Below are 130,571 nucleotides of genomic sequence, written 5' to 3'. Positions count from 1 at the left end.
AACTATTGAGTTAGCAAGAAGAGAGATAGCTCACAGACTTGCCCAAAGGAATGGCTGCAGTGGGGGCCACTGAGTTAGCTGATCTCACTAGCCAGGGCTAGGAGTCCTTGCACTTGGGCACCCTATCTTCCTGTCTGGGAAAGGGCAGGACGTAGGTTTGCACCAGGAGGTCCTGGGCCCTGAAGACAGTGACACTGGCTTGTCCCCAACAGCACCCTGACTGTGACTCACTTAAGAAAGTTATCTTCTGATGTTCCCTGCCTTGGTAAGTGGCTCCTGGGGCTCTGCCTGAGAGGCTGGGAAGAGGTGAAAGGTTTGTGGGGGATGAAAGGTTTGTCTAGACGGGAAGGCAGTGGTGGGAGAGGTAGTCTCAAGTGTGCGTGTGTGTTTGTGGGGGGAGGGTCCAGGAAGGGACATCAGTAGGGGAGGAAAACCCACCTGTTATCCTTGACTGAGCATATTACATGGACTCCGCCTTCGTGGGTATTTTTATGCTAATTTTTAGATGAGGAAACCGAGGCTCTGAGGAGTTAAGTAGTTTTGTCCGGCTCCCTAAGGCATTAGAGGTGCCGGGAGTGAGGGAGTGGGATGTGCCCTAAGGACCCTGGAGCCGGTGGTGTCTCGGGATTGAGCTGATGCTCTGCAGAATGCGGGCTGCAGAGCCGGACCAACTCGTGCTCAAATCTTAGCTTCTCTACTCCTTCCTGGAATGACCCGAGGCCAGTGACTAAACCTCCCAGAAGCTCAGTTTCCATATTTATACACTGAGGATAAATGTTTGGTGGCTGAACTCCCTGGAGGGAAGGAGAAGGGGACGTGGCCTGGCAACAGAGATTCTGGGTTCCCATAGAGCCTGAGGTCGGCAGTGGATGGCCCTCAGTGCCACCCGTGCCCTCCCCTGGGGCCCCTGGTGCTAGAGCAGAGAGTGTGGGAGGAGAGATGGGGGATTATGAAGATACGGCCCTTGGGAAGCCAGTGAGTGGCCAATGGCTCCCCGGTCCTGCTGCTTAGACTCCAGGTGGTGAGGGCTGCACAGGGGCACCCTGTCTTCCTGCGCCTTCCCTCACCATCCCTGCCTCAGTGGCCCTTAGGAAAGGCTTTGCTGGACCCTTCCCCACTGAGGTGTGAGTGACTGAGAGCGGCACAGAGCAGGTTCAGGGAGCTGTAATTCTAGGCAGATCACAGGACGTCCCACAGGAAACTGAGGCTGGGAGGGCCCTGGGGGGCGGGGCATCACTCGGCAGCCTCTCTTTGCCTTGCCCCACCCTCCTTTGCAGGACCCAGTCCTCAAAGTCAAGTGTGTGGCTTCTGGGTGCAAACTCACGGTCACCGTGGACACATCAGCTTCCAGACCTACCTCCTGCCTGCCCTTTCGTTGCCTGAGCCCCAGGAAGCTGGGACTTGGGAGAAGCCACATGTTCTTCCAAACCCGCTGAGACAGGGGATCCCTCCCTACCCACTGCAGGGTATAGACACCTTAGGAATGCAGGGTCCCGTCCTGATGCCACTCACAGGGTTTGGGGGGAGGCGAGCTTTGTGTCCTTTGGTGGCTTGAGAACACAGGCTTTGGTGCCTGACTGATCTGGGTCCAAATCCTGAGTTGCTGTGTGACACGGGCAGGTTACTGCCCTTCGGTGGCCTCATCTGTCAAGTGGAGGAAAGCAGAAGCACCGACTTCCTGTGGCGGGGAGATAAAGCAGGTGACAGGCGTGGCTTGTCGCAGGGGCGGCATCTCTTATGACTGTCAAGGCAGTGCCGGGCAGGCAGTGCAAGGCACCGCAGGGCAGCCGGTCCCGCCAGCACTTCTGCCTGGTGCCGGGGACCCTTCTGGCTCATGTCCTGGGTACTGAGATGGTGGCATCACCATGAAGATTACTCAAGTGGGCCCCCTGGGCACGGGCACCCCTTGACTCCTGGCCCACTTGCATGCAGGAGCTCGGGGCTGTCTTAGGGCCCTGGCCTGCGGTGCCTCAGTCCTCCTGGGTGACAAGTGACAGCACTCTGCCTCTCTAGAGACCTTTCCTACCTCTCATCACCCGGAGGAGGCCAGAGGGCAGAAATCAGCATGTCCTTTGCAGGTGCAGTGACTGAGGTCCAGAGGGAGATGTGGCTAGACCCCAGGCCTTCCACCTTCCAGACCTGTCTCCCTCCTGCCTGTTTGCAGTGAGCCCCATGTTCTCCAAGCAATGCTACTGGCAAGATCCTGGCCCTAGACTTGGTGAGGACCCTCAGGGAGTGTCCCCTTGAGACTTGGGGGAGGCCAGGCTGTGCCAAACCCGCCCATCTTAATGGGCCTCGTGCTACCCCAGTGCTCTGTTGCAAGTGAATGCCCTTGTTTATTCCCGGATTCCCAGAGTCTGAGCCTATGCTGTCCCCACCACAGCTCAGTGGTGTCAGCACCCCTCCTGTGTGAGGTTCACCCAGCAGGCTTTGTTTCTGGAGCACCCACGTATAAAGGCTTTGTGCTAGCTCCGGGGACACAGCAGGGATAAGACCAACTCGGACCTCACACGCAGCAAACGAGGGAGAAGAGTAAAAATGATCAAATGATGTAGAAGCCAATAAAGCCGGGGGTGGGCAAGACAATGAGGAGGTGGGAGGTGACAGAGCGTGAACTACGACACATGATCAGGGAAGGCCTCTCTGAGCAGCTGAGCAGCAACCTGCAGGACCCAGGAGCCCGCTGGGTGACGTTCAGGGGAAGAGAGTTTCGGGCGGGGCACAGCTGAGACCTCACAGTGCTGCGGGAGTGAGGCCAGTTTCAAGCAGCAGCAAGGCGGCTGATGCAGAGCGAGCAGGGGTGAGGGGTGGGGGGTGGGGGGAAGCAGGTGGGGAGAGGAGGTCAGCCAGGCAGGCAGGGCCTTTCGGATAAAGAGGAGTCTGGAGGTCACTCCAAGTAAGAGGGGTTTGGTCAGATTGGAGCGGAGCCAGGGAGGTGGAGCCCTGTGGGGAGGGGAGGGGAGTGGGGAGGTATTCAGGAGGAGAAGGCCTGTTGTACCCGTTTGCAGGAGTGAAGTGTGGGGAAGGGAGGCGTCTCACTCAAATCCCTGGTGTTTGTCCTGACGCCCTGTGCACTGTAAGGTCCCCCGAGCTCCTGGAGAGGTGGGTGGTCTTTCTCCCACTTTATAGAAGAGAGTAGAGGCTCAGAGAGGGGAAGTGACTTGCCAAGGCCACCCAGCACAGAAGCCAGAGTGGGATTTGCACCCAGGCCGGGCTGACCCCTACACCTGGCTCTGCCCCTAGCTGGCTAGGTGACCATGGACCTAAATCCTATGGCTAAATCTCTTCCAGCTTCATCTGGAAAGTGAAGCAGCCCCTTCTGGTGATTCCAATAAGAAATGCCAACGTCCAAATGGGTGGCCCTCGACACACCATCCGGGGCTGAGGACCCCTCAGGGAGGAGGAAGAAGGAGCCACCTCTAAAACCAGGTCTGAGAATCCACAAAGTTCTGGGCTCCGGAGTAACCCCACCCCACACAGGCGTGCACACCTCCTGGGACAGGGGGCTCAGTCCCTGCACGATTGGATTGTTAGAAAGTCCTTCCTTGGGTGGCATCCACTTCTACCTCCTGCTCCGGCCCAGCTCTGCCCAGGAGGGCCATGTGGGGTGGGGGTGTTCCCTCAGTTCCTCACAGGGGCAGCGGGAGAGAACCAGCCGTGCCAGCTTGCGGGGGGGGGGGGCCCGGCGCCTCCTGCCTCCCCCTCCCTGTGGACCCACAGCCACGGACCCTGATCCCTCCCAGCGCCTCCAGCAGCGACTCCAGAGCTAGACAGCCAGCCTTGAATTCCGGCTCCGTGGCTCACAAGCTGTGTGACCACACGCGGGCCACTTTCCGGTCCATTCCTCCAACGGCACCTCCCTCACGTGGACGTGAAGATACACAGCAGGCGCCCAGCTCCAGGCCCAGGAAGGCCAGCCCTCCATGAAGGGTGCTTGTCATTTGTCCTTTGTATCTCCACCCACCCTTGCAAAGCCCAGGGTCTCAGAGCCTCCTGGGATGCCACCTGGCTTATCTGTGCTGTTTGGAAAGGACCATCTGGGAACTTCTGTCCCACCCGAGAGGGGCCTTCTGGACGTCCAGACCCTCCCTCAGACACATGGCTGGCTGGTGGCATTGATGGTGAACAGGCTGGCAAGGAAAGAAAGGAGAGGTCACTGGGGAGCTTTGCTATTCTGAGCCCTGGGGATGGACCAGGCCTCCCCCTCCTCTCCTCTCCCACCTCAGACCCACTGCAAAAGCCGAGGGGCTCAGCGGATTCAGGGCTGCATGTTGGGGGGCAGAAGCTCACTGACCCTGGGCAGGAGGCTGGCCTGAACCCTCCTGGAGCCCAGCCCCTGGAACTGCCCCCGAGAACGCAACAGGCCAGGAGGTGGTAAAGGGGCAGCTTCTGTGTGTCCATAGACCAGGAGGATGTAGGGGTGCTGGGGGCCCCAGAGTCTAGGCCAGACTTCCAGGCCTCCCAGAGCTTCCCATAAACCCTTGGGCCCCGTGAGTGAGAAGAGGGGTAGATGGAGCGTTTCCTTCTCGGACCCTTGCCTGTGACCATGATGCATGGTGACTAGCAGTATTGACTCCTCCTTTTTGGGCTAAGTCATCCCCAGAGTCCTGACAGGGTGACAGTGACCTGAAAACTGTATGGGGGCTTGGAGCTGGATTTGACTTGAGGGTAATGTGCTACTTCCTTCACTTTGTATGTGAGGGGTTTATACCCACCACCGCGGTCAAGGAGGATCAGCATTTTGGGGGCCTCAGGCCATCTCTGGCTGGGATGAGGTGAGGACTAGCCTCTCCTGGGTCCATATGGGGAAACCGAGGCTAACAAGGTGACTTCATCCGGGTCACACAGTAAGAGAGCACAGGGCAGGGGTGAGGGCAGGGCTTTGTGTCATCAGTGGTCCAGGGGTTTCTGAGTCTTGGAGAAGCCGAGGCCCCTCCCATCTGCCCTACCTAGCCTGGCGTCCGGGTATTAGTGGGATTAGCTCAAATCCTGCGGCTTGAGCTAGGCTTATCGGAGGTGGAGGCGCCATTCTGGGGGCCTTAGTGGCGTGGTTTGGCACCCTTTACCTCCGGTTCTGCCTTGGTCGCTGCAGAGAGCTGACTCTCACCCTGGCCGGCGGCCCACTCCTCTGCTCCAGTCCCGTGGGTGGGCCAAGTGGCGGGCAGGCAGCCAGCCTTGTGCATTGTGGACCTGGACTGAGGGGGGGCGGGGATGAAGCCTAGGGGTGGCCTTTGTTCTCCTGCAGGATGCTGCCACAGCAAGGAGCCCCTCCAGGGAAGGGACAGCCCCTGCCCCCTGCTGGGCTTAATGGGTTTCTGCTGTGGGTCTTGGATGAGACTGGGTCCCTCTCAGGGCCTGTCCCCTTATCTGTGCATTTAAGTGCACTGTGGACTGTACCAACCCAGAGCCCGTTGACCTTGGAGGATGGGCTGGGCAGCAGGGGAAGGGGAGACACAGGTGAATAAAGGGAAGCCTGATCATCCAGGCAGGGGGGCCGGGCTGAAGCCGTGGGTGCCCTCACGAAGAGCAAGGCTCCCCGTGGATCAAGCGCCTTAGGCACTGCCTTTCCGTGCCATCTGTGTCATTGCATGGGAGACCTGGGTGGGATGAGGCGACCAGACAGCTCTCGGGGCCCAGCTGGGACAAAACGCAGGAATCCTGCCCTCTACTCATGGTTCCACGGTCGGTACACCCGAAGGTGCTGGAATTTGAAATGACTGTGGGAAGGGTTCAAGGGAGAGTAAGGGCTCTGGGGCCTGAGGGCTGGGCTGGTGTCACAGCCCCGCCATAACTCATTGTGTGACCTGAGGCAGTGGCTCTGCCTCTCCTAGGCCCGGTTCCTCATCTGCAGGAGTGCTGTGGGGACGAGATGAGGTGGTGGGTATGAGCACACTTGGGCATCATGGAATGTTTGTGGGGGTGACATGAACGTCCCTCCAGAACACTGGGGAGAATCTACCGGAATCCTCCAGAGGGTGGGGACCATGGAGGAGAGGAGTGCCACGTGAATGTCAAACAGCAGGGGTTTCCTCCACAGCTGCCCTAACCATAGAAAACGTCCCCGAGTGTAAAGATCCCATTGGCAATCTCCCTACTGCTGGTAAAACATCCAGGATTAAATCTGACCAAAAAAGCGCAGAATTCATACGAAGAAAGCAATGACACGTTGCTAAAGCCGCTGAAGGAAAATCTGAAGACACAGAGAGAAGATTCCATGTTCCAGGAAGCGAGGACCTGACATGGGCAAGAGCTTTACTCTCCCAAAAAGAACGCCACTTGGCTGACAAGCTGATTGGAAAGTTTGTCTGGAAGAGAAAGAGTCTGAGAAACAGAAATAAAGAGCGGGGTGCTCATGAAAGCACACACACCAACGCGTGTTCCCGAGCTAGAGTAACTCAAAAGGTATGGTGTTGGTGCGGGTGAGGCGGGGGGTTGTGCATTGACTCTGTGCACAACAGAAGTTGTGCATTGACTCTGTTTCCAAGCTACGGAAGAAAGATAGTCTATTCAATAATGATACCATACTGTGGCCTTTGGGTAGTAATTTAGCAAAAATTAAACTAGACCCCTACCTCACACCACGCACGAAAATTAATTCCAGATGCACGGAAGAGCTTTTATACATCTGAACCTTGTGTGTGTGCACCACAGAGCATATCCATCATCTATCACATATCTATTCTTACATATGTAATATCTATAATAAGATTAGTAGAAGAAAGAGGAGGAGTATATTGTCAGAATCTTGGAACTGGGCAGGTCCTTCCTGACAATGCATACAACTAAGAATCTATAAAGGAAAAGATGATTTAACTACATAAAATTTTCAAAAATCCCTGCTGAACAAAATACACTCTAAACAAAGTTAAAAGACAAATACTGGAAGAAAATATGTAGAACATCAGAGTGAGGCTGGGAGGGGCATTTGGAGGAGGAAGCGGGGTGTCTATGGCTCTGCTTTTCATCAAATCTTGGTACGGTATAGCTTTTTAATAACAAGAAGGGTTCTCATAAAATCTACAGAAATAATGCCAGGTTGGATACTTGTCTCTCCCTGGTCCGCTGATTGCTGGTAGCAACCAGAGAGTGGCAGGATTATGAGGTGACCCCTGAAGCCCATCCCACCATGGAGACCATTGGATGGCAGGTCCTGGGGCCAGGTGCTAGTGAGGAGCCTGGCGGACGTCCAGAGGGACAGATTCTGGCACAGGGCATGTGCAAGTCCAGCATGCCCTCCCAGGAGACAAGCACATTTCCGATTCATCCATCCTTCTAATGCCCAGCTGGACCCCTGCCAGCCTTTACACCTGTCTGCCCCTTCTCGTATGAATTCCCTCCCTTGCAGACTCCAGTCCCTGTGCCCTTTCCGGTTTGGTTAGCCTGTCCCCTTCTGGGGCCCTGCTTAGGGGCAGCGTCACCCCCTCTCCCCCCAGAGGACTGGGCCTCCTATCACCTGCATGGGGATGGAGGTTGACAATTACCTTGGTGATCATTTACCCAGCACCTACTGTATGCCATGCTCCGTGTGAGAGCTCTGTGGACAGAGTCACGGTAGATACTGTTTTTAGCATTAAAAAAAAATTTTTTTTAATGCTTTATTTTTGAGAGAGAGACAGAGTGTGAGCAGGGAGGGGCCGAGAGAGGGAGTCACAAATCCGAAGCAGGATCCAGGCTCTGAGCCATCAGTACAGAGCGCGACTCAGGGCTCGAACTCACGAACCACGAGCTGAAGTCGGATGTTTAACTGAGTCACCCGGGCGCCCCTCTGTTTAGCATTTCTGTAAGCTCTTGAGTAAATACTAAACAGGTGGGACTCAGCTAAGGCAAAGATATTGCATGCAAAATATGAGTGACGGCTTCAGGGAACAGCAACTTAAAAAAATTTACATCTGCGTTTCTAATAGTATACAGTAATGACAGAATGTGCTATCAGAATTTATAGGATTTTCTTATGTTTCTGAAGTATCTCAAATTTTTTCCGTTAAAGGATTTAAGGTATTTCATAGATTTTTTTTTTAAATTTTATTGTGGTAAAATACACGCAATATAAAATTTACCATCTTAACTTTTAAAATTTACAGTTCAGTGGTATTAACTGTATTCATACTAAAGTGCATCCGTCTCCGCCAGCCATCTCCACAGCTCTTTCCATTTTGTACAATGGGAACTCTCTACCACTAGACAATTAACTCTCCATTCTCCCCTACCCCCAGCCCCTGGCAGCCGTTCTACTTCCTGTCTCTGTGAATTTGGCTAAGGATGTCATGTAAGTGGAATCACACCATGTCTGTCTTTTTGTGACTGCCTTATTTCATCTGGCATAATGTCCTCAAGGTTCATCCATGTTGTAGCATGTTCCAGGATGTCCTTCCTCTTGAAAGCTGAATAATATTCCGTTGTATGTATGTATATGTCAAATTTTATCTGTTCACCTGCTGTTGGGCGCTGGGGTTGCTTCCATGTTTTAGCTGTTGCGAACAATGCTGTGATGAACGCGGGTGTTCAAATACCTCTTTGAGACTCTGCTTTCAATTCCTTTGGGTATAAACCTAGAAGCAAGATTGCTGGATCGTATGGTAATTCTATTTTTTTTTAAGTTTAATTTATTTATTTTGAGAAAGAGTAAGAGCGTGCAAGGGAGGAGCAGAGAGAGAGAAAGAGAGAGAGAGATGGGGAGAGAGAGAATCTCAAGCAGGCTCCGCACTGTCAGCACAGAGCCCGACTCAGGGTGGGGCTTGAACTCACAAACCAAGAGATCATGACCTGAGCCAAGATAAAGGGTTGGACGCTTAACTGACTGAGCCACCCAGGCGCCCCCGATAATTCTGTTTTCCACAGTGACTGTATCCTTCTACATTCTCATCAACAGTGCACAAGGGTTCTGATTTCTCCACATCCTCATCAACAATAAGCATTGATTTTGTTTTGTTTTGTAGTAGCCATCCTAATGGGTGTGAGGTGGGATCTCACTGGAGTTTTGATGTGCATTTCACTAATGATTAGTGACGTTGCATGTGCTTATTGGCCATTGCATATTTCTTGGGAGAAATGTCTATTCAAGTCCTTTGCCCATTTTTTATAAGTTCATTTATATATTTTGAGAGAGGGTGGGGGGAGAGAGAACACGAGTGGGGGAGGGGCAGAGAGAGAGAGAGGGAGGGAGAGAATCCCCAGCAGGCTCCTTGCTGTCGGCGCGGAGCCTGATGTGGGGCTCGAACTCATGAAATGAGAGATCATCACCTGAGCCAAGATGAAGGGTCGGACGCTTAACCAACTGAGCCACCCAGGCGCCCCCTTTGCCCATTTTTGAATTGATTTTTTTGTTGTGGTGGTGGTTGAGTTTTAGGAGTCTATATGTTCCGGATGTGAATCCCTTATATAATTTGAAATATTTTCTACCATTCCGTGGGTTGTCTTTTTACTTTGTTTACACACTATCTTTGGAGGCACAACATGGAATAGATATGTGTATACCTGGAAAAACTGAGGTCCAGAGAGGGTATGTGTCCTGTCTGATGCCACCCAGTAAATGGTCTGTGTAATGTTGAAACACTCTGTGCTGGGCAAGGGTGGGACCTCTCATCTCCCACCTCATCTAATACAACAGCCATAATCTTGTTCCTGTTGTACACCTGGAGAGTGAGGCCCCGAGAGGGCTGGGTCTTGCCCAAAGTCACCCCTGGTCAGGGGCAGAGCATGACTCGAAGCCAGGAGATGACGTATGTACAAGGATGAGACTGGCTGGGTTTGAATCCTGGTGCTGCCCTTTGTGAGTTGTGACCTCTGGCAAGTTTTTGCTCAGTGCCTTCACTGTCCCCATCTGTGAAATGGGGCTTCATGGGGCTGTTGCGAGGGTGCCTGGACACCCAGGATGAGACTGAGAATCGCTAAGTGTGGCCTCAGACATCACATGCTAGCCCACCCTCACTCTTTGGAGCCAAAAAAGACATTCCGACTTGGGCTGGGCTGCAAAGAATAAACTTTAATCTCTCTCTGGGTAGGAGCTCTGAGCAGGCTGCTCTCTAGAGCTGTCGAGGTGGGGTCACGGAGCCGTGCACGCGCACTCGGTACAGGCAGGTGAAGCGTGGGTTCCCCCAGTTGCTTGAGATCTTCACCTTGACGGCACCAAAAGCTCGGACAGGCTGGTTCTGGAAGAGTCACAGACATGGGGCCATTGGCCTCCACTCTGCCTGTCCAGAGAGGTGTTTGGGAGTGGAAGGGAACCCTCCTATTTCACAGGTGGAGAAACTGAGGCTCAGAGAGCGGAATGAACTGTCCCGAAGCCTCACAGGAAGTTGGTACTCAGGGGTTGGGATGGAAGGTACTGAGGTGAGAAAGACAGATATACTGTGATGGGGAAAGTGTCCCAGCCTCGGGGCCCTGGACAGATGGCTGTGGGACTCTGGGGCAAGTCACTGCCCCTCTTGGGGCTTCAGTTTCCCCGCTCTGTAAGATGGGCTGGGGGGGGCGGTAATATCTTCCCATGAGACCAGACCCTGGAGCTAGCTGGCCTGTAGGAGATGCTCGGTGAGCATGCCTCCTCCTTGAGAGGGGACAGAGCCCGGTGCAGAAGCTGGGGCTTGGCCTCTGAGATCTCTCTGGATGCTCTTAACCTTCCAGGGAATTATACCAGGGGAGACTGAGGCGCAGAGACGAAGGGAATGGCCCAAGATCATGCAGATTTGTGGTACCAGGATTTGGAGCAGTATCACTGATTCCCAAGTGTTGACATTCCACTGAGTCTCAGGGCCATCCTAGCAGCCACCCCGCTGTGTCCTGCTCCTGTCCCCGACTCCCTCCCCTTCAGGCCTCAGTTTGCCCTGCTGTGGTTAGATCAGGTGCTGATGATGGGGCCTCCCAGTACAGAGATGCTAAAGTGGTCCCCCTGTTCAAGAGCTCCTGTCCACGGGAGGAACTGCCACAGGAGGAACTGCCACGGGAGGAACTGCCACGGGAGTGCTCCTGGGCAAATCAGGGAGATAATGCACTGCTAGAAGCTGGACAGGTCTCCTCCGGGTCCCACTTTTGGCTCTGGGCAGTGGCTCCATACTCTGAGCCTCGGTTTCCTCGTTTGTCACATGAGTTAGTGACAAGTGTGCACTGCGAGGCTGTCGGTGGATGAAATGGGGCTCCTGGGGAAAGCCCTGCACATGGTGCACATGTATGCTCAACGTAGGCAGCCTTTCTCAGGTACCTGGAGCGGAAACATCTGGATGATGTTTTCCGGCTGAAACTGAAATGCTCCCAGGAACACCTCCTCCTTGGGAGAGCCTTCCATGCCCTATGGAACCAGAACCAAGGCAAAAGGGTCAGGTACGGGCAGGGCCTTCAGAGGGTGTTGCCCCTCTCCAGCTGAGACTTGCATACCTCCCAGGATGGGGAACTCCCTACCTCTTTGGGCACCACTGCATCACAGCACAGAGGAATAGATAGGAAAGAGCACTGGATTGGGAATCAAAAGGCTGAGGGTCCTCTTCTAATTATGCCACTGAGTTGTAGGTTTTGGGTGTTTCCCTGACCCTTTTCTGGACCTCAGTTTCCTTATCAGTGTCTCTGAAGACTAAACTGGCTCTGAAAAGCTTGGGTTGAAATAAAGTGGCTGTTTATCTCCTATCCTTAAAGGCTGTGATCAACGCCGAACCTGGCCATTCTCAGCCTTAACTAAGCCTCATCCAGCCCCTCTAGCCTGCTTGGGTTGTGCCGACAGAGTGCCTGGAATCCCACCAGACGAGGCTGTCTCCTTAGTTAAGCATTGCTCCCTGTGGGGACGTGCTCACGTAAATGACAAAGTCCTTGGGAGCAGTGTCCAGGTTGCCCGACAGTGAGATGGTCTTGGGGATGTGCTGCAGCGTCAGGTTGGACAGGTAGACCTTCTGGGCCATTCGGATGGTCACCTGGCCTCGGTCACCCGAGAAGGCCCAGCAGTTGCCGGGTGTCACGTTGGGCTGGAAGGGGCAGGTGCGATGGGGGCTATGCTGGGTGGGTGGGTTAAGGTGAATTCCTCATCCCACCCTGGCTACCCTAGACCTCCTTTGCCTCCTGGGTGAGCCGGATCCCTCCATCTACAAAGCTTGACTCCAGCGCCACCAACTCCAGGAAGCTCCCCTGATTGCTGACAGTAAGAATGAACCTTCCCGTCAGCCCAGTGCAGGGCAGGCAGGGGCCTGCTTGGGGCTGCGAGGGTTCCTTGACCCTCAAGTCTTGAAGGGCCCCCTTCCAGTGCCAAAGCAGACTGTCCCTGCCCGGCGCCCGCCCCTGCTCCTGCCCAGTCCCCCGGTGGTTCCTGCTGTCTATTCTTGCCTCTTGCCCCTATCGCATCTCTGTCTCCTGTTCCTATCCCTAGCCCCACACCGGGCCCCCACCCACTTTGTGCGGACCCCAGTGTCTGCTTCCAGGTCCTGCCCCCAGGACCCTGACACTCCCCCTCCAGTCCCCCCATTCCCCCTGCCTCGAGGATCACGTCTGGGGGCTGCGCGTAGTTCCATAGCCGGATCCAGTTCCAGCAGGAGCGAGCCTTGTCGTAGTTGTATGTGGCAGACGTTTGCTCAAAGTCGATGGAGGCACCTGTGTGGGAGTGACGGTGTCAGATTGGGCACTGAGCACGTGCCGGGCGAACACTTTAGGTGAGTCACTGGCCCTCTGTAAACTTCAGACGTTCCCTGGGTGATGGGAGGAATAATAGAAGCCATAATCGTGGTAACACCCCCCTACCTCACGGGGCTGTTGTGAGGTTGAAGTGAGTCAATACAACAAAGTCCTTCCAGCCAGCCTCATTATTATTTCCGTGGCTCTTGCTGTACCTGCTTCACAGAGGAGGGCACTCTGGCTCTGAGAGGTCGAGTGAGGCCCCGAGAGTGTAAGCCAGTGCCCTCTGACCCCACGTGCCCCTGGGCCTGGGTCAGCTGGTGCTGCCTGGCCGGCCCCACCTCTCCTCCTTCCGCATGTCCCCCCGCCCCCCCACTCCTGCTGCGCTGTCACAGGAGGACCGTTCACATGGGTTCCCCTGGGTCTGGAAGACTTTTCCCTCCTCGCCAGGTCTCAACTCAAACATCCTTCCGCACAGGTCTCTGCCCAGGTCCCCTCCATGCCAGTCACCTGCTTCGGTTTCCCGCAACACTGATTCCCAACTACAACTGGGCCTGCGTTGGTTTTTTTAGACGGTCAGTCTCCCCGGCTCTGCCGGCCTCTGGGTTTGGGGGGGGGGGGGAGTGGAGGGACGGGGTGGGGGGGAGTAGATGCGGGGCGGGGTGGGGGGGGGAGTGGAGGGCCTCCCCTCCCCACCTCAGCCCCCTTTAGAGAAAATAGAAAATTGTAGCAAAAAAAAAAGTCGTCTGGGGGGCAGAGGCTAGCTCTGAGCATGAACTTGCCAGGAGCAGAGGATACCAGACCAGAACTGAAATCCACCCACTGAAGAGTTTCTGAGGACCCTTGAGGCAGGCTGTTGGGCGGGGGCGGTGAGGGGGAGTCGCTTACCTATAGACTTTAGGGCAAAGTCTGGCTTTTCAATATAATCTCCTTGTATCATCTTCATTATTTTCTGGGCCATTTTTTGCTGAGAAGGCAGAAAACACAAACCGTGTGCCGGTGTATTCTTATAGATCCTGTCCACGTGCGGGTTCGCACCCGGTGACAGGTGGCTGCAGGTGTCCTCGTGTCCCTAACTGCTTACCCCTGCCTGTGGAGGCCGTGGCTGGTCCTGGCACAAGACCACCGGTCACTACACTGTGAGGAGGCCCGGGTGACACGGTGCCATCGCTACCCCACCCACCGGGTCTACGACGGGGTCACACGTGGGACCAGAGTCTCAGGGAAGTTAAGGGCAGGGCGTCTGGAGTCAGACAGACTTTTACCGCTGTGGGGCTTTGGGCTAGTTACCGCCCCTCTGAGTCTTGACCTTCTTGTCTGTAACATGGGGATGATAATTACGTCCTCCTCCTGCCGCTGTGAGGACTAGAGCTAACGCTTGTAAGGCTGCTACCGTGTGCCAGGACTGTCCTCAGTGTCACGGAAGTTCACTCTTATCCCCTCACAGCAGCCCCAGGAGGTATGTGCTGTTATCACTTCCATTTTAAAGATGAGAATACTGGGGCACAAAAGGGTAAGATGTCCAAGGTCACACAGCTGGTAAGAGCAGTTTGGTTCCAGTGTTTGGGCTCTGAGCTACTACACTCTCCTGCCAGATAAAGGCTGCAAAGCACTTAGCATGCTTGGTACTCAGTAAATGCTGGCCACTATTTTTTTTTAATGTGTATTTATTTTTGAGAGACAGAGAGAAACAGAGCACGAGTGGCGGAGGGGCAGACGCAGAGAGGGAAACACAGAATCCAAAGCAGGCTCCATGCTCTGAGCTGTCAGCACAGCCTGAGGCGGGGCTCGAATCCACGAACTGTGGGATCATGACCTGAGCCAAAGTCGGCGCTTAACCAACTGAGCCACCGAGGTGCCCCAATGCTGGCTATTATTTTAATTAGACTCTTCAAAACTGTGGCCACAACCAGGTCTCCCACTCCACACCCTTCTTTCAATATGACTTTGACACTCTTCCCATTGAGAGTTGGGGCTAAGGTTCCCTCCCATAAGTCTGCGGGGGCCTGAGGCTATGGCAGAGGTGATGCCGTGTGACTTCTGGGCTAAGCCTAAAGGGGGATACAGCTCTATTTCATGGGGAGGCTCATTCTTGGAGCTGCCAAGCTGTGAGGAAGCCCACACAACACTGAGCGCCCACCTATGGTTGCATTAGTCAACAGCCCTGAGTTCCCAGCTGATAGCCAATGTCAACTTCTAGACATGTGAGTGAAGATGCTTCCAGATGGGTCCAGACCCAGATGCCAAGTCACCCCCAGCCTTCAAGTCTTCCCAGGTGAGGCCTCAGACATTGTGGAACAGTGACAAGCCATCCCCACTGCACTCCGTTTGGATCCCTGACCCACGGAATCTCTGCGCATAATAAAACAATTGTTTTGCACCACTAAGTTTTGGAGTGGTTTGCTATGTGGCAGTAGTAACTAAACCAGCCACGGTGCTACACGGCAGGGATTTGTTGATATGGAAACTCAGAAAGGTTGATGACCTGCCTAAGCTCCAAACGGTAAGAAAAAGTGTTGTATCCATAATACAAGAATATGGATCTATGAAAAAGAACACCCAGAGAGCAAAAATGAAGTTCTTAGGAATTCAGACTATGTTAGCAGAAATGAAAAACTCAATAGAAGTTTTGGAAGATAAAGCTGAGACTATTTTCTCATATCATAACAAATAGAAGAAAACAGGAAGAAATGAGAGAAAGAGGATTAGTTCAAGAATTTAACATCCAAATAATAGGAGTTTCAAAAATGAGAATAAACCAAATATGGCTGGGAGGGGATACATCCATTTAATCACACAATTAAAGAACACTTTTTAGGACTAAAGGGCATGAGTTTCCAGATTGAAAGGGCCCCAAGGGTAGCTAGCCCATAGGCAAATTATCATGACATTTAAGATGTAAGGTGAGATGTAGGGCTTCCAGGGAAGATATGGTAAGTTACAGAGGATCAATGTTCCCACTAAAAACAACTAGTAAAACCAGATAGTTTATGAAATCATATTGTAAAGCCACCACTGAGCTATGGGAGCAATGAGGACCAGATGTATTAAAATTCTAGAGAGGAGAGAACCATTCCGAAATTCATGAACAATTTTTTAATGCCTGGGGGCATTTCATGATCTGGGCATGGGCTGAAGACATGGGCATAGGCTGGACAATGGCTGCTATTGGTGAAAGAGAAAGCAGCAAAGACTTTAATAGACACACAGGACTAAAAGGACAAAATTGGAGACTTGATGAACCTCAAACCTGAACAGTTTTCCCCATAAGATGTTAACTGAAACCCAGAACTATTAAGAGGCCAAAGAGCTAACTTGAAAGCTTCTGAAAGACATATTAAAACTTCCCAGTCTCATAATGCTTAGAAACCAAGCCCCTTTCCGTGAAGGGACCCCAAAACAAAATAAGCAAGAGATTAAAGCCTTACAAACATCTTCTTAGTATATATCAGAAACATTGGAGGGCTTGTTGAAACATACATGATTGGCTCCCATCCTCAGTAGGTCTGAGGGGGCCCATTAATTTGAATTTCTAACATTTTCCCAGGTAATGCTGATGTTCCTGATATGGGAGCCACACTTTGAGAACCGCTGCCCTAGAAGGAGTGGTGAATCAATACTGAGAGACTGTAGCCGCACCTGGAGGCACTAAACCAATTATGGGCACAATTAGAGGCTGAGAATCCAAGCTTGCCCCTGGCAGAGAAGGTTACCACTAGGGCTGCAGATTTTGCATTCATGCAGGGCTGGGAGACAAAATTGGAGACTTGAGAGGGGTGCCTGGGTGGCTCAGTCCATTAAGTGTCCAACTCTTGATTTCGGCTCAGGTTGTGATCTCAGAGTGCGTGAGTTCAAGCCCAGCATCAGGCTCTGTTGCTGACAGTGTGGAGCCTGCTTGGGATTCTCTCTTTCCTACTCTCTCTGCCCCTCTTCTGTTCGTGCTCACTCCCTTTCTCTCTCACATTAAATAAATAAATTTAAAACAAAAACTTTTTTAATTTTTTTTTTAATTGGAGACTTGAGAATCCTCCGACATATGGTCAGTCTTTCCCATCAAGATATCTACCAAAAGTTTGAAGCTGCATGGGAAGGGCACTAAAGGGTTAGGCTGAAAACATCTGACTAAATCTTACACAAATTGCCACCCAGGTTTGAAACAGCTCAATGAACATCTACATAGAAGTGATAAGTGTACTCATCTTCCTTATAAAGAAAATGGGGAACTCTCTCTAGTTGAAGTTATACCTATCTGGAGCACAGAGTTCTTTTGTATACAATGTCCAGAAAAACACTAAAAAATTACTGGACATGAAAAGACAATACCATATGATTGATACTCCAAAGAAAAACAACAATAGAAAAAGATCATAGATGATCCAGATATTGGACTAAGCAGATAAGGATATAAAAATTACTACAACAATATATTAAATAAAAGAAAGAAAAAATGGACGACATAGGTAAGATGTTGGAGAATTTCACCATAGAATTAAAATTTATGAAAAGAATCAAATATGTATTCTAAAACAATGCAATATATGAAATTAAGAACTTAATGGAAAAATTTAACAGTAGATTGGACAGAACAGAATACAGGATTAGTAGCAAACTTAAATGTGAATCGAAAATATCAAAACTCAAGCACATAGAGAAAAAGAATGAAAATCAAACACATCAGGTAGTAGCATAAGAATTATGTGGAACACACTCTAACAGGCTAGCATAGATGTAACTGGAGTTCTAGGAGAGGAGATAGATAATGGGGAAGAAACAATATTTTAAGAAACAATAGCTAAGCATTTTTAGCAACTATTGAAGAAATAAATCTGCAGATCCAATAAGCTCAGCAATCCAATCCCAAGCAGGTTAAATATGCAACACTGTGGATAAAAAGAACACCATACAAACTCCCAGAGATAAAAAAAAAAAAAAAAAAAAAAAAAAAACTCAATGGACCAATAATAAGAGCACTAACAGACTTCTCAACAGCAGCAGTATAACTAGAACACAACAGTGGAATTCTTTCAAAATGTTCAGGGGAATAGTTCCTATCTAGAATTCTATACCCAGCCAAACTATCGATCAAATGCAAGGGTAGAATAAAGATATTTCCAAATGTGCAAGTTCTAAGCAAATTAATATGCCTCTTATTTAACTCTTTCCCAGGAAATTATTGGGGGATGTGCTCCACCAAAAGCTGGGAAATAGGAAGAAGGGCATCAAACAAAGAAGTCAGATGTTTGGGAGCAGAATGGCCAGTATCTCACCTCATCTGACATGGCTTCCATCAACTGGAGCTTGGCAATGAGTTGGGTCATGTTACCTCGGAGGTCCTGGATTTCCCCAGAGTGATGCCGCACCTTCTCCTGGTACATTCTTACAAGAAAGGAGTGAGAACATGGAGTGACTGATTTGCAATGCTGCTATTGTCACCCTCAGCTTCTATCTGTGTCAGTCAACCTACAAAGAACTAGCTTCACATTTCCTCACTCTTCTGGGCCCATCCCTGGCCCTACCCAGCAGGTTCTTGTCTCTTCCTCCTACTTGGAATATCTTTAAATTTAACTCATTCCTTCCAAATATTCCTATTTTGTTTGCAGTTAAGGATGATGCCACCAGGTGGTATACTGTTGGTTAAAATTTCTTCTCAGCTTCCACTTGCTGAGTGTGATTTATTCAGGACAGTTGACATCTTTAACGTTCATAATTACCCAGAGCAAGGTGGGTGTTATATCTCATCTCATAAATGAGGAGTTGAAGGCCCAGAGAGGTGAAGTGACTTGCAAAAGTTTATCCAAGTAGGAAGTATGGGAGCTGGGATTTAAACCTAGGTTTATCTGACTGTGGAGCCCACATTCTTAGCCAATACCTTACAGGTCCTGGATATAGTTCTGGTTTTTAGGTGATAGTAAGATTATTTAGCAGATTCTTCTTACCTCAAGCTCTGCAGTGGACTATCTATGCTGTCATCCTGGTAGGGTGTTGCAGAAACAAGGGATCTTTTTCAGATGGCCTCATCTGGGCCCAATAGAACTTCCTCCATTCAATCTCCCACAACCATAAATCCATCCATTCATCTGCCTTCCCATTTACTCTTCCATCTATCCACTCACCTACCATCTATCCAAAATCCAGTGTATCCTCCATTTTAAGTCGATCCATCCAAATCCACATTCATCCACCCTTCCACCTATCCACCAGCCCATCCAACTACCCTTTCTCACACATATACTCCTCCATTTATCCAACCTGCCTCATCCCTCCTATCCACCCTCCCATTCATATAACTTACCTTATATATTGTCAATACCCTTTCATCAATCACTTCATCCTCCCATCTATCCAAACTCCCATTAAACATCTGTCCATCCATCCATCCATCCATCCACCCATCCATCCATCCATTTATCCATTCATATAGCTAATCTGCCCTCCTATCTGTCCATCTGTTCATTTTCTCATCCATTGAGTCTTCCATTCATCCATCCATCTATCCCCCCAGCCATTTTCCCACATCCCTACATCCATCACTTCTATCGTCTCATGCATTCCACATTTCCATCTGATCATCCAATTAACCAATACTGATAGTGGCAACTTTCTGCCCAGTCCTGAGGTGGACATCACTGGAGTGAATTAGATGTGGCTCTGCCTTCAAGAGCACCCAAAAAAGTTGGGAAAATGCCATTGGTTGCATTCATGATTAGAGAAAATTGTGGGAGGAAAGGGGAATGTCATCCCCTCCACCTGGTATTTCTGGGGGAAGTGACATTTTAGCTGGATCTTGAAGTATATGAAGGAGTTTATAAGGAGAAAAGAGTAGAGGGAAGGACAAGCTCATCAGATCTCTTTTCTCCTTAAGCATTCTGAGACTCTTTGTTGTCCTCTGACAGGGAGCGCTAGCCATGATTTCCTCCTCCTTTCTCCCCAGGAACCACAAAGCAGATGATCTTATTTCATTTGAACAGAACAAACCGCCTTGAGTAGAGAGAATTGTGTTCCATTCTCACCATCGTTCTCTAGGAGGGAGATTTGATAAAGGAAAGATAGGTCACCTCTGGGAGGAAGAGGCAGGAGAGCCATTCTGTAGGATGGACTATTGAATCTGGTCTTTAAAGTCACATTTTGGTGAGAGAGATGGGTTCCAGGTGGGTGGCATCGCAAAGACAGAGATTTGGGGCTGGCACGAGTCAGGAACTGATCAGGTTCCAGATGTGATGAGAGTGAGAGAAGCTGATGTAGGCAGCATTGACTAGTTGGGGTGCGGCCAGTCAGTGCTGAGGCCTGAAGAGAGCACACACTTACCTTCCAGACTTCCATTTTAGACGGTACGTGCATAGAAAATATCCAGAATCCTGTGGGGCCAGGAGAATGAGAGTGAGACATTTAAGATGAAAGGTTAAAAGCTTAGGCTCTGGAGTTAAGGCATCTAGACTCAAATCCCAGCTTTGGCACTTGCTAACATTGTACAACTTTGGAAGAATTTACTTAATCTCTCTATACCTCAATTTCCTCCTCTGGGAATTTCTTCCCCCTAAAATGGGACCAACAGTAATATCCACTTCATGATCAAATGATATCGTATATGTAGAGTGTTTCACATAAACCAAATAATCCATGTCCCCTCTCTCTCCCCTGCTCCAATTCTACTGGGGATAATTGATGAAGAGAAGAAAATGGGATAATGTTCCCCGTATTTTATAGTCTCTGTGTTGCCTTAAATCCTACCATTCAAGCCATTATTAAAGCTCTTTAAAACCTATTCATTGTTAATGATAAAACAATCAACAAATCAGGAATAGAATGGAACTCCCACAATCTGATAAAGCCCATTTATGAAAATCCCCCAGCTAAAAAACACTTAATGGTAAAATATTGGATGCATTCTTCCTAAAATCAGGAACAAAACAATTATGTCTACTCTTGCCATTTCTATTTAACATTGTCATGTAGGTTCTAGCCAGGTCAATTAGTCAAGAAAAAGAAATAAAAGGCAGATGACACAACCTTGCATACAGAATCTTAAAGTATCTAAGACTGGATGTCATGCTCAGTGTCAAAGCAATAAATGAGTTCAGCAAGGTTGCCAGATACAAGATCAGTATATGAAAATCAATTATATTTTTCAACACAAGCAATAAATAATCTGAAAATGATATTAAGAAAACAACTCAATTTACAATAGCATCTCAACAAATAAAATACTTGGAATAAACTCAACAGAAGTATAAACTTTGCACTCTAAAAGATACAAAACATCATTAGAAGAAATTAAAGACAACATAGAGATATATCAATAATAGAAAGACAGCCCATGTTCATGGATTGGAAAACTTAATATTGTTCAGGTGACACTACTCCCCAAATTCATCTATGAATCAATGCAAACTCCCTCAAAATACCTATGGCCTTTTTTTTTTTTTAAGAAGTGGAAAAATGGATGCTAAAATTCATATGAAAATGTAAGGGACTATAATAGCCAAAACAATTTAAAAAGAACAAAGTTGGAGAACTCATAATGCTGGATTTCAAAACTTATTACAGAGTTATAGCAATTAATCCAGGGTAGATAGATAGACAAATAGAGAGATGGCAAATAGATAGACAAATAGATAGATGGCAAATAGATAGACACATAGATCAAAGGAGTAAAATTAAGAGTCCAGAACTAAACTCTCACATTTATGGTCAATTGATTTTCTTTTTTTTTTTTTTTAATTTTTTTTTTCAACGTTTATTTATTTTTGGGACAGAGAGAGACAGAGCATGAACGGGGGAGGAGCAGAGAGAGAGGGAGACACAGAATCGGAAACAGGCTCCAGGCTCTGAGCCATCAGCCCAGAGCCTGACGCGGGGCTCGAACTCACAGACCGCGAGATCGTGACCTGGCCGAAGTCGGACGCTTAACCGACTGCGCCACCCAGGCGCCCCTCAATTGATTTTCAATAAGGGTAGCAGACAATTCAGTAAGAGAAATAATAGTTTTCTCAATAAATGGAACAACTGGATATCTACATTCAAAATAACAAAGTTGGACTCTTACCTCACAACATATGCAAAAATTAACTCAAAAATGGATCATGGACCTAAATGTAAAGGCTAAAACTATACAAATCTTGGAAGAAAAAGTGGGAGTAAATTTTTATAGCTTTGGGTTAAGCACTAGTTTCTTGCACCTGACATTAAATTACCTATGGAAAAAGAAAACATGGATAAAGTGGACTTCATCAAAATTTAAAAAATTTGTGCTGCAAAGGACACCATCAAGAGAAAGTGAAAAGACAACCCACAGAATGGGAGAAAATATTTGCAAATTGTATATCCGATAAGGGACTTCTATCCAGACCATACAAGGAACCCTTAAAACTCAATAATAAACAGACAACCCAATTTAAAAATGGGCCAAGACTGAATAGACATTTCTCCAAAGAAGACCTATAATTGGCCAATAAGTATATGAAAAGGTGCTTAACATCATTAGCCATTAGACAAATGAAATAAAAACTACAATGAGGTACCACACTTCATGGCTAAAAATTTTTTTTTTATTTTTTTTAACGTGTATTTATTTTTGAGACAGAGACAGAGCATGAACGGGGGAGGGTCAGAGAGAGGGAGACACAGAATCCGAGACAGGCTCCAGGCTCCGAGCTGTCAGCACAGAGCCCGACGCGGGGCTTGAACTCACAGACCGTGAGATCATGACCTGAGCCGAAGTCGGCCGCTCAACCGACTGAGCCACCCAGGCGCCCCATAAAATTAAAGACAGGTAATAACCAGTGTTGGTGAGGAGGCAGAGAAATTGGAACCCTCATACATGCCAGTGGGGATGTTAAGGTGGTACAGCTACTTTGGGAAAAAGTTTGGCCAATTGCTTAGATAGTTAAGCATACAGTTGCCACAAAACCCAGAAATTCCACTTCTAAATAGATACCCAAGATAATTGAAAACACATGTCCACACAAACATTTTACAGGATCATTCACAGGAACATTACTAATGGTAGTCAAAAAGCAGAAACAACCGTAATATCCATCAACCGATGGACAGATAAGCAAAATGTGGCATATCCAAACAATGGACTATTTTCAGCCATAAAAAAGGAGGAAATGCTGATGTATGCTACGCCATGGATGAACTTTGAAAACATTATGACAAGTGAAAGAAGCCACAAAGACCACATAGTGTATGATTCTATTTATATTAAATGTCCAGAATAGGCAAATCCATAGTCACAGAAAATAGATTAGTGATTGGTCGCCTAAGACTGGGGTGAGGGGGAATGGGACCCAACTGTCGGGGGGGGGGGGGCCCCGGTTCTTTTGGGGGCAGTGAAAATACTGGAATTTGATAACGGCGATGGCTACAAAACTTTGTGAATATACTAAAAACCACTGAATTGTACACTTTAGAATGGTGATCTTTCTGGTATGTGAACTATGTCTCAATAAAGCTGTTATTTAAAAAAAAAAAAAACTAATTTGTTAAGTTTCCTAGGAATTTCAAATTTCCTAAGACATTCTCTCGACCCCACCCCCACCCCACTGCCCTGCCTCCTTGGGCCAGTGTACTCGAGAGGAGGGAGGAGACTCCTTGGCTCGAGAAAGCAAAGCTGCGACCTGGGAGGTGGCAGCAGTGGTTGGAAGGAATCCGCTGAAGCTCAGAAACAAGTAATAACGATCATACCACGGTTGGGGGGAGAACTTGAGTTTTCAGCGCTTTTCTTAGTGTTCAAAACATGTTCTTGGTCATCAGTTAATTTAATCCTCACAGCAATACTCGTTAACAGCCTTCACTCTTTTCCTCCCCAGGTTGGGCAAGAGCGCAGGGATACCTCCACCTGGGAGGGGCAGGGCCCTGGAGACTTACCAAAAGCACAGAGGATGAGAACACCTGTCTTTTCCATGAGCTTCTGGAAGAGCAGCCTGCATCTGGAAAAGAGAGAAGCAGAGGTCAAGGTGAAGTGGAGTTTTGCATAGGCTAGCAAGTCCTGGCCTGGCCCTTGCCCTCTTCCAACCCTGAAGCGCAGGGCCCTCCCTGGGCAGTGATACCCCCTCCAAGATGCTGACCACGTTCTGTGACTGCACAGCCTCACGGAGGAAAGAAAGCTCTCACCCCAGCATTTGGGGCCATCAGAGATACACTGACCGTGGTCCACCACGTCCTTTTCACACCCGTCTCCAGCTACGTACTGTCTGTTCCCTCCCTTCTGTCCCGGTGAGCGCACCCTTCAGGGTTCAGCTCAAACAAACGTCCCCTCCTCCTATGACCTTCAGAGTCAACACTGCCCACCCTCACCCTTAACACCGGGTTTGGTGTCTTCCCCTACTGGGAGCTCAGGAGTGGTGAGGGTCAAGGCTGGGCCCAGAGTAGGCCTTAAGATGTTTAGGATGCAGGCTCTAAATGGATGAATGAGGGCGAAAGCTTTGCGGCACTTGGGAGGAGTTTGCGTGGGACAGAAGAGTGAAGGGAAAGGAAGGGACAGGCATGCCAGGAAGAAAAACAGCCTGTGCCTGGTGCTGAGGTGGGAGCAGGAACGGTGGGCCCAGGGGGTGAGAACCCTAGTCTTGCTGGCCCAATGGGTCCACAACAGGATGCAGAATGAGAGCGGCATGGAAAGAAAGGGTGGGGCAGGATTCCAGAAGGTTGCGGGCTGAGGTGCTGGAGCCCTGGGGAGCCACAGTGGGTTCTGAGGTGAGAGAATATGCTAAAAGCCAGGTTTGGGATGGCTGGTCTGGTCCGGTGATCAAGGGATCATCCAGACCAGTGAGGGGACTGCCATAGGAACGGGCTGCGTGTTCCCAGCCCCCATCACCCTCCCCTCACCTGCCCCCGCTCACCTGCAGTTGTTGAACAGAATCTGGTGAGCCTGAGTCCTCAGGAAGCAGGCCAGGCAGGTGATCCAGGCTGCAAAGGAGGCAGGAGAGCCAACCCTTGCAGGAGGCGAGGTCCTACTGCTGGGAGACCCTCTCAATTTTGTAATCGAGCCCAGGATAGCCCTGCTCTGGGGCACACGAAGCCTGGGATGTGCCGATGCCCATTCCCAGACACTGGGGGCTTCTCAAGGGCAGAGTCCTTGTCTGGTTTATCCCCAGGTACCCAGTGTTGCCCACCATGGAGCTAGGTAAAAAGTTGGGGTTCAGGATGGATGAGTAGGTGGGAGACACGCGAACAGACAGGGGAATGGTAAGAGAATGGTTTGGAAGGTGGATGAATAGGAAGACGGTTGAGAGGAGGGGCGGACGGAAGGATGGATGGAAGGACGGATGGGTGGGTGACTGGATGGGTGTGAGTAGTAACAAATAAAGGTACGTGTGGCCGATGGCTGACGCAGTGAACCCATGGGGTGCGTGGATATTACAGCAGATGGATATGAGGGCAGATGGCTGGAGAAATGACTGAGTGATGAGGAAATGGAGGGGTGGGTGGGTGAACACTGGCATAGAAGGCTGATCTTTAGGGGGTGGTCAGACCCCGTGCCCGAAGGGAGGGCACGCCGCGTCACACCATTCCGTGGCTTCATCAGTGGCCTCAGGGGCCAGGCTGGTGGGAGAGTAGCGGAGGGCCGACAGTCAGCCCCTCCAAACAGCAAGTCTGCCTCCTATCCCCTCTCCCCGACCACCAAAGAGACTCTGGCTGGAATGACGCCCCTGCCACCTTCGCTGGGAAGTCCTCCAGGGTTCCCTCCCTCCCCTGCAGCCCAGTGCAGGCCTTACCCCCACCCAGGCCCACGTTGACGGCCAGCGCATCTCTTCGGTGTATACGTACAGATACAGGCCAGCACGCACTGGGCCAGGCTCAGGGCCGGGGCGTTGATGCGGATGGGCAACACCATGGCATCACCTGCAGAGAGCACGGGGCCTGTCACGTCAGCGCCCACAGACACGGGGAGCACCCAGAGCGTGGTGCAGCCACGCCTGCTCCCTAGCCCGCCCCTTGCTGTGTGACTCCGGGCTGCCCATCTGACATCTCTGAGCGTCGGGCCCTAGTTGTTCACGAAGACCCCAGGGCCCCTCTCGTCCCTCCCTGCTCACTCGCGTTTGGCAAGGCGTCCTGGGCCATCCTGCAGGTGTTCCGGCCTCTTTGGGCGACCCTGGGGATAACAAGATTCACAATCGCATTTTATAATTTTTTCAAGAAACGTGGTGTCCCCGCGTTCCAGATTGAGAGACTGAGTGGCGGACAAGTTCGCCCAAGACCACCAGCCTGCGAATCAGGGACATACCAGGTCTGACCAACCCCAAACGCAAGTCTGTTTTGAGGAGAGGACTCGGTTTGCTGTGGCAGTCACAGGTGGTTATCCCCGCAAAGCCAACCGCTCCCGTCACTGGCAGGAGGCTGATTTTGGTCCCTCGTCCACTCCTACCCCATGTGATTTTAGACAATCCCGATCGCTCCAAGCCCTGCTGTCACACTCCCAGTGCCTTTGCTGTGACTGGCTCTGGTGGTGGTGGGGGGGGCAGTTCCTACGGGGTGAGGTGTGGGGCTGGGCTGGGTATAGAGGCCTTGGGGGAAAGGCTTTCTCATTGCTAAAATGAGACCCACAGGAAGCAACGTCCACTCTCCTTGCACCCTATACAGCCATGCTTCTCCGTGCTTCTGGAACCCTGGTGGCCTGTGACGGCGAGGAGGCCAACAGGAAGAGCAAAAAGGTGGCAGGGACCTGTATCTTAGGGGACATTGCAGAACCGCAGAACTAATGTGCTCTGGAACCACACATGTCTTGGGACCTCTTGGCATGTGAGATAACAAATTGTCTTTATTTCTTAAGGCAAAGGTCTCCAAACATTTATTATCATACTCCCCTGATGTATTTACATTTATGAAGCAATTTTATATATATAATACCATATACACATATATATGTGCATAGCTCCAAGTGTGCTAACATATTATTTACTTTTTCAAATATTTATACGTTCTTGAGGACTACAAATTAAAAGAGGGTGGGCTAAAAATATATGCTGAAGTTCGGATGATTTGTCCCCTCACCCCAGCAGATTGTTTTGTATATCCTCTTTTTAAAATATTTTTTAAAATGTTTTTATTTTATTTTTGAGTGAGACAGAGTGTGAGCAAGGGAGGGGCAGAGAGCGAGGGAGACACAGAATCGGAAGCAGGCTCCAGGCTCTGAACTGTCAGCACAGAGCCCGACGTGGGGCTCGAATTCACAAACTGTGAGATCATGACATGGGCTGAAGTCGAAGGTTTAACCAACTGAACCACGCAGGCGCCCCTGGTTTGTATACCCTCTTGGGATATACACCCCTTTTGGGGGCGCAGAAGTGGGCAGACAGATGGCAGAGGTGCTTGTTTGCCCGTTTACCATCTCCCTCACTGGACTGTGACCTCCGTGGGGGCAGGAAGCACTTCCGCCTGGCGCAGCCCCGTGTCCCCAGCACCCTGCTCAGTGCTTAGTAGGTGCTCAATAAACACATGTGGAAAGGGTGACTGCCCCATCACTCCCTTGGCTGGGAGACTTTAGGAAAGCCACAGTCAGACCTCTCTGACCTCAGTAGCTGCCTCTGTCAAGTGCGGCTGGTGACCGCCCGCTCACCTCCAAGGAGAGGGCAAAGGCAGTTTGTAAACCGCAAAGAACTGGGCAGAGAGGGGGGCTGCCGTCCTCACCTCCTGGGTCTGGCATTCTCAGGCGGGTCACACGGGTCCCTGGGGTTCCTCAAGGACCGTGGCATCAATTTCCCTCTCTAGGAAATCTAGGGAAATGGTGCTGGGGCTCTCTGGGAGTCGGCAAGGGGGAAGAGATTACCACTGCTGCCACCTCCTAGCGTTCCCTGGAAGGTGTCATGTGGGATCTAGCCGGGTCAAGTGGAGTCGTGGGCACTGTGACCTCACAGAGCGGGGGGGAGGGGCTCTGCCCAGTCTCCAGCTTGGCCCTAGAACTTCCCCTTGGATGAGCCCATTCTGACTCCCTTTCTACTTATAAGATGAGGAAATTGAGGTCCCAGGACGGGAAGGGCCATGCTAGGATCTCAGGGCCTGGGCAGGGGTGAGAACCCAGGCTCCCATATCCAGGCCATGCTTTGTTCTTGCCCCCAGACCCCTTCCTGCCTCCAGCTTCCCGGACTTGCCACCTGCTTAGGCTGTCCATGAAGGTTTATAATGCTTGTCTTCTCGCTAGTGGAGGTTTTGCATAACACAAAATAATGTATATGTGGTTGCTTTAATCAAGTTCTACTTCTCCTGCAGAAAAATAAACGCATAGCAGAGTGGAAATGTCTGGCTATAGATATTTTTTTCCGTCAGCCCTGCCAATGGAGAGCCAGTTTGGATTGTGAAGCTTAAAGGAACTCACTTTTGCCCCTTGATGGTAGTTGAGCAAATTGTAGGCTAAGTTCCAGCAGCCTGCAGAAGAAGGGTCCCTCAGGGAGTCCGGCATACAAAAACAGAATGTGTTTGTGTGTTAGGTTACAGAACAAAGATGTGACGCTTGCAGATGGGATTGAGGTTGCTAGTCAGCTGACCATGAGGTAGGAGAATATCCTAGATCACCCAGGTGGGCCCAGTGTAATCAGGGTCCTGTACCTGGCAGAGGGAGGCAGATGGGAGACTCGATGGTTTGAAGGTGGAGGAAGAGGCCTTAAGGCATGCAGTGAAAACAGCCTCTGGAAGCTGGAAAAGGCAGAGAAACAAATCCTCCCCTAGAGTTTCTGGAAAGGAACAAAGCTCTGCCAATACCTTGACTTCAGCCCAGCGAGATCCATTTTGGACTTCTGACTTCCAGCGATATAAGACAAGAAATCTGTGTTTAAAGTCACGACGTTTGGGGCGCCTGGGTGGCGCAGTTGGTTAAGTGTCCGACTTTAGCCAGGTCACGATCTCACGGTCCATGAGTTCGAGCCCCGCGTCGGGCTCTGGGCTGATGGCTCAGAGCCTGGAGCCTGTTTCCGATTCTGTGTCTCCCTCTCTCTCTGCCCCTCCCCCGTTCATGCTCTGTCTGTCTCTGTCCCAAAAATAAATAAACGTTGAAAAAAAAAAAATAAAGTCACGACGTTTGTCGTCATTTGTTACAGCAGCAATAGGAAACTAATACAGTACTCTTAAGAATTTTCGGTGAAGGGGAAGCCCTGAAATACTGCCACTATAATTGTTCCAAGGGTCTTCCAAGTGCACATACATGCATTCGTTCCACGAATATTTACTGAGCACCCGGTATGTTCCAGGCACCGGCTGCAGAGGTGAGCAGAACCAGCTCCCATCCCTGGGGAGGGGGGTCAAGGGGCTAGATCACCCAGGATGCTACACCGTGCACGTAGCAGGCGCCTGCCCATGCTTGCCACTGCTGTAGGGAGGAGGGGCTGGTGAGAATCTCCCTCCTTTGTATCCACTGGTTGTCAGTCAGTGTCCCCCGTGCTGGATGTGTCGAGGAAGAGGAAGTGTTTGTGCTGAGAGCAAACACTGAGAGTGGCTTTGGTCAATATTTGTGCCCCTCTCCACCGTCAGCTGTTTGCCCCGGCTACCGCGAGGGCCGGGCGGCCAGGAGTCGGATGTTAGGGAGCTTGTGGCTGACATAAGAATAGGGCAGGGGAGCTCCCGTCCTTTCAGGGGAGGGCTTGCTGATGTCCGTGGTCCCTGTCAGTTCTGGGGGCACTCGTGGGGATCCAGCACAGGGTGGGCTTGGGCCTGGTGTTTGGGCTGGTGTGGAGTCAGCGGGAGCCATGAAGGGCTCTGGAGTGGGGGAAGGCTCCAAGTCCCCTTGTGCCTACACTCCAGCTAAGCCACGCAGAGGAACATAGGGGCGCCCTGCGGTTGTGCTGTCACCTCCCGTGCGTATGTGTGTGTACACGCACAAACACGTATACACCCTCCCAATGCCAGGAAACAGTCAACTACTCACCCATACACACACACACACACACACACACACACACACACGCTTGCAACACACACACTTTCCTCTGATGCTAGTGATTATTACCTAATGCACATGTGTCTGTGTGACTACACGCACACAACCACATACTACACACACAGCCCTCATACACACATATATACAAACTTCTTCACGTATACACACAGCTCCTCGGGCCCCAGATGGCCCAGGTGGGGCCTGGAGTTTGTAATGTGGAAAGAGATGACGGGCCACACCCATGGCGCGTGAAATATGCGTTCGGAGAGAGCCTGAGGTGTTAGGTAGCAGGGACTCCCTCTCATCCGTTGCCCTTTGAGTTAGGGTTCAGGGTGTGGCCAGGAGCAGGGCTCAGTCAGTGACTGGGGTCAGGGATCAGGTAGCCTCCTGCTCCTCCCGAAAGGGCCACGTTTCTGAGAGAGCTTAGAGCCACCAGGCCTGAGAGGTCGGTGAGTCGTGTCCCTGACTTTGGGCCTGGCCAGGTCCGGCTGGAGTGCTGAGGGGGCCCTGCGAAGAGTGGTCCTCTTTCCAGAGATCTCCTGGCCTAGGAGGCCCCAGGGTGGCCCATCCCCAGGGTCCTGCGGCGCTTGGCAGCAGCCCGGTTACGTGGCCGCCCCACCACGTATAGGATGAAACACTTTGGCACAGGACGTGTTTGCAGGGAAAACACTCGCAACCACAAGCAAACCTGCCCCTCCCTGGGTCCCTTTGCAGTGAGCCACACACACCTGGGAGCCTCATAAAACAGCTTCCACACCTGCTAGGGGCTGAGAATCCACCCGTCCCAGAAAACCACCTGAGGTAGGAATGGGAATGGGGTTGGCACCCCTCCAGGGAGGAGCCTCGACTTCCCCATCTGTTTAACGGGAATACGACTTCCAAGCACCTTCCACAGAAGGGTCCATCCCCGGTCTTGTGGTGGGACTTTGGGCAAGTGCCACCTCGCTGGGCCTCCATTAGCCCATCTCAGCAGCGGCCCCTCATTCCTCAGTCGGACACAGATCCATCCGCTTGGCTGGGCTGGGTCTGGAGGGGTTTGGGGGCCATGCTAGAGGCCTGCATTTAGGACAGTCCTCAGCTGGTACAGGATAAGGTGAGGACAGGAGCCACCCTGGCTGGGTTCGAACAGCTGGACACTAGGATGGGCTGTCACACTGGGCTGGACTCCTGGCATCAGGAAGAACAGCCCTGGGCTTGGGGGTGGTAGGCCCGGGCTCTCTCCTTGGGGCGGGAGGCTGCTCTCAGTGTCCCTAACCAAGAATCTCCTCCACCTCCTCTGGCATGGCGTGGGTCCTACCGCCGGCCCTAGTTTGCTGTGTGGCCTTAGGCAAAGCCATGTCTTCTCTGGGCCTTGGGGCCCGCTTCCAGACCAGATCTCCCTGTGGCTCCTGAGGAAGCAGGCTGGGAAGGTGATACCTCCCAATGCAGAGATGCAAAACGGACGTGTGAGGGTCTCGGGTAGGGCTGCGATCACCACCCAGGGCTTGCGACCTCCGGGCTGGGGTGGGGTTCAAACGGCCAGCGGGGTGGGGACGCATTCTGGGCAAGCTTTCTGATGCTCGTCCCCGCCCCAGCCCACAGATCTCGGGGAGGCAGTGGCCAGGACAGCCATGGCTCCGGCACGCAGGGTGGGCCTGTTACTGTCCCTGGTGCTGCCTGTGGTCAGCGCCTCCATGCCGGGCACCGTGGTCAGACTCAACAGGGCCGTGCTGAGCTACGGTAAGAGGCGTGCTGCCGGGCTACCCCGTGTGACAGGGCACGAGCATGGGCACGGTCCCAAGCGTGCCTGCGGATCTGTGAACTCAAAAGCCGCACGGGGACCGGGGTTTTATCTCCTGGGCTGCTGTGTCCCTGGCCCCCAGATAATGGCTGACGAAGTGCGGCTCGGCAAACGCTTATTAAGTAAATGCCCGAGCGGGGGTATATGTCCTGTCTGCCACGCATGTGCGCACGCACGGCTGTACTCGTGTGGCCCCGCGAGGTGGGCAAGGGTTGGTGTGGGTGTCTTGCTTTTGCTCGTGCGTGTCTGCGTGCAAGCCTGAGAGTTAGTGGGGATGCATGTGCCCATGTGTGCGCTTGAGTGTCAGCACGTGTACTGACTTGTACGCGTGCAAGCGCCACGCACGTGCCTGGGTGTGAGCATACAGGTGTGGCTGCCAGGCCTGCACATGTACATGCGTGCATGCAGGGTGGGCTGTAGGTGCACACACGTGTGCCGGGGGAAGGCACGTCTGGCACAGAACTGGAGCTGGAGCTCTGTGGGGTTCACAGGAAGAAGACCAGCACTGCTCTGGGCCCCTCTCGGGCAAGGTCTCTATCCTACGACTCTGCCCGTCCTTCTAAGACCTGCTTCATCCCCCGAGGAGGGCACAATGAGAAGACGTAGGCCCAGGGAGGGACAAAAGCTACCTCCCAGTTGCCCCCGGGATCCCACCAGAGCTGGGTCAGGGGTGAGAAATCAGAAGCCGTTTCTCCCAAGTCCAGACCAAATTCAGATTACAGCATGAGGCACTCAGGTCAGACAATAGAAGGGACTTTCAGTGGCCCAGGCCACGAAGTACGGAGGCAGCAGCGCCCCTGGCACACACACAGCCTTCCGGGACCTTGTATCCGGGCAGATAGGCAGGCAGTGAAAGGGGTCAGTGACCCGTGTTAGTCTGTCACTGGGCCATGGAGACGTGCGTGGAAACTACAGGCAGGGACATGAGGCCTGCTGCCTTCCGCTGGCCGTCATCGCTCTGCCTGTCCTGTGTGAGCCTCCTTTGTCCCCAAGAGCCATCCCAGGTGCACCTGCGTGTGCTCTTGGTGGAAATCCAGCAGGAGGCTCAGACCGCACACACCTCTTTCTAAGGTGGCGCTGGGTGGCTTCTTAACAGTGTCTCTCCAATCCCGTCTTGCAAACCTGTGTCAGGCGAGCACTGTAGGTGGAGTCTAGGGGCCTGGGTGTGAGTCTTGGCTCAGCCACAGAAGGTCAGGCTGGAGAGGAGTATCGAGAACATAGAGGCCGCTGGCCTTCCGCTCCAGGTCTAAGGAAACCAAGGCCCAGAGGGGCGCAGTGGTTTCCTGGTTCCCACAGTGAGTCCGAGTGAAGTCCAGGCCTCTGCACTCTTCATCTGGTGCTCCCTTCCAGCACCATTACCTCTCGTTTTCATCCCACTCATGTTGGATGGTTTAGTGAGCACCTCCCTCGCCTGGCCGCACAGGTGCATGAGGAAGCTCAAGGGCTTGGAGGCCAGACGCCTCAGCTGATCCAGCATCCCCTTGCCAGATGTCCTCACTCTCAGGAAACCGGGCACAATGTAGTACCTACGTCATAGAACTGTGAGGAGAGGCAAAGCCCTCAGAACAGTGCTGGGCACAAAAGAGGTGCTAGAGAAGTGACAGTCATTATTATTATACAAATAAATAGCAGTGAAAGCTAACATTTACTGTGCATTGAGGCTTTACAAGGACGCTGTGTGACAGGTACCTTTATAATCATTGCAAATTTACAGACGGGGAAACTGAGGCACAGAGCAGCCACAGTGGTAGTGTGTAGCAGAGCTGGGATTTGTACCCAGAATCTGAGGGACTCCAGAATCCTCAGCCTCTGGCCCCCCAAGGACAGCACCCCCATTCTCTGTCCCACTCTACTGGGAAATGCTCCTTCTGCTTGGGGACTTGGGGGAAGGCTCCAGAAGAGATGGGATTCGATCAGAGTCTTGCAGAAGGGCAAAGGATGTTCTTGTTTATGAGGAGTGGGGCAGACAAGATTTAGAAAGGCAGGGGGCACCCGGGTGGCTCAGTCAGTTGGGCGTCCGACTTCAGCTCAGGTCACGATCTCGCGGTCCGTGAGTTCGAGCCCCGCGTCGGGCTCTGTGCTGACAGCTCAGAGCCTGGAGCCTGCTTCGGATTCTGTGTCTCCCTCTCCCTCTCTGCCCCTCCCCCCCTCTCTGTCTCTGTCTCTCAAAACTAAATAAACATTAAAAAAAAAAAAAGATTTCAAAAGGCAGAAGCAAGAAGGGGAAACGCATGCCTTGCAGGGCCTGGTGTGAGTAACACTCGTGGGGACCCAACTGCATCCCCCACCCCCTCCCTGCCTGTGAGCAAGTGTAACACCCTTCCAGTCTCCAAGTCCCCTCTGCCCAAGATGTGGGGCAGGCGGTGGTGGGTGGTGCGGTCTTGCTCAGCAGCTCCCGAGGACAGTCTCTCCTCACCTGCTCTGGCCCTGCAGTGTCTGAAATTGGGAAAGCCCCGCTCCAGCAGGCCCTGAACGTCACAGTCCCGTATTTCCTGGACTGGAATGGAGAGGTGCATCAGCCCACAAGGTGAGTGCTCCCACCTCCTGGGAAAAATGCTTTAGTCCACTAGATGAGTGCCCCACATATTGGGGAGTGCTCCCTACCAGCTCGAGGGGGGCTTCCCCCATCAGGTAGGCCCACCCTTCAGGTGAGTGGTCACAAGATGATTGAGGAGCTGGGACCAAGGTGGAGACATGGGGGTGGGGGTGGTCCTGGGGCCTCTAAATTAGCAGATTTCTGCCCCCAGGAGCCAAGACTGTAGCTCCTGGGTCCCCAGGGCTGGCAAGACCCTGGGCTACTTCCTCCAAAAGCGAGACACTGAGTTGAGACACAAGTCTGAGCCTAAGTACCCCCACACGCCCTGTAATGAATAGAGACTCAAAGGCAGAGGTGGATGGGGGCCATCTCAAGCTCAGACACCCCCAGGGGCTGGGCCAACTGTCCCCATCCATGTGGGAACAGATTGACTATTGCCAGATCTCTGGATACCCAAGAGAAGTCATATATATATTTAAAATCTATCAATTTTGTAGGTGCCTGGGTGGCTCAGTGGGTTAAGCATCTGACTTCAGCTCAGGTCATGATCTCGCGGTCTGTGAGTTTGAGCCCCGCATCGGGCTCTGTGCTGACAGCTCAGAGCCTGGAGCCTGCTTCAGATTCTGTGTCTCCCTCTTTTTCTCTGCCCCTCCCCTGCTCATGCTCTGTCTCTTTCTCTCTCTCAAGAATAAACATTAAAAAAATTTGATAAAAAAATCTATCGATTTTGAATGATGGCAACTTACCAAAAAGCACTTAAAACAGCCGGTGTGGAGGCCCCCAGTTTGACACTCTTAGGGTAGACCTGGGGCACTGCTCTTGGCTTACAGTGGAGAACTGAGAACGACATAAATACCCAAGAGTCAGGGATTCCTTAATGTTTTATAGTTGGCCACACGTGTCCTTGTTTGTAGAAGTGGGAAGACAGCCAAGGCGGGTGTCAAGTGAAAAGAAGCAGGTTCTAGGTCAGCCTGTGTCCCAAAGAGAGTCACAGAAAGATGTCAGCTAAGTGCTAACAGTGAGATTGTTCGAAGGTGGAGTTTTGATGTGATTTTTAAAATTTATGTCATTTTGTATTGTCTGAATTCCCACCTCCAGCTGTGCAAGGGAAAACATGACTCATTTAGGGAAAAAAAGGAAAAGATAGTTAGAAAGTGCTTAGAGAGGGCACGTGGGTGGCTCAGTCGGTTAAGCGTCTGACTCTTGATTTCGGCTCAGATCATGACCTCACGGTTGTGAGATCAAGTCCCTGGATCAAGTCCCAGGCTCTGCACTGGGTGTGGAGGCTGCTTGGGATTCTCTCTCTCCCTCTCTCTGGCCCTGACCCCTTGCTCTCTCTCTCTCTCTCTCTCTCTCTCAAAAAAAAAAAAAAGTGCTTAGCGATCAGAATAGGCAGCTTTGAAGGGAATGAGTTTCCCATCCCTGGAGGGCTACAAGCCAAAGCTGTTTGACAAGCCAAAGAATGCCATGGAGGGGAGTTTCTGCCTTCTGTGGAGCCCACCTTCCAAGACTTCCCCACTTCTGTCAGAAACCAAAATCTCTCCAAGACCCGAACAATCATCCCACTCACTTCTTGCCCAAGGCTGGGAATCCTCTCTGCATCCTTTCCCCACCAGCTGGTTGTCCAATAGTGACTTGCATGCCCCCTAAGGTGGAGAACTCACTACCTCTTCCTCATGCCATGGTTCCCACAGTCAGAAAGTCCTTCTTTATAACATCAGCAGCGTGGCTCAGAACACCCACCCCAGAGGTGATTCCAAGGTTTAATGAGGCCACCCCATCACCTCCACTCCCACCCTACAGGATCCAGACTTTGAACATCCGTGTGCCTCACTTCCACCTGAAATTCGTTGCCGACTTCGGGGTGCGATTGTTGGTAGCAGCCAATTTTACTTTCAAGGTCTTTCGGTGAGCGAATCTCCCTGGGGGCAGGGGTGGGCAGCAGGATTTTCAGGGAAGCTCCAAGGGGCAGAGTGAGGGGAGGGGAGTTAGCAAGTCCCAGGACCTGCACCCAAGCCTTCCACTTCCTGTCCAGTGCTCCTTCCCCACCCTCCAATTGGGGAGCGAGATGATGAGAGAATTTCTGAGAACCTGGACCCTGCTCAACAGCTGTGTCCCCGGGGAAGCCATTTCACTCCTGCAGCCCTCAGTTTCCTCCTCTGTGAAGTGGGATGAAACTCTGCAGGATGGCTGTGAGGGACACAGTGAACGGATCTGTTGCCGTAATTCAAATCACACCTCCTACAGGTGCTCGGTAGATGTAGCTATCAGAATTATCCCCGTGTCCCAGGCACTTTATGTGTGTTTGATTTCCAAACCATCAGCGTGGGCATCCAGAGGGATCTCTTATTTCAACCCCTCTGCGCTGACACGAACACCGTATGAGTGCTTGCTGTGGGCCAGGCTCCACGCAGGGTGTTTTCACATGGCCACCTCTTAGAAAGCTCAGCACAGCCCGGAGAGATAGGCACCATCAAGCTTATGTCCATTTCACAGAAGAGGAAACTGGGGCTCAGTATGGGGAGTGACTGGCCCAGGGTCTCGCAGTGAGAAGGTATGGGGAACCAGAGTTCAAGCCATCTGCAGCCATCTGCTGCAATGGCTGTGACCTTGAGTGGAGTGTGGAGGGCTCTGAGCCTGCCCCAGGCGGGGCCATCTCTCACCTGCCTGCGTCAAGTGGAGGGCAGGCTCGGGCCGTGGGTGGGGGGGGGTTGTAGGGTAGGCTCCGCTGGGTGGTGCCGCTGGGGCTCAGGAATGGTGTCCCACAGAGTCCCAGAGCCCCTGGAGCTGATGCTGCCCGTGGTAGTGCTGGCCGATGCCCATGTGGCCCAGGGCTCCATCGGGACCCCCGTGGTCAGCATCTCTGCCTGCTTCCTGCTCTTCAGCAACGCCAATGTGTCCGATGGCAGTTCCAGGTGAGTGCCTGGTGAGGGCTGGGCTGCAGAGTCCCAGCTGCCCAGCCTGTGGTACCATTTCTCGAGTTTCCTGCTCAAGCTTTCACCCAATTGCCCCAAGGGGCTTAAGAGACCCCCAGTATCACACCTGTTTTATGGCTGAGGACACTGAGGCTCAGGGAGGGGAAGGGACTTGCCCAAGGCCACACGGCGAGGTCATGTCCCCTCTACTGCGCTCCCCCCGACCCACAGCACATGACGATGCACAGCCATTACCATACTGCTCAGGGAGGATGCTGGCCTGACGTGGCTCTTAGGGACCTCAGAGGTCTCTCCCTGCAGAGATGGGGATTCTGAGGTCCAGGGGGCTGGGACCCGTCAACTTCACTGTGAGTCAGGGCTGCATCTAAAGCTGACAGGGGCTCCCACCTCCAGAGCACCTGCTGTGTGCTGTGCAGGTTCTAAGCCCTTTACGACATCACAGCAGTCCTACCAGGAAGATGTAAGTATTCCCTTGTTTTATGAGAGAACAAATGGAGACCCAGAACAGTTAAGTAACTTGTCCGAGTAACACAGCTGGCAAACGGCGGAGTGCGTTCAAACCCCCGTAGCCTGACTCACCTCCTGCATGATGTCTACCTTCTCACATGTGAGCTGGGTGGGCATTTGGGACAGGCCTTTCTCCCCCCAGAGGGGGCTGGGCACAAGTCCGCCCATCTTGGGTCCCATGATCTTCACGTGTAACCCATGACCCCTCGCCGTCCTCACGGGCAGGGGCTGCTCATGGAGAGGAAAGCCCAGAAGTTAAAGACATTAGAAACACAGCTGTCCTTCTCTCACCTCCCTTGAGGTGCAGTTCAGTGAGCTTGGGCTGAGGCTTGGATCAACATTTATGAATGGATAAAGAAGATACAGCACACACACACACACACACACACATACACACACACACACACACACACACACACACACACACACACACTGGAATATTACTCAGCCATAAAAAAGAAAGAAATCTTACCATTTGCAATGACATGGATGCAACACAAAATGAATCAGTCAGAGAAAGGCAAATACCATATGATTTTACTCATATGTGAAATTTAACAAACAAAACAAACCAGCAAAGGGAAAAAGAGAGAGAGAGAGTCAAAATAAGAAACAGACTCTTAACTAGAACACACTGATGGTTACCAGAGGGGAGGGGGCGTGGGGGGGAAACAGGTGATGGGGAGGAAGGAGTGCACCTGCCTTGAGGAGTGCGGGGTGATGTACGGAAGTGTTGAGTCACTAACTTATACACCTGAAACTAATATGACACTGTATGTTAACTATACTGGAATTTAAATAAAAACTTAAAGTAAAAAACCCCAAAGAACTATAGTCCTATGGATCCCCGCTGAGAAACAACTTAGACCCATCTCCCATTGTCCAGAGGGGAAACTGAGGCGCAGAATGAGGAAGGGACTCTCCTGGCTGTGTCACCGAGAACTGGAGCCTGAGCAGGAAGCACCCCCAGCTCCCTGGGCTCAGAGTGGCCATGAAGCCAGTGGGCCAAGGACGGGGCTGAGTCCAGCTTTCACGGCGTCTTCTCTGTCTCCCCCGAGCCTGACCTCATAATCACGTTTTGGCCACTTCCGAACCTCCAAACCAATGACCTCTTTTTTGAGGCCCAGTTTCCTCATCTGCGGGGACAATGGTGCCAACACTGCGTCTGGCACATGGGAGTGAGGAATGGGATTCACTGGCCCCCCTGGCTCAGGGGAGACCCTTGTCTTTGAGACTGTGGGCCGGGAGAAACAGGCCGGAATGGGAGCCCCGGAGCTCAGGAGCGTTTTCTGTGACTCTCCCTCAGCGTGGCCCCGGGGCCGCTGGCCCTGGTGCAGAAGCACGTCAGAGCTGTCCTGCGGAACAAGGTAAATAGACCTCCTGCCAGATGTCCCCGGGGCCAGGCCGTTGCTTCCCCATGAAGGCGTGGTGCATGAATGGGGGATTGTAGGCATGGGGGCATTGGGACAGTCAGTGCTTTTTCTAAAATAGAAGGCCCATGGGACTTCTCCAATTTTCCCATGAAGGCAGGAAAGAGGCTGAGGGGATGGTCTGGGGCAGTGACAGACAGGACGAAATAAGGGTGGATTTGGGGGCTGTGGGGAAGGGAGGCCCCTGCTCCTGGGCCAGTCCCAGTTCCATGCCGGAGGGTGGCGGGGAGGCAGTGCTATCAGGGGCCGTGGGGCTTATGAAAAAGACAAAAGGAAGGCGGACAAGAGCATGGGCACTGGAGCCAGGTGTGGCCTGGGCTTGAATCCTGGTCCCCTCCTTCCCGGCTGTGACACTCGGACAAGTCACCGAACCTCCCTCGGACCCCATTTCCACATGTGCAGCACAGAGAGTAAACCTCCCTCTCCAGCCAGGTAGGGTGGAGTTGAGCACATTAACATCTGTGAAGAGCTTAGAACAGTTTTGGCAGAGTGAGTGCTGTGATTCCCGTCGCTATTTCCACCCTTGTCATTGGTCGGAGACAGTGCCTCTGGAGCTAGGGTCGCACTGCCAAGGGCGGGCCGCTTCTCCACCTCTGCCCCTTCCCACGCCACCCCATCTCCTGATTTGGTCCCTACAACCCCAAATCAGCCCACTCGGTGCCATCCCACACCCAACAGAGGCGGGCCCACAGTGGCCGAGGAAGGAAGGGATTCCAGACCTTGGTGGGCCAGAGGAGGCTTCCAGACTGGGACCCTAGACCCTCCCCGCCTCACCCCTCCAGCCCCAGTGCCATCCTAACCAGCCTCCGCCTCTGTCTTGCCACAGCTGTGCCTAAGTGTCTCCAACCTGGTGCAGGGCCTCAACGTCCACCTGGGCACTTTAATTGGTAAGAACTGGGGCCCAGGGGGAGGGTACTGGGGCCTCTGAGCCCCTTCTGGGGTCCCTAAGATCCTTCAAAGGGCCCCCCAGTCAGGGCTGACCTCTGGGAGATCAACCGTAGGATGACTGAACAATTATTGATGGACTTGGGGAATCTCCAAATTCTAGAATCATGTCTTCGAATGTTTGCCGTGTGCGTGCAGGTGTGCACATGCGTGTGGGGGGGGGGGGCGGGGGAGTACATTCAGCCTGCAGTTGCCTCCTCCCCTGCCTGGAGACCAGAGACCCCGTTGTCCCCTGGTTTTGTTCCCACATCTCCCACGTTCTTTGCCAGACTCTCCCCACTGGCAGTTTGGGGCTTAATGTATTCTATTTCCCACCGGACACCTTCTCCGGCAGGCTTCTCTGACTCAGCACGTGAACTCAAGCTCGTCTGCTCCCAAGTGCCCCTGCCCCCACTTGCCTTCTCAGCCGCCATCCACCCATCCAGAGGCGAGCCTCCCTCTCCTCTCCATCTTCTGTCTGGCTTGTCGGCCTCTGATTTTTCTAGGGGTCTTCATATGCAGGAGCAGGAGTACTGGGAGTATACTAGGAGCAAGGCCTGTGGGGATAACCCCCCACCCCCAAGCAGACCCTGAGACAAGCTGCTAGCCTATGTGGCCTGAATGGGGTGGGTCCTAGGGGTACTGGTTGGGGAGGGGTGCCTGCGGAAGGGGAAGGAAGGTGTATTCTTGAGCAGAGCGGCCGAGGCCAACGTGCCTGCATCCTGCCTGAGGGACAAGAGCTGGGGTGTTCATCTGCCAACACTGGTCACATCCCCACTGCCCCCCACGCCTGCCTCCGCTACCACGGCCGGGCTCCCAGGGCTCGGAGCCACAGTGCATGGTCCACGTGGAAGCGTGGCTGCAGTAGTGACCTGAACAAGTCTGGGTCAGGACTTGCTCTTACGACACAAAGCTAAAAGCTGTGAAAGCAGGCAGGCCTCGTTTTGTTCCAGTGGTTGTTTATCCGCATTAATGACATGCTGGCCCTGGTGGGGCGCCTGTGCGGCTCAGTCGGTTAAGCGTCCGACTTTGGCTCAGGTCATGATCTCACAGCTCTGGGTTCGATCCCTGCATCAGGCTCTGCTGACAGCTCGGAGCGTGGAGCCTGCTTTGGGTTCTGTGTCTCCCTCTCTCTCTGCCCCTCCCCCCCACTCTCTCTCTCTCTCTCTCTTTCTCTTAAAAGTAAATAAACATTAAAAAAGAAAAAAACCCACTCTGGCCATCACCTGCCCTGCCCCGGTCGGGTCAAAGAGTGCATCCTTTGTTGATCTGGGGGTTTTATGTTCTCCCGAGCCTGAGCATAATCCAGGGCGCCCTCCGTTTTCCCGCAAACCTGTCTTAAAGATGCTCCTGTTGGAAGCACACCTTCCTCTATCTGAGCACTTTGCCCGGGATTCTAGTGCTTCCCCATGTCACCATCGCTGCCTCTGTAAAATGCAGAGGCGTTGACTGTCGGCAGATACGCCTTGCAATGGGAGTCAGGGCTTTACCTCTTAGCTGTCACGCGGTGTGGGACAGGTGTGCAGGGACAGGAGGCAGGGCGGCATGCTGGTGTCAGGTCAGGAGGGACGGCCGACAGGGTCCATGTTTATCTGTGGTGGGTTCTTCAGTGAAGACTTTCGTATCAGGGTAGCTTTGGCTTTCTTGGGCAAACGTTCAACAACAGTCCCGTGAGGCGGCCTCCGTCCCCCCAGTTTCTAGACGGGAAATTGGAGGCTCTAAGTCTAAAATCCTCAGCACGATGCTAGAACCACCCATGAGCTGGCTCACGCTGGCTTTCTCCTCTGCACGTGTCCACCCACTGCTCTGCCCACACGTCATGGCCCGACTCACCGTCCCCGCAGGGAACAGTCCTTGATTTGGCCTCCTCCCTTCATTGCTGCCGCCCCCCCCCCCCCCGCCATACTAACCTTAACAGGAGGCACCGAGACATCAAGGAAACTGGACCTGGAACCAAAGGACATGAAGTTAAATCCTGGCTTTGTTGCTCAAATGCTGTGTGGTCTCAGGAAGTCACTCCACCTCTCTGAGCCTGACGAGTTCAATCCAAACAAACGGGGCTCAAAATCCTTATTTCTCCCATGTGCTGCTATGGGACAGCACAGGGTAAGTGCCTGGCGGGCAGTAGGCTCAACAAACATTCGTCCCTCCCTTCTCCCTCGTGGAGTTAGCGCCATCAAGATGCTTGTGGCTGGGCTCATAGCAAAGACCAGCTCTTGCCCTTTTGTTTGAGGAATTAAAAAAAATCTGGTAAAGGAAATCTAAACGTCCAGCCCTAGGGGACTCTTTATACGAGTCACGTACACCTACGGCGTGGAGTGACAGGAGCCATTAAAAGGCATAGCTTAAAAGGGCATTTTTTTTTTTTTAACGTTTATTTATTTTTTTGGGACAGAGAGAGACAGAGCATGAACGGGGGAGGGGCAGAGAGAGAGGGAGACACAGAATCAGAAACAGGCTCCAGGCTCTGAGCCATCAGCCCAGAGCCCGACGCGGGGCTCGAACTCACGGACCGCGAGATCGTGACCTGGCTGAAGTCGGACGCTTAACCGACTGCGCCACCCAGGCGCCCCTAAAAGGGCATTTAATCACCCAGCAGCATGCCTGGCAAAATACAGTATAATAAAAGCTAATATTTACTGTAGTATTATTAGCTCCGTTTTACAGATGGAGAAACTGAGGCAGCCTGCCTTGAGAGCCGTGCTCTTGACTAAGCTATAACGCCACCCCGTAAAGAAACTACAGAAGGACCCAAAGCCACACACGGCTTCGGTGCAGCTTTACTGAGGGGAGGACAGATGGCAGGGAGTTAGTCTCTGCAGGAGAAAATACCGACAAAAATAAATTTGAGATTCTGGGCTATATTTTTTCCATCTTTCAAAAAAAAAAAAAAACAACCCTTCTGTATGTCCACAGTGCAGTATTTAAACATTTTTAATGTTTTTATTCATTTTGAAAACATACAGTAATTTTCTCTTTTAAGTGTCCAGTCCTCTGAGTTCTGACAAAAGCATACAATTGTGTAACCACCTCCAAACTTGAGCTACAGAACACCTCGCCAGCCCCGCAGATTCCTCTGGGCTGCCCCCCTCCTCCCACCCCAATCTTCTGACGGCCACGGAGCTGTAGAAATGGAGTCATACTATATTGCTTTTACAAGCACAAGAAATTTCCAGAATACTGAGGAAACAAAATTAAATCCGGAGGAGACATTAGAAAATCAGACCAAAATCTGATGGACACACACACACACACACACACACACACACACTTTGGTCATTCAGAGCCTTGGAGGACCTATTGCTAAAAGCTGGGTTTTCTTGACCGCAGGGTTGAGCCTTCACCTGCCACGCTGGCTAGCCTAGCCGTGTCCAGAGATGTGGCTCCCACGAGTGACTCACCCTTTGCAACCTTCCCAGTCACAATATTCTGAGCTTTGGGGGAACTTGCCTTATAACAATTGGACTGTAATTGGAACAAAAGTTTCCCTGAGGGTCTCTTGGGGAGCAGCACTGCTCTGCTCCCGCAGTGCATGGTCCCAGGGGCATGTGCCTTTGGACTTTCTGTAGGAGGCTGTGTGATCAGGTGGAGAGAGACAGACAGGTAGGTATACAGTCCCGGGCACAACTGAGCTCACCAAACTGTGTGTGTGTGTGTGTGTGTGTGTGTGTGTTTGTGTGTGTGTGTGTGTGTGTGTGTGTGTGTAAAACGGGCTCCTAACCTTACAGGCTCGTGGTAAAGATTGAATGGGACAGTGTAAGTCAAATGTCCAGACCTTGACACATGTGAGCTCCGTTCTTTTTCTGCCGTCCCTTCTTGCTTTCTTCAGGGGGTATTTGTGCCTAGAGTGACCCTTCCCTTTCCTTCTAACTTGGGGGTCTCTAGTCTTCCATTGATTCGGAAAGTGAGAAACCAAAACTGTTAGAATTGTGTGTAAAGTAAGAGTCCACAGGCTGTAAGCGGCTGAATCTTGGGTGCGTGCATTTTGTGACATAAGTTCACTTACTCAGAGACCTTTTTTTTTCTTACCTCCTCGGCTTCTTGGCCTGGGTAGTCAGATAATTGAGTTTTCTGGATAGATGAGGCATTGGTAGGTAAGGCTAAGGATGCCATTTTTTCTTCTTCATCCCGCTTTCATTTAGGCCTCAACCCTGTGGGTCCAGAGTCCCAGATTCGCTACAACATGATCAGTGTGCCCAACATCACTAAGGACTACATTTCCTTGGATATCAACGTAAGTGTCACCTTGTCAGCACGGAGTCCTTGGGCTTGTTGCTTCTGGCATCTTTGGACTACAGGAGGGAGGAGGAGCTGGAATGGCCTTCCAGGCGGGAGCAAGGCATGCGGGCAAAGGTGTGAGGCTGGACAGCATGTGGCATATGGGTGGGTGGCATCTCAGAGCCCCAGGTTCTGTGATGGAGCCACCACCCCGCTGAGGCCCCATTGCTTTTCTCCCTCTCACCACCCCCCAACCCCATAGGCCGTTCTCTTCCTACTGGGCAAGCCCATTGTCCTGCCCGTGGACGCCACCCCCTTTGTGCTGCCGCTGCACGTGGGTGCCGATGGAACCATGGCAACCGTGGGTCTCTCCCAGGACCTGTTTGACTCTGTCCTCCTGCTGCTGCAGAAGGCTGGTGCCCTCAACCTGGACATCACAGGGCAGCTGGTGAGGGTTGGACCTGCTGCCCAGGGCACGTGGGACAGGCACGCCCGGTGGCCCAGCCTGAGGAGGACCCGCGAAGGTCAAATCGTGGGTGGGGCAGCTCGAGATCTGGGGCCACGGGTTGGCTGTTGGAAAGGTTAAATGGGGGTTACGGGGAGGCAAAAGCTGGTCTCGCTTGGGGAGTGGCTGCCCTCAAACCTGTCGTGATGTGGGGGCTGATTTCAGGAGTCGGGTGACAACCTACTCAACACATCTGTGCTGGGCCAGCTCATCCCCGAGGTTGGTGACATTTTCGGTCATTTCGGGGGCTGAGGCCCAGCTGGGACTGGAGTGGGGGAGTCTCTGGCTGTGGGGTCTCTGCTGGCTCGTATGTGTCCCATGCGGGCTTCAGTGCCTGTCCGTGTAGCTGCACCTGCTCTATCTGAGGAGCACCCCCAGCTCCTATGTTCTTTCCCTCCTATGCCCTCATCCGGGCACTGCCCTCTGCCCAGAAGGCCTTTTCTGCTTCCTTTTCTCTCGTTCATCTTCAAGACCAAGCTCGGGGTTACCTCCTAGGGGAGGCCCCGACCCCTAGCCTGGTCCAGGAGCCTTCTCAAGCTCCCTCGGCCCCTGAATTCCTGTCCCTCCTGGCACAGATCACAAGACTACCACCCCTTCAGGCGGGGCGTCCCTGAGGACGCCGGCCTGAGACCCAGTCACATCTGAACAGAGACGGAGGGGTGAGGAGTGGAGAGTCCACCCAGCCTTTGCCCCTAGGTGCCCTCCTCCCTCTCTCCCTCCCCTCGTCCCCAGGTGGCCCGCTGGTTCCCCAAGCCCATGCCTGTGGCGCTCAAGGTGCAGCTGGGTGCCACGCCCGTGGTCACACTTCATACCCACAATGCCACGCTTCAGCTGCAGCCCTTTGTGGAGGTCCGGGCAGTGGCTTCCAACTCAGCTTTCCGGTCCCTCTTCTCCTTTGATATGGTGAGTGAGGTGGGCTGGTGGGGCTGGCTGGGAGGGTGGTGACACCCGAGACCCCACTTCGGCACCACTTTCCTCACTTGCTCTGCTCTGTTCACACTGGGCTCCTTGCTGTTCTTTCACTATGCCATGACATTCCTGCCACAGGACCTTTGCATGTGCTGTCCCCTGTGCCCAGGACACTCTTCCCCTAGCTCTTGGCATGGCTGGCTGCTCCTCTTTCAGGTCTCGGCTTAAAAGTTGCAGCCCTTTTTTGGGGGCGTTTGGGTGGCTCAGTCAGTTAAACGTACGACTTCAGCTCAGGTTGTGATCTCAAGGTCTGTGAGTTCAAGCCCCGCATCGGACTCTGTGCTGACAGCTCAGAGCCTGGAGCCTGCTTCAGATTCTGTGTCTCCCTCTCTCTCTGCCCCTCCCCTGCTCATGCTCTGTCTCTCTCTGTCTCAAAAATAAATAAAAACATTAAAAAAAATTTCTTTTAAAGTTTCAGCCCTTTTCAGGGCAGGCTTTTTGAACCACCCTGAGAAAGCTAGGCCCCACCAGCCCTCTCCATGCTACCACTCTGCCTTCACAGCACCTGCCACTCTCTGCAAGGCCCTTGTCTGGTTACTTTGGTTATTGTTCACCTCCCCTGGCCTGTGAGAGTTCCCAAGGGCAGAGACCTGGTCTGTCTCGTTCACACTGTGTTTGTCCCAGGGCTGTGTGCAGGGCCCGGCACCTCCGGGGGCTCCACAAACACCTGAATCAGTCAGGGAAGGGGTGGGAGCTGGTGGCCAACTGAGGACTCCCACGTGGCTCTGTGCTCTTTGACCTTGCTCTCCCCTCGTGCCAGGTTGTGAACCTGAGCCTCCAGCTCTCTGTGTCCAAGTTGAAGCTTCGGGGGACCACATCTGTGCTGGGGTAAGGAAGGCCTCTTGGATCCAGCAGCCTCAGTGTGTTCCTCTGTGCAATGGGCCTGCAGCCCCTTGTCACAGTGTCACCCATCAGTGTCGGGCAGGGGAGCCTGGAATGCAGCACGTGGTACATGGTGGGGGCGGGGCGGGGGGACTAGGCCCCAGCACTAACCCTCCTGCTTCTCTTCCAGGGATATCCAGCTCGCCGTGGCCTCTTCCAATGTGGGCTTTATTGATGTGAGTGTGGGGCTGGGGTCTCCAGAGACCCCCTTACTGGGCTGGGCAGGCCTTGAGCCGTGTGCTTGCACATGAGTGCACCTGTACGAACCACCGTGATCGAGCTTCCTCCTGGGGTGCCTGGGGACAGCGGCCAGTCTGTCTTGCCCAGGCTGTCTGTCGGCTGGTCAGTCGGTCCGTCAGCCTCGGTTCTTCAGTGGGGCCCGTCAGTTAGCCTGCCTGTCACTGCCTGGTGGTCGATGACCGGTCAGGCCAAGAATCACTGAGTCTGTCAGTAATCAGACAAGCCAGCGTTGGACAGGGTTGGCGGCTCCTTCAGTCATGTGCCGTGGCCGGGTCATTAGCCACCACGCCGTCCTTTGCTGGCCGGCCTGTCAGTCACTACGGTCCATCAGTCTATCCACCATCAGTGCATCTGTCCATTGGTCAGCACCAATAAGGCAGCCGGTCCCCTGGCATCGGGCAGTCTGCCAGCCACCTGTTGGGCACACAGGGTCAGCCAGGTGCTGGTCTGTCTCCTCTCCCGAGAGCGGTTTCTGGGGGCCAGATGCTCAGAAAGCTGTCCTGACCCCAGGAGTAGCTGGGCTCTGCTTGGAGGCAGGACTGGGATGACCTGCCCTCCTGCCCACACCCGTGCCTCTGCCATTTGTGTGCCTGTCTGTGTCTGTCGTCGTGTTCATGTGTGGCCCATCTGTCCATCTCTCTCGGCCCCTCACTGGAGCGGGCCGACGGCCTCCCTGACTACGTGGCTGTAGACAGATCAAGTGCACCCACTCATGGACGCCGTGTTCAAGAAGCCCCTGCTGGATCACCTCAACGGTGAGCCCCGCCCTCCACGCCAGTAGGCCCCTACGGTCCCCTGCTGACCCTCCTCTGCTCCGGGTTCCCTTCTCGCCCCCTACCCACCGCCAGGGCTCAGAGGTTATGAGGGTGGGCGTTTTTAAGTTTTTTCCCCCCTCCCTAAGCCTCAGGTGTCCCTTCTGTAAAATGGGTCTAATAATAATGGCTCCCGCTCCCTGGCTGTCTGTGGGACTCAGTCACGAGGCACGTGAGGACTTCAGCACGGGGCCGTCTCCTGGTGGTGCTCCCTTGCGGCCTCCTGGCTGACCTGTTTCTCCTTCCCCTCCTGCAGCTCTCCTGGGCATGGGGATTGCCCTCCCCAACGTGGTCAACCTCCACTACGTCGACCCTGAGGTCTTTGTCTACGAGGTGAGAGCCTTTGGATGTGACCACATGGGCTTCCTCCACCCTCGGGGGAAGGCTGGGCTCAGCGAGGCAGGGGTGCCTCCCACCCTTCTTTCCCGCTAGTACGAACAGTGGGGTCTCTGGGTCAGCCAGGCCTGGGATGTCCTCTGTTCCTGTCAAGACCATGCCATGAATCCTTGGCTGTAACGAGACGGAAAATTTCGGATGTTTAGAGACATTGGTACAAGGGTCCTCAACAAATATGCCAGGCCACATTAGGGGACTCAGTTATCCCACAGTCTATGCCCTGGGCTGGGGGCACAGCCTCTTTGGTGTCTGTGGAAGATGACACACGCAGGCTTCTTCTGGTTTTATACACAAACCTCCATAGGCTGGATGGGGGACAGGGGCTTCCAGACCCTTCTAAAATCACCTTCCCTGTTGGGAAACTGTGGGCCCAGGGTGAAATTCCATCTTCACTGCCCAGGGTGAGACCTTACAACTTCTTGCCGTGTCACCTGAGATATAAATGATAATATTCTTTCTATTCACTCATCAAGACGTACACAGGACAGAAAGCTTAGCCAAGGTCCCTCAAGCCCAACATCTGTGTGTGTTATTCACATCTTCCGAGTGGGACCACTGATGTTTTCCCAGGGATGATGCCCATGTTGCTTTAGAGCTATGGTCCGAAGGCACTTGGGTGATCCACTCCCCCCCCAAAAAAAGGAACAACTACCACATGTTGGAACTTGGGCTATTAGTGAAAATTTCCCGGAGACTCTCCCAGATAGGTAGGGTCAGTGGCTGACCCACCCGCCGGGGTGCTCACCAATGTATCCAACTGGGTCCAAAGTCAAAGGTCTCTAGACCAGCACTGTCCAAAAACACGTTCTGTGAGGATGGAAATCTGCACTGTCCAACACGGTAGCCGCTCTCAGCCCCTGGGCACAAGTGGCTGTTGGACACTTGAAATGTGGCCAGTACAACTAAGAAGCTGAAGTGTAAATTTTATGTAATTTTAATTGGCTTTAATTTAATAATGGCTTCTGCACCGGACCATGTATGAGCTACAGGTGGGCAGGGCCTGGGTCTGGCTTGTCTCCAGCACGTGGAACAGGGCTCGGCTTGCGGCAGAGGCTCAATGAAGATTTGTGGAAGGAATGACTGGATGACCGGCAGGCCCTGGGCACAGTTCTGCAGTGCAGGGAGGGAGGATATAGGGAAGGCGTCTGGCTCTCCGGGGGAGACCCGGACGTGGAGAAGACGCTCAGTGGTTTGGACCCCCTGTCCTAACACAGCGCTGGTCCCAACGGCGTCCACAAGCACGCACTGAGCCCCAGCCCCACGCTGGGGGCTCTGCCCATGTGCCCTGGCTGCATCTTCGTTGTAGGCCTATAGAGTGGCCACTCCCAAGCGACAGCAGGAAGCTGAGTCCCAGAGAGGCGAAAGACGGCCCTCAGGATACCTGAGCAAGAGTGGCAGAGCATGAGCCCAAAGCCAGGCTGATGGGGCGGCTGGAGGTCCTACTGGCCCTCGTGTGGCCTCTGACCTGGCCCATGGTCTTCCTTGCCCTCCAGGGCTACGTCGTGATATCCAGCGGACTCTTATACCAGCGCTGAGGTGGGACCACCAGGGGAGCTGAGAGTGGGCCGGCTGCCTGCTTCAAGGTCTCTCTTGCCTCAAGCCACTTGGGAAACTGAGGCAAAGCCACATTTAGCCATCACCGGCAAGCCAGATGATCCAGCCAGGCTGTTTAATCTCCACTGGGTGCCTGAGCAACCCTACCCCTTCCCCTCTCCCTCTTTCCCCCTCCCCCGCCCTCCTTCCCTCCCCTCCTCCCCCCTCCCTCCTCCGTCCCTGTGAGCACAGACCATTTCTCCAGGCTGTACAGACCTGTCCCCTCTCGCATTAAACATTTTCTCGCTGCAACCTCCAGCCAGACCCAGTGAACTCTGTGCAAACCTGAGGCTAGTTGCCTACGTCCAATTCTTGGGTCCTGTTTGTCCCCGGAGCCACCAGAGCCACCTGGCAGAAGAAGAGGGTGTGACCACATCTCTGCTGACTGCATCTGTTGACTCCCTCACCTCCTTGCCCTGGGAAGCTCATATTTTGAAAGGGGACCCTGGAGAGCAGCACAGATGGCTGGCAGTTACCAATGTCATAGTGGGACTTCAGGCACTGTGTCCTCAGCTGGTGGCATTTCCCCTCTACAGTGTCAAGTCCCATCTTGCTCCTAGCACCTCAGAAGAGCCTCATGAGTCAGGCAGGCAGGCCGTGGGGTTTCATTTGCCAGATGCAGGGACTGAGGCCCAGCAAGGAGAGGAACATGGCAAGTCGCAGAGTGGGATGGTGGCAGACTTCTAGGAGAGGGCCCTTCTAGGACTCCAGGAATAAGATGTCCAGTGCCCTCTTCCATCACCAGCACCCCATCTGGGGTGTCCTTGGGTCACAAGCCTCAGGTGACAGGGAGTGCACTGTCTTCTTGGGCGGCGGCTCTGTCTTTGGCTTACCGGGACACAGGTAAGGGTCCGTTGGCAGGAGGGGACTTGCCTCCTCCTGGGCCTGTGGCCTCAAGTGTGTCTAAGTCCTTTCCCTTTGAAAGCTCTTCAGACTCAGCGGCTCACGCACGACAAGATGGCCTAAGGAAGACCAAGGGACGAGAACCCTGGCAAGCCAAAGCCATGTGATTTTCTTCCCGTGATAAGCTAAGCTCTTAGCCAGACAGAGTGTTCCTTCCTGCCTAGATATACGGGATTCACATTCTGTTTATTTCTCTGCGGGAAAGGGCCTGGATTCCCACCAAGACCTTTGGTACAGTGTGACACTAACAGGTCACCCTCTAAGGGTTACAGGTTCATCCCGACTCGGTGTGACAGGCGGAGGGGCCTGGAGCGACCCCAGGGTCTGGGTGGTAGGGAGGGGCACGGGCAGCGCTAAGAAAAGGGAAGGCCCGACCCTAACATCCAACCTCGCGATTGTGCTCAGGACAGCACGGCTCTTATTTCATTTGCTTGCTTAGTGAATTCATTCATTAATCCTACTTTTATTTGGACTTAAAATGGGCTCAGTCCAGGGCTAGGTGATTTGGAATATGACAAAGGCAAAAATTTTAAGAATACAGACCCAACCAGGAGAGAAAGTTAATAGCTTAGAAAAGGATTGTAAGCTCGGTATATAGGGTCCATCTATTAAGTGGCCAGTCCAGTGATCCAACCTTCCTTTCTTCCGTCCTTCCCTCCTTCCTTCCATCCATCTGTCCATCCACATATCTACCCATTTATCCAATCAGCTTCCTCACCCAGATAGGCCTTTGTTTGTACCCATGATGTGCCTTGCCTGGTTCTACAATAGATGCTTCTTCGAGAGGAGGGGATGAGCACTGGGGAGGTGGCGGCTGCATGCAGACACGTGTGGGTGCTTACAGAGGGAGTCCGGGCCCTGACAGGGGCAAGAGGCTTTCAGATCGGATGCACCAGAGGGGTGGGGTGGGGGGGTGAGGTAAGCGCTCTGGTTTGTTTGGAAAGGGCTGCAGACAGCCTGTCCCAGGCTGAGGCTGCAGGGTGGCAGAGGGGGTCACATTCTGGGCCAGTTGGACGGTCTCGCAGCCACACGACTAAGTAAGTGCAGGAAGCCCCTTCCTCTTGCACGCCCTCCCATGCCGGCAGCTGAGGGCACACTCACTCTAAAGGGGAAACGCTGAAACAAATCTGAGTGTGGGAGGGTGCATGCAGAGCCGTGGGACAGTCACTGCTGACACGTGGGGCAGAGAAGGCGAGCCTGCGCCCTCTCAGGTCTGGTCTGGCTCCTTCACGGGTCGCGTCCCCCCGCCCCCCATACACCTTGCACACACTTTCTCTCTGAGCCGTTGCTCTTTCTCCCCCTGGGACACCTGAATCTGAACCAGTTTACCCCTGTCCACCAGCTCAAATGCAGTCTCCCCTGGCCACACCCAAACCCCTCCACCCTGGTGACTCTGACGTCCTTCAATTTCAGACCACTGTCGTTGGGGCCTGTGGCTTCCCTCACAGAGCCTAGCATGGCAGGTGCATATAAATGTGTGGTTAGTGAGCTGCTGACCGTTGCATATGCTTGGTCCGGGCTTGCCCCAGCCCCCAGCCCCAAGAAGCCGCATGGAGACCAAGCCCCATAGGTAAATGGGGGAGCCACCTTTGTTGTGTCCCCAAAGCATCTCCTGGAAGGGGAAAGATGGCACCGAACTTCAGAACCAGCCCAGTCTTCTGTGTCAAAGAGGTAGGGGAAGGAGGGAGGCTGGGAGGATTCCCTGGAGGAAGCAGGCTGAATTTGGAGCAGTGGTGGGCGGGTGTTATAGGGGACCAGGCAGGGCGATCCTGGGGTGTGTGGAAGGGAGGTCAGACGGGCAGGCGGGAGCCTTCTTGGGTGTGCCTTGGAAGGTCTTGGCCTGGGATCTGGAGTCCCTTGGATCCAGATTTAACTCCTGGTTGTGCCATCACTTGCTGTATGACCTTGAGCCTCAGTTTCTCCATCTGTAAAATGGAGAAAATTGCCAAAGTGCTCATCTCATAGGGTGGTCCTAAGGTTTAAATGCTCTAGTGCAGATCAAACACTTAGCAGGATGCCTGGCGCAGGTCACGGGCACAGTAAACGGCCCTCTTGTTGCTTTTATTATTGGCTGAATGAAAGCTGGGTCAGAGCAGCTTTGAGAGGTCCAGCCACAAGCTTGCTGGACCAGTATTCCCCGAGGGAACCCTGAAGCCACATGGCGACCCAGGGCCCCAGGAAAAACTCTCTGCTTCCTTACAATAATTTCATTGTTAGGGAGATTGCCTCCTACCTGGCCATTGGAAGTCAGTTAGGACCAGTTTACTTTGAACTTGGGGGGACAGGGGATGACACGAAGGTCCTTTTCCCTCTCGGAAAGCGTATTGTTATTCTTCTCACAATTATAGAGAGGATAAAACAGCAGCCAAGGCCACACTGTGGGGACAGTGGCTGGGGCGGGGGCCCAGATCGCTGACACTAGGCAGGGGGCTTCTCCAGCCTTCCCGCTCTCCCCACAGTACCTGGGATGGCCCTAGGGGGAGGCAAGGAAAGCCAGGTGACCTGAGGTATACCAGGGCGGATTTGCACTGCAGGGGGAGGGCAGGTGAGGCTTGTCTGTCCCTCTGTCTGTTGGGGGTGGATCAGCAGGGATAAAATGATGCTATCTGTAGACTGACTCCTCCAGCTCAGGGCTCGGATCAGGGTGAAGCCTGGCTGGGCCGGCCCAGGCCCTTCTCTCCTCCTGTCCCAACCTGGCTTCAGTCCTGCTGACCTCAGGCAGGCCCTTGCCCCCTCTGGCCTCAGTGGCCCCATGTGCACATTGGGCACAGCAGCGTCCTCCAACGTTCAGACCTATGGGCTCCCTGTGGGTAGATGAGGAAAACCTCAGGCCTCCAGCAGCCCCCTGCGACTCTCTCTCACTCTCGAGGTGCCCCCAGCCAGGCCCCCTGAGGGCCTCATGATAAGCACACCAGAGGCTGGACACCCAAGGCCTGGGTTCCGGCCCCAGCTCTGTGGCCAGCCTGCGTGTGGCCCTGGGATCACTCTGCCTTCATTGTCCTCTAGGTTTGGAGCTCGAGAGCAGCTCACCTGGTATTTGCCAGCTCCTGGCATTTCCTCTAGGAGGGTCCCTCTGATGATATCCCACTGGGCCATTAGCTCCCAGTGCCCTGTATGAGTCTCAGATGCTCCAGGCAATGCTGGCCAGGCCTTTGCATCGCTGGCACCTGCCTGAGACACCTGTCCACTGCCTTGAAGAGCTGGCTTTGCTCACCCTTCAGCCATCAGCTCCAACACCCTCTGCTCCAGGAATCTTTGGCTCTAATGTCAAGCCCTTTCTTCCCTTCCTATCCCATCCCCCTGGTTCAGCGGCTTCCACCACCCTTACCTCCCCAGGAATGACCTGGCTCTATGATTATTGATTTGTCACATGCCCGTCTCCCACTGTAGGCTCCAGGAGGAGCCCCAACACCCCGTTCACTGCAGCACCCCTAGTAGGCCTGGCACACAGTAGGTTCTCAATCAATGTGAAAGAAACAGATGAGTGCCCACTATGTGTCCAGCCTGGTGGGAGGTGCTGAGTCCAGGGGAGGGGGCAGCGTGAGCACTGCGGCCTGCTAAGGCAACCGCATCCCCTCCCCAGTGCCCACCCTCATGCAGCCACCCAGGCTCCCCAGCCACTCTCCTCCTCTGTGCTATTTACATTGGAACGGACCGAAGCATCACGTGAACATCAGGGCTCTGTTCTTTGGACCTCTAGATAATTATCTGGGCCTTATTAAGCCCTTAATTATCCAAACAGCTAATCAGGCTCCTGAATATAAGGACTTTCTCGCTCCTGGGTCAGGAGGCAGAGGTCGGTCATCTGCAGGATATCCTTGGGCTCAGCAAGGTAAGGACAAGCCCCACCTGTGGAGCTCTCCCCAGAGAATGTCTTTTACAGTTGAGAACACTGGGGCCCAGAGACGGGAAGGGACTTGCCTGAGATCACACAGCAAGGGCTCGGATCTATGTCCTGACGGCTACCCAGTGCTCCCCACCTAACAGGAAGCCACTGGACATTGAAATCTTCAGACGCTGCAGGACTTAGGCAAGATCAAGGAGACAGAAGACCTGAGGGGCCTCCCTGGGCTCCATCTGAAGCTGAGGGAAGACCATGGAGGTCCTTCTTTGCAGGAGCTCACAGCTGAGCTGGGACGACAGCGGCAGGGAGCAGGCAGTTAGGCATTTGTCAGGCAAAGAGAGGGAGGAAGGGACTTCAGGTGGAGGAAAATATGTGAGCAAAGGATGGGGTGGGGGCAGCAGGGAACGCTCATCTTGGGTGGGATGGATTAAGAATACAATCAAGTTCAAGCTGTGATCTTTGAAACTGAGGGTGGTTGGGGATGGAGGGGAGGCTTCCCGGCGGAGGAGGCAAAGACTGAAACTAAGACTTGATGGACAGGCGGGCTGTGGATGGAACAGCTCAGGCAAAAGTCAAGCAAAGTCAGAAACAAAAGCCTGGCATTGGCCGTTTGTCCTAGAAATACCTGCGCGACGTTTTTACCCCAAGGGCAAAAAAATCCTGCCCGAGTAGCCTTACTGCCTGGCAATAGGTCTGGCCTGGGAATGTGGAGACTGAGGTGGTGCTTTTTTGGGGCTCAGTCTCCCCAGCTGGGAGCCGGGGCTGGGGCTGGAGGAGACCTTCACCAAGCCCCTACCAGCTCTGACACCCTGACACCAAACTTGACAGTTCCCTTGGGGATGATTTTCAAAGACACTTGGCACTGGGCATGCATGTACCCGGCACATGCCCGTGGCACACGAGTGTGTGTGTCCATAGAGGTCAAGGAAACACCAAGAGTGATTATATTCAAGCCCAGATAGAGCTTTACAAATTGAACGGGATGAGAGAGAAGTAGATCACACTTTCATTTAGCAAATATTGTGATCATAGGCCTGAATGGTCTCCCTGGGGCGGTCGTTGTTGTTGTTGTTGTTGTTTTACTGTTTATTTATTTTGAGAGAGAGAGAGAGAGAGCATGCACGAGAGAGTGGGGGAGGGGCAGGGAGAGAGGAAGAGAGAGAATCCCAAGCAGGCTCCACACTGTCAGTGCAGTGGGGCTCGAACTCACGAACTCTGAGATCAGGACCTGAGTGGAGGTCAAGAGTTGGATGCCCAACCGACGGAGCCGCCCAGGTGCCCCTCCCTTGCTTTTTAAAAGCTTCCTGCTTCTCATCCTTCAGATCTCTGCCTGAATATCTCCTCAGAGTCCTTCCCTGAGCACCCCACCCCGTGCCCCGTGCGCACGCACATACACAACTCATGCATTTTATCCCATTCTATCACTTCTCTTTAAGATTCAGGAGGAGCAGGACTCTCTCTCTGCCACGTGTACCTTGTAGCCTGGCCTGCCTGGCACATAGTAGGCACTCAATAAATGTGAGGCAAATGAATGAGCACAGGTATGGGCTCGGACTGGGGAGGCGGCCCCAGTAGGCGCCCCTCTCTCTGGATCCGCACAGCCCTCAGTGGCCGAGCCTGCTGTTAGCAGGAGTCCAACTAGAGCTCTCCGTCTCTGGGTGACACGGACCAGGCCCTGCGGTCCCTTCTGGATTCTTTTCAGCCACAGCTCAAACCTGAAATAAACACTTGGCCTCTGCTTGGGAGCATTTCAGGTCTCAGTAGGTGAGAGGGAGGGGTTTCTGGGGGCCCAGGGTTGGGGGTGAGGCTTTTCTGGGCACCTTGAAGGGCCTGGAGTAGGAGGTCTACTCACTGCCTGTGGGACTGTGGGTGTGTGCCTCAGTTTCTCTTTTGGTGTGGTAATGTCTCATCTCAAGGGGTCTTAAGGGGCTGTAAGTTGAGATTTCTGGAGGTGAGACTGAGCTGGAGGGAGTGGGGGTGCCATTGGCTGTAGTGTCAGGGTCGGGGGAGCAGAGGGCCCCCGTTCCCATGCTGCCTTGGGAATTCCCAGTCCCCTCTGCGGCCCCAGCATTGCCTGGCACTGAGCTGCACTTGGACTTATGCAAAACTGCAGTTGAACCTCCCACCACCCCCTTTACGCGGGCTGGTCAGAACACGCATCACGCCGACCGATGGGGAAACTGAGGCTTAGAGGGGGAAGTGACCTTCCTGGGGTGACGCAGAGGCCCCGTGTTCAATCAGGACACTCTTTGATCCCTCTGGAAGTCAGTAATAAGGTTTGCTGAACTGGAGTTCAGAGGCCCCTGGACCCCCAAGACCATCCAGGGGGCCTGTTGTCTTCTGGAGCACAGGAGGTCCCCGGAGGAACCAGGGTCTAGGGGACCAGGGTCTAGGAACCAATTCAGGCCCCACGGCACAGGTGGAGCCATGCTGCGGATCCTGTTTCTGGCACTCTGTGGCCTGCTGACCCACACACGAGCTGACCCCGGGGCGCTGCTGCGGCTGGGCCTGGACATCATGAACCGCGGTAAGCTGGCGGGCCAGGGGCCGGGGCTGAGGGGCAGGTAGCGATCACTCATGTTTGCATGGCCGTGAACACCCTATGAGCCTCAAAACAAAGTGAGCAGCAATGATATTACTCTGCCATCTTACAGAGGAGGAAACTGAGGCCCAGAGAAAATGGGGTGACTTGGCCCAGGTCCCTGCGCAAGTTGGAGGCAGAACAGGAAATCCTGCTTCCCCGGAGCCTCTCCTGGCCCCGACTGCAGGGCTGGTGGCCTAAGAGGGCTGTGGGGAAGACAGACGTGAGCCAAATCCCAGCTCAGCTACCGATTTGCTGTGTGACCTCAGGCAAAGTGTTACTGCTCCGCGTTACTGTTTGCTCATCTGTAAATATAAAATGTAAAGAAATGTAAAATAGGGTGACCGGTCCTTACTTGGGCAGATGTAATGAAATGTGAGATTAAAACCTCCTGGAGGGGCTTTAGTGAAACTTACTTCCCACCTCCCAGCTCCATGACTTTGAGGGAAATGAAGTCGCACGGAGGTGCAAAGAGGTGGTGACAGCTCTCCCGGCTCCGTGTTCGTCCCCTCTCTGGGAATCGGCCTATGACCGTTGTGCAGGCGTTTGTTTCTGGCATCGTGGCATTCAGGGTTGGGGCCTCCTGGCCTGGGGAACCAGCAGAATCTGCATCTTTAACAAGCTGTCAGACGAGTTCCCTAGTCCCCCGGCTTTGAGAGTGGCTGGGCCACAGGATAAGGTCACCACTCTGGCTTGGGGTTTAGGGCCCCCTCTTGGTCCGCCGCCCCCCCCCCCCCCCCCCGCAAACTGTTCTAGTCTCTGTCATGCCCCTCCCCACCCTCCAGCCATGTTGGGTTTCTCACCCTTGCCTCACCCTGCCACCTTCTTCCCTGCTTCTCTACCTTTGCATTTTGTATGCCCACTGCCGGCAGTGGCCTCCTTTACCTCTTTGCTTCCTGGTGAAAATTCCTATCTTTCCTGCTCCTATCAGGACCAACTGAGATGGCACCGCCTCCTGGAAGCCTTCCCCAGCTCTTCTTTTCTGGCCCAAACGCCTCCTGTGGTTCCTCCAGCTGCCCCAGTGTATTATGGCTCTTGTCACTTGTTACTGTCGCTGCTGGCAACTGTCTCCCCTGTGAGGCTGGAGGAGGACAGGGGTCAGGCATGATTCCTCTCTGGGCCTCTGGATCACCCAGCCCCGGGTGGGGCACAGTGACTCTGGGCACAGAGTGGTGTCACTTGTGAGTGGCCTGTGCCTGGGATGCCTGAGAGGTTGGCCCAGGGCAGGAAAGTAGCGGGGAGACCAGCTAAGTGTCTCTCTGGATACCCCCCTTTTCCAGAGGTACAGAGTGCCATGGATGAGAGCCATATCCTGGAGCAGATGGCAGCTGAGGCGGGCAAGAAGCGGCCGGGAATGAAACCCATCAAGGGCATCACCAAGTGAGCAAGGGGAAGGGCTTTGGGGGTGGCAGGGAGAGGGTGGTGGGGAATGCTGTGCCCGGGACCTGAGAAGGCAGGAGGGAGAGCTGGGGCAGGGCCTGGGGCCTCTGCCCTGCTTTGCCGGTGGCTTGCTATGTGACCCTGGGTAGGTCACTGCTCCTACCTGGGCCTCAGTCATCCACTGGAGACAATTCCTGCCTCTTGTGAGCATTGGGAGGAGGAAGTAAGGTTGAGAAGTCAAATCCCAGCTCCCTGCATGCAGCCGGGACTCACTGAATGCACGTGAAATTGAAGGAAAATTTCTCAAATGACAGAGCCAGAAAGGTGTCAACCACCATCTAATGATGAGGCAAATTGGTTCCATTGCAAGCGCTCGGTGGGATCGATTGGTAGGGCCTGCCTGGAATGAGGTGCTGGGGAGGGTGGGCTCTGTGGCACAGACTGTGATCAATTAGCAATGTCTGCCAAGAGCTCAGGAAGGGAGGGGAGGATTAGGCGGGCCATGTCTTTGTTATCCTGGATCTCGACTGGTGGTTTTCAGCCAGGGGCGTTTTGCCTCCAAGGGACATTCGGCAATGTCTGGAAACATTTTTGGTTATCGCGACTTGCTGGAGAGGGTAGGCAGAGGTGCATATGGTGCCTCCAGGGGTGGAAGCCAGGGATGCAGCTAACCATCCTTCAAGGCACAGGTCAGCCCCCCACAGCAAAGAATTATTCTGCCCACATGTCAACGGTGCCACTGTTGAAAAGCCCTGATCCAGGCAAACCTCCCCATTTTGCCAGTGGGGAAACTGAGGCCCACCAAGGGGAAGGGTGCAGCCCCAGATCACCCGGCCAAGTCGTACACAAGTACTTCTGTGTACAAACTGGTTCGTGTCCAGCCCTTGCGTTTCTCAATGGCCAGGCAGGCTTCTCCTTATGACATGGGATGGGGGGATTAACGCAAGACTTCCCCAGCCAGGGGGTGGAGGAGTGGGTTAAGAGCCTGGCTCTCACCTGCCTGGTTTCATTGCTGTGGATGTCTGTCGCCTCCCAGTCTGAAGGTGAAGGATGTGCAGCTGCCTGTCATCACACTGAGCTTCCTACCTGGGGTGGGCATCTTCCAGTGTGTATCCACCGGCATGACCATCACTGGCAAGAGGTGAGTACAGCAGAGGAGGGCGGGAGGGAAGGGAGATGGCCTCGTCTTACTCTTACATGTACATGTATTGCATACCTACTGGGAGCCACCTGGGCACTGTGGTCTGAGATAGTGCATGTTGGGTTCCTGCATTTGATGGGAACCAGACTTGAGCACAGACGATCACAAACTCAGTGACTAGCCTAGGACAGAGGAAGCACTGGCAGCATGAGGGGAACCAGAAAAGGCTTTGGGTGAGATAATGATAGCTGAGTAGGGTTTTGAAGGATGTGTAGGAGGTTACCAAAGCAAAAGGGAACAGGAAAGACCCATTTTGTGACCTTGGGCAAATCCATCTTCTTTTCTATCCTGTGGGGGTGGTGCCTCACCCTTTCCTCCTCCCAGAGCTGCTGAGACTGAGGGCAAAGAGGAGACAGGGAGAGTGGCCACAGTGGCAAAGATGCCCATGATGCCTGCTTGCCCTCTCCTCCAGCTTCATAGGTGGGAACATGGAGATCATCGTGGTTCTGAACATCACAGCCACCAACCGGCTTCTGCAGGATGAGAAAACGGGTCTCCCCACATTCAAGAGTGAGGGCTGTGAGGTCATCCTGGTCAGCGTGAAGACCAACCTGCCTAGCAAGTGAGGGGCTCTGTGGCTGGGGAGGAAGTTGGGGTCCACGCTACCACCCCTGCCCAGCTTCCCACTTCCCGAGCCACTGCACTTCCCCAGTTGTGTCCCTGAATGTCCTGTGCCTAATTTCCTGCCATCTGTGCCCTGTCCCCATCCTCTGCGTCCAGCATGCTGCCTAAGGTTGTCAACAAGTTCCTGGACAGCACCCTACACAAAGTGCTTCCTAGCCTGGTGAGTACCAGGGCAAGTGTCAACCCACATCCATAGGTATGCTCAGACCATGGCGAGTGCGTTTTCCCTTGGCTGTGACCCTGACTGACTGACGGTAGCTGAGGAGGATTCTGAGGCTGTTGGTGTCTCTAGTGATGTCTGCCATGAGCACAGAAGGAGAAAATGGCAGACTACATACCACAGCCTGCCCCCCCGCCCCGCCTCCATTACTCATTCCTCTCATTGGGGAATGAGTCTACTGATTTTCAGGCTGTGGTCAGGAGCTCTGGATTCTAGTCCAGGTTCTGCCATTGATTTTCCATGTGATGTGTAGACTCGGTTTCCCCTTCAGCCCTTGTCCCTCCAGGGCTCTTGGGTCTCCCCATGGAGTACCATTCAGCTGTGAGAAGTGAGGCTTCCATGCAGGGGCCCCCTCAGCCCAGTACCTTCTCTGCTTCCAGATGTGTCCAGCCATCGATGCGGTCCTGGTGTATGTGAACAGGAAGTGGGCCAACCTGAATGGTAGGTAGCCCTAGCCATGCCTCGCTCACACATGGGGACATCAGGATGGCTGGACTTTGAGGCCCCCGTTCTCCATTCAAGCATCTGCTCTAAGCCCAGGCTTAGGACTCAGGAGGTCTAAGGTCATGGTGTCCCTCCATCTGCCTACTGTCCAGATGGGAGGCCTGAGGCCCTGAGGGACTCTGGGCTTTTTGTCTCCGCCTTCCATCCAGTGTTCTACCCCTCACCCCCTAGACTCCAAGAACAGCAGCTATCGTAGGCTCATCCACAAAGCCTACACCCTGAATAGTAATCCTATAGTGGTGACCTCTAACTCTTTCCTTTGTCGAGGGGATTTACTACCTCTGTTTTCTCAGGATTCATAGGGTTCCCTAGTCAGGTGACAGGAGAGCCCAATGGCTGGGCCTGAAGAAAACTGGCTCGTGTGCTCAGTAGTGTGGCCTGGAGCAAATCATTTCATTCCTCTGAGCCTCAGTTTTCTCGTCTGTAAAACAGAGCCAATAATCCTAATCACGCCAGTCTATTGTGGGAACTGAGCCACAACACCCCTCGGGAACTCTCAAGCTCTGTGCCTGCAGAGAGGTGTGTGGGAGGAGGATTTCCAGGCCAGCCACCATGGCCTCCCTCCTACAGATGGAATTACTAAGACCCCGGGAGGCTCAAGTAACTTGCCTTGGGTCACACAGAGGGCAAGGGTTCCTGGCACCCAGGCCAGCTCAGGTGGCAGCTGACCGGTGCCAGCCTCTATGGCTTGCCCGCAGTTGGTGCCTCTCTGAGTAGAACCTCCTTTTGCACAGCTCCCATGCCGGTGGGCCAGATGGGCATCGTCAAATATGTCCTGACATCCATGCCAACCACCACAGCCAACTATCTCCAAGTAGACTTCAGTGTAAGTGCCAGGGGGCCACCAGGGGACAGGGCTCTCACCAGCCTGCCTCTGCCAGGGGAGGCGGCTGGACTGGGTTGTGGAGGGTGTGAGGGCTCCTCGGGCCCTGGCAGACCAGGCCCGCCATGAAAGTGTTCCCCGAAACTGAAACCTTCTCCCTCTTTCTGCTGTCAACATGAACCCTTCGTCCTGAGCTGACTTCCAGGACTGCTGACCCCACACATGCACCTTCTCCGAGGCTGTCTGCTTCTCCCAATGAGTGGCCCACCCAGTTGTACAGATGGGAACACTGGGGCCCAGGGAGGAGGCAGGACTTGGTTAGGGTCTCACTGTGAGCTGGTGGCAGAGTTGGGTCCTCACTCAGGTCTCCAGATCTCCAGGTGACTAGGTGAGATGCCTCCTCCAGGAATGGGAAGAAAAATCCCGCAATGTCATCTCCCTGTGAAGTCTCCCTCCGGTGTGGTTCTTCCAGGCCCCACGTTGTTTGCTATTTACCTCTTCTGAGAATACACAGAAAGCAGGTCTGTATCAATGAGTGCTCCAACTGGTCAGTCAGACTAAATGAAGTTACTTAAGCAATCCCATCAGCAACCACCATCGATTAGTGACTGGTTCCCTTATCTTCACAGGTCCCAGTTTGCCCATCTGTACACTGGGAGGGTAGCCTGCTCTTGGCTCTCCCATCTAGGGACTTGCCAACTTGGAGGCTGATTTAGTTTTGAGGGCAGAGCCTTGCCCGCAGCCGTAGTTCTTCATGGCCAAGGCTAAGCATGTCTCTCCCCGCTGTCCCACAGCCTGTGGTGCAGCAGCAAGAGGGCAACACCATCCAGCTTGCTGATGCCGGGGAGGCCCTCGAGTTCCCTGAGGGCTATGCTGAAGGCTCTTCACAGCTGCTGCTCTCGGCCACCTTCCTCACCACAGAGCTTGCCCTTCTGCAGAAGTCCTTTAATGTGAATGTCCAGGATATGAAGGTGAGCTGCCCTGTAATGACAGTCCTTGCCCGGTGTGTCTATTCTGAGAATTATCCTGGGGCCCTGGGCAACACCAAGACTGGGAGATGCCAGGACTGATCTGGGTTTCTATCATCAGTTTGCCCCCAAACCTACCATCTCTCTGTTCATGTAACCGCCATCTACTCATCTATCCTTCCAACTGTTGACACAGCCAGGTATATATATCCATCAACCTGCAACTCTCATATACTGGCCATCCATCCACCTTCTTTTTATCCGGTCATCAGCCACTCATTCATTCATCTCGCTATCATATATTCATGCTGTAGACTCTAGCCTTCCAGCTAGTATCCATGCACCCTTTATGCAATCCATACCTAGAACAGGGTCTGGTACTACTGAATAAGTGAGTCCACGTATCTGACCTTAGTCACCCAAACACCCATCTATCCACCCAACTCTCCATTATTCATCCTCCTACTCATCTATCCATTCATCCGTCATCACTGATCAAGGCATTCATCCCCCCATCCATGTAACCACCATCCATCCATGTACTTTCTCATCCATCCTCCCACCAATCAATCCATTCATCATCCATTCTCCCACCTGTTTATCAGACCATTCCACACCTTCATATCCACTCTCCTCCCATACGTCATTCCTTCCATCCTTCCATCCACCCCCCACCTGTGCATCTATTATTCATTCTCCTACATAAGTGTTCATCCATCCGTCCATCCATGCATCCATTCAGCACTCATTTGTTTATCCATTTCCCATTCATCTATCCATCCACAAAGCTGTCCACCCACCCCTTCTCATACATCACATCCATCCATCTGTCTGCCACTTTTTCATCCAACATTTTCTCAGCATCTGACGTTATGCTAAGAGCCATGGGCATTGGGATGTATAAGCCACAGTCTGGGCTAGCCAGGGTCTCCTTACCTACTTAATCACAGAGTAATAAGGTTATGATGAAGGGAACCTCAGAGGGCATACTTTATAGAGTCTGTTAGGAAGGGTAGGGGAGGGCTTTAGTAGTCCTAACCTTGATTTTGTTTTGTAGATTGGTAAGCTGCCCCCACAAACCACTAAGACACTGGCTGGCTTCATCCCTAAAGTGAGTGCCCTGACCTGCCATGACCACCATGCCTACTTGGCCTTGTTTTCCAGTTGAAGGGACAAGGGATTTGAGAGGCATCTTTTCTTTTTTTTTCTTAAAAAAAATTTTTTTTTGTTTAATGTTTATTTTTAAGAGAGACAGAGTGCAAGTCGGGGGTGGAGGGGGAGGCAAAGAGAGAGGGAGATACAGAAGCTGAAGCAGACTCCAGGCTCTGAGCTGTCAGCACAGAACCCAATGCAGGGCTTGAACTCGTGAACTGTGAGATCATGACCTGAGCTGAAGTCAGACACTTAACTGACTGAACTGCCCAGGCACCCTTGGGAGGCAGCTTTTCAAGGCCACATTTCCCTTGACTGATGTGGAATCATCCCAACGTCTCCATAAAGTGCTCTTTGGGTCCAGCATAGAAGCAGCTCAGGTTTTGTGAGATTTACTTTCTATGTCCAATAAGAAATAGCCAGATTGTCTGTTTTGTTTATTTCCTGATAGACACATTCCAGCCCTTGCATGCCATGTTTCCTGTGTCCAAGGTACAAATCGCCTTATTTCAGGAGGGACTCCTGGTTTCAACTGAAGCCACCTTGTCTGAGGTGGCATTCCCTGAGGAGAATTTCCTGCTTTCTGTAGGTAGCTAAGGCCTATCCCAAGCCGAAGCCCTTGGTGACCCAGATCAGGATAAACAAGCCCCCCAAAGTCACCATGAAGACAGGAAAGAGCCTGCTGCACCTCCATGGCACCCTGGAGATGTTTGCTGCTCGGAGGCGAGGGAAAGCTCCTGTATCCCTCTTTCTCCTGGAAACTGTGAGTAGAATCTGTTCCCCATTTAGGCCCAGCCTTGTGGCTGTTCAAGACTGGAGTGTAGGATCTTAGTTAATAGCCAAGTAATGGATTGAAGAATCCTTAATTACTGTCATTTATGTGATCCTAACCTCCTGGGAACTGTCACCTGGCGTCTGATCCTTGGCTCTGCCACTAAACCTTTGAATGGCTAGAAAGATCAACAAACTGAGGTCAAGAGTTCAGTCCTTCCTTTCTCTCTCCTTCCTCTCTCCTTTTGTTCTCCCCCCCTTCCCCCCCCACCTTCATTAGCATCTACAAAGGCAGAGAAGGGCTCACCCAGGGGATTATGGGATCCTCGGAAGATCCCAAATCTAGTTGAGGAAATCACAGAGGACTTCCCAGAGGAGGTGATGCCTGAGCTGTGTTTTGAAGGTTGAGCAGGAGCTGGCCAGGGAAAGGGTTGATGCTGGGGAGGCTGGTGATGGAGGGCACTCCAGGTAGAGATCACAGGATGTTCAAAGGCTGAAACAATAGTGCGGTATGCACAAGGACCTACAAATGTGCTAGGTATTCTGAGAGTCTTGTCCTGGGGCAGCTACAGAGAAGATAAGGAGCCTGGGCTGGGGGCAAGGGGAGACTACTGGATTCAGTTCCTGCAGATAAGATGGGCAGAGAGGAAGACCTCTACTTTGTTAAGGCAATGGTACTGGGAAGGTGGGGCCCTGGTTTTACCACTGCCTTCTCCCTGCTTTTGTCCCCACCCGCCACCCACCAGCACTTCAACCTGAAAATCCAGTACTCAGTTCGTGAGGACCGGCTGCTGATGGTCACCTCTCTGGACAGGTAGGAGTCTGCTGCCTGTGCCGGCGTCCCTGTACTCCCGCGTGGGCATTACCACCAGTGCTTGGTTTTCTGCTCCATAGTCTCCCACTGGTCCATCCAGCATGGCCCACACTGCCAGGCTGCTCTGGTCACTACCCCTGTCCTAAAATCCTCACTAGCTTGTTACCTGCATGATCTTTTCTCAAATCTTAGCCTGGTCCTCAAGTCCTTTCTCAAATTCTCCCACCAGTGCTCCCACTAGGCTCTTGCACAGCACGTCTGATCGTGGGTCCATGTCCCCTTTTCCCTTAATAGGTTTTTCCCTGTGCCACTTCAAATGCCACCTCCTCCTGGAAGCCTGTCATGCTAGCAACAGCTAACATTTATATGGGAGCAGTGGCTACGTATATTATACTCACTATCCTACTTCAACATCCTAGTTTTCCATCCAGTTACTCATTAATTGTTATATTTGTCTTAATCTTTGATCTGACTTGTATTCGGCCAGGATTCTTTCAGAGGCAATTTCAACTTAACTGGCTTAAGCCCAAAAGGGAATCTTTGGGCTCACGTGATTGGAGACTCTAGGGGTAGATCTTAATTTCAGGCACGGCTAGATCTTAGGTGCCCAAAGTCCTCAGGATCTCCCTCCTCCCTTGGCCTTTGCTGTCCACTTTGTTGGCTAAATTCTCAGGCAGCCTCTCCCCGCCGGGTGGTGGCAAAGAGGCCAACAACAAAAGAGGCCTGTTGTCCGATAGTTCTAACTAAATTACCAAGACTGCTTCTCATTGGCTTAGCATGGACCACATGGCCAATCCTAAACCAATCGCTGACACCAGAGATGAAATGCTCTGATGGGCCAGGTCTGGGTCATGTGCTCACACTGCAACTCTGTAGGCCTTGGAATGAGAGTGGAAAATGGAGCGTCTGCTACTGGAATAAAGAATAGAATTTGGGAAGATAAAGCCCCCAGACGACCATCACGTGGCCTGTTCTGGTGCCATCATGTATTAGTGCTTATTGGAGGCTGTGCAGGGAAGGAGGTCACGTGAAGGGTCCTAATCTTGTGCCCCGCAAGGATCTGGAGCTGACTGGTTGGGCAGCAAACCTCTGCATACCTGGCCTTGGGCAGGAGCAATAGATGTGACTGGGGGTCCCAGAGGGAAGAGTCAGGACCGATGAGATGAGGAAGTGATTTGAGCTGTGGCAAATAATATGGGCTATAATGAAAGGTGATGAGTGCCCCGTCATAGGTAGTATCCAAGCAGAGGCTTATGAGCACCTGGTCTGAAGGCTGTACAGGGACTTCTGCCTCAGACAGGGGTTGTGGGTATTTGTGGTCCCCTTTATCCATGGCCAGGGGCAGTGGCTCTGACTGTGCTGTCTGCTCCTTATCCCCCGCAACACCCCATGCAGATTACTGAGCCTATCACGGGAGTCCTCCTCGATTGGTGCCTTCAGTGTAAGTATCTCAAGTTCTTCTTCCTGACCTGGTTTGGGGGCAAGACTGTGCCTATTCTCCCTCGGCACTGCGGGGACGGGCCCTGAAATGGAGGCAGAGTGAATAGAGCGACCACTGTGGGGCTTGGGGCAGCTGACGTGCTGTGTGACCCTGGGAAAGTCACTTAGCCTCTCTGAGTCCATCTCCTTTTCTGGATAGATTCTGGACATCTCCCTGGATTGGTTTTAATAACACTGTCATGCATAGCAGCAGCCTGAGGCTGGCTTGGTTGGCCTGGCTGTCATTTTTATTAGTCTTTGTAGCCTCAGGGCCCAAGATGGAACCTGAGCAGCTGGTCAACAATAATAACAACAGCACTTGTTGTGTCCTCACTCTGCTCTGGGCTGTACCCAAACTTGCCGAATCCCTGTGCTTAGGTGCTATTACATTCCACTTTCACAGATGGGGAAACTGAGGTACAGAGTGGTGGTGAGTGAATGACTGATTGAAACTACTGAGTTTTCTGTAGGAGCAAAATGAAGTCCACAGGTCACCCACGGTGTCTTGAATTCCTCCTGCACTATGACCCCAGGCCCATATGTCACTCAACAGGAACCAAGTGGAGGTATAGGGCATCAGCCTACAGTTAAGCAGGGTCCAGCCCAGTTTTGACGCTAGGTGGACAAATTATTTCATGTCTCTAATATTCATTGCTGTGGTCCCCACACCCAGTCGAAGTGAGGGCTGCGAGAATCTGAGCATCAGATTTTCCTACTTCAACATCCTACTTTTCCATCCAGTTACTCACACTGGATGAATTGAAGTGAAGTGAAGTGAAGTGAAGTGAACAATGGATGTGAGTATTCCCTCTCCTCTCTCACCCCCAGGAGAAGGAGTTGACTGGCTTCATCACTGATTATCTCCAAGAGGCGTATGTCCCAGCCGTCAATGGTGAGGGCTCCTGTGGGCTTTGATTTTGCTGGTTGTTAAGAAGCACTATAAGCAGATGGGGCGCCTGGGTGGCGCAGTCGGTTAAGCATCTGACTTCAGCCAGGTCACGATCTTGCGGTCCGTGGGTTCGAGCCCCGCATCAGGCTCTGGGCTGATGGCTCAGAGCCTGGAGCCTGTTTCCGATTCTGTGTCTCCCTCTCTCTCTGCCCCTCCCCCGTTCATGCTCTGTCTCTCTCTGTCCCACAAATAAATAAAAACGTTGAAGAAAAAAAAATTTTTTTTAAAGAAGCACTGTAAGCAGGAAGGGATGCCACCTGGGTGCTCTCAAGGCCCTTTCACTGACCCCAGATAAGGGAGGCTAAAAGGGAGTGAATAGTCACTGCTGAGTCTTTGAGGCTGATGTAGTCTATTTTTTTTTTTAATGTTTATTTATTTTTGAGACAGAGAGAGACAGAGGCTTTAAGGAGTAGTCAGCTACAGAGCAGTCGCTGAAATGACTCTTACTGTGTTTCTCAGATGTGCTCCAAGTCGGGTTCCCACTTCCAGACTTGCTGGACATAGATTACAACCTGGCGGAGCTGGACATAGTAGAGGTGAGGAAAGGAGCTGAGAAAAGCCGTGTCAGTCAACACGTTTGGCCAATGAATCAGGAGCAATGAATGGCCAAATGCATCAGGGGGGAGGAGGCTTGAGGAGGGCAGTGGCCATCAGTATGATCCCGCCACTCCCTTGAGCAAGACCCTGCCCCTCAGGACTTGGGCCCCCTTTGGCCAGGGGCTCCCCAGGAGGGAACCTGGATTCTGCTGCCTTCCTTCTCCATCACCTTGGGCAAATCACTTCACTTTTCTCTATGCCTCCGTGTTTCCGTTGATAACAGGGGTGTACCCACCTCAGAGAGCTATTGAGATAGTTCACCTAAAGGCATACAGTAAGTGCTTAATAAATACTAGCTTTACGTTACCTGCCAAGTGTTGTGCTTGGAGCATTGAATGTACATTTTTCTCACTTGATCTCTCCACTCCGAGAGGGAGGGATGCTGTCCCCACCTGACCGTTGAGAAAACTGACACCCGGAGACACGAAGGGCCACAGGCGGGTCTAGTTTCGCCTCTGCTCCTGGCTTCCATTTCGGGGCCATGAGCCCGACCGGCCCTACCCCCTGCCACGGCCACTCATCCCCACCTGGCCCTTTGCCTCCTGCCAGAGTGCGCTGGTGCTGGTGCTCGACTTGAAGCTGGACTGACGGGGGCAGGGTCTGCCCGCATGCCACCGACCGCCTGTGCCCTCCGGAGGAGCCCCCGATTGGAGCCGGTGGGCCTGGCCCCTTCCCACCAGTGGACACCTCCTTTGAAGAGGAGTAAGCGGGACAGGCCGGGCCGGGCCTTGTCAATAAACAGGAGAAAGACCCTCACAAACATCTGATGGTTTGATCTCTTTGTTTGTAATAAATTGACGTCTGCCTTTTCTTCCCCGTCCGTGGGTCTTGGGGTATCAGACCAGCTTGGAGTCTGAGGGATGCTGGTCACGGCCCTGGGGGGCAGGCACGGGCTCCCTCATGAAAACCCGCTGAATGCCATGCTCCGGCTCTACTTGTACCATCTCATTTCATCCACACAATAACCCTATGAGAGAAGGGCAACCATTGCCATTCCCACTTTACAGGCGAGGGAGTTGAGGCACAGGGCCAGCTCCCTTTACCAGGTCACACAGTTTAGCAAATAGCAAAACTCTTCGCAGCCCGTCTCATCTACTTGCCCCAAATCTCATCTTGAGGGTGGCTCTGACAACAGGGAGCCTGTAGAAGCCCAGTGTGTTCCCAGCTCTCCTGTGTCACCCCCTCCGATCCTCAGAACAATTAAGGGAGGTGAGGACTGTACCTATTTCACAGATGAGGAGACTGAGGCTCAGAGAAGTAGAACTACTAACCCAGTGCCACCTGGCAAGTCAAAGGCCAGGGCTCGAATTGGAATTTGGGCTCTCGAGCCCGTCTGCCTGGGTTCAAATCCTGGCTCTGCCTCCTTGCTGCTGTGTGCCCTGGGCAAGTCACTTCCCTCTCTATTTTCTCACCTGGAAAATGGGAATGATGACGGTACTAACTTCTGCAGCATTGTCATGAGGATTAAATGAATCAAGTGATGAAAAGTTCTTGCGCACACAGTAAGTGCTCAATAAGCGCTCAGCACAGATGCGTTTTTGAGGCCAAAAGAGATGTGAACAGGTGTGTCTGGTCAGGGTCGGGGAAGGGGTGCTAACTGCGCAAAACCAAGCGCCAGCTTGTGTGTTTTCAAGCCCCCGTCAGTGTGTGAAGAGCCCACGGGTGGGGGCAGTTTGAGCCGCGTGTGCAGACGGGAAGGTCCGTTTGTAGAGGTTTGCGTGTGAAAAGGCCTCCGGTGTCCTGTCCACCCATGTCTGTGGGTCTGTGTGTTCCTGTGGACGCGGTCTGTGCCGGGGGCATTTCCGCGTCTCACAGACAACACTCGTGGGGGGATTGGCTCCAAATATTTGTCATATCTGCCCCATCACCTCTCCCGAGACTGGCACTGATCCTAGTCTCCAAATCGACTCCCTTTAATAGCAAATGTGGGACACTTCAATTTACACAAGGCAATAGGCCAAGCATATTTCAACTAAAAATAAAGAAATAAAGGAGCACCTGGGTGGCTCAGTCGATTAAGTGTCCGACTCGATTTCCGCTCAGGTTGTGATCTCCCAGTTTGTGATATCGAGCCCCACGTCGGGCTCTGTGCTGACAGCATGGAGCTGCTTGGGATTCCCTCTCTCTCTCTCTCTCTCTCTCTCTGTGCCTCTCCCCCACTCGTGCTCCCTCTTAAAAATAAATAAATAACCATTTTTTAAAAAGAGATTAAAAAATAAAAGAAAGGAAGAAAAAATAAAAGAAAATGTAGTTTATACATAATAAAGTGAACAATGCATTTTAAAACAAGTGTCTTCTATGTGGACCCTCGAAATCAGTGTCTTTTGTTAGAAGGTAAAAAAAAAAAAATCCATAACTTTGAAAAAAAAATGTACATGAGGGGAGATTGGTTGGTACTCCAGTCCTGGAAATTACTGGCGTGGTGGCCACGTGTCTGTATCTCTCGGTGTTGGTGCATGCGTCCGTTAGAATGTCTTTATCCCCCCTCTCGGGGATGAGTCTTTGTATGTGGGGGGTCTGGGTGGGTCTGTGACGGTGAGGGGTCCATGTCTGGGCACACATAGGTGTCTGTGGGTGGTATGGTGTGGCCAGAGTCTGGTCAGGAGGCCAGCACTCCCGGAGCCTGTGGGGCCTGGACAGGTCCCATCCTGGCCCCAACCCATGCCTGCCACAGAGGAGGGAGGAGGGACAGGGGAGGGGAGGGAGGAGAGGGGGTCCTCCCTGGCCCAGGCCCAGACGCCAGGGCTGTGTCTCCTTGTCTCCTGCCGCAGGCCTAATCCCATCACCCACCGTTTCCCCAGCGCTGGGACAATGGCAGCATTGAGGCAGGCCTGCCAGATACAGAGGCCTGTGTGATCCAGGGGTGGCTGATACTCTTCCCTGGATATGCCAGAGACGCCCCTTCCACTCCCCCAGTCCCGCCCTTGGATGTGCATACGGTACGCTCGTGGCCACCGGAGCCTCGCTGCCACCTTCCCCAGGCCCACGCTCAGGTGGAGAAACCAAGGCACAGATCTGTGGGAGTCAGGAGGCCTGGGCTCTCACCTTGGTACGACCAAGGGCACGTTGTATGTGCCAGCTCCTCTCTGGACCTCAGTGTTCCCATCTGGGAAATGAGAGAGGGGTCAGATGCTCTCACCTCCACTCTGATTTCAACATTATTTGAGTGGTCAGTTACCCTGGGCAGACATGGGGGCCGGGCTGGCAAGGGGAGCCCGGTGCTGTGACCCCACCCCCTGGGAAGGTAACAATGGAGGTTCTCTACCCATGTGCATGACTCACCTTCCAAGACTCTCCCAGCCCTAGATGAGGAAGTGGAAGCTCAGAGGGGTGAAGTGAGTGGCCCAAGGGCACACGTGTGTGTGAATGGGACGTGAACCCTGTCTGCCCGAGTGTGTCTCCTCCTTCCTCCGCACACCACACTCAGTAGCAGGATGCATCATCCTCCTTTAAAGAAACGAAGTCCAGAGAAGGTGTGTGATTGGCTCAAGGTCACAGCAAGAGAAGGAAGCAGGTCTTTGATTCAGGTTGTTGTTGTTGTTGTTCTTTAATGTTTATTTATTTTTGAGAGACAGAGAAAGAGCGCAAGTAGGGGAGGGGCAGAGAGAGAGGGAGACATAGAATCTGAAGCAGGCTCCAGGCTCTGAGCTGTCAGCACAGAGCCGACGTGCGGCTCGAACTCACAAACGGTGAGATCATGACCTGAGCTGAAACCAAGAGTCAGACGCTTAACTGACTGAACCACCCAGGCACCCCTAAAGTTGATTTTTAAAGACTGATGTGATTGAGTAACCTGGCTCGGCATCTGAAGTCATCAGGATGAACATTGTACAGGCAGGGGTTCTGAGATTATGGGGTGAATGAGGCAAATACTATCCCACCTCCCCATCTCACCAGGCAGCGGCTCAGGGCTCCATGCAGGAGACAGACCTACAAACACCCAGAAACAAGGCGACAGCCCTACGGGTCACAGACTCTGACAGAGGGAATCCCAGGGGGCTGTGAGATCACAGCCAGCTTGGGGGTCAGGAAGGCTTCCCGGAGGAGGGGATGCCTAAGCCAGTTCCCGGAGAAGAATGGCACACAAAAGCCTAAGACCCTATGTCCATACAGTAGCCTGTAGGGCCCCATCGTGTCCTCGGCCATATGCTCCGCACTGCCCTTTGACCGCACAGGCCTCCCTGGTGTTCCTGGAACACAGTATCGCAGCCCTTTGTTCTTGCCCTTCTCTGTGCCTGCTGGGCTCTTCCCCAGACATCCTGGGCCCACTCCCTCTCGTCCTGCAGGTCAAAAGTCATGCCTGCTCCGGTACGAGCCCTCCTCTGACCACCATATTGAAAATTGCATCCCACCCCTGCTGTATTTTTGTCATTAGCCTCTGACTTACTGTATCCTGGGTTTATCTGTTTCCTCCAGGGCTGCACTGTCCGATAGGGTGGCAATATCCCTAAAAGATAATCGAGCACTTGAAATGTGGTGAGTCTAAATTCGGTGTGCTGTTGGTAGATTTTATAGATATACTATGAGAAAAAGATTATAAATCATCCCATCAATAATTTTATACTGATTAAATGTTAAATGATAATATTTTGGATATATTGGGTTAAATAAACTATACTATTAAAATTAGTGGACTTTGGAGCGCCTGGGTGGCTCAGTCGGTTAAGCAGCTGACTTCGGCTCAGGTCACGATCTCGCGGTCCATGAGTTCGAGCCCCGCGTCGGGCTCTGTGCTGACAGCTCAGAGTCTGGAGCCTGTTTCAGATTCTGTGTCTCCCTCTCTCTCTGACCCTCCCCCGTTCATGCTCTGTCTCTGTCTCAAAAATAAATAAACGTTAAAAAAAATTAAAAAACAATAAAATTAGTGGACTTGTATGTTTTTACTTTTTTAAAAAATGTGAGGGTGCCCAGGTGGCTCAGTCGGTTGAGTGTCCAACTTCAGCTCAGGTCATGATCTCGAGGTTCGTGAGCTCGAGCCCCACATCAGGCTCGCTGCTGTCAGCGCAGAGCCCTCTTTGAATCCTCAGTCTCCCTCTCTCTCTGCACCTCCCCCACCCCCGGCTCATACTCACTCTCTCAGAAATGAATAAATACTTATTTTTTAAAATGTGGCTACTAGAACATTTAAAATTGCCTTGTATTTCTATCGGTCATCTCCTTCAGGGGTGGGGATTTGTTTCTCCTGTTTATTGCTGTATCCCCAGCACCTAACAAGTAGTAGTTACTCCACAAATGCCTGCTGAAGAATGTATGAATGAATGGATGAGTGAATGGATGGATGGATGGTTGGATGGATGAATGAATGATGGATGATGGATGATGGATGAGTGGATGAATGAATGAATTTCTCTCCACCATCATTGGCACCAGCCTCAGGAATGGGGAAAAGTGCCTGTTCTGGAGCCCGGGGGACACGGGACCTTGGGAGGTGGGGGGTGGGGGGGGGAGTTGGTGCCCCTCCCCCAAGTTGGTGCAGAGCTCCTCTCTCCAGGTCCCATGGCCATCTCCATGCCAGGCCTGGGGTAGGGGTGGCAAGGGTCTTCCTTTCTTCTCTCCCCTGGCCTTAGTTGGAGTAGGTGGGAGGCAGGGTAGATTCTGTGCCATCAGGGGGCCCTTGGAGAACCTTGGAGGGAGACTCCATAGGCGGGCGGAACGCCCCACCCTGTCCCCAGCTCTGGGAGGAGGTGGCTGCCTCCACAGCCCCAGACCTTCACTCCCGCCCCTGGGCACTAACCCCAGCCCCCACCTGCTCCCCCTTCTCTCCCCCCAGAAGGAAGGCTTAGCCCAGGCCCTCAGGAAAAACCGCAATTTGCTTCTGACATGACACATTGACGGATTTCTGGCGGCTGTGCCCCTTTGTGTCCCCAGAGCTGATGTGGGCATATAAGGGCCGCCCCGCGGCCCAAGAGGGTAGAGGAGCCGGCAAGAGGCTGGGAGCCTCCACCCACCCCTCGTGGAGCTGCAGGTGTGGGTAAGGCAGCCTGCAGCAGCCCTAGCCTCATCCAGATCCCCAACCATTGACCCTGCGACCACCCGGCTATCCCATCTGAATAATGGGCACAGAACGAATTCACCATAGGAGGGCACTGGGGGCTGCCTGGAGGGTGACGGGAGAAAAAGCCCATTTGCAGACGGGAAAACTGGGGCTCAGATGGGGGCAAAGGCAGGGATGTCCTATGGACAGGGCTCTAAGGGTGTGCATTTTTCTCTAAGCCATGGAAACCAACTGGTTTCCCATTGTGGGACTGTTTCCCTCCGCAAGGGACCCCAAGGTTACAGGGAGCCACTCTGGGATGAGTCTTGGAGACAGAAGACAGACACAGCTGAGATTGCCCCTGGTGCACATGACACCCATATGCATCTTTGCGCAGATGAGGAAAAGTGCCCTCTCTGGGCAGACACAGCCTGTGCCAGGGCAAACGGTGGGCTAGTGAAGTGCAGCTGGGTTTCCATCCCCTCTTGCCCCCTCAGCAAACACCCATCCAGCACACATCATGCACGGAAGCCCTAGATACAGTCTCTGGCCTCGGGGAGCTTAAAGAGATGGCAACCAAGGACACGAACACATAATGTATGATAGCATAATAGCACCTTAAAATAAATACACCAAGGGATGCTTAGTGGCAAACAGGCTTCTTTAGACAAGGTAAAGTCCAAGCTGGCAACATTTATTCAGAACCTGGGATGAGGAGTCAGTCATGCGAAGAACCAGGGGAAGAGCCTTCCTAACAGCAAGAACAGCATGTGCAAAGGCCCTGAGGTGGAAAGGGGCTTAGGTGTTTAAGACCGAGAAGGTCAAAAAGGCAGTCAGGGACCTAGTGGGGAATGGCAGGAAGCCTGGGTTGTATCCCAAGGGCAGTGGGAAGTGGGGTTTAAGCAGAGATTACATGAGGGGTTAGATGGATATGTGACCGCATTAGCAGTCACTCCATAAAGACAAGTGCCATGCTATGAAACTAGTAAGTTAGCCCTGCTCTCACCTCCCATCTCATTCCTTCCAACATGGAAGGATAGAGGCCAGGGAGGAGGAGAGAAATGGGGCCTGTTAATGGGGGGGTCCCCAGTCAGCCACACCTTCTGAAACGGTCTCATGAGCCAATGGGAAAGCAGGTCCAGGAAACAAAGCTCCCAATCCTGCTGTCCTGGAAAGGAAGGCCCCTCTGTCACTCTCCCTCCGAGGCCTGGCAGGTCCACGTTCACCAGGGACGCAAAGGGCTGACGTGAGCTGCTGCTTTCCTGGGAGTGAGGCTGGATGGAGCCGCGCTGGGCAGGCGGGAGGGCCCCAGGCTGGTGATGCGGCACGGGGGTCAGGTGAGGTCTTGGGCGCGAGCAGTGCCTCAGAGTTCCTGCTTCTGCCCCTGACAGGTGTGCCATCGATGATGTTGGGCATGTGGTCCTTGCTCCTCCTCTGGGGTCTGGCGACTCCGTGCCAGGGGCTACTTGAGACGGTGGGCACGCTGGCTCGGATTGACAAAGATGAACTTGGCAAAGGTGAGCCCAAGACGGGCAGTCTGTGAGGGGCCCAGCTGCAGTGTAGACATCCGCATGGTGATGCTAGAGTGGCTGCTTTAAGGAAGTGCTGGAAACAGGCTGTGATTTTCATCTGCTCGGAGAGCTCAGGGGTTAAAATTTGCTTGCAGGCCCCCTTGGGTGATCAGTTGACCTCCTCCGGAGAGGAGGACTGGGTGAGGCCTGTGAGGGCTGTGTCTGCCTCAGGGATGGGGCCGGGTGGGATGGAGGAGGCTGGCGGGCCCAGCGTCTCTGCCCCACGTTTCCAGGGTGGGGGGACTCAATGAGGCATTGCATGCTCTGGGGCCCAATGGCCCAGGGTGACTGTCTCGGGGGTAGAGTAGGGCAGTCGTGAACAGGAAACTCTTCAGGGAATCAGCCTGGCCTGCCCCAGCCCTCCCAAGGAGGCCTCTTCTGTCCTGCCTTTCTCTGCAGAGCCAGGCCAGGGGGGCCCAGGAAGAGCAGGGGTCACCTCCTCCATTTTGGTCAAGCCCTGGTGGCTATGTGCTCCCTCCTTTGCTTCTGCCCTTTCTTTTGGTGCTATGAGGTGGCCCAGAGTCAAGGAGCGCTAGTCGTACTATTGGCCCCGAACCCAACTTGCTGTATGAGCTTGAGCAAGTCTCTGCCCTCCTCTGGACCCTACTTCCCCTTCTGTAAAATGAACTTTCCCCTTCAATCCTCCCTGCAGCCATCCAGAACTCGCTGGTTGGAGGGCCCATTCTGCAGAACGTGCTGGGCACAGTCACATCTGTGAACCAGGGCCTCCTGGGCTCTGGGGGACTGCTCGGAGGAGGCGGCCTGCTGAGCTATGGAGGGATTTTTGGCGTTGTGGAAGAGCTTTCTGGGTGAGTCTTCACTGTGGCCTCTCAACTGCCCACATGCTATGTGCCCTACAGGAAGGTTGGTCTTCTTTCTTTCTTTCTTTCTTCTTTTTTTTTTTTTTTTGTTTTGTTTTGCTTCAGGGAAGAGAGGAGAAGTTGTCTTCGACTTCTTGGCAGGCAGTGGGGGTGATGTGGGGAGCCCTGCATAGGGAGTCCCAGGGCCTGAGTCAGAAAATAATGAGTCTACTGTGTATCAGGAAACACAGGAACGACAGCATGTCCCTGCGGTTGAGGGTTCCAGTTCCGGGTTGACTTCAGTTATTCACTGTGTGACCTAGGGCAAGTTGCCTAGTCTCTCTGGGCTAATCTAGTGTCTGCACGGCTCCCTCTCACCTCCTTTGGGCGTTTGCTCCCTCCCCTGCCTTCAAGTTCTCCAGAAGATGTATCACTCCCCTGCACCCCCTATCTTTACTGGTTTGTTTCTTGCCTCCCCTGCTAGGTTATAAACCCCAGGAGGGGTAGGGCTTTAGTCTGGCCTGTTCATTGCCATATCCCTAATATCATTAATATCATTAATATGTAATAGATATTCAAAAACTATTTTTGAATGAATGAATGAAATCACATAATAGCTAATATTTATAACTTAATCACCGCTTAGCCGGGTTTTCTATGTAACCAGCACTGTGCTGAACACCGTAAATTAATTATCCCATGTAATCCAGAAGTAGGACTGTTATCAATGGCATTTAACAGGTGAGATTGAGGCCCCCGGCAGTGAGGGGGCCTGCCCAAGTTCACCCAGGTAGGGAGTGGTGGGTGGGGGTGCAGGTGGTTAATCACCAGCCCTACAGCCTGCCCCAGGTGGGTAGGAACCATTCCCTCGTTGGTGGTGAATCAGGGGAAGGTCAATCTGGATAGCCAGGAGGAGTTAGTTAGCCGAAGGCAGATGCAGAGTGGAAGGAAAGTCAAAGGAAAAGTGTTCTAGACAGAAGGAACAGCCTGGGCAGAGGCTCAGAAGACAGAGAAAACAATCAGCTGTCTTGAACACACAAGGAGCTGTGTTCAAGAAGCTACCTGAGTTGCACGTGCATGAGCCTGGAGATAGGAGTAGGGAGACAATGGTCCAGGTCAGAGACTGAACCAGGACTGAGGCCATGAAGATGGGGTGGGACATCACTTTAATACACTGAGCCTCTAATGAGGATGATATTACATTTATTGAACACATGCTGTACCAGCATCAGTACCCACATCGTGTTACTTGTCTTTGCAACATTTGAGGTGGGTGCTTGTATCGTCCCACCTTCCAGATGAAGAAACTGAGGCCCAGAGAGGTGAAGTCATTGGGCACACAGTTGGATTTATGAGTTACAGATGGGATCTGGGACACCTTCCCGTCCAGAGGGTCTAGGCACCACCTGGTCTGAGATGGCCCAGGCACTAAGGGACTGACACTGGAGGGTGGCTGGGAGTGAGTGGCCCTCCCCCTGACTCCTGTCGCCGTCCCAGGCTGAAGATTGAGGAGCTCACACTGCCCAAGGTGTCGCTGAAGCTGCTGCCTGGGTTTGGGGTGCAGCTGAGCCTGCACACCAAGGTGGGCCTGCATGGCTCTGGGTGAGTGCGTCCCGGGGAACCTCTACCCCACTGCTCCCCAGCCCAGCCCACTGCTCCACTGGGGACCCCCACTCTGTTGTCCTGTCACCCCCATCTCACTGACCCCCCCATTTCCTCCCAGCCTACTTCCTCCCGAAGGGACACCCACCATATTGGATCTCCCCCCTCTCCCCCCCATTTCCCCTCCCGGAGACCTCCATCACACTGTTCTCCAGCAACTTCCATCTCACTTTCCTGGAGACCCCTGCCCCGTGGCTCAGGGCTCACTCGAGGAGGTGGGAGAAGAGGATGCAGGAACATGAAAATGGGGCAGGGAGTGGCAGGAAGGCGTGGGGACCAGCCAGCTCGCCGGTCCCTACTCGCTCCTCAGGGCCCTCACAGCCCCCCAGGGCGGGGGGGGGGGGGGGTGCGTGGCCTGGGCGGGCGCTGTCGGGTGGGCCGGGCAGCCTGGCCACGCCCCCAGCAGCGGGTCTCGCAGGCCCCTGGGGGGCCTCCTGCAGCTGGCCGCGGAGGTGAACGTGTCGTCGCGGGTGGCTCTGGGCGTGAGCTCTCGGGGCACGCCCACGCTCATCCTCAAGCGCTGCAGCACGCTCCTGGGCCACATCAGCCTGCTCTCGGGGTGAGTCCGCGGGCTCGAGCCCACAGAGGGCGGCTTCCACGCCTGCACGTGCGGGGGTGTGTGGGCGGGGCTCCTCGAAGGGCTCCTCTCCGGGGCGCACACTGGGGCATCTCCTGGGTCTCCGGCTGGGCGGGTCCTGATACCACCCAGCTTCCTGTCGGTCCGGCCAAGTTCAGCCGGCTTCGCGGACCCGCAGACCGAGGCCCAGCACGGACAGGGGGTACTGCCCAGCCCCTCGCTAGCATCACCCACTCCTGGGCGTCCCCCTTCTCCACCCCAGCCACCCTGGCCCGAGATCCTGTCGTCCCCTCTCCCAGATAGAGCAGACCCCGGCCATCTCAGTTCCCCAACTCAGTACATCAGAGACCCAGCTCTGCCTGTGACTTGTGTGACCCCAGAGGAGCCTCCTCCTCTGGGCCCGTCTGTATAATGAAGACCTAAATTTGATGATCCAGAAGGCTCTGGCACTTTTACCTCCCTCTCTTTCCCCAACTGTTCGGGACACAGTGGCCCTCCCTACACCGGTGTTGAACCATCACTCCTATGAGACAACTGAGGCCCAAAGAGGGCAAGAGACTTGTCAAAGGTCTCACACAGATTGCAGCAAGGATGGACACGGGCTGGTCTCTGGACTCATCCAAGGCTTTTCCCCAGGGCTCTGCACCCACCCCACACCCCTGGGGCACCTACCCCTCCCCTGCCTCACACTTTGCGCCGCCCCATTAGTTTCTAGATTCCAGGCTGACTCCCACACTGCCAGCCCATCTTTGCTGGGTGGCTGTAGCCGCGAGGGGTAATCAGACAGCTCTGTGTTAGCTCCCATAAATAGGGGGAACCAGGAATGCCTATGTTTCCAGAAGGGCTTTCCAGAGTTTCTAGGTGGGGTCTTTGGGCTCCTTAAATTCCAGTGGCTCCCTCCTGCTCCTCTGGGCTGGAGGCGGCCTTGGAGGAAGTAGAGCCTGGATGGTGTTGGCGACCTGTACAGATGGGGAAACTGAAGTCATCCCCCTGCTTTCCATGGCAAGACAGAGCCAAGATTTAAACCCAGGTCTCCAAAGCCTGAGTCAACCCCCTCAGCCCCAGGAGGGGAGACAGGAGACATCCAGAGCCCCCAGTGCCCACTCTGCCTTGTCATCCCAGTTGGTGCTGTCCCTGTGTGGTGGCCACACCCTCACACTTCTCTCTCTACCCAGGCTGCTGCCCGCACCGCTCTTCGGGGTCGTGGAGCAGACCCTCTTCAAGGTGCTCCCGGGATTGGTGAGTGTGTGAGTCACGGGCCAGGCATGCCCCTCCCCATGACTGTGCCTCTCCTTCCTCGGCTTTGAGTAAATCTGGGCGCCAGGCAGGATTAGGCTGTTCCTCCCTTCCACACCCACTGGGTAATCCCATCCTGGCCTGCCCACGAGTCCCCCAGGTGCCTCCGGCTAGTCTGCAGGTGGCAGGACACAATCCATCCCCAGACTTCCGGATCCTGACTTTATAGCTCCAGATGACCTGAGTCCCCTGCTCCCAGATCCAAGCCCCTTTCTTCCTCCCTGCTCTGTCTTTGATTTCTTTATTTTTTAAAGTTTATTTATTAATTTTGAGGGAGAGAAAGAGAGAGCAAGAGGGGGCAGAGAGAGAGGGAGAGAGAGAATCCCAAGCAGGCTCCACACCGCCAGCGTAGAGCCCGGCACAGGGCTTGATCCCACAAACCCTGAGATCGTGACCTGGGCCGAAATCAAGAGTTGGACAGTTAACCGACTGAGCCACCCAGGCGCCCCTATGGTTTTCTTTAAACTAACTTTGAATTAAATTACAGCAGAGCCCTGGGCTTGGCAAACGTGTTCAGGAAACTGCATACACATATATTGATACATCAGAAGTTAAACGTGTTATAATTAAGCTGCTCTAGGATGCCTGCTCATGGCCTGCCCCAGCCGTCCTGGTTTCCTCCAGGGGACGTGAGCCACACCTGAGAAAAGCTGGTCTGTCCACAGCCCCCTTTGACTGAGGCCAGTGAGGGGATGGTCTTGCTGGGGTCATACAGCCAGCAAAGGGCGGCCAGACCTCCAGACCCACAGTTCTGGCAGGACCTCTCTTGCGAGTCCTTGTGAGGAATAGCTGTGGGAGCCTGTGGTTGGCAAAACTGGCCTGGGCTTGACAAAGCCAGTCGGGAATGAAGTGCAGGAGGAGGAGGGAAGGTCCCGGCGGCAAGGACCCTGACCCAGGCGCATTTCAGGCGGATTTCAACAAGCGGGAGTGGGTACGTTTCAATCACCGTCCCTAGGGACACCTGGGTGGCTCAGTGGGTTGAGCGTCCGACTTTGGCTCAGGTCATGATCTCGCCGTCCATGAGTTTGAGCCCCCCCATCGGGCTCTGTGCTGACAGCTCGGAGCCTGGCGCCTGCTTCGGATTCTGTGCCTCCCTCTCTCTCTCTCTGCCCCAACCCACTCACCTTCTGTCTCTCAAAAATAAATAAACATTAAAAATAAATAAATAAATAATCACCGCCCCTAACCTGGACAACTGACTGCAAAGCAGGATTTGTGTAGCTCTAAGAGGTTTTAAAAATAAGATTTAGTTACTAGCATTTAGAGATTGGAGGTTTCTCGTAGCAATCCAATTTCTGGCTTCTCTGGTGCAGCCAGCCACCCTAGCTGCACAGAGCCTCCTTCCTGCAGGTGACACACGCTGGCACCCAGGAAGGAGTTCCTCCTGCCTGGCCCGGGCCCTCTGGTCTCCTCCTCCTGTTTCTGTGACACGCCTGACCCCAGAAGCCCTGGAGTTGGGGGCCCTGAGTGTAATGAAAAGGCAGCCCTCTCTTGTCTCTCTGTGACCTTCTTGTCTCTCTGGGACCTTGGGCCGGTCACCTTTCTTCTCCTGTCCCAGCTGGAGAATGAAGGGGCTGGACTGGGTCACTCTGGGGTTCCTGCTCCAGTAGACTCAGATTCTATGACTTCCAGACCTGGGATTCTGGAAGCCACACCACGGTCTCTCCGTCCTCAGAGCCCAGCGAACACACGGTGGTGTTGTGTGTGCGGCAGATGCCCCAGGGCACAGGACTGACTCTCTGGGGCTGCCCTCCCCCTCAGTGTCTGAATCCTAGGTTGCCCAGTGCCCCCCCGGATAGCGGGAGGGGCCCGAGACCTCAGAGGGGGCAGCTGCCTTTGCTCCACAGTGGAGGGCTCTGTCCCCACACCCCAGCTGGCCTCTGAATAGTGCCTCCCCCGCTCCTCCGGCATCCTTCGAGGTTTTCTGAGGGGGCCCATGGAACTGGCCCTCTGTACCACCCCCTGCCCCCTCGGACACTTCAGGCTCCAGTCCCCCCCTTGCCTCCCGCCCGTGTGTCCCCCAATCTGTCTCACATTCTGACTTGCCTTGGTCCCCAGGACCACAGAGCAAATCTTCTAGAGAAAATGTAGCCTGTCCCCTGCACTGGGCTGGGGCCACTTCTATTTTCCTGTAACACGTGTCTCTTCCGGACACAGCTGTGCCCCATGGTGGACGGTGTGCTGGGCGTGGTGAATGAGCTCCTGGGGACTGCACTGAGTAAGCTGGGGCCCAGCCCCCTCCCCCTTGCCTCTTCTCCTACCCCTCCCTCCTATCACCCCAAGTGGGTGGGGGTACCAAGGGAAACAGAAAGGGGCAGAATTCTGGGACCTTTCGCTCCCTCCTCAGACTGATGGGGCCGCCACATGGAAGAGGTCTAATGGTGGGGTTCTGGGCCGAGGCCAGTTCAACAGGGCTTAGAGGCCCTGAGCCACCCAGGCCTCTCCCTGCCGGGGGCTGCAGGCCACTTGTCCACACTGATGGTGTGTTTGGCACCGTCCGGAGCACGAGGCAGATATTATTATCTGGACAGACCAGATGACTGAGACCCAGAGCTTAATTTAAGTCAGGAACCCAAAGTCCCACAGCCGCAGCGGTCCCCAGTCTCCCTGAGCCTTATGGAGACAGGGATGCCTTTGAAAAATACCAAACGGCAGAACCAGGATAAGGAGAGAGAATTAGGGGCACCTCTGTCTCTACATGTGGCCTTGAGCTGGTGACTTCTCTGCCTGAGCCTCAGTTTCTTTATCTATAAAATGGGGACGACCATAGTGTTCAAGTGAATGCTTAGTGGAAGGCCAGGCACTCAATAAATAGTAGTTGGGCCTATTGTTATTGGGGGCTGGGCTCACGGCATCTTTCTCCCTCCTCCCTTCCCCATACAGGCCTGGTGCCCATTGGGGCTCTTGGGTCCGTGGAATTTACTCTGGCCACTCTGCCTCTTATCTCTAACCAGTACATAGAGTTGGATATCAACGTGAGTCCCCGCCAAGGCCCTGCCCACAGCCGGGGTGTGCTGGGGCGCTGGCAGACGCTGGGTAGGGGATGCTGGCTCAGAGCGAGGTGGATAAGCCATTCTGTCTCCTCCCATACAGCCCATCGTGAAAAGCGTAGCCGGTGACATCATCGACTTCCCCAAGCCCCCGAAACCCATCAAGGTGCCCCCCAAGGATGACCACACATCTCAGGTGGTTGTGCCTCTGTACCTCTTCAACACTGTGTTTGGGCTTCTGCAGGCCAACGGTGCCCTCGACATAGACATCACCCCCGAGCTGGTAAGTGAGGCTCCCTGTCCCACTATGGCTTGGCAGTGCTAGCGATGAGCTAGTCCCATCATCACTGGCCAACCTTGACTAGCCCTCTTCTCTATAGTTGGAGAGGGCTGGACAATTTATGGCATGCATGTGCCCACTCGTGTCCTTGTGGCAGGCATCGCTAATCGATAATGGCCCTCCGCTTGGCTAAATCTGAATGGGACCTCTGAATCCTTCTCAACGTGGCACTCCAGGAAGTGACCTTCGATTGGTCAGAACTGGCATATGAAATGTAGCTAGTTTTCCATCCCTGTACCTTATGAGTTCTTCTGGAGTCAGAGCCCGATTTTATACTAAAGTGTGAGCGGCTCACATTTCCACTGCTTTCTCAAGAGCAGAGTTGAGTTGGAAAAAAGAAAACTAGGGCTGGACTATACCAAAGGTCACTCGGACATTTGTTCTAAAGCTTCTAGGACCCCTCTGCTTCCATTCTGGCCCTTTTCACACCCTCAAGGATGTCTGGAAGGCCTAATCCCCAGGAGCCCCACCCAGAGACATTTTTCTTGGTCTCACCCTTTCCGCAGGCAGTGAGTCTGAGCCACCTGGGGCCCTTGCCGGCAGCTCAGGCTGAAGGGAGCAAGGGTTGATCACTCACTTCCTGAAGGTGGGGGTCCAGAGAGCACTGTCACAAGGCCTGTGGGAGGTGGGAATAGGGCCCTGAGCCGGGTGCCAGGTGTCTTCCAGCTGGGGGGAGGAGACTGGGAAGGCCAGGGAGAGACCGAGTGTGAAAATGTGTGTGTCCGAGCAGCTTGTGGGTGTGCGTGGGTGGCAGGAGAAAGGGACCATAGTGGCTATGTCCTGGTGCTGTCCTCCCCTGTGGGTGATAGCTGTGTGTTGGGCAAGTGTCTGGGAATCCTCTGGTCAGGAGAGAACGTGTGCGTATATTTATCCTGTGTGAACAGGCATGTTCTGAGAAGTAGGCACGTGTAGTTCAGGGACCTCAACCATCAGGGCTGGGGGCGCTGGGCCATTATCAGTGAAAGCCTGCCTGATGGGACTGTAGTGAACGAGGGAGCCTGTGCCTGCCTGCCACTCCGCTTCCCCAAGGGGATGGGGTACAGGCCCAGTGTGACCAGGTTTTCCAAATTTTTAGCCAGAGCCTGGCAAATTTATATGAAATTTCTTGATTTGTTAACACTGGAAGCAAACTCATCATTTTTGAAAATACTATTTGGATAAAGGGCAGAAATGTCTGGGACCAGATCCCTGGACCTTCAGATTGTGAGCTCTGGCAGAGGAGTTTAAAAATTCTGGAGTTAGCCTGCCCAGGTCAAATCCTGCAGTACGACTCACCAGCTGATGACCTTGGGCAGGAGCATCAGGCTTCCCGTCTGTAAAATGGGAGTAATCATAGCACCTACCTCTCTGAGCTAATGTCACAGATGCGGAAATGAGCAAAGGCACACAAAACCCTTAGCGTGTGCCTGGCGAGTAGTAAACACTCATCGTTGGCCAATAGGAGGAACATGAGTGTGTGTAGGGTTGTGTGTGCGTAACTGGCAGGGGTGGGGTGGGGTGTGGGCAAAACAGCTTTGTGTGTGCTCAAGAATTCCTGTGTTGTCTCTGTATTCACCCTACACCCCATTTGGTCTTGGGCCCAGGTTCCCAGCAACGTGCCATTGACAACGACAGACCTGGCAGCTTTGGTCCCCGAGGTGAGTGACCCTCTCATGGGCTTTGATCCTTGTAGCTCTTTCCCGATGAGCCTGAGTGAATTCCAGAATCTTTCCCGATACGGCTCTCCAGACAGCTGCAATCGAATGTTGAGTCCAAATCCCCACTCAAGTTTGAATCCCTTACACTGAAACTTTCCTGACAGCAGGTTTTTGCTTGGAGAGGAAAGGATCAGAGTTTAACTGCCCAGAAGTCAGCTGGGTATTTGTCCTCTCCATGACAGAGGACAGGAGATTCTTCCTCTCTTTCCACCTGCCCAGCTTCATCCTGGTCTCGGTCTTCTCTGCCCCCAGGGAGAAGACTCTGGGTGCTGGCCTGGAGGAGGGAAGGAAAAGGAGAGGACTCGGCAGGGGGGTTTGACTAGTGCACATCAATCAGTGTGTGGCTTCAGGGCCTGGCTTCAGCTTTCCTGACTGTTCCACTAGGGCTGGACCAGCCACTTGCTAGCCGTGGGCATCTGAACTCATACTGAAGTTGAAATGACTCCTGCAAGGTCCTTATGTAATAGCAGATTCTGATAGAGGTGGGGGTGAGGCCCAGAAGGGGGCAGCTGAGTTTGGAGACACAGAGGACAAATTGAACTCTTGGTGGTGGTGATTCAGATCAGCCTTGGTGGATGTCCTAGAAGCCTCTGCTTCTTGGGAGTCCTTGGCTAAAGGGCACAGGAGTCTTAGGCAAAGGAAGAGATGGGGCTAGACATTCAGAAGAACCTCCTGAGAGCAGGAGTTGTAAGATGGAGAAGACTTGGGGAGGCAGAAGTGGCAGGAATGGGGACCCATGCCTGCCGCAAGCCGGGCCACGTCCCTCCAGCTCCGGGAGGCTGGGCCTGTCTCGGGAGGTTGTAGCCTTTGTTCTCACAGCGTCAGAGCCCCATGGCCCCCGCTCTCAATCTGGTTCCGTGGCTTCAGAACCTGTGGACACATAAGGATGGGATCTGGTGACTCCCTGTCCTTATGACCCTGCAACTCTGGGAGTCTGGGCTTGGATTGGTCCCCAGATCCCAGTATTCAAGTGATTCTAAGCTCGATTCTGTGATTCCGTGGTTCCCAGCACTTCTATCATTCTATGACGTCATGATTATGAAACTTGGACTCTCTTGAGTGTGTGATTCATACAGTCAGTCAACTACCATTCACTGAGAACCTACTAAGTCCCAGGCCCCGTGCTAGGTACTGGGCACACAGACGGAGCAAAAGACAAAAAGCAGACAAAAGGCCTCTGCTTCAGGAGCTGCCGTCCTGGTGGGGGTGACAGACAAATGAATAAGTAGGATAAACATAGCATCAGAAGGTGGAAGCGAATGGGGCAGTGAAGGCAGATTAGGAAGGTGGGGATAGTGCTTTTAAACAGGGTGCTCTGCAAAGGCCTCACCGAGGTGACATTTGACCAGTAGGCTGAAGGAGCTGAGGGAGGGAAGCACGCAAGTACCTGGGGGAGACATTTCCAGCAGAGGAAACAGCAAGTGCAAAGGCCCTGAGGTAGGAGTATACCTAGCAGGTTGGAGGGACAGCAGAGTGGCCAGTGAGTCTGGAGAGGAGAACGAGGGGCCAGTGGCTGGAGGTAAGATGGAGAGGAGGGCAGAGGACGGGTCATGTAGAGCCTGTGGCTCTTGCAGGGGATTTTGACTGCGAGGTGGGAGTCTGATTCAGCTCTCCCGTGGGTTGATGTCTCCCCACTTGAATGTTAGCCTCAGAGGGCCGGGAGCAAGACAGTCTGGTTCAGGCTATAACCTTAGCACCCAGCATGGTGCCCAGGGCCCATTAGGTGCTCAGTGAGTGTTTGTTGACTGATTCTATTATCGGGGCATTGAAGCTGCCCTCGTGCCCCCTGCCCGGCCCCTGCCTCTCTCCAGGCCCTCGGAAAGTTGCCCCCGGGCCAGCAGCTCCTGCTCTTGATACGGGTGAAAGAGGCAGCCTCGGTCACTCTCCAGAACAAGAAGGCCACAGTGTCTATCCCAGCTAACATCCGTGTGCTGTCCTACCGCCCTAAAGGGACCCCTGAAGCCCTCTTCGAGCTGAATGCGGTGAGTGCCCGAGGGGGCCTGGCACCGGGGTTCTGAGCAGGGCTGCCCTCTCCGGGATGCTGGGGGGCCTTCCCCCTGATTTCAGAGTGGGACGCCCTGCGTGGCGCAGCACAGGAAGTGCCCCCTGCCATTGTCATCGTCTGGACCAAGCCCCAGCGCCCGCTTAGACTCCTGCCTGCTCCCGTCACACATCTGTCCTGGCCCGAGTCCCGTCCGCTCTGCTTTCCTCGGATCTCAGGAGAGACTCCCCATGTCCTCAGCCTCTGTGTGCTCAGAGGTCTCTCGGGTGACCCTCGGGTGACCCTCGGGCTTCCTCCCGGCCCTCCACCTCTGCTAGTTTTCCCCAAGGCACCTCGGGGCAGAGGCGGGTCCCTCCCCTGCTCACTCCCTGCCCTGCCCCCCCAGGACCAAGCACCTTCGCCTGGCACTCAGTGCCCTCCTGCCTCATCCTCTGCCTTTCCTTCTCCCGAAGCCGCAGTTACTCGGGGCCGCCAGGTGCCAGCTCCCCACCTCTGTCGGGCAGGGTCCACCACCTGCAGTGCCGTCCCCTCCCCCCACACTTGGCTTCATCTTTCAAGATTCAGTTCAGGCGTCACCTCGCTGGGGACACCTTTCCTCGCTGTAGGCTGGATTGAGGGTCTCTCCAGGCTCCTGGAGGCCCCGAGCTTCCTCTCATACAACGTCAGTCACTCTCAGTCCTCCGGTTTTTGAACACCAGAACCTTCAAGCTACCTCCTCAGAGCCCAGCACAGACCCTAACACACAAGAGGGCCGTAGCAAGGATTTGTGGAGGGAACGGGTGGGTCCCTTGTTGGCCCAAGGGGACCTGCCCTCAAGCTCCTCCTGCTGAATTCATGGGTAACCTCCACCTGCTTTCCCCATGCAGGTTTTGACTTTAAATGCCCAGCTGGCCCCCTCGGCTACCAAGCTGCACCTCTCACTGTCCCTGGAACGGTAACATTGGGTCCTGGGCCTTGTCTTTGGGAACAAGAATGAGGGACCCGCTAGAACCGCCTCCCATTCACTGAGCATCAACTAAGTTACCAGCATCTTCCTTGCCTCCAGGACCTGCCAGGGAGTGGTCGATGTTAGCCCATTTTACAGATGAGACAATAGGGGCTCAGGGAAGCAGGATCCGGAGCAGGCTTCTTCCATCGCACCTGCTCCAAATCTGACCCTGGGAGATGCACCTGCTGCCAGGACACGGAGTCTGAACTTCCGAGTGATCAGCCGCAGAGGCTAGCCACAGAGATGGCCGTGCCGTGCTTTGTTATTCATGCAGGCTGCGTACTTCTCTCAAGGGCCCACCCCCGTGGTAACTAGGCCCCATGGTAATCACAAGAGCCGAGACGGTGATGTTGATGGCAGTCCTTCCCGACACACGCCCAGCACTTTACAGTCGGCAAAGCCCAGGCTCACACAGTGGGTTGTCCCAGAATCAGGTCTGCGGTCTGGGCCTCCGCTCTCCAGGCCCAGTGCTGTCACGTTGGCCTGAGGCCTGGGGACCTGCCTGTCCCTCCCCTGGGTGCGGGGGATTTCCCAGGGGCCTCTGGGATCTGCCTGTCCTGAACCGTAGACCCCCAGTGCTCACCTGACCCCACGTTAGTGTCCCCTGCACCCCCCTGCAAGGCTCCATTACCACCATTTCTAACCTTGCCCGCTGCCTGGGTTTGCCTCCCCTTCCTGGTGGCAGTTCATGCCTCAGGCTTCAGGAAATAGAGGCGCGCATCCGGGCCCTGGCCCTGGCCCTGCATTTGGGTCAGCTGGGATCCGTCGGTGTTGCTGTCTTTAGTGCTCGCGTGCTGGATGCGGGGAACCCTGTGCCCGGAGCTTGGTCTGTGGGAGGGCCACTGCTTAGAGAGGTTCAGCCACTGGCCCGGGGCCAGCTGGGAGTGACACCAAGGCTCCAGGGCCAGAGCATCAGAGGGGGCAATCATGATATCTCAGAAGGAAGTTAGATCCCTTCAGGCCCATTTTACAGGTGAGAAAGCTGAGTCTGAGTCGAGGCCGGATAGAGGCAGAGTTGGAGCTGTCGCCCTGTTTCCTGATCCTGGAGAGCTAGGAGTAGCGCCCACTGGGGGTGTGGTGGGCGGCGGGCCCCCCCAACATCTCTCTTCTCTCCGCCAGGCTTCGTGTCAAGCTGGCCTCCTCCTTTGCCCACGCCTTTGATGTAAGTTCCTGGGAGAGTGAGCAGCTTGCCAGTGGTGAGGGTCTGCAAGTGGGGGGTGGAAAGGGGTAGGATGAGTCACGGTCGTACGACTGAGCTGGCCTCAGTCTGGGCTCTGCCCCAGCAAGCCAGAGTGGCCAAACGTCAGAGCAGGTGTGCATGTGCGTGTATGTGTGTGTGAAAGAGTCGTCTTAGGAAGGTGAACCTCATTGTCTTGCAAAGTCTTGGAAGCTCACAAATCGTTAACATCCAGAATCTCACAAGGGTTCAAAATTCTGGAACTTTGCACAATAATGTTCCGGAACTCAGAAAGTTCTAGCACTTCAGAGCCCCAGAGAGCCCTTAGTGTCCTGCTTCTCAGAGTTCTGAGGTCCTGGAGTCTCTCAATGGTCTCAGGTTCTAGAACATTCTAAGGGTCCCTAAATGAATAAGAATCTAAGAGCAGACCGCTCAAAGTTCTACTGGACTGGGACATGGGAGCTGGGCATGTTTTCTGCTCTCTTTCGCAGGCACTGCCCCTTCCAGGCCCCACAGACCCTTCCTCTAGGAAGGCAACTTTTCCAAGCTCATGGGGCCTGTGTGAAGCCGTCCTAAATCAGAGTCCCCTTTGGGGTCATTGGCAGCCACCCCAGTGGGCCCTGTACCCACCAGGAACTGTGTCCTCAGGCTTTGGGGAGGCTCAGAAGCTGGACCTCTGGATTCCCTCCCTGGGGAGGGGTGTGCTGCTCCCTGTGAAGCCACACCTCCCAGCCGTCCCTGTGCTCTGTTGCAGGCATCCCATTTAGAAGAATGGCTCAGTGATGTGGTCCGGGTGGCCTACGTGCCGAAGCTCAATGGTATGGGAGGATTTTGCTATCTTCTTGGAAACCTGGAGTGTCTGAACTCAGGATTGTTCATTGCTCTGATAGAGACACTGAGGCTGGAGGGGGGTTGATCCCATTTCCAAGATGCAGAAACGGAGGCACCAATGTTCCATTTCAAACCACATCGATTAGTACCTCCATCACACCAGACCCCGGGCCCTGAGAGCTATCTGACCAGTGTCCTGTCCTCAAGCTCACAATCCAGAGGGAAATAGTCATATAAACGAATGACTAGAATATGGGCTTTTGCGTGGCTCAGTTGGTGAAGGGTCCGACTTCGGCTCGTGTCATGATCTCACCGTCCGTGAGTTTGAGCCCCACGTTGGGCTCTGTGCTGACAGCTCAGAGCCTGGAGGCTGCTTCAGATTCTGTGTCTCCCCCTGTCTGCCCCTCCCCTGCTCCCACTCTGTCTCTCTCTCTCAAAAATAAATAAACATTTAAAGAATTAAAAAAAAAAAAAAGAATATAGATGACTCAGAGTGTGCAGGGGGCTGACAGAACCTGAGAGGAGACTCTGATGATATAGATACAGAAAAGGAGCGCTTTTGTTTGGGTTTAGTAGGATGGGTATGAGTCCGCCAACAAGGGAAACTGAGTCCCCAAGAACAGAAATGGCTGGCCTAAGGAAACTGGTCCCAGCCCCCACGTACCTTTGCTTTTAACCATTTCCTTTTCGCAGTGGACCTGGATGTTGGAATCCCCCTGCCTAAGGTTCTCAATGTCAATTTTGCCACTGCAGCCCTGGAGATCATAGAGGTGAGCCTCCCGTGCAGGTGTGGCTTCGCCGGGCCTTCATCTTGTCTCTGGAGAGCCTCACTTAAAACTCCTGACACTGTCCGTCGGTCACAGAGTCCTTTCCTGTTGAATTCAGACACGTGTCTGACCTATAGAATGGACTCTCAGATTCGCTCCCAGAACCACAGCTCTGCTGGCCCGGGGGTGGCAAATACATGTCCTGTCTCTCCTTGACCCTGTGCCTATGGCAGGCACGGCTGGTAGGTCATGACAGTTTTTTTTTTTTCTTGCTCGATAGCAACATGGCCTCACAATCCTTTTCAGTGTTGAGTCTTGGAATGGCTGTGGGAGGTGGGCAGAGCCAGGAGTTATGGATCCATTTCTCAGATGAGGATCAGGGATAAAGGAGGCCAAATTTCTGGCCCAAGGCCACACAGGAAATTAGCAGGAGAAATGGCCCGTGAACTTGGGTCTCTTGACTTAAGTTCGAAAGTCAGTGACCTCTCCCGCACTGGATGTCATTCATTCATTCATTCGTTCGCTCATTCATCCCGTTCCTGAGTGCCTGCTGTGCTCCAGGTTCAGTGCTAACTCCAGGGCGCGGGGCCAAGGGGAGAATTAGGAGGACGACACAGAGGTGGCTGCAGGGATGGAGGGCATCGCAGGGGTCTTGGGCACAAGGACCCAGATGATGTAATTGAGAACCATCGCTCCTTGCAGAACGCTGTTGTGCTGACCGTGGCATCCTGAAGCTGAGAGACGGCCACCTTCCCTCCCCGTTCACTGCCAGAGCCTGTACACCTGCCCACTCTGCCTCAGTTTCCCTCCCAGCCTCTAGCCTGCGTCGGTGACAGTATTAGTGTCCCTTACCCACCCAGGACCACCCAGGTGCTCTGGCCCTGCAGCTCTGCGCCCCCCCCCCCCCCGCCTGGGGTGGGGACTATAGGGCTGGCCACAGGACTCCGCTTCGAAGAGAGCTCTGGCCTCAGGGGAGAGTTGTGAGCTTTCAATAAACCACTCCTCTATCTCAGTACCTCCCGGCTGGTTTGTTCCCCAGTCACACAGGGGCTGCCTTGGCCTCCGTTTCTGGACCCTCTCCAGCTCCAGTCCAGGGCTCCTGGGAGGTGAAGGACTTGGGGCCTGGTCTTTGTAGCTTTGCATCCCAGACTTACCCGGTTGGCCTGGGAAGCCTCTGTGTCTTGTCCTGCCTTCCTTCACCTCTGCCTCGAGCTCCTCCTGTCCCCTCCCCTGTCCTCTACTCCCCTCCCCCCTGTCTGTTTTTCAGGACCTGTGTCTTTCACCCTGTCTCTCTGAGCTGAGTCTGCGTCTGTCTCTGAGTCTCTGAGACAGAATGGGACTTCTCTCTGAGCCAAAGGGTGACTAGGAGTCCTCTAGGGAGAAAAGGAGCCAGCATTCCAGGAAGCAAGGGTGACCTGGTCCTGCCCTGGAGGGATCCCTACTGTCTGCACATTGGTGGTGGACTTACCTGGGGACAGAACAAAGCTACACTAAATGCTCACAGTGCGGATGGGGAAACTGTTGGCAGACCCCAGACCATACAGCGGCAGAGTTGGGGTGGGAAACTGGGGGTCCCGCCTCGGTCCTGGCTCCTCCCCATTGCTCAGAATGGGCCTCCTGGGTCCTGGGGAATGGCCTCAAGTTGGCATTTATGGGTGGGCTCAAGGTGCCAATAAAGTTTTGGGAAGTGACCCAGGATCTGGGGAGGCAGAAGAGTTAGAGCCCATCTCAAAGTTTGTCCACCATAGGAAAGACCCCGTGACTACCCATCAACCCTCCCACCTTCCCACCCTCCTTCCCTCCCTCCCTTCTGCCCCCCTTCATCCACTCACCCTACAGGTATGGGAGCCTATCGGCATGTATGCCAAGCCCGGTGCGAAGTGGTATGCTGGGATTTATCTTGACTCTTTTCCCACTTCCGTTGTCCCCCCACTCCTGTCCAGAGCAGGGCAATGGTTAACTGAGTGGCCTGGGTTAGCTGTCCGAGTTCAAATCCCATCCTACCTGCTGATCAACCACGTGCCTTTGGGCACGTCATTCAGTCTCTCTGACTCTCGGTTCTTCATCAGTAACTTGGGGATAATAGTAGTAAGGTTTTGAGGGTTACCCAGCACTTAGCATGGTGAGCTCATGCACCGCTCTGCCCTCTCACCATGGCTTCATCTACTCCCTCCTCTCCGCCTGCACCCCGCACACCGTCCTCATCAATCTGTCCCTCCCTCCTCTCTCCCGTCCCATCCTCCACCAGCCCCCCCTTGTCCTCATCTGACCATCTCATCACCGCTGACAGCCCTTCGTTGTCTGGATTCTCACTGCCAGCAGGAAATCATCCACAATCCCAGGGTGGCATTTGAGACCGCCCGTGACCTGGCCTCCGCCGACTCCTCTGGGAGCACGAAGAAGGAGCGGAGTCGTCTCTGTGTCTCAGGCTCCTCATCTGTGAAATGGGAACACTCTCAGACTCACTCAGAGGTCATCTGAGGATTAAACGAGAAAATGTGAAGCACAGAGAAGAGCGCCGGGCCTGTGGTAAATGCACGTGATGTGGAGCCAGGCCCTTGGATGGCATTTCCGTCTTCCTGAGCACCAGACACTCCCCCCAAGTGTGCCTGGCAAACTTGCTGTCCCTCAACACGCAGGGCACCTCAGCCCCCAGCCTCTCCGTGCCATAGGCAGGGTCCATTATTGTACCCACCACATTGGATTGTCACCCCTTGGTCCCATTGTCCCGCTCGACCAAGAGCGCCACCAGGTCAGGTATCTGCTTCATTATGGTGAGTCCTGTGGCCTCATGGAGTAGCAGTGAGAGAAGCTGGTCTCCACTGGGCCCCAAGCGTGTATCAGTCTCGTGTTACATGCTTCACACTGCTTACCTCACTTCATTTTTATCGCGACCATAATCCGTGGACAGGGTCTCTCTGTTTTACATGTGAGGGAACGGAGGCTCAGAGATGCGAAATTGGACAGCTTCTCAGTGGCGGAGCCAGGACTTGAACCAGATCCTTCTGACCCTAGTTCCAAAGCCTGGATTTTTCACTGCTATGCTCTAAAAGTAATACTTGCTGCATTTGTTATGTATATACTATTCCAAGTGCTTTAGATACACCATGTTTTCGACTCTGTGAACCAACCGTGCTTTCTAGGAACTGTTTTTACCCTCATTCCATAAGTGAGGATGCTGAGGCACAGAGAGGTTAAGTGACTTACCCACAGCCACACAGCTGGGAAGTGACAAGACCAGGATTTGAACACAGGCCCCCTGGCTCCACAGCCCAGCTCTGAACCTCTGCACTTAGAGTAGAGGCCTGAAATGAGATGTGCAGGGAGCCCCCCCACCACCACCATGGACAGCTCCCTTGCAGCCCTGGCCGCTGACCATTCATGACAGGAACGGGCTGAAGGAGGGGTCAGGAATGGGAGCGGTTCTGTTTCCTGCTCCCTCAGCCCCCCTGCGTGAGCCCCCCACTTGGCCCCCTTCGTGACTCAGTCACCTCCCAGGGCCTGGCTGCTTCAGCCCCAGACAAAGGAGCCTTTTGGACACTAAGTCCAGGTGATCTCCCTGGCGCCAGTGCGGTACTAATCCTCTTGGTGCCCCAGGGGACAGGCCAGCCTCATGGCTGCCAGGGTCTGGCTGGTCTCGGGCCTGAGGAGGGCACAGAGCCTCAGGCGACTGAGAGAACCACCTTCCTGTGTGCACTGCCCTCTATAGTTTATAGTGCACCCGGTGGGGAGTGAGAGCATGCGTGGTCCGTTCCCTACACTGGCGTCTGTGCCTGTGCTGGCTGGCGGTGGGGCACACGCCTGGTTCGCCAGAGCCACACCATATCACATGGGCTGTCGAAGGTGCTGGGTGGGCCAAGGAAGGGGCAGGCTTGGGGTTGTCACAGAAAGCTTTGCAGAGCAGCTGACATTTCTGTATGACTATGACCAGTGGAGTCTAGAGAAGGGTGTTCTGTGGCAAATATTGCACATGCAAAGGCCCAGAGACAGGGAACGGAGGTGGGGAGTGGAGAGAGGAGCAGACACCTTGGATGCCAAGGAAGGGACCTGGGCTGTGTCCCAGCAGGTCTTGGAGGGGCAGTGGCTGCCTCTGGAGGCGTTGCCTGGGAAGGGGCAGGAGGGAACATTCTGGGGTGATGGAAAGTTCTATATTGAGACAGGGGTGTGGGCTCCATCATTGAATAAAATTGTCAAAGTTCAACAAATAAACACTTGGGACTTGTGCATTTCACTGTCTGTAAGCTTTACACCCAAAGAAAACAATCGCAATGGCATACGTATTGAAGTGTTTACAGGGAAATGTACCGTTCCCTGCAGTTTACAGTTCTTCCAAATTCACTGTATGTGTGAACAGTTCATAATGAAATATTGGGAGAAAAATCTTCAGGTCAAAAGAAGCCCATCTACTTGTTCTCTTCACACCAGCCCCAAGTTTGGAGAGTCAGATCTATATACATCTCCCTGAATCTTCAAATCAGTCCTGTGAAGCAGGTGTTATACCCATTTAGCAGATGGAAACGATGAGAAGCACAGAGAAGGGAAGTGGCTGGCCCAAGGTCATGTGGCGAGTTGGTGGTTGAGCTGAGTCTGAATCTGAGTTAGCCTGCTGCTGAGTCCAGTCTGGGGGCACTTCCTGGCTGCCCAGGCCATCTGGAGTGGGCAGAGACTGACTTAGAGCTGGCAACCAGATGCACCTGTAGGTGTTTTGGTTCCCCCACATAGGGGCCTAGCTGGAGTCTCCAGTAACGTGTCTGGACCAGGGGCTGATAAACCTCAGCTCATGTGACACCATCCGGGAGTGAGTGAACGTAGCTCTCAGAATTAGCCACAAACCGCAGCTATTTGTGGTTTTGGAGCTCGATGTCTGATTTGCAGAGCAAATCTGGATTCTAGTCTCTCATAATTACATGGTGTTTCCCTCTCTAGGTGTGGACTCAGACCCAGCTGCTATATAAGGCCAGCCTCTGAATAGACTCAGGCAAAAGCAGAGGGCCTGGTGAACAGGATCTCTCAAGAGTGAGCTGCCGGGACCTTGCAGGGTAAGGAGGAGCCCCTTCCCTATTCAGTGTCTGAGCAGGGAGGAGGCTGAGGCCTCAGGAGGCAATGAGGAGAGTCTCAGACTGGAAACCTGCCGGCGTAACCCCTCTCTGAGCCTCTTCTGTCTTTCCTATAACATGGACACAGAAGAGCCTCTCAGGGAGGCTCTGAAAAGGGCCTGAGTCACCCCAGTGACCTGAGTTAACAGAGCTGCACTTACACTTCTCAGGGATTTGGGGTATCTGGTGCCTTTGCTATTTCTCTGAGACTCCTCAGCTGCTTGCCAGATCTCCCTCCATTGGTGCCATCTTTTTAACCGAAGGTGATGATCCCTCTTTGAACAGAGAACTTTCTGGGTAGTGGGTTAGGATGAGGTAAGGAAACCAGAAAAAGATTTTTTTGCACATGTTAACCCTTCATATTCTAGTATAAATGAGTGCTTCCAATATTCTGGGAGTAGATGGAGTGGGGAAAAAACCTGGAGGCTTTGGAAAAGGGAAGAGGGTGCATAAGTGGAGGGGGCTGGAGCCAATGATTTTACACTGTGGCCCAGAGGAGAGTCCGTGGTGCTCTGAAGCTGGTGCTCAGGTAGAGTTGACAGAGAGAAGTGGGTGAGGGCATGGAGGCAGCAAAATAAGGTTTCTTAAAGACTGAGCAGCTTATCCCAAAATGCATGCTTCCTCGCTCCCAATCGATAACACTCCACACCCACTTCTTTTTTTTTTTTTAATGTTTATTTATTTTTGAGAGAGAGAGAGAGCGAGTGTGAGCAGGGGAGGGGCGGAGAGGGAGGGAGACACAGAATCCCAGGCAGGCTCCAGGCTCTGAGCTGTCAGCAGAGAGCCTGATGTGGGGCTCCAACCCATGGACTGCAAGATCATGACCTGAGCCGAAGTCGGACGCTTAACCGACTGAGCCACCCAGGCGCCCCCCACCCACTTCTTAGGGGTCTAAAATAATAGTGCCAAAACAGTAACAGTAATTGCTGTTTATTGCCTACTATGTACCACAAACAGTGTGTTAGTGATTAGGAGGCAGAGCTTCAAAAAGGTAAACTCTCTTGTCTAAGGATTAGAACCCAGATAGCTCTGATCCAGAGCTCTTAATCTCAAGTACCTGGTATAGAACTGTCTCCTTCAAAGAGGTAGGAGTGATTTTTGGCTGGATGGATGCATGAAATTGTGGCTAGATGAATGTGTTGATAGATGGATGAACTGATAGAAGGATGGATAGATGGATGGATGGATGGATGGATGGATGGATTTATGAAGGGTGGATGGGTAGACAGAAGGATGGATGGACAGATGGATGGAAGAAAGGAAGGAAGGAAGGACAGATGAATGGAAGGAAGGAAGGAAGGAAGGAAGGAAGGAAGGAAGGAAGGGTGGATGGGAGGATGGATGGATTGGTGAGTGAACAGACGGGTAGATGCTGGAGAGATTCTCCCTAGAGTCTGCCTGCTGTGAGTTTGCTGTTTTGGTTAGAGTCCTCATGACCTCTCTCCCTGATGCTCCATTTGGAAATTTCATCTTGGGGGATAATCAGACATCCATGGCTCTAGGACAGTTTGGTTAATGGGTCTGCTCTGTGTCTCCAGATTCATTTCATTCATTCAACTTAGAAGATGGTATTGGGAATTCTGGACCCTGCCTTGTATGTCCCTGGGCCTCGGGATCCCGATATGATTCTTGGCAGGGAGTGCCTAGCTCCACCTACTTCCAGGGTGGTGACTCTGATGCACTGTCTCCTCAGCAGGGAAGCAGTGCCAGCATGTGGACAGCCTGGTGCGTGGCTGCTCTGTCTGTGGCAGCTCTCTGTGGCACCCGCGCAGAAACAAACACTGTCCTCAGGGTTACCAAAGACGTGCTGAGCAATGGTGAGTCCAGGCCTGCGGCAGTCAGGGGTGACGTGGGGTGGGCAGGGCAGTCCAGCCAACTCTGAAGTCCCAAGGACCCTCTTCACGTCAGGTGGGTGGGTAAATTATTCCCCCTTTTGCTTTTGGTTACCATTCCCTACACACTTACACCATGTTGAGGACTTCATGCCTGAGGCGGTAGAAGCAGTGACTAAGAGCTTGGGTCCTCGAATCAGCCTTCCCAGGGTTCAAATACTGACTGACCTTAAGTCCACAACTTGAATTCTCTGAGCCTCAGTTTTCTCGTCTGCAGCATGGATGTGATTGTGGCCCCCGTCATAGAGGACTGGTTTGAGAATGAACGAGGTAGCCTTCTGAAAACGTGGTCCCGTTCCTGGTACATACATTGAAGGCCTTCAAATGTGGGGGCTGTAATTATTCCCCCCTTTAATTCTTGGGAGCTCATTTTTGTCATCTGGCAAACAAAGACCTGCCCTGATGCCATCCAAGCAGGTTTATAAGCTCTAAAGGGTGGAGCACTTGAAAGGGAGTAGAAGGAAGAAAATCTTTCCAGGTTCGGTGAATGATGTTGAAATCTAGTTAAAGCAAGAGCAGGTCCAGGTTAGCAGTCAGTGAGCCCACCTGAATGTCAGGGCTGGATTGGTCTGGGGGAGTCTTCCCATCCGACCTTGACATTCTACTGGTGGGAAAGGTGGGGCCCAGAGAGCCAAGGAGTGGGCCAGAGGTGGCGCCTTGGGGAGGAAGCCCTCACTAATGCCTTTGCTTCTCTGCAGCCATTTCAGGCACCCTGCAGCAGAGTGATGCTCTCCGCTCAGCCCTGAGAGAGGTGCCCATGGGTAAAGCTGGTGGTGATGGTGGAGGACCTCTCCTGGGGGGTCTGCTTGGTGGAAGTGGAGGTGGTGGGGGCGGTGGCCTTCTGGGGGGCCTGCTTGGTGGTGGGAGCGGAGGGGGTGGTGGTGACCTGTTGGGTGGGGTTGGGGGAGGCTTATTGGGTGGCGGAGGCAGCAATGGCGGGGGGCTTTTGGGTGGCAGTGGCGGGGGGCTGTTGGGTGGCGGAGGCAGCAATGGCGGGGGGCTCTTGGGTGGCAGTGGTGGGGGGCTCTTGGGTGGCAGTGGTGGTGGTCTCTTGGGTGGCAGTGGTGGTCTTCTGGGTGGTGGCCGACACCATTACGATGACTACAGACGCGTTGAATTCCCCCGAGGTGTCGGTGGCATTCCCTACAACGATTTCCATGTTCGAGAGCGCCCCCCCAAATATACCAATGGCAAGCAGCTTGGCGGTAATTACAAGTATGGTCACATCGAGACCAATGACAACACTGCTCAGCTGGGGGGCAAATACAGATACGGTGAGATCCTTGAGTCAGATGGAAGCATCAGGGACCTCCGAAAAGGTGACTACCGCAATGCTGACAATGCATATGGCGGCCACAGGGGCCGTGGGCAGTACAGGTCGGCCGAAGGTGCAGCAGCCGTGGGCAGGCTTCACCGGAGGGAGCTGCGGCCCGGAGAGATACCACCCGGTGTAGCCACTGGGGCACTGGGCCCAGGTGGTTTGCTGGGCACTGGGGGCATGCTGGCAGCCGATGGCATCCTGTCGGGCCAAGGTGGCCTGCTCGGAGGAGGTGGTCTCCTTGGTGATGGAGGACTTCTCGGAGGAGGTGGAGTCCTGGGCGTGCTTGGCGAGGGCGGCATCCTCAGCACCGTGCAGGGCATCACCGGGTAAGGAGGGGCCAGGCTCTCCCTATCAAGCCCAAATGATGAACTTAACAAACATGGTGATCACCCCAGGGGCCTAGAGTTGGAGGGGTGACAGTCTTCAGAGCCCCATGCACTTCAAGACTTGGCCTCAGGACTGGACATCTTGAGAGTCCCAAGTTGTGTGGCTTGGGGTCTAGTCACTAAACAACCCTGAATTTGAGTCACAGCTCACCTTTTTATGTATGTGTGTGACTTTGGGCCATTGTTTTCATCTCTCTGAGTCTCAATTTCCTCATCTACAGAATGGTCATCATCATAGTTAAAGTAGAAAATGTGCAAGGATTTAAAACTACACACATATAATTTCAGCTATGCCCGGTCTCCTCATATTCTCATAGTCACTATTTAATTCAACAAATACTGAGCACGTCTCCTATGTGCAGGCCACTGTGTTGGCACTGGGGACAAGCACACATGGTTAGCCAAGAAAAGACACATCTCTAGTCCTCACAGAGCTTGCAGGCCGATGGGGTATATGGGCTTTGATAAAGACGCCTGAAAATAATCATGCAATTAGAACACTGGTTAGCAGCTCATGGAGAAATAAGGATGTGTATAGTGGGGGAGGTCAGGGAAGGCTTCCTGGGGGAAGAGGGTCTTAAACTGAAAGCAGAGAATTTGCAGGAAGGAACCAGGAAAAGAAGGGCAAGGATAAGCAGGGAGAATGGCATCTTTACAAGAAAAAAATTCAAAGGAAATTCAAGGAAATGTAAACAGTGGGCCTCCAGGCAATGAGAGTGTGGGTCATGGCATTTTTTCCTGTCACTTCTCTGTGTTTTCCAAGTTCTATCCACAAACCTCAGGTCTCGTTAGAGTTAGGGGGAATGAATGTGGCACAGAGAAGGGGGTGTATGACACAGGGCACCCCCAGTGAAGCGTGGCAGACCCCGGGGATGACCATCTCACCAGCCTGGGTCCTATGCAGGCTGCGCATCGTGGAGCTGACCCTCCCCCGAGTGTCCGTGCGGCTCCTGCCTGGTGTGGGCGTCTACCTGAGCTTGTACACCCGCGTGGCCATCAATGGGAAGAGGTGTGTACCCTCAGCCCTGGAGGGGTCCCCACCACCCGAGGTCCTGGATGAAAGATCTTGAGCAGGTCATTTCCCCTGTCTGCACTCCAGCCTCTTTGTCCGTAATGTGAGGAATACTAACACCGAATGTGTTACCGGCACCTGACTTATACCCTTGGGCTCAGGCCATCTTCCGGTCCCGGTCAGCAGTGAAGGTAGCCTGCATGGGTGTTAAGATCTGGGAGGCTAGAGACAGGTGACAGCCTGGCTTTGAATCCTGACTCTATTACAAGCTGTGTGACTTCTGGTCAGCCCCTAATGTCACCAAGTCTTAGTGTCTTCACCTGCCACGGACATAGTGACATCTCCTTTTCCAGGTGGCTGTGGCCGCAAGGGAGGGAAAGCAAGAAAATGTCTCCCTGATAGTGCCCGCCACAAAGTAGGTGCTTAGCGGAGGACTTTAGAGAGTGGACTTTTGTGCTGATTTCTCCCCATGGGACGAGGTCCTGTCTATGAGGCTAGGTCAGTGGGTAGTCACTTTGAAAACCAGAATTTATGTGTAGAGTTCATTTATTGACTCCTGTTCCCAGCCTTTGAGGCTCTCTCATTGACTAAGTGGGAGATGGATTTGTTCATGGATGTAGAGGGACCCGGGAAGCCTTCTGGTTTGGGACCCCTAGAGGTGAGCAAGGCGCAGAATAGATGCACGACAGCAAGGGGCGGGGACAGCAAAGACAACCCAAGGTGCAAGGTGCTGGGTAGAACTGAATGGAGGCTGAGGTTGACCAGCCGTCTCCCTGGCCCCACTACCTCCTCTAGTCTCATTGGCTTCCTGGACATCGCGGTGGAAGTGAACATCACGGCCAAGGTCCGGCTGACCATGGACCGCACAGGCTACCCTCGGCTAGTTGTGGAGCGATGTGACACCCTCTTGGGGGGTATCAAAGTCAAGCTGCTTCGAGGGTGAGTACTGGTGGGCAGTGGAGTGCCTCGGTGGACGGTGGAGCGGTCTTTGATAAACCATGTGGTCAGGAGCAGAGGCTCTAGAAGCAGCCTGCGGTTCAACCTCCACGATTCCTTGCTGTGTGACTTTGAGCAACTCTGCTGCCCTCTGAATCTGAGCTCCACTTGCTGTGTCTGTGAAATGGGCTAATTCTCTTTCCCTTTGGAATGGAGATAATGAATGCACAACAGTACAGAACCTGGCACATTTTAAGTTTTCTGAAGAGGGGCGCCTGGGTGGCTCAGCTGATTACACCTCCAACTCTAGATTTCGGCTCACCTCATGATCTCACGGTTTGTGGCTTGGAGCCCCGTGTTGGGCTCTGTGCTGACAGTGCGGGGCCTGCTTGGGATGCTTCCTCTCCCTTTCTCTGCCCTTTCTCCCCTCTAAAAATAAATAAATATTTTGAAAAAGAGTTTTCTGGGGCGCCTGGGTGGCTCAGTTGGTTTAAGCATCCGACTTCAGCTCAGGTCATGATCTCGCAGTTTGGGGGTTCGAGCCCCACGTTGGCTCGGTGCTGACAGCTCAGAGACTGGAGCCTACTTCAGATTCTGTGTCTCCCTCTCTCTCTCTGCCCCTCCCCCGCTCATCCTCTCTCTCTCTCTCTCTCTCTCTCTCTCAAAAATGAATAAAAATAAAAGAAAAAATTTTTAAGAGTTTTCTGAACATATGTCTAGCAGGAATTTTCTGTCCCTTCGAGCCCCAGCTCATGGGGAAGTTTCCCAGTTAGTTCGATTCAATGCAACCTTGGTTAGGGGTTGGGTTTTTTTCTATCATAGCCTCCCCACAAAGTGGCCAACACAACCAGAGAGGTTTCAAGTGTGTGTGTATTGAGGGGTCTGCTGCCTCCAGGTGATGGTCTTGGATGAGGGCACACCAGGGCAGCTCAGAGCTGAGCCCCTTTCTCCTCCCTCCCTGGCCTTCATCATGGGAAATGTGTCTTTTTGGCTTCTCTCATTGAGGCCTCTGGCTGCCTGCTCCTCCCCCTCCTGTCTTATCAGTCTCTTTGCCCCTGTCCCTCCAGTGCTCATCTTATCTAGACTTTGGGAGCAGATAACCTCACTGTACGACTTGACCCCAAGAATTTCTGATTCATGTGAGCTTCTCTGAGTCTTTGTTTCTGCTCTAGAGTGGGTCAGGACAGAGAAAATTGGCCCCTGATATTTTGGTGAGAAGAGGAGGGGAGAGAAGCACCCAGAAACCTCGAAGATTGATTTTTTAAGTTTATTTATTTATTGTGAGTGAGAGGGTGCGATGCTTGAACCCATGAACCGCGAGGTCATGACCTGAGCCGAAATCAAGAGTTGGATGCTTATTCAACTGAGCCACCCAGGCGTCCTAAAACCTCACAGATTTTTTTAATTTTCTAGGAAATATTTTTGGTAGTACATGGTTCAAAGATATAAAAAAAATACAAAGACACAGACTGGAGAGCCCCCTCTCACCCTGTCTCCCATCTCCCCGCCCCCCCCCACAAGCTCACTGTGCTTGTTTCTTGATTCTCCTTCCAATTCTTTTCTACAAATGAAGCAAACATGAACAGAGTCTCATTCCCCACCCTCCTTTTTTTTTTTTTTAATTTTTTTTTTTAACGTTTATTTATTTTTTGGGGGACAGAGAGAGACAGAGTATGAACGGGGAAGGGGCAGAGAGAGAGGGAGACACAGAACCGGAAACAGGCTCCAGGCTCTGAGCCATCAGCCCAGAGCCCGACGCGGGGCTCGAACTCACGGACCGCGAGATCGTGACCTGGCTGAAGTCGGACGCTTAACCGACTGCGCCACCCAGGCGCCCCTCCCACCCTCCTTTTAACACAAGTGGACACATACTATAAACATCACCTTGCACTTTTTCATTTACTCTATTTGGAGATTTTCCTGTATTTGGACATTGAGAGCTTCCTTTTTGTTTAACTTTTTACAGCTGTGTGGTATTCCGTTGTCCGGATGAGCCATCATGTATTCGTCCAGTTCTCTGGTGTGGGGACATTGCAATTTGTCTAATCTTCTGCTCTGAGGAATAGGTTACAGTGAATTATGTACATTTTAAACATGGGCCGATGTATCTGTTGGATAATTTCTCAGAAGGAGACAACAGTCTGTGCCCTGAATGGACATAGGTTAAATTCAAATTACCCCCCACACACACACACATATGCACACACACGCACGCACGCACCCATGCATGGATAAATTCTCAAGGGCCTTATCGTCCACAGAGCATTGGAACCAACACAAGTCCCTTAAGCTGTGAATCCACCTAAGAAGGAGACCAAAACGTGTACAGAAATGTTCTAATTAGGACATGATCTCAAGAAATGCTTTGCTCTGTCAAACTGGCAAGCGTTGGACACAAGCTGGGAGGGTGCAGGCAGGGCAGTGTTCAGTGGGGACAGAAGGCAGGATTTTTAAGGGGCCAAGCTATCGGTGACACTGCGTGAGGATGACCATGTTTCGCTCACCTTCTCATCGCTGCGGGGCCTGGGGAAATAAACCCTTGCCCTACAAGTCTGTCTGTCTGCCCATCTAGGTGTCTTGCCTATGCATCAATACTATGATCTCTTTCCCCCCTTAACCAACTGGTTAGGACGGTTTGTTTACAGCTGGATGATGCACTTGGACCACTTCTCCAGAGCTGTTTCCTTGTCTGTAGAACCAATCCCATCTCCCAGACTTTCAACAGCAACAGCTCGTTTTCTCCTGTGGACCCCATGAGCACATTTTGTCGGCCAGTATTTCTCCTCCCCTCCCTTCCACACACATTTATTGAGCACGTACGGTGCCCCAGGTACTGTGCTGGGTGCTTGGACAGAGGAATATGTTCGTTTTCCTGCAGCAAGCAGCCCGCTAGAGGGGCAGATGAGCAGGAGGGAGTGACTTCTGCACACAGGAACATCCCAGCCTGGGCCTAGCCCAGTGCAGAGTTCAAGGAGCATCTGTTGAACGAACGGATGGATGGATGGATGGATGAGTGGATGAGTGAATGAAAAGCCAAGCAATTTGCCTGGGCAGCCTGTCCGGCCAAGTCTGTGGTGAATGTATATTGTCTGTCTGGCTTTCGGAACAATTTTCCAGCACTCAGGGGTTCTTGCTGCCCAGGGCCTGGCTCGGGACACTGCATGGACAAGCTTGGTGAGCTCCCTCCTCCTCCCCCACTCCTCTCTCCTCAGGCTTCTCCCCAACCTCGTGGACAACTTAGTGAACCGAGTCCTGGCCAATGTCCTCCCTGACTTGGTAAGAACCTATCCTGGGATGGGGAGCAAGGAGCACAGACTTTCCCCAGACGGAGGGAGCGCAGTCCAGCCTCCATCCCTGCGGGCGTGCAGGTGACCCAGAGGAGTCAGAGGGCTGGGGCCTGTTCTTGGGGGTCTGGGGGGTACCCTGACGAATGTGGAGGGACAGATGAGTGACGGGATAAGGAAGTGGAGCTTAAGAGTCACACAGTTCTGGTTTGAATCCCAGCCCGGGCACTTCCGAGCCACGTGACAATGGGGATCAGGAAAGCGCCTTCCCCGCAGGGCTGTGGGGAGGACAGTGCCAGGCACAGAGCACGCAGGCAGTAAACGCAGCTATTGTCATTGCTATTCCTGTGCCCCGCGCCCCAGCGCCAAACCCCGGCTCCAGAACCTCATGCCATCTCTCCCCCCACAGCTCTGCCCCATCGTGGATGTGGTGCTGGGTCTTGTCAACGACCAGCTGGGTCTCGTGGACTGTAAGTCCTTCCTGTTTTGCTTCATTCAGCCAGCGTCTTCCAGCCCTGATTTGGGCCCAGCCAGGGAAGGCGCCAGGGGGCATAGCATGTCTGGGAGGAAGGTCCAGTGAGGTGGGGGCACCAGGCCCCTCTCGGGCCCTTAGAGCGCGGTGTGGCTGATGTCACAGGAGAGAGGCTACCTGGCCTTCCCTCTTGGCGCCAGACATGCCCCCGGAGGGAGGAGCATCCCACCTGGCCCGGTGGCTAAGTCTCTGGACAGAGACAGTGAGGCTGGTCAGAGCCCTGGCTCTTTCCTGACAGCTGTGTGGACTTGGAAAGACTCCTTCCAGTTTCCTCAACTCTAATATGGGGGGCTGGCTTCAGCCCACAGAGGGATTGGAGAGTGAATAGCAGGAGACACCATGAATACCGTTCAGGTCCCTAGAACCAGGCTCCGATACCAGCCGTGGTCCACGATTTCTGAGTGAACATTCCTGGAGGCAAGCCTGCCCCGTATGGTTGTGCGGTTCACGCACAGCAGGATGGCAGGGACCTCCTTTCACATAAACTGCAACATAACGGAGGCACCTGACTTGTGAGGTGCACAGTATCTATAGCCATACAGGGCGGCCCTCTTGGGTGGCGCTCCCGTCTCTCTGGGGTCCCAGGAAGTTTGGGGATGGCTTTTGCAGATGGGTGAAATTCTGTCCTTTTGTGGCCAGGAACAAGGGAGGGAGAGCCCAGAAGATGGGGCTGTTGGTCATAAGCAGTCAGGGAAATGCCAGCTTCAACTAAGCACCACGTTGTGGAACCTTAAAACTTCCTCCCTGGTCACAGTACTCCACAGTTTACAAAGCTTATCAATATCCAGAATCCCACAGACCCCACAATATAGCCCAAGGGGTTATACAAACCTATTTTACAGAGGAAGAAACTGAGGTTCAGAGAGGCACAGTGTCTTGCCTGAGGTCACACAGCAAGGAAGAGGCAGAGGTGGGATTTGAACCCAGAACTCTTGTTCTTTTCATGCTGCCGTCTGGAGCTGGAGCCTTGCTGCCCCGCCCCCCTTGGGGCATAAGAAGGGAAGGCATCTGGGAGGATGAAGGGTGCTACCTATGACCCCACCTTTTCCTGCAGCTCTGGTTCCTCTGGGGATATTGGGAAGTGTTCAGTATACCTTCTCCAGCCTCCCGCTCGTGACCGGGGAATTCCTGGAGCTGGACCTCAACGTGAGTGCCGGGGCCTCAGGGAAGGGAAGGCGGGCAGGGGTGTGAGCGCCAGACCCATGGGCTTCTACTCAGTGTCTGGGAAGCAGTGTCGGACCAGGACCCTCTTCTGATTACTTGAAGACCTTCCAGAAGCCACATCAGGAAACACAATCGCAGCCAACACTTACCAAGTGTTCGCTGCGTGGCAGGCACGTTCCAAGTGCTTTAATGTAGATTGACTCCGTCTGTCTTCACAACCACTGTATGACATAATAAGGTGACCTCCGTGCTGATGTCCATGCTCTAAAGACTCCCACCATGGCCAGTTTCAAGCTACTAACTTTATATCACATGCATGGAGCTTTTGCTCTTCCGAGCTAGCGTGAGCGGGTTCCAGCACACCACTGAATCTGACCCCTACCTGTGCACGGGACACACACACACGTTCTTCCCCCCCCATCCTGTACCAACATGGGTGCTTCCCCCGCTGCTCTATCAGCTACAGAACCGCGGGTGAACCCCACGCTGCCACGTGTGAACACATATACGTGCCCCCCAGTCTATTCGCAAACAGTAGTCATTCAAGAGGTGTTTGTCGGTTACCTGCTGTGTGCCAGACTCCGTGCTGGGGCTGGTGGTGCACCATGAACAAGGCAAGACCTCTACCTTAATGGAGCTTACAATCCGTCGGAGGGGCTAGGCCATCCAAGAGTCACTCAAATAAATACACAATTAAAGATCATCAGTTCTGTGCAAGAGGGTCCCAGGATATCAGAGCCTATAGCAAGGAGTCAGGCTGTATCCAGGGAGATCATGGAGGGCTTCCCGGAGGAAGTGACATGTAAGCTGAGACCTGCCAGTGAGTGGGCCATAATAAGAGAAGAGCGTGGGTCAGGGAACAGTATGTGGGAAGGAGCCACGGTGGGAGTAGTGAGGTGGTGGCAGGGACTGACCAGGGGCAGTAGGGACGGAGTGGCTCTCAACGAGGCGGAGAAGTCCCCACGGGCAGACCACACAGCATCTGTAGAGCAGGGAGAGGGGTCTGGTCTTCAGGGAATAGATACGCCATGGGCACTGTGCGGACACGTAATTAGCTCCTTTTGGCAGGGCGGAGGGGCAAGAATCCATGTTGGACACGTATTTAAAATAAAGGGCGATAGCTCATGGCTGTAAGTGGTCATAAAGTGAGAACTGCAGGAGGTTCCATGCCATCACAAACGAAGAAAAGCCAGGGACCATAAAAGAAAGGGTAACTCAGACCCAGTGGGTTTAATCGAGGAAGGCTGCCAGGACGTCACCCCAGTCTCAGCCTCCTCCGCTCATCTCCCTGTAACCCTCCCTGTGACCCCTTTCCTCTCTGCTTCCCCAGACTCTGGTCGGGGAGGCTGGAGGAGAGCTCATTGACTATCCACTGGGGCGACCAGCCACGACTCCCAGACAAAAGATACCAGAATTACCCCCCATGGGCGACAACACCAACTCCCAACTGGCCATTTCTGCCAACTTCCTGGGCTCAGTGTTGGCCCTCCTGCAGAAGCAGGGGGCACTGGATATCGACATCACCGACGGCATGGTGAGTCATGGTCCCATCCGGAGGTGGGCTGGGCTGGGCAGCAAACAGCTCCCCGTTGGTCCTGTCTAGTCCCCACAGCCTTGGGCAAATTGCTTTCAAGTGAGAACAGTAAGCAGATAGTGCGCCCCTGACTCATTTCCCACTCACGGGCATGTATTGGTTATGTCAGTGTTTACCAAAGCACGGTGACTGAGATGATTTTAGGCGATTCGTAGACGTGGCATTAAAGAACATCAAATCATATGATGATGATCTCTATTCAGTTCTATTTAATTTTATGTCACTCCTTCTTTAAAATCATAGTGTATATTCTTACATACGTATCTCAATATAAATGCTTAGGATCCTTTTACTTGGTAAACATTGGTATTAAATAACTAAAAGATACATAAGAATAAGGTATGCTCCAGAATGATTTTCTTTCCAAACGTTTTCTTCTAAAAATGTCAAGCCTTCAGAAAAGTTACAAAATAACACAATCGGTGCCCAAATATCCTTCACCTAGATTCACCAGTTAATATTTTGCCATATTTGCTTCATGTCTACGGATCCATCCATCTGCTCACCCACTGATCTACCCACCTACTCATCTGTGCTTCCTCCTCCCTCCCTTCCTCCCTCCCTCCCTCCCTTCCTCCCACCTACTCATCCCTGCTTCCTCCCCCCTCCCCTCCTCCCTCCCTCCCTGCTTTCCTTCCTCCCTCCCTTCCTTCTTTCCTTCCTTCCTTCCTTCCATCATTCCATTCATCCACCTATCTAACCTATCAGCAACCTAGCCAGCTATTGTTGAACAATTTAAGTTTTTAGAAACATGACACCCCACTCCATAAATTTGTGTGTGTCTCCTAAGAACAAGCTATTCTCCAAAAAACCACCGTATGAATTACGTCCATCTTGATTCCACCAAGAAGTCCCCATTTGGTGCTAGTATATAGTTAATCCTCTCTTGTACTTTTAAGTGTCCTCTTTGTAACTCAGAGAGAACAGGACTCACCCCCTCAAAGCCAACAAGATCCATGGAGAATATAATGGCACTGTTTCATTTTTATTGCGTTTACTTTCACAGTTGCCATTTCTTTCTGTCAAATGGTACTGACTTTTCATTTTTTAGTATTTGAGGTTTTCAAAAGCAGATCTTTGGATATGGCAGAATTATGCATTTAGTGGACACTGGGTTATGCACATGGACTCACCGATGTTCACCTTGTTTTGATAAAGAATTAGATTTAGGCGCGCCTGGGTGGCTCAGTCGGTTAAGCATCTGACTCTCGGTTTTGACTCAGGTCATGATCTCACGATTTGTGGGTTCAAGGCCCACGTGGGGCTCCAAGCTGGCGGGCAGGATTCTCTCTCCTTCTCTTTCTGCCTCTTTCTCTCTCTCTCTCTCTCTGAACGAATGAATGAATAAATAAATAAATGAATAAATGAATAAATAAATAAATAAATAAATAAATAAATCAACAAAAAAAGTTAAGAATTACATCTAGAGGAGAAAGAGTCAGGTCTTTTCTTACCTCCTGCCCCATAAAGTCATGCCTATAGTAAGCTTAAGTGGCTGGCCCTGTCCCCTTAACCACAAAACGGCTGCCGTGATCAGTATGTGGGTTGCCATTGGACAGGCAGGACCTCCCAAGGGGTCTTTGAAGGGAAGAAGATGCCCCTGCTGGTTGCCTGAGGGTGTGTAGGAGTTTAAGCACTGTGTTAGCAACTCCTGTCTGTCCCTGCAGCCTCAGGGACTCACATGCCCCTTCTTGCCCTGCAGTTTGAAGAACTTCCTCCTCTCACCACGTCCACGCTGGGAGCTCTGATTCCCAAGGTACGTAAAGCAGACGCGTCCCCTTGTCTTCAGCCCTCCCCTCCTTCTAGGTGTCCCGGGAACTGGGTCAGAAGAGGAGACGCCCACAACCAGGGTGGGGTGATCCGAGTGCATTGACAAAGGTGTGGTGTCCAAATCCCCATGCCAGGAGGGCATGGAGGGTTGAGGTGGAAAGACCCTGAGCTGTAGCAGTGGACTGGTCTGCACCTTTCTAATCCTCATCTGGCTACTTCATCGCTGTGTGTCTTCAGGCAAGAGTCTTAACATCTCTGAGCCTTGGCTTCCTCATCGGTAAAAAAAGGATGCGAGCTCCTACTCCACACCTTCGTCTAGGAGAGTGAAGGAGATGAAGGTGATGGTTCACGTAAAGATGCTGATACGCGCAGGTGCATGGTGGCTCAGATGGGAGGAGCCAGATTTTTGGAGCAAACATGAACTTGAATTCCAGCTAAGCATGTCTCAACCATACTACCATAGGCAAATGACGTCTCTCTGAGCCTCCGTTTTCTCCTCTGGGAAATGGGGCTAACAATGCCCATTTCACCATGTGGCTTGAACCTGGGAGTTGAACATAAGCACAGAGTAGGCATTTGATAAATGTTCACTATTATTGTTCTTGTTCATAATAACAAAATCGTTTTTTGTTTTTTTTTTTTTAAAGGGCAAGTGTGCTTTTGTCAGATTATTAGCTATATATGGTTGGAACAAAGGCCTTTCCGATCCCAGTTCTTGTCCCAGCGTTGGTCCAAAACCTGTTAGCCTGCACCTGGCAGGAGAGAGCTTCTTACACAGTAAGCGCTATGCAGGTACAACGGATTGCTGTAACCTACGACCATTTTAGACATTTTTCATCTCTTTTCTACCTGTTATGCTCCTGGTTCGACTTCAGAAGCAGGAAAGGAGACCTAAGTCAACAAATGATCACTATCGCCCTCATGCGGTTGGAAGCTGAATGGCATAGCACCATTATCTGAAGTCAAAAACAGCGGCAGGTCCCAGGGGCAGGTAGAGTTCTATCAAATGGACCTTTTATTTACTGGACCACTTCTATGTCCACTGCACTTTACAGTTTATGAAAAAAATTTAAGAATCCCCTCTTTTATTTGGTTTTAATCATCCCCCTCATTCATGGAGCCGGAAAAGGGGAGCAATCCATTTCACAGACAGGGAAACAGAGGCTCAGAGAAGTCACACAACATGGCAAAGGCTGTGCTGGCACAAAGACTCAGACCTTGAAATGGGACTCTGGGTCTGCAGCAGCGGAGATTCAGGCTAGACACGGGAGAGTGTCCCCCGGAGATCCAGGCTTAATCAGAGCTGGGGTGTGCATCCTGGGTCTCCTGCTGCTGTGGGGAGAGGTTGAGGTAACCTCTCCGCGTCCGTGTGAAGGAAGGTGTTGCTAATTATTGGAGACCGTGTATGTTGGGGTTGGCTCCTCCAGGTATCCCCAAAATGCCCTTGTGAAAAGCCAGTTACCAAATTATTGATTTGTTGAAAGCCAATTTGCCAAAGGGTGAATTCGCTCAGTGGTCATTTGGCTAAATCTACTAGATTCACCAACAGATCAAGAGTTTGTTTAAAAGAATTTCACCTTGGGGCGCCTGGGCGGCTCAGTCGAATGCGGTTAATTAAGCATCTGACTCTTGATTTTGGCTCAGGTCATGATCTCTCCGTTTGTGAGTTTGAGCCCTGCCTCGGGCTCTGTGCTGAAAGCATGGAGCCTGCTTGGGATTCTCTCTCCCTCCCTCTCTGTCTGCTCCTCCCCCGCTTGTAAAATAAATAAACTTTACAAAAACTTTTTAAAAATAAGTAAGAATAAATAAAAGAATTTCACCTTGACAATGTGTTCAAGAACATGAGTAGAATCTTCTTAGTTCCAGGATCCACACTGCTGCATTGCCTGTGGAGAAGTTTCCATTTACATGGATTTCTTTTTAAAGTAACTTTGTAGTTTTTCCCATATAGTTAAATTCTTTTAATATATATTTAAAAATTTTTTTTTAATATTTAGTTTTGAAGAAGAGAGAGACAGAGCGTGAGTGGGGGAGGGGCAGAGAGAGAGGGAGACACAGAATCCGAAGCAGGCTCCAGGCTCCGAGCCGTCAGCCCAGAGCCCGACGTGGGGCTCGAACTCACAAACCACAAGATCATGACCTGAGCTGAAGTCGGGCACCTAACCGACTGAGCCACCCAGGCACCCCCATTTAGTATATTTAAGAAAAGTGCTCCTTCGGGGCATCTGGCTGGCTCAGTCAGAAGAACATGCAACTCTTCATCTTGGGGGTCATGAATGTGAGCCCCACACTGGGTGTAGAGATTAAAGTCTTTTTTAAAAAAAAGAAAGAAGAAAGAAGAATGTGCCTTAAAATAAAGTTTTTGGTAAAGCAGTAATTCAGCACATATGGGAACTGACTTTTTGATGAACCGTCCCTTTAGCTCATTAGCTTTTGGGGAGTCCATTCACAGCAAACAGGCTCAGATTCCTCCCACCTGGGGGGCTCCAGAGACCCCTGCAAACCCAGGTAGGTTGTGCCTTGCTCTGAGTTTTCACTGTGAGGTGCCCCAAAATACAAACTTTCTCATTCCAGGTGGGGTGTCCAGAGGCAGCAAGAGGGGAGATGGGCCCTGGGCTTCTGAGTGACACAGCCCTGGGCTGCCATCTCAGCTCGCCTGCTGACTTTGGACAATTTGCTTGAACCTCAGTTTTTTAATTCTGTCACACGGAGAAAAAAATACCCTATGGATTTGTTGTAATGATTCGATGCAACCGTGAATGTCCGGACAAACCCATCTTGCTCAGTCGCAAATTCTGAGCATTTCCATGCATCGGACGTTGAGCTCGAGGCTTTGCCGGCACCCCCACATTTAATTCTCGTAGCAACGCCCTGTGAGGGGCTCGGAGAGGGCAGCCCCCTCCCCAAACGCAGCAGCAGGTGAGAGCCCTCACGTGCATGCAGGGCTCGGGCATTGCTGCAGGTGCCCAGGGTGACACCCTGTGCCGTGTGTTTAGAGTTGGCTGCTGACCCCGCTACCCAGGGCCCCACTCACTCTGGCCTGGTGTCCCCCCCGCAAGGTGTTCCAGCAGTACCCCGAGTCCCGCCCACTCACCATCAGGATCCAGGTACCGAACCCGCCTTCAGTGACGCTGCAGAAGGACAAGGCACTGGTGAGGGTGTTCGCCACCTCCGAGGTCATGGTCTCCCAGCCCAATGACGTTGAGACCACCATCTGCCTCATCGATGTGGTGAGTATCAGTGGGGGGGGGGGGCGCCGAGTGGTCTTCCGGAGTCCCCAGACCCCCTCAGATCCCCACAAAACCAACCATAGTGACTATAAGCCCAACTTGGGGCCAGATGATCTGATTCAAATTCAACCTTTAGCACTTTTAGCTATGTGAGCTTGGATGCGTCTCTCTCTCTCTCTCTCTCTCTGCCTCTCTTGCGTTACTTGGTTTGTAGCCTTAACCTGACACTATAAAATGCATTTGTTAGTTTATTTCTGGACAGAGATGTAATTTGTCTTATTCACTACAGCATCCTCAGCCTAGCCACAGAGTGCTACACATAGTAGGTGCTCAGTAAAGCACCTATTTGTTGATGCAATGTGCTGTGTTAAGTGCCATTTCCCCCTTGGTGCTTAAAGCTTAAGATTCAGACACTTAGGGTTCTGCCCCATCTGCTACGTCTTCTCAGTCTTTCCTCCCAGGGCTCAAGACCAAATGAGCCACTTCTAATCCGGGAAGTGGGTATTCTCAGCTAGACCATGCCAAGCCATGGTGTATTGGGGGTCCTTTCTGGGCATCATCAGATGTCAGATTCAAAGGGCTGGTTCTCACCCAGGGAGTGGACATGGCTGTGCCTGATTCAGTCCCCTGTTGATCAGCCCCTGCTGTGTGGAAATTTTTCCATCAATAGCCTAAATGTCTGTATGATCCAGCTCAGAGTCCTGCCATGGCTCTCCAGTGCCTCCAGGATGCAGCCTTAATTTTTCTGGCCCTGCCCGATCTGGCCCCTTCCCACTCAGTCTCCTGCAGCCCTCTTACCTCCTTGCTCTCCGGCTTTCTCTCTTCCATCTAACGCCATCCTCTTTCCTGCCCCAGGGCTTTGGCACATACCCTTCCCACTGCCTGGATCACTCTCACACCTTCTTTTTCATCTGGCCGAGTGAACGTTACTGGGGCCTCGGCCGGACCGTAAAAGGAGGTGTGGCCAAGACCTCGGGGAACAGCCTGTGTTACGCTGAGTGCTGACGCGGCGCTCAGCCAGCGCCTGGTGCACAGAGCGCTCCCAGTGGCGACGCTTCATTCTCATCCCTCTTTCCTCCAGGACACAGAACTCTTGGCCGTGTTTTCCGTGGAGGGGGATAAGCTGATGATCGACGCCAAGCTGGACAAGTAAGGGGGTTGCAGACTCGGGCCCCTGCTGCTCAGAAAGGCCTCCTTGGTGCTGCCGTGCCTGGTGCCGGCTCCTGAAGGGACATCTGGGAGGTCACCAGAGGTCCCCCAGCATGGCTGTCAGGGCTGGGTAAATCCAAGAGGCCGCAAAGGTGAAAATGGGCTGTGACCGCCAAGGCCACTGGCGCGAGCTGGGCAGTGGGGGTGATGCCGCGAGCTTGCTAGAAGGAACCTACTGCCGACAACAACTACCATATCAATAATAATGATGACGGCTGTGATGATGATGGGCCAGGCTTTGCACTAGGTATTTATGTGCATTCTCTTGTTCAACCTTGCAATGGCCCTGGGCATCTCTCATCTTAAAAAGGAGACAACTAGGGCTTAGAGAGGCGGGTTGCCTTACTCAGGCCCACACAGCAGGTCCAGAGAGGGGCTCTGGACCAGCCCAGGTCTGTCTGAGCTGGAGCTGCATCGCGTGGTTACAAGTGCAGGCTTTGGAGCCAGGCCATATGAGCTCAGATCCTAAAGTGACCACTGACAGGCTCTGTGACAGAGGCCAAGTGACTTTGCCTCTCTGAAACTCAGCTTTCTCATCTGAAAATGGGGATAATAGTCCCTACCTCATAGGACTCATAATAACACTACGTGCCAGGCATTCAGCTAAGCCCTGAATGTGTCTCAATTCATTTCATTCTTGACCTCAGCCTATGGCAGCAAGTACTATTCTCATTCCCACTTCAAGATCAGTGAGACTGTGTGTAACATTGTCAGCGTGTGCCTCGTTCATTATCACTTTTTCTTCTTAGGACAGTTGATCAAGCCCAACAATGGGAATTACTCAAAATAAGATATGACTCAGAGCCATCCAAGAGTTTCTAAGGAGGTGATGCCCGACCTAAGTCCTGGATGATGAGAAGGGGCCAGTGGGGGCTTGGGGGCAGCCAGAGCAGTGCAGGCAAACTTTAAAGGGCAGGAAAAAGCTGCGGTGTTGTGGATGGAGGGGCTGAGGGAAAAGGAGGGAAGGGAGTGGAAGTCGGCAGTAAAACACTGGTTTCTGTCCTGCTGAATGCCCTACGGCCCCAATGGCTTTGCCCCATGCGTGAGTCTGGTCTGGCCGCAGGTAGGGCTGTGGGTTTGCAGGTAAGATTCGAGTGCAGTGAGACTGAGACCCTCATAGCACAGACAGGGACCTCAAACCCAGGCCTCGAGCCTCCCTCCTCAGAATAGCCCAGCAGCCAAAAACGCACCTCAGGGCAGAGTCCTGGGCTCTCCCCTCTGAGCTCTGTGGCCATGGCCAGTTACCCCGGGAGCCTCAGGTTACTCCCAGACGGGGTTGTCGGAAGGATCCGGCGAGGTAGGGATGATTGCTTATGTGTGCACGGCACGCACTATGTACCAGGCATGGGCTTGACTTGGATGATTCCTTTAGTCCTTGCAGCCACTCACTTTGCAGACAAGGAAACTGAGGCATAGAGAGGGTAAGTACTTTGGCCAAGGACATACAGCCAGTAGGGGTCACAGTTATGATTTGAGCCTTATGTACAGACAGTCCCTCCTTATCCACAGGGCATACGTTCCAAGACCCCCAGCAGATGCCTGAAAGTGTAGACGGTACCAAACCCCACCTCTACTGGGTCTGGGTCTTCCTGTACAAACGTACCTGTGATAACGTTCCATTTATAAACCAGGCCCGGTAAGAGATTAACAACAACCATAATAAAAGAGGACAATTATAACAACACCCCATAATAAAATTTACGTCTCTCTTTCTCAAAATACTGTGCTGTACTCACCCGCCTTCTGGTGATGATGCGAGACGATAAAATGCCTAGGTGCCGAGATGAATGAAGCCGGGTGAATGATGTAGGCACTGTGATGTAGCATTAGGCTACCACTGACCTTCCGGCAGCACACCAGAAGGGGGATCATCTCTTCCAGACTGCAGCTGAGTGCGGGTCACTGAGACCACGGAAAACAAAACCTCCGCTAAGGGGCTCCTGTGTAGAGTATAAAAGCCCCCGCGTCACGTCTAATACATAGTTGGTGCTCAATACGCGGAGATCAACGTCGTTCTTACTGACTGCCCCCCGGGTCAAGCAAGGTCTTTGTGAGGATGTTTGCGGAGGGGCTTTCGATAGTTTATGGGAATATAAACCCCTTATGATTCTCAGGCAATCACCACTTCTAACAGGCTGTTTGCTTTATTGGCAGGACTCACCTCAACCTCAGAACCTCAAACGTAGGCAACTTTGATGTAAGTACTAAGCGCAAGCTCAAGGGCAAGATATTCTGGGAATGGTGTCCCCACGTGGCTAGCTGGGGCCGAGGGAGTCTATGAATTCCAAAACATTGGCACCATCTCTGCGAGGCCTCCTTTACAGGTGGGGAAACTGAGGCCCCCAAAGCCAGTGAGGGGCAGAGTACAGACTCACAGCTCCAACTCTGCCAATGAGGCTGTCCCATTTTAATGGTTTTTATTTTTTATTTTTGAGAAAGAGAGAGAGCACCAGTGGGGAGGGGCAGAGAGAGGGAGACACAGATTCCGAAGCAGGCTCCAGGCTCCGAGTGTCAGCACAGAGCCCGACGCAGGGCTCGAACTCATGAACCGCGAGATCATGACCTGAGTCGAAGTCGGACGCCCAACCGACTGAGCCACCCAGGCGCCCCAAGGCTGTCCCATTTTAAACCACCTGCTCCCATGGAGGCAACCTGGCCCAAATCCCTCTGCTCTGAAGCGGGGGTGGGGGGGGGCGGTAGGGACAGCCACGTCCCAGGACCCCTTCCTTTCTGGATCTGGAGGCTTGGCTTTGCCACTGACTCCTATGTGACTTTCAGCAATACCAACCCACTCTGAGCCTCAGTTTCCTCATCTGTAAAGCAAACAGTTCCGGATATGTTTCTAACCACACCTTTACCACCACGTTCTGAAATTCTGCCTTTCTAACCGGAGGAGCTCAGATTCTAGGGGTGGGTCCTGTTTCATCTGTTTATTCTTGGGTCCCCCCACACCACCAAGAGTCTCCAGAAATGCCCCTCTTCTCTTTTACAAATTGACAACAGACGTTTGCTTTCTAGAACAGTCGTGGTGAGACTTCCATGTGCACAGAGAGAGTCAAATACCTACCGTGTTGCCTATTTTTGGGTTTTTCCACCCCCAGCCTCCACAACCCATGTTGCTGGATTTTATAGCCGCATTTTATAGATGGAGAAGCTGGGGCCCAGGGCTGGGCAGCGACGTGCCTCACAGCTGCCTGGGGCACAGCTGGGACCAGAACTGGCATCTCTGGACTCCGAGAAGAAAAGAAGCTCGCACAGTGTGAAATTAGAGACTATTTCTGGGGCCACAGAGACTGGCACCAAATTAAGCTTCTTTTTTTTTTTTTTTTAACCAAATTTCTCTCGTTTAATCCTCACAACAAACTTATGATTTGGGTAGAGCTATTAGCCCGTTTTCCAGATAAGGCAGCCCGATGCAGAGAAGCTGGGGGGCTTGCCCAAGGTCACGGCGCTGGGATGAAAGTCCCGTGCTCTTGTCGCGGCCGCACCATGCGGTTCCACAGCCAGGCGGGGACTTTACACGGAGGAGTTTACATTCGGCTTTTACAACCGCTGTACGAGAAAGGAGTATTCACTCCTATCTTCAGCTGTGGAAACCAGGGCTTAGAGAAGTCAAGAGCGTGCGCACATGAGAAGTCTCAAGGCTATGTATTTTACCTGATCTGCCTGTGATCCTCGCCGCATCCTTGCAGGCTGGGCTTGCTGGCCCATTTTACAGCTGAGGAAACTGAGGGTCAGAGAGGTGAGAGAGACTTCTCAGAGGCCCACGGAGACTGAGCTGGGATGGAACCCCAGAGTGTTGGCTACACAGCCCGAGGGCCTTCCATGACACCAGGGTGGCTGCAGAGCGAGCCACGGTAGACCAGTGCTCTGGGCCTCCCCCAGTCCCTGCCTCACCATGAGCCTGGGGCCGGCGCTTGCCCTGCTCTGGGCCTCAGTCTCCCCAACTACACCGAGAGCAGGTGCACAGATGCGCCTTGCGGCTGTCCACCTAGGTGGTTCTAAAGTCACGGCAGCTCCCAGATTCTCCCAGAGCAGCTCTGCGCCTTCCGGCCACAGGGCAGGGCCTCAAGGGGCCCCCGGGGATCTGAGCGAACCAATGCCTGGGTTGAGTTCTCGTCCTTCCCCTGCAGGTTGGCCTCTTGGAGGTGCTGGTGGGGAAGATCTTCGACCTGGCGTTTCTGCCCGCCATGAACGGTGAGAGCGGTGCCTGTGCCTCCGCGGGGGTGGGGGGTGGCTTGGGGACCTGGTGGCTGCTGGTTCGTCGGGCATGTTTGACACACAGCCATTCTACCTCAACCGTATTCCTGAGAGCTTCATTCTAAGCTTATTTATTTAACCCTCTGAGCGCAAATATTGCCCCAAGGGTGCATCAACGTCCATATTTGCTGCTTCTGCCGCCTTCTTCTCTCCTTCTCCTCCTTCTCCTCCTTTTTCTCTCCTTCTCCTCCTCCTTCTCTTCCCCCTCCTCCTCTTCTTCCTCCTCCCTTTCCTTCTTCTTCACTTATTTGGCTGATTTTTCTGATTATCCATGTAAAATTCTGATCACACATGAAAATTATATGTGTGTAAGTTTTAGAAAGTCCTGAACAGTTTAAAAGGTAAAATCCCGAGACGCCTGGGTGGCTTGGTCGGTTAAGTGTCCGACTTCAGCTCAGGTCATGATCTCACGGTCCGTGAGTTCGAGCCCCACGTCGGGCTCTGTGCTGCCAGCTCAGAGCCTGGAGCCTGTTTCAGATTCTGTGTCTCCCTCTCTCTCTGCCCCTCCCCCGTTCATGCTCTGTCTCTCTCTGTCTCAAAAATAAATAAACGTTAAAAAAATTTTTTTAAATAAATAAAAAATAAATAAAAGGTAAAATCTCACCTCCCAGAGGCAATTAATCTCAACCCCTGGTTATATTTCCTATTAAACTCTTTTTTCTCCATTAAAAAAAATATGGCCTAAAATATTTCCTGATATCTTTGAGGTTTATTTTTAATCGTGGTAAAATACCCATAATGTGAGATTTACCTTCTTAACCATTTTTAGGTATATAGTTTAGTATTATTAGGTATATTGACATTGTTATGTCCCTGATTGATTTTTGTTTTTGTTTTTTGTGTTTTGTGTTTTGTGTTTTTTTTTTATCTTTGATATCACGTATTTAATTTTACATGCAGAGACAGTGTGAATACATTATTGTTGTAGAAAGTTTCGTCAGTACAGATAAAGCTAAAGTTGCTCTTACCGATCTCCCCAGCCTCCTAACCCAGAATCCTAACCCAGAATCCGCCCTCTAGGCAGCCACGTTATCATGAGAGGGTCTTCTTGCCCAACTTCATAAAAAGAAGGGACTGAGCATGATTCCCCCTCTCTGTGGTGCCTCAAGGATGTTATCAGGAAGCCACCTGACCTGCAGGGCCACTGGAGGCTGGGGTAGCTGAACCCCATTTTAACTGGAAACCTCGCCCCCAAGGCCTCCGCCGGTCTGGCCGCACCCTCCCTCTTCCTGCTTCTGCATCATGGAGAAGAGGACAGAGAGGGGCTGCTGTGAGCTCTACCAGTGAGGATTCGTTGGGGGTGCTCTTGATGTCAGATGGACCTTTATCCCGAAAACTGTCACCAGAGGAGGCCAAATCTCAATCACAGAAAAGCCCTGGCCACCAAGCTTGGTCACTAAGAGGTGGTGTGAACTGGGCAGCAGGCCCCTTGGTCTCGCTGTAATGCAATTTGCCATTCTCAAAAGTGAGAGATTGGACAAGAGCCAGGATTCTCAAAGTGGGTTCCGTGAAAAAATCCGTCCCATAAGATACTCTTAAGGAAAGGGTTCCGTGGCGCCAAGCAAGTTTGGGAAATTCTGAATATACTACTCTGGGGTAGGTGTACAATGTCCCTTGCTCTCTGAAAAGTCCTGCTGGAGGCAGAAAATCTGTTTGACTTCATTTAATCCAGATTCCTTCACTTGTCTTTTCATCCCTCTCTTCCTTCCTTCCTTCCTTCCTTCCTTCCTTCCTTCCTTCCTTCCCAGAACATGAATCAGTATGAATCTACTTCAGTTCTGCCAATCTAAAAGCAAACAGCACATCCCATGGCAGTCACTTGTTGGGGCCCCATGTGTATCCTTCCATACCTCCATTCAGCAAACATCTGTCCACTCCTCTGTGCCCAGCCCAGGGCTGGGTGACACCGGGGACACAGTCCTTGCCTGCAAGAAACTCACAAGACGGGTAGAGGTGACAGATGTGGAAGCAGAGAATTAACATTCTGTGATTTCAATAATGGTGGGGAGGGGGGCAGTTCGAGGGAGAGGCAGGAGCCCAAGGTTCCTCGGCCCGGGGTGGAGGAAATCTCTTAGAGGGCATGACATCCAAACAGTCCCGGGGAAGGCTCAGAGCCTGGCAGGCAGGCAAGGGTGAGGGAGTGTGCTCTGGGTGGGAGCATCTACAAGGACAAAGGCCTAGAGACAGAGGAGAAATGGCTGGTTTCCTTGAAAATATTGGTAGCCTCCTGTGTGGCTGACACCTCTTAGCCACGCTGACTGTGCCTGACCGTTTTGTTGTTGTCTCTTTTCACAGCCGTGCTGGGCTCTGGCGTCCCTCTCCCCAAAATCCTCAACATCGATTTCAGCAATGCAGACATCGACGTCTTGGAGGTAAGGGAGGAAGAGCTCTTTTCGCTCTCCACTCCATGCCCAGGAATTGGGAAGGAAGAGAAGGGAGGTGAAGGGTGGGGCAAGAGAGGTCTGTTTCCTCAAAGGGCGGGGCTGGGGGAACAAGACACCAAGCTTAAGAACCCTTAAATAAAGTTTTCCAACCCACCATCTCATTTCGTCCTCATGGCAGACGTCCTCGCCCCCATCTTGCAGATGGGAATACTGAGGCTCAGAGCAGTAAGGGGCTCACCCAAAGTGGAAGTGTGATGTAGTTTGTTGGAAAAACTTTTACTGAGCACCTTCTGAGTGCCAAACAATGTGCAAGGGGCTGGGAATACAGCAGTGAGCAAAATGTACAACCTTGACCCTTGCAAAGCTCGCCCAGCCAGTGGGAAGATGGGCCTTTGGATAAATATTCCTGAAGTAATTGCTAATTATAATCATGGCAGTTGCCTTGAAATTCAAATGCAGAGGGTCTTTTTCCACTATAAAAACCACATATGCTCATTATCTGCAATTTGGAAAACACAGAAAAGATTAAACAAACACCTGTTTATCCTCTTAGACATATTTGCAACCTAGAAATGAACATTTAGAGCATTTCGCTGTTTTCATCCCAGTCTTTCTGGAGTTTTATTTTTAAACACAATTTTGATCAGTAGGGCACAGGCATTAAAGAATGAGGATGCTAGAACCCAACAGCCTGGGTTCAAATCCTGCCTCTGCCAGTATCCTGCTGGGAGACCCCAGATAAGTTACTTAACTACTCTGAGCCTGTTTTCTCCTCTGTAAAAAGGGGCTAACCATAGTACCTAACTATAAGGCTACTTTTAGAATAAAGTGAGATTCTATGTGTAAAGTGCCTTAAACAGCCCCTGGCACACAGTGAGGAATCTAGAAGGGTCCATCATCCTCAGTGTCCTCATTGTAATAAAGATCCTGGTGCAAAAAGGTGTTTCTGGGTCTGGGATTCAGTACGCTCCTCAGAACACACTCCCAGAAATGGAAAGAATGGGCTTTTCCCCCAGAACAACCATTTCCTTTTCAAAAGATGGCCCCGTCCACACCGCCTCCAGCAGCGTGCAGAGAGCCCAGCTCCTCACACACCTGCCGGGCTTGGGTCTCAGCCCAGGCAGGGATGGCCCCCACCACCACCTCAGGGGAGCAGTCAAAAGAGGCAGGCAGTGACCTTGAAGGGGCAGTGCGGACAGAGGTCAGATGTAGGTGCTGGGATGGTCCTCAGTGGTACGTGTCCTGGTCCCATCTCTTGAGCTCCTGGAGGGCCTCGGTGCTACCCTGAGCCTCAGTTTTCTCATCTGAAAATGGGAACGGTAATGCCCCTCTCATAGGGTTTGTGATGAGAAATTAAATGAGATACAGCATTTTATTTATTTATTTATTTAGAGCGCCTGCATGTGAGCAGGGGTGAGGGGCAGAGGGAGAGGGAGAGAGAATCTTGAGCAGGCTCTCACGACCGTGAGATCCTGACCTGAGCTGAAATCTACAGTCAGACGCTTAACCAACTAAGCCACCCAGGCGCCCCAAGATACAGCATCTTAGTGTTAACTACTCTTCACTTTTAAAGGGGGGTTAGGAAATACGGATGGGATTGGCACAAATTTATCATCACCGTCACCATCATCATCATATGCCATTTCCCAAGCACATCCTGTGTCCCATGCACTAGTTCGTACGCATTTGGGCCCTAGCACAACCCTGGCTGCTATTTGCCCTCATGTCATAGATGTAGGACCTGAGGGTCAGAAAGGGTAGGCCACCTGCCCGAGGTCAGCCAGCTCCTGAGAAGTAGGTTTTGCACTGAAATAACGGAGGTGGCGCCAACCAGTGATTCTCCACGGGGGCTGTATTGCAAGCCCCCTCCCCAACCTGAGAGCCCTTTTTAAATTACTGGGGATGATTTTTTCTTTCCTGGATAATCATGCTTGAGTATTTCACATCAAAATACATATTATTTCATTATAAACTACTTACCTTTTATTTCTTCTTTATATTCTAGTAAGGGATGTAAGTAGATTATATAGGTTATGAATTTTATTGCAGAATAATGAAAGAGAAAAAAAGAATAATAAGAGAGATAACACAAATACCTGTAATAAAATGTAAAATGGAGTGTTGGTTCTGAAAGGTATAGAACCACTGAGTTATTTATTTTTTGTGCATAAACATTTTATTTTTTATTTTTTTAATATAATTTATTGTCAAATTGGCTAACATACTCTGTGTAAAGAATGCTCTTGGCTTTTGGGGTAGATTCCTGTGGTTCATCACTTACATACGACACCCAGTGCTCATCCAACAAGTGCCCTCATCAATGCCCATCCCCCACTCTCCCCTCTCCCCCACCCCCATCCACCCTCAGTTTGTTCTCTGTATTTAAGAGTCTCTCATGGTTTGCCTCCCTCCTTCTCTGTTTGTAACTGTTTTCCCCCTACCTTTCCCCCATGGTCTTCTGTTAAGTTTCTCAAGATCCACATATGAGGGGCGCCTGGGTGGCTCAGTCGGTTGGGCGGCCGACTTCGGCTCAGGTCAAGATCTCGCGGTCCGTGAGTTCGAGCCCCGCGTCGGGCTCTGTGCTGACCGCTCAGAGCCTGGAGCCTGTTTCAGATTCTGTGTCTCCCTCTCTCTGACCCTCCCCCGTTCATGCTGTGTCTCTCTCTGTCTCAAAAATAAATAAACGTTAAAAAAAAATTAAAAAAAAAAGATCCACATATGAGTGAAAACATATGATATCTATCTTTCTCTGACTGACTTATTTCACTTAGCATAATACCTTCCAGTTGCATCCATGTTGCTGCAAAAGGCAGGATTTCATTCTTTCTCATTGCCAAGTAGTATTCCATTGTATACATAAACCACATCTTCTTTATCCATTTGTCAGTTGATGGACATTTAGGCTCTTTCCATAATTTGGCCATTGTTGAAAGTGCTGTTGTAAACATTGGGGTACATGTGCCCCTAAGAATAAGCACTCCTGTATCCCTTGGATAAATTCCTAGTAGCAGAACCACTGATTTAAAGACCCAGTCCAGTCTTGGTCTCATACAACCTCTGTAAATAGTAGCTAATTCTTCTCCTTCTCTTCTCCTCCTTCTTCCTCTTCTTCCTCTTCCTCTTTCTTCTTGTTATTATTATATGGGTCTAGCCATGTATTTTAATTTTTCATTTTCTTTTTTTGTTGTTGAGAGAGAGAGATAGAGGGCGCAAGTGAGCAAGGGGCAGGGATCACCCGAAGCAGGGTTCATCTTTTACCTGAAGTGGGCTCGTGTTCACCCAAAGCAGGGCTTGAGCTCACCCGATGTGGGACTTGAACTCACCAACTGTGAGATCATGACCTGAGCCAAAGTCAGATGCTTAACAACTGAGCCACCAAGGCGCCCCTAATTTTTCATTTTCAAACAATTTTAGACTTACAGAAGAATTGAAAAAATAGTACACAGAGCACTAGAACACTCTTCACTCAGTTTCCCCTAATGTTGCCATCTTTTATACCCAGAGTATAATGATCAAAACCAGGAAGTTCACACTGATACAAAACTATTAACTGATCTACAGGCCTTCCTTGACAGTTTTCCCACTGATGTCCTTTGTCTGGCTTAGGATCCAGGATCCCACTTTGCATTTGGTCATCAGTCCAAATCTGCGACAGTGTCCTCCAATGTGTGACAGTTGCTAAATTTTCCCTTGTGTTTTATGACCTTGACATTTCTGATGAGTCTGGCCCGTTGTGTGGAGTGCCCTACAATTTGGATTTGACAGATGTTTTCTCATGATTAGATTGAGGTTATGTATTTTTGGCAAGAACACCACTGAAGCGATGCTGTGTGCCTTCTCAGTGCACCGTATCAGGGGCACACAATGTCAACGCCTTCTTCCCAGGGATATTGACTTTGATCATGTGGTTAAGGTGGTTCCTGCCAGTTTCCCCACTGCTAAGTTACGATCTTTCCCATTGTAACTAATAAATATCTCACAAGGAGATACTTGGAGATGACCCAAATATCCTACTTCTCATCATGCTTTCTGCCACTCATTTTAGCATTCTTTAATGGTTCTTGTCTGCAACAGTTATTAGTGTGGTGTTTGCCCAATGGAGACTCTATAACTCCTTTCACATTTATTAGGTAGAAATCTCCTACGAGGAAGAACCATCCCTGCTCACCATTTATTTATTGATCCAATAATTTATATCAGTACAGACTCATGGGTATTTATTTTGTTCTGTGGGTTAAACCTATTATTTACTTTGTTGTAGATATTTTTAGTTGTGGAAATTGGATTTGGGGAGAGTGTGGACAGAGGCCCAGTCCTGCTTCTCTTATTTGGGAGAAGAAAGAGATGAGGGGTGGGGAGGGAAGTGTCTTGCCCAAGGTCCCCTGTACAGGGCAAGCCAATGACATGGCCAGGGTGATCTTCAGGCCCCTTGCCCCCAATTGTCTCCTCTCTTCAGAACTGCTCCTTCCCAGAAATGTGACTTGCCCAATCCAAAGGCAGGTGACTACTAGGCTGCAGGCAGAAGTCATCTCATCCATTAACTGGATTCTCTCTTCTGTTCTCCAAGGACCTTCTGGTGCTGAGTGCCTGAACAACAGAGGCAGAGATGCTGCCGAAGCCCTGGAAGAAGCCAGAACCAGCCCTGAAAAGGCTCTGCCTAACACAGCCCCTGGCCCCGAGTCCCTTCAGCCCCCTATGACAGTCCTTCCCCAGCCCTGCAACCCTCTTCCCACATGCCCCCACCCAAAAAAGGAACCAGCCATTGGCCCTGTGGGCAAACAGTCCCATCCACGGTTAGCCCTATAGTCAGCACCCACAGGGGGAAGGAGGTCACCTGGAGGACTGAAGCCTTTTGGACTCCATGCCAGACTCCACACTGCATACTTTACACTTTCAATAAAAGATTCCAATTTCCCTGCAGTTGGGGCAAGTCTCCACAAAGACCTTCCCTCAGGGTCTGGGTGTTTCTTCCCTTGATGGCTGGCCAGGGGCACCTGGCAGCTGTAGCTATGACCTGATGGAGGATGGTTCAGGTCATGAGTGAAAAAAATATCAGATACCTATGAGGACCCTACAGATGGACAGGAGGGGATTTAATTCAGTTCTCACTGCCTTGGTTCAAGGCTCAATTTGGCTGATTCCTCTTGCCTCGGTTTCCCCCACCACTCCTCAGCACACAGGGAGGGCCCAGACTCAGAAGCAACAAGTTCAGAATCATCAGGCTCCACACTGCCAGAGGAACTGCCATCTAGCCTACCTCCCATGTGCCATGATGACGAGGGTCTCCTCTCCTTCCTCAGCTTTCAGCTGCTTTCTCCCTTCCTTTCCTCTTCTGTGTCCCCAGCAAGACTTTCCCAGGTCCTAAAGGGTGGATGGTTGTATCCCAGGTCCCAGGGGACAAAAAAAGATACCCTTCTGCCCCATCTTTCTGAGAGCTCATGTCCATCAAGGGCTTAACTACCTGCTGAGCCCTGCACTCAGGCTTTGTGTCTTGATCTCATTTAACCTCATGAGAGCACCATGAGGTAGGTACCAGGTGGGTCCCTATTTTGCAGATGGGGAAACCGAGGGATCAAGAAATGCAGGGACTTGCCCAAGGTCACACAGCTGCAAAGTGGCAGAGCTGGGGTTGGAACCTGATGAGTGAGCTCCAGAGCCCATGTCTTAACCACCCACCACACTGATTCTGTTCATAAGCTGCAGGGAGAAACCCCACTGAGTTTGGCCCCAAAACTGTCCTGAGCAGAAAGAAAGCACAGAGAGTCACACACCTGTACTGCTCCCATGCATCTGCTAGGAAGAGAGGCATATCACTTCTTCTCATATTTCATTGGCCAAAGCAGGTCGCATGACCCTGCCTGACCTCAAGGGGTAGGGAAGTGTGATCCTTTCTTATGGCGAGGAAGGGGAGGAAAACCAGACATATTGCTGAGCACAGGCACTGTGTTCCACGCTCTCCCATGTCCTCCTGGGGAGATGAGGCTAGGACAGGGGGATAGCAAGACTCCTGTTGCACAGAGATTCTACAGAAACCCAAGGCACCTCATGCCTTCAGGTCCAAACTGGGGAGGCCCAGATGCAGCAGCAGCCCAGAAAATGAGGTTCACAAACTGGTCCTTCTCATGCATGCCCTTGGTTTCTAGAAATAAAGCCCAATGACTCCAGGTTCGCTGAAACCCAAACCCTGCCAATGTATTGTCAGTTCAGAGTACCTGTTTGGCTAACCCACACCCAAAGGCTCCTGGAAACCCTGTCTGCCAGACAGCGAGGGGAACAGCCAGCGTCTTCATGTTCAAAACAATTACACGGCATTCTACAGAGAGGTTACCCTGCCAACAAGACAGCTTTGTGCGTCACTAAACTCAACTCTGGTGTCAGGAGGTCACTAGAGAATAAGCATCTTGGTGTCAGAAGGATGGGGCTCTTCCCTCTCTGCCAGTTGGTTGACTTGGTGAGACCCTTAGCCTTCTGAACTTCAGTTTTCCCTTCTGTAAAATTGATAATAATAATTGTTATTACACTCTAAGTGTGAAGCTATTTAAATGAGTTTTTTTTTTCTGAAGTGTTTGGCACTAAGGCTGGCACACAGTTAAGCACTCAATCTGGGCTTGCTGTGATTAGTGCTAGTGTTCTAAGTGTGAGCCTTCGGGGCCCCTTGCCTCTGATCAGAGCTAAACTGAGAACAAGGAAGGGCATTTGACATGCTGGCAAGAGAGTGCCCAAGGAACCCCTCCCAGAGCAAGGCATTGGCTGCTCTCCCAAATGGCTCCGTGGCTATGTTTAGAGCCACAGGGCACATTCAGAGCAGTTTCAGCAGAGCTATTTGATCCCAGCTTCCAGCCTTGAGAGGGTACAGAAACACTGAAGTCCCTTCTACAGAATTAAGATAGCTTTTCCTCCCAGGGATTTTTTTAAAGACTTTTTTTGTTGTTGTTTTTGTTTGTTTGTTTGGTTGGTTTGGTTTTTCCCAATGGTTTATGTAACTCAATAGTGTATTGGGTGTATTCCTGGCTGCATCATTCCTTCCTTCCTTCCTTCCTTCCTTCCTTCCTTCTCTGAGTGCCCATTCTGCCCTCACGAAGTTTAGAAGCTTAGATTCTAGTCCACAAGACACACCTTAAATAATAAGGCTGAAGAAAACAATAAGCAAATGACCAAAAAGGCTACTTTGAGATTGTCTTGAGGGTCATAAAGGGAGGGAATAAACAGGGACACGTATCAGAGAGGGAAAGGAGAGGGGGAGGCACCATTGGGTGGTCAAGGAAGGTCAACCTCTCCAAAGAGGAAACACACCATCATCAGGCAGACCTCTCTGGGGCAGAAGTTTAATTTCTTCTGCCATTTAATTTTCTACGGGATTTTTAAAACTTTTTTTTTTTTTTTTTGAAACTTTTGTATTAGCACTCTTCTTCCTAGCGGAAGGATCTAGGGTCTCTTTCTCCCCTGGTCTCCTTGGTAACTCCCAAATCCTAGCCCCAGAGATTGGGGGGGGGGGGGCAGCTCAGAGAGAAGTGGGGCAGGACTTCCTGTCTAGTCTGTTCTGGGAAAGGCTAGAGGAGAGGAAGTCCCGCCTTAGAGGGCGGTGTCTGTGAAGAGAATCCGGAACTTGGTTCCCAGGCGGATGGGTCATGCATAGCTTTGCTGTTCTTACTGCCATTGTGTTAGAACCAACTCCTGTAATTCCCATGAATTCGTCCATTTGTTTCTATTTCTACACCTCCACCTTGGTTCCTCCCATCATCTCTCTTCTGAACCACTCCAACTTTGTCATTGGTCTCCACTCTTCCAGGATGGCACATACTATCCATTTTCCACTCAGTGGCCAGAAGGTTTTTGTAATTGCAGACATCCAATCACCTCCTTTCCCTGCTTCAAGCCCTTCTATGGGCTTTTCATGGCATCCAGAGCAAAATCCAAATCCCACATCACTGTCCACAAGGACAGTGTAGGGTCTGCCCTCAGCCATGTGTCCCCTGATCCTCCCTGGAGGAGGGGCAGTGAAGCTCTCCATGGGCCCCTTACAACCCTTCCTCAGACATTAAAACACACCCGTCCGCTCCAACAAGTTTAATTTCTTCTATTTAATTTTCTAGGGGACTCCCACCCCGGGGGGGGGGGGCTGTGTAGAACTTCTGGATTATAAATAACTCGTTTCATTTTCCATCGACTGTGGTTTCTCAACATTCAAAGGACACGTTCAGTCATTCTTTAAAGTAGGAAGACGGAAAGATTTGGAAGAATAGGGAAGGAAGAAGGGACGAGGTTGGATCATATTAGAATTTAGGCAGAGTAGCACGGGGTTGAGGGTCCAAATGATGATACATGGTCCAGAATGCTTGGACTTCTGGGGCACTGGCGGGTGCTAGTGGAGGAGTGAGGCATGATGGGATTAGATTAGTGCAGCTGATACAACAGGAGAGGATCATCAACACCTGGCCGGATTGTTCAGGCCTCGGACCACGCTGCCCCCTCCTCCTTCAGCTCACAATGATGTTGACCAAACCACCAAGTGAACAGTTGTTTCATTTTACTTTTTAAGATTTTATTTTTCAGTGATGTCTGCACCCAACGTGGGGCTCGAACTTACAACCCTGAGATCAAGAGTTGCACGCTCCACTGACTGAGCCAGCCGGGCGCCCCTAAACTGCTGTTTTAAGTTTAAAAGCGAGAAGAGCCTCTATTAAGCAGTTCCACAAGCTTCGAGGCAAGTGGGGCTGCTTGAGCAGGTTTCTGGTGGGACATGGCCATGAGACTTGCCATGTAACTTCACTGGTCTTCTTCTTCAGTCATAGCTGACGAATAGCAAACTCTGGAAGCCCCCGCCAGGAGCTCATTTAGAAGTTTCTGCTGCTAAGCCTGAGTAACAAGCCATCTCAAAACTTGGTGACATAAAACACAGTCTCAGTTTCCTCACAGATTCTGTGAGTCATGACAGCTTCTCTCTGCTCCAAGATATCCGGGCCTCAGCTGGGAAGAATGGCTGAGAGTGACTTGAGGGTTGCAGCTGGAATCATTTGGAAACTTCTTCACTCACCCGTCTGGGGGCTGATGTTGGCTGCCAGCCAGAACACATCCACGCGGCCTGTCCATGTGCTTGCTGGGTTCAAAATGTGAGCCTCCCAAGGGCACAAAATGGAACCTGCGTGGCACTTTATGATCTAGTTTTGGAGGTCACGTAGTGTCATTCCTGTTGTACTCATTTATTGTTTTTATTAAAAATTCTTTAAGCTTTATTTATTTTTGAGAGAGAGAGAGAGAGAGAGAGCAGGGAAGTGGCAGAGAGGGAGGGAGACACAGAATCCGAAGCAGGCTCCAGGCTCCGAGCTGTCAGCACAGAGCCCGACGCGGGGCTCCAACACACAAACCGTGAGATCACGACCTGAGCTGAAGTCGGCCGCTTAACCGACTGAGCCACCCAGGCTCCCCCCTGTTGTACTCAGTCAAAGCAGTCACAAAGGCCCTTCCAGGTTCATCAAAACGGCTACTTTGTCACAATGTCATGGAAACCTGTGAGCGTCCCTGCTGCCTGTGAAGTTCACTTCGTTGCCTCTTACCTTCACCACCCTCACCTTCAGCCCCACACCTAAAATCCCACTTGTAGGCCCTCCACTAGAACCAGTACTATTCTAGTCCAGTGCTCCCACTTTTCAGATGAGTACGGGGAGGTGCAGAAAGGGGAAGGGCGTCCCCAGGTCGAAGTAGCAGGCACAACACAGGATGCTGGTGTGTTCAGTAACATTGCTTTTGAGGCTGGTAATTCCTAGGAAATACTCTGTTTCAATCACGTATTATATCACAAACCACTCCAAAACTTAATGGCTTAAAAATCCCAACAATTG

The 130,571-nt window shown here is 52.6% G+C and overlaps 5 protein-coding genes across 5 annotated transcripts; 4 read left to right on the top strand and 1 right to left on the bottom strand.

Annotated features, from left to right (window-relative positions):
• Window positions 1–9,962: 9,962 nt before the first annotated feature.
• On the bottom strand, window positions 9,963–27,412 carry SUN5 (Sad1 and UNC84 domain containing 5). The gene is made up of 13 exons (XM_040447336.1): window positions 27,214–27,412; window positions 25,620–25,678; window positions 25,354–25,428; window positions 24,426–24,492; window positions 23,455–23,516; window positions 19,891–19,940; window positions 18,522–18,556; window positions 17,853–17,961; window positions 13,474–13,552; window positions 12,449–12,564; window positions 11,778–11,945; window positions 11,195–11,281; window positions 9,963–10,148 (listed from the first exon to the last, which is right to left on the bottom strand). The coding sequence occupies exons 1-13, from the start codon at window positions 27,276–27,278 to the stop codon at window positions 10,023–10,025; spliced, it is 1,098 nt and encodes a 365-aa protein (XP_040303270.1). The 5' UTR covers window positions 27,279–27,412; the 3' UTR covers window positions 9,963–10,022.
• Window positions 27,413–31,037: 3,625 nt separating this feature from the next.
• Window positions 31,038–49,420, top strand: BPIFB2 (BPI fold containing family B member 2). The gene is made up of 15 exons (XM_040447335.1): window positions 31,038–31,171; window positions 33,666–33,759; window positions 35,572–35,676; window positions 36,537–36,683; window positions 38,518–38,578; window positions 39,468–39,528; window positions 43,708–43,799; window positions 44,046–44,231; window positions 44,454–44,507; window positions 45,021–45,191; window positions 46,018–46,085; window positions 46,270–46,315; window positions 47,071–47,134; window positions 47,448–47,524; window positions 49,081–49,420. The coding sequence occupies exons 1-15, from the start codon at window positions 31,063–31,065 to the stop codon at window positions 49,120–49,122; spliced, it is 1,377 nt and encodes a 458-aa protein (XP_040303269.1). The 5' UTR covers window positions 31,038–31,062; the 3' UTR covers window positions 49,123–49,420.
• A 6,934-nt stretch (window positions 49,421–56,354) lies between these two features.
• On the top strand, window positions 56,355–68,752 carry BPIFB6 (BPI fold containing family B member 6). Its single transcript, XM_040446771.1, has 15 exons — window positions 56,355–56,451; window positions 57,789–57,888; window positions 58,925–59,029; window positions 59,502–59,651; window positions 59,810–59,873; window positions 60,314–60,374; window positions 61,172–61,263; window positions 62,055–62,231; window positions 63,286–63,339; window positions 63,970–64,143; window positions 64,898–64,965; window positions 66,361–66,406; window positions 67,273–67,336; window positions 67,853–67,929; window positions 68,540–68,752. The coding sequence occupies exons 1-15, from the start codon at window positions 56,355–56,357 to the stop codon at window positions 68,576–68,578; spliced, it is 1,368 nt and encodes a 455-aa protein (XP_040302705.1). The 3' UTR covers window positions 68,579–68,752.
• Window positions 68,753–75,363: 6,611 nt separating this feature from the next.
• Window positions 75,364–91,549, top strand: BPIFB3 (BPI fold containing family B member 3). The gene is made up of 15 exons (XM_040446770.1): window positions 75,364–75,481; window positions 76,188–76,344; window positions 77,833–77,937; window positions 78,416–78,556; window positions 79,750–79,813; window positions 82,028–82,088; window positions 82,754–82,845; window positions 82,964–83,143; window positions 84,784–84,837; window positions 86,709–86,879; window positions 87,766–87,833; window positions 89,007–89,049; window positions 89,819–89,882; window positions 90,589–90,665; window positions 91,365–91,549. Exons 1-15 carry the CDS (start codon window positions 75,367–75,369, stop codon window positions 91,392–91,394), a joined length of 1,422 nt encoding a protein of 473 aa, XP_040302704.1. The 5' UTR covers window positions 75,364–75,366; the 3' UTR covers window positions 91,395–91,549.
• Window positions 91,550–97,469: 5,920 nt separating this feature from the next.
• BPIFB4 (BPI fold containing family B member 4) lies at window positions 97,470–125,652 on the top strand. The gene is made up of 16 exons (XM_040446769.1): window positions 97,470–97,575; window positions 98,349–98,411; window positions 98,778–99,297; window positions 100,262–100,366; window positions 101,165–101,308; window positions 104,518–104,581; window positions 104,999–105,059; window positions 106,176–106,267; window positions 107,616–107,819; window positions 109,582–109,635; window positions 112,709–112,879; window positions 113,961–114,028; window positions 116,243–116,285; window positions 118,222–118,285; window positions 120,644–120,720; window positions 125,300–125,652. The coding sequence occupies exons 1-16, from the start codon at window positions 97,470–97,472 to the stop codon at window positions 125,321–125,323; spliced, it is 1,860 nt and encodes a 619-aa protein (XP_040302703.1). The 3' UTR covers window positions 125,324–125,652.
• Window positions 125,653–130,571: the final 4,919 nt, after the last annotated feature.

The sequence above is a fragment of the Herpailurus yagouaroundi genome, unplaced genomic scaffold, assembly GCF_014898765.1.
Source record: "Herpailurus yagouaroundi ecotype Mexico unplaced genomic scaffold, PumYag 196, whole genome shotgun sequence".
NCBI lineage: Eukaryota > Metazoa > Chordata > Mammalia > Carnivora > Felidae > Herpailurus > Herpailurus yagouaroundi.
This window is presented reverse-complemented; position numbering and strand designations above follow the sequence as displayed.

Bases quoted from the DNA above. Each gene is read 5' to 3' on its own strand.
- SUN5 (XM_040447336.1), bottom strand. From the start codon at position 27,278: ATGCCACGGTCCTTGAGGAACCCCAGGGACCCGTGTGACCCGCCTGAG. The intron at 11,946-12,448 runs GCAGGGGGAATG...TGCCCCTTCCAG, and splicing joins CCCCAGACGTGATCCTCGAG to CCCAACGTGACACCCGGCAA. The intron at 11,282-11,777 runs GTGAGCACGTCC...CTGGTTCCATAG, and splicing joins CCAAGGACTTTGTCATTTAC to GGCATGGAAGGCTCTCCCAA.
- BPIFB2 (XM_040447335.1), top strand. From the start codon at position 31,063: ATGGCTCCGGCACGCAGGGTGGGCCTGTTACTGTCCCTGGTGCTGCCT. The intron at 33,760-35,571 runs GTGAGTGCTCCC...CCCACCCTACAG, and splicing joins GAGGTGCATCAGCCCACAAG to GATCCAGACTTTGAACATCC. The intron at 43,800-44,045 runs GTAAGTGTCACC...CCAACCCCATAG, and splicing joins ACATTTCCTTGGATATCAAC to GCCGTTCTCTTCCTACTGGG.
- BPIFB6 (XM_040446771.1), top strand. From the start codon at position 56,355: ATGCTGCGGATCCTGTTTCTGGCACTCTGTGGCCTGCTGACCCACACA. The intron at 57,889-58,924 runs GTGAGCAAGGGG...GTCGCCTCCCAG, and splicing joins CCCATCAAGGGCATCACCAA to TCTGAAGGTGAAGGATGTGC. The intron at 67,930-68,539 runs GTGAGGAAAGGA...GCCTCCTGCCAG, and splicing joins CGGAGCTGGACATAGTAGAG to AGTGCGCTGGTGCTGGTGCT.
- BPIFB3 (XM_040446770.1), top strand. From the start codon at position 75,367: ATGATGTTGGGCATGTGGTCCTTGCTCCTCCTCTGGGGTCTGGCGACT. The intron at 82,089-82,753 runs GTAAGCTGGGGC...TTCCCCATACAG, and splicing joins GCTCCTGGGGACTGCACTGA to GCCTGGTGCCCATTGGGGCT. The intron at 89,050-89,818 runs GTAAGTTCCTGG...GCTCTGTTGCAG, and splicing joins CCTTTGCCCACGCCTTTGAT to GCATCCCATTTAGAAGAATG.
- BPIFB4 (XM_040446769.1), top strand. From the start codon at position 97,470: ATGTGGACAGCCTGGTGCGTGGCTGCTCTGTCTGTGGCAGCTCTCTGT. The intron at 98,412-98,777 runs GTAAAGCTGGTG...AATTCCCCCGAG, and splicing joins CCTGAGAGAGGTGCCCATGG to GTGTCGGTGGCATTCCCTAC. The intron at 114,029-116,242 runs GTAAGGGGGTTG...CTTTATTGGCAG, and splicing joins ATCGACGCCAAGCTGGACAA to GACTCACCTCAACCTCAGAA.